This window comes from Macaca fascicularis, chromosome 15, assembly GCF_037993035.2.
Source record: "Macaca fascicularis isolate 582-1 chromosome 15, T2T-MFA8v1.1".
Classification (NCBI taxonomy): domain Eukaryota; kingdom Metazoa; phylum Chordata; class Mammalia; order Primates; family Cercopithecidae; genus Macaca; species Macaca fascicularis.
In genome coordinates this window covers 36,932,487-37,052,763 of record NC_088389.1, presented here as the reverse complement: position 1 = coordinate 37,052,763, position 120,277 = coordinate 36,932,487, and the positions used below count along the sequence as shown (strand labels likewise).

At 39.0% G+C, this 120,277-nt stretch overlaps 1 protein-coding gene across 6 annotated transcripts; it reads right to left on the bottom strand.

Annotated features, from left to right (window-relative positions):
- Positions 1-20,477: 20,477 nt before the first annotated feature.
- Positions 20,478-119,803, bottom strand: C5 (complement C5). 6 transcript variants are annotated; one of them, XM_045373760.3, is made up of 41 exons: positions 119,710-119,803; positions 115,703-115,895; positions 112,512-112,674; positions 107,411-107,481; positions 104,391-104,482; positions 101,695-101,777; positions 99,973-100,063; positions 96,670-96,831; positions 95,019-95,145; positions 92,745-92,860; positions 90,738-90,923; positions 88,922-89,125; positions 86,559-86,768; positions 86,278-86,427; positions 85,148-85,277; positions 84,096-84,158; positions 82,770-82,967; positions 77,160-77,250; positions 75,651-75,724; positions 74,671-74,810; positions 66,459-66,686; positions 65,168-65,228; positions 60,427-60,516; positions 58,485-58,697; positions 57,963-58,038; positions 50,958-51,117; positions 50,133-50,228; positions 48,342-48,513; positions 44,941-45,146; positions 43,023-43,175; positions 40,218-40,280; positions 39,072-39,153; positions 37,942-37,999; positions 32,614-32,716; positions 31,849-31,923; positions 31,627-31,732; positions 30,446-30,529; positions 29,219-29,308; positions 26,224-26,307; positions 21,576-21,714; positions 20,478-21,014 (listed from the first exon to the last, which is right to left on the bottom strand). In XM_045373760.3, the coding sequence occupies exons 8-41, from the start codon at positions 96,709-96,711 to the stop codon at positions 20,885-20,887; spliced, it is 4,200 nt and encodes a 1,399-aa protein (XP_045229695.1). In that variant the 5' UTR covers positions 96,712-96,831; positions 99,973-100,063; positions 101,695-101,777; positions 104,391-104,482; positions 107,411-107,481; positions 112,512-112,674; positions 115,703-115,895; positions 119,710-119,803; the 3' UTR covers positions 20,478-20,884. The 6 variants fall into 6 exon arrangements, with proteins under 6 accessions (XP_045229695.1, XP_005580972.2, XP_065386209.1 ...); XM_005580915.4 differs by having other exon boundaries at positions 96,717-96,831; XM_065530137.1 differs by lacking the exons at positions 65,168-65,228; positions 66,459-66,686; positions 74,671-74,810 and having other exon boundaries at positions 96,717-96,831.
- Between the last annotated feature and the right edge of the window lie 474 nt (positions 119,804-120,277).

Below are 120,277 nucleotides of genomic sequence, written 5' to 3'. Positions count from 1 at the left end.
AAATAGTTCATCTGGCCAAGGCCTCATATCTGGTGGTCTGACCATGGAGCCATGACTGAGGAACAAGAACATGAACACAGGGAAGTGGGCAGTGTTTGAGCCTCCACCCTCTACCTTCTTGTGCATGTATTAATATGTTTGGCTTGTTCTAGGAGGCACGGAAAGGCTTTCAGTCTCTAGTTTCGCCCCAATCCCTTAGCAAACCGACCCTTGACATTGAAGTTGCCTGCCTAACCTAGTAGCCCTCTGAGCTTGTGGCTCCTGCAGCCAGGGGGATTCTAGATAATCACAGATTTGCAAGCCATTCTGCATTGGAGATGATGAGATGATGGAACACAAGTGATGTGCACCCTAGACTTTGCCTCTAAGTATCCAACCATGTCCTGGCCTGCACTGTTTCCCAGAGTAGAGATTTATAATCCATTCTAAGCAGAATGAATGGAACACGTCAGTGAATCCAGCTGGCTAAAGGCAGCCATTTGGGCAGGCTCCTGTTTGTCAACAGCCCTTAAAATGTGGAGCCCAGAATGGTTATCACTCCCTCAACCCCAGTGAGTGCTTTGGTGCCTTCTTCTCATTGCCAGCAGCACGCCTTGTCTCTGTCATATGGCTTGTGTTCAGTAAAAACAATTAGTGAACAGCTTTCCTGTTAGCATCATCTTAATCTGCTCTGATAACTTCTGATTCCTGAACCAGGAAATTTAATTAAACAGATGATTACAAGCTGTCAGCAACCTATCAGATTAGAAGACCAAATGGTACTGGGTTCTTCAATCCAAATTCTGTATCTCCCTTTGGTACATTACACAGAACTGATACCAACAACAAAACAAAGAAATAAAACATGATCTTATAAAAATGATAGCATAACACGTGTACTTTTTGCTATGGTCTGATGATTAAAAATGTCCCAAATTTCCCTCTGTTAATCTCCATCTTGGTTCTTATTACATTTATAATAAGTAGCAATTTTTAAAACGTGCCAGTTTACAGGTTTTTTTCTTTCTACCACAGAATTATGAATACATGAAATTGAAGGAATATATGAAAATGTGTATTAGGAATATATGAAATTAGATGAATTAAAACCATGAAAGTAAAGCTGTATCTGATTTCATTGTTGTTCCCCCTGGCATAGCAGGATGCTAGGTACATAGGAGACATCAATAAATATTTATTCAATAAATGGCTAATATGCAAGACACTATTAATACAAATTTTTACTTATGGTAATAACAGTTAATGATTATTTCCCCACCATCAGAAAACATTGATTAAGTATCTTCAACCTGGCCTTTTCCTGTGTGTTGTGAAGTTAGAAATAGCATTCTGGCAAAAATTTGGAAAGAAATCTGGGGTTGTTTGTTGAAGGGAGTTTCTATGTCCAGTGATTTTCTCTATCCCAAGAGATTTCCAGATTTTAAGAAAAGAAACAAAGAACCTCTGAAGTTATTTGAATTGTAGGCACCAAGCAGTCCCTGGGGTTTTACTAATTGGTTATGCACTTTGAAGGCGCAATGGGGATTTCAGTTTCTGATGGAAGTGCCAATGACACTCATGGTCAGGTGACGTGGTTCAGGGGAAGACCTTGGCAGATGGACCCTTTGATAGGGATATGCTCTAAGATGCCAATGATGAGGAAGACATTGATACCAGCCAGCCTACTGCCTTTCTTTGCCATCTCTGGCTACCTATGTGTCCTGTTCTAAGAGACTGGTTTTGCTGTGTGACAATTTCTTCTTTCATGGACTCTGGAAACAAAAACACTCCCAAAGGTGGACATTCTGTCCCAAGGCGTTTTTCTGAACTATGGAATTATTACTCTTTCTTCATACTCACCTTTGTGAGGCTTGGGCCCCCTGGCCACTGGCTAGTACAGCACAAGAATAACACGGTGTCTGAACTCTACAGCTGTTAACATCTGGCTGAGGAAGGGTACAGTGTGGAGGTTCCCATCTCACTCTATCTTGAGGACTCAGCCTGAGACAGAAAAATCAAGGAGTAGGGAAAGCTGTTACTCAGAAATCAGAAGATCTGCTCTGATGTTGGAGGACTGTGGGGGGAAGTTCCTCCCATCCTTGCACGTTATTTTTCTTACCTGCAAAGTGGGAGAATGACTTCAGAGGAATCCTTCAGCATGAACCATTTAATTCTTTAAACTTTAATCATTCAAGCCCTGGTGCTGGGGAAGGGGCACATTCTCCCACCTGTTGAGGGGCCATTCTCCCCACCTGTACTTGGGGTGGTACCAGGAACCCCTATAACGGATGTTGGAAGCTTCCACTAGAGGCATGGTCTTTTCGAACTCCAAACATTTTGTGTGTTTTCTTTTAAGGGAAGCTATGTGAAAAACCTCCTCTGATGGATTTTTTTCAGAGCTCAAGCCAGGCGAATTCCCAGCACAAGCCAAGGCTTGGGAGCAAGAATATGTAGCAGGAGCAAGAGGCTAAGAACCAGGGTACAGCTCTCACTCTCTCAAATAATGCACAGGCTGAGGGCCAGGAGGGTTGTGAAAGTGGAGTTGATGTTTGCTCATCTCTTCTGACCCTCTAGTCTTACAAAAGGGGAAATGGGGGCCCAGAGAGAGAAAAACTTGCACAGTCAGTCCAAGGTCCAGAAGTCTCTTCCTCTGTGTTCTGGTGCCCTATTATCTTAAGACATCTTAGTAATAACTCTATTCTTTTATTCCTGCATTTGTTTCTCCTTGGATATGTCTCCACAGACTGAGTTTCCTGAGGGCCAAGAAGCAGGGCACAGACATCTCTGTAGGCTCCTTTATGCCTAGCCTGCATCTTATACACAGTGGAGGCCCAGTAATGATATATTAAGAGGGACTTCTTTACCGTCATAAGAGGATTCAGGGATACTAGGAAATATTAACCCTACCTTTCACACGTGTGGGTTACCCAGATGTATTTAACAAATACGTGTTTAGCTTCTACCATTAGCCTTTTCACAATTTTTTTTTTTTTTTTTTTTGAGATAGAGTCTCACTCAGTTGTCCAGGCTGGAGTGCAGTGTTGTGATCATGGCTCACTGCAGCCTCCACCTCCTGGGCTCAAGTGATCCACCCACCACACCCTCCCAAGCAACTAGGACTACAGGCCAGCGCCACCATGCCCGCACCACCATGCCTGGCTAATTAAAAAAAATTTTTTTTTCTTTTTTTTTTTTTTTTAGAAACAGGGTCTCACTATGTTACTTAGGCTGGTCTCAAACTCCTGGGCTTTAGTGATCCTCCCGCTTCGGCCTCCCAACGTGCTGGGATTATACACATGAGCCACTGCTCCTGGCCCTTTTTGTAAATTTTAAAAAGACTTCTAGCATATATATCTAGCAACACTTTCTGGAGATCATTGTCTTAATCATTTCAGATCTGTATTTGTAACATTTTTAAATGCAAAATCGAATAGATAAGAAAAGCCATTCTGTCTAACTGCCATCCTTGGTTACTATCTTCTGTAACCAGTGTGCAGCTGCACAGCCAGAGAGCTGTGGGTAGGGCCCATGGCTCTCTCTGGCCCCTGTGATTGCTGAAACTGGAACTGCTTGGGGAGCCCTGAGGCCCTGGCACCAGCTCTTGCTTGGTCCTGCTTCTCCTTTCACAGGGAACAAGTCTACACACCAGCTCTCCTGAGCAGTCTTGGAACCCCTCCAAGGACAGCCCTGGACACTGGCCAAGAGGGAGGGTGCCCCTGGGAAGGACATATCTATCAGGAAGCAGAGACTGTGGCAGGCAGGCACACACACGCACATGCTCGCAGGATGGCTGGCTTATCCAAGATTTCAAGAGAAGTTGGAAATCTGGATTTTTATGTGAAAGTCTTGATTTTTAGAACACCCTATAAGCCAAAAAATAAACCCAAACCAAATGAGCATCCCTACGAACTGTGTCTGTGGGCCACTGTTTGTGACCTCTGGTAGAGCCTGGCACTGCATAAACACAACGAAAGCAGATGCAGAAGTGTGAACGTGCCCACATGTAACTCACCCGGCCTGTTCACACTGTTCATCCAGATGTGGACCCTGCACACACATAATAGAGACCTTCATTGGACATTGACACACACATAGTATCTCCTGGGATGTGGTTTTAATATTTGCACTTTCCAGCTAAGGAGATTGAATGTCAGAAAGATCTCTAAGATCATGTCAAAATCTAGGCTGCCTGACCACAAAGCCAGTGTTCTGAACTGCCGCACAAACCACCACCCAGATGCCTGCACTCTGAATTAAAATTGCCTGTTACTTTGCATCCTTCTCTAAACTAAGCTTTATGAATTTAGAGACTCTGTTTCATTTGCTGGTGCATCCCATCACCTGGCACTATGCCCAGCAGAGCACAGAAGGTGCTTAATATGTACTGGTGGGATTGTACCCACAGGCCCATACAAACGTGTACAGACAGGGCACATGTAAACCCACACAGCCCCACCATGCTGAAGAACACGTGCACACCGACATTCACACATGCACACCGCCCACCTCCATCTCCCACCCCCCAGGGCATTGGACCCTAAGCTGGGGCAGCCCAAGTTTCCCCTGCCAGCCAGCCCCCTGCCAGCCTTGCCCAAAGTCTTCAGAAATAGTTTCCTGGAAATCTTGAGGAGGCTGTGGGGTTCTTTTTCCTAACTCAGGAGACAACTCAGCAGTTTTGTTTTTCAAAGTCTGGGACTCATAAACCTGGAATCCTTTCTTCATTTTTTCCACTAGAATTTTCCTTGGCCTGTTGCCTTCCCCCAGGGCCTTGGCTAGGAGGTTACACTCGGAGCGCCCTCTGCTGGACACTGTCCTCCCAACCTTGTGGGCAGTTGCAGATGGGACCTGCCCCAGGCTCCTTTACAGATGGGAACCTAAGTCAGACAGTGGTAGTGGGGAGGGGTTAGAGGATACTGGCCCATTCCAAGTGTGTGCCAGTGTTATTACTAGTAAGGGGTCTTTTGTGATTTTTTTTACATTTTTGAAAATAAAAGAATAAATAGCTTCCAGAGCTCAGATGAAGGCCCTCTGCTCTCCCAAGGGCCTCTGTGTGGGGCAGATGACAGAGGTTTGGGAAATCACCTCATTCAGCTTTATCCTTGGGTCTCCATCACATTTAATAAGTGAGGAAACGGAGACACAGAGAGACTTTGGGGGAAGAGGTGCGAGGAATATTTATTGAATGGCTGCTATGTGCAAGGTATACTTACAAATCTCTATCGTTTCATCTTGGCAAGTAACCCTGTAGGGTAGGTGATTTTGTTTCCATTTTACAGATTAAGACATAGAGGCTCAGTGAGGTCTCTCAAGGTCAGAAAGAGAAGGGGAAGAGCTAGGATTTGAATCCAAATCTTTTTCTTGGCTTTGTAGCCTCCTGGATTTTTTCCATTTGGCTGCAGGTCTGAGTTCAGTGGGGCCCAGGGTGGAGCCTTTATGGCTGGACTCATCAGAGGCCAGGGTTCCTTGGCCCTGCTGCCCAGAAAGGCAAGCCTTTCTCCTTGTACACTTCCAGAGAGCAATCTTTGGGGGACACAGTCTTTGGGGGACACAGGGAAATGGGTCAAGCAGCTCCACCAGGACTCAGAGCTGGGAATAGGCTCCTGGGACTGGCAGCTGTGCCAAGTCCTCTTAACTAAGAGTGAAAAACAGGATCAAATGCCTTTATCAACCAAACACGTGAGAGGCTCCAAAGGGCAGGGTTTTTTTCTGGGAAAGAAAGCAGGTCCTGAAAGGTTTTGTTTTTTCTTCTTAATGGGACACTACGTTTCACCAAGAGTTAGTCACTACCCTCCCTAATCCATCCTCCATCCTGCAGCGCCGTCCAGAAACTTTCAAAATGTCTCAGTTCCTGCAGGAAAAAATCCAAAGCCTTTATCTTGTTCACTTTTGGTCTGGCTTGGCCTTATCTTCCACTTGCCTCATTTAAGCAAACTGCTTAAGGGCCTCTGTCTGCGCCTCCCTGGAGTCCCACTGCTGGGTGTTTGCTCACATTACTTCTCTCAGAAATCACTTCGTTTTGGTGGATCCAAGCCTTAGTCATTCTTCCAGACCCAGCTCAGAGGCCATCTTCTCCATGGAGCCTTCTCCACTGCAGGCAGCAGAAATGATCCTGCCTTGTACTTGTCTTATGGGCACATGCTGTAGTTCCCCTAATAGACTGAATCCCTTAAGAAACAGTGTTGGATTCATCTTTGATTCTCTTATATGGGTATGAGTGTGTGTGTGTGTGTGTATATGTGTGTTTGTGTGTGTATGTGTGTTTGTGTGTGTGTGTATGCACGCACATAGTCACGTCAATGGTAGTTTGAGAGGGGGAAACATGGTGAGCTTTGTCTCATGATAGCATATACCAGTCACCCAAGAAATCTTAACAATGAGATATGAGCACCATTTTAGACAAACAAGACAAAGGAGAGGTGGCTCTGCTCAGATCAGCCTCAATTCCTAAAGTTGGTGTGGGCAAAGAACGCTGTTGCATGGACTAGAAGCAGGCCACGCACAAGAAAGCTGATGTGAAAGGCCTCTTAAGTTTGTCCAAAAGCGAAGGGTGACAAACTGAAGGTATTGCTGGATTCCTAGGGTGGCAGAAGGAATGAATGATGTGATACAGTGTGATGCAATGAACATGGAATGGCGAAAAGTCTTCAGAGATTGGGGGAGTGGCCGGGTATGGTGGCTCATGCCTGTAATCCCAGCACTTTGGGAGGCCAAGATGGGTGGATCACCGGAGGTCAGGCGTTCAAGACCAGCCTGTCCACCATGGTGAAACCCTGTCTCTACTAAAAATACAAAAATTATTCCAGCATGGTGGCGCACATCTGTAATCCCAGCTACTCGGGAGGCTGAGGCATGAGAATCACTTAAACCCAGGAGGTGAAGGTTGCAGTGAGTGGAGATCACGCCATTGCACTCCAGTCTGGGTGACAGAGCAAGACTCCATCTCAAAAAAAAAAAAAAAAAAAAAAAAAAAGAGACAGAGAGAGATCCGGGGAGTGTCTAAAAAGCCCATGGACATGCCCATGAAAGAGTCCACTTTAAAGCCTTTGAAAGCCATCTTATGGTAGTACTGATCAAGTAAGCTCTTCTGCTCCCGTTTCTTCTGCCTTTCCTCCCTACCAATCCCTCTAGTGCTGGAGAGGTCAGAAGTCACAGCTTGCGCAGCAATGTGAATATACTCAACACTACTGAACTGTACACTTGGGAGTAGTTAAGATGGTAAATTTTATTTATGCATTTTAAATTTATTACAATCTTAAAGAAAGAAGCAGCCACACTAAGCAGCCCTGGTAAGCTGAAAAGGAAAGTCCAGGGAAAGAAGCAGCTGCCTGTGACACTATTCCCAGCTATAGGGGTCCCACCTGCAGCAAGCCTTGGTTGGGAGGGAAGATTTTATTTTAAATCAAGTTGGGAATTTTGCTTTTGTATGGGACTGAACATCTAATTTATGAATAGAGTTATTTGGTGACTGAAGTGATCACAGGACTTTTTAGTTCCTAAGATGATCACAACAGTCATAAGATGCTTGAGTTTTCCTTAAAGGGCAGAGAAAGGACATCTCTCCCTTGCCTTTGAATAAATCTTTATAGGGAGCTGGAAGACAAAATAAAGTTGACTTATGAGTATGCACCGTGAGTCTTATTTACTTAATTTAGCAATTATATTTGCTTTTGTAAAATGGGATGTCTTCTTCCATTATATTTTTCTAATTGGTGTTGTTTGCCTCTATCACATCTTCCAAAGCAACTAAAACCCTGGGCTCACCTCAGATAAAGGCACTTAACCATTACCTGAAAAATCAACTGGCTTCAGGCTTTAAACCCTTAACTGCTCGGTATTCTCATGTCCACAGGTTGAGGGACTCAGTATCAATGTGCCTTTGTTGCAAGTTCTTATATGACAGTAAAATTATGGTTCTGATGTTTTATTAATTGTCACAGACTTTAATTTACACCTACCAAGGGTCAGGTCTTGTGCTTAGGATACAGGGAGGAACAACATACAGCCCCTATCCGCCAGGAGCTCACAGTGGGATAGAAGGCCATGATAAGCAATCAATGAGAAGGTTGTGGGTGGCAGGAGCTCCAGCACAGGTGTGTTTCCACAGAAGGACTTACGGGAGCTTGTCCTGAGTGTACCCTTGTTGCTGGTACTATGTTTGGCCCATGATAAGCTTCCTGCCTCAGGCCATGTGCTTCCAGGAAGACATCCTTGCTTATTTCTATGTCTACTCTGATTGCTTCTTTATCATCTCGGCACTTTGCAATTCAGCCTTGTGTTCATTTACCCTGGTGCTGCAAATATAGGGAACACACATAATGCGCAGGATACTGACATGCTCTGTATTTCAGGGCACTCAGAAGAGTTGAAGCTGTGATTGGAACCCATAAAGTTTATCATCTGCTTCTCATTCATAGGCAGTTATTACAAAGTGGCAATCACTGCCTTTGTGATGATCATAAGCATTTTCCAGGTTCCTACCTAGTCTTTAAAATTTCTTTTTAGAGGCGGCGTAATATTTCATGGAATATGCATTCCATCATTTACATGTAATTATGAGTAATAATTACAATTTCTCCCTTTTGAACTATTAGTTTATATGTCAGGTTTTTTATATCACACAAAGTACTTCAATAAATTACAGTGTATTGCTTTATATACCATAATTCTAGATTCATAGTAATTCTAGGCTAATTCCTACCTGGTATCTCCACAGGGATGTCTAAAAGGCTTCTCAAACATAATGAAGCCCTGAACGAAATCCTTCTTCTCTTCTGTGTTAGTTGGTGAGAGCTGTGGTAACAAAGTGCCACAAACTGGGTGGCCTGAAACCACAGAGATGTATTCTCATACGGGGCTGGAGGTTAGACGTCTGAAAGCAAAGGGTCAGCAGGGTCGGTTCCTTCTGGCCGGCTACGAGAGCAGACCCGTGCCTTGCCTCTCTCCTGGCTTCGGGTGACAGCGGTGGTTCTCTGCCTTCCTTGGTTTGTACATGCATCACTCCGATTTCTATCTCTGTCTGTATGCGGCCGTCCTCTCCCAGCGTCTGCATCTTCACATGGGGTTTTCTCTGCATATCTCTGTGTCTACTTTTCCCTCTTCTCATAAGGACACCAGTCATTTTAGATTAAGAACCACCCTATTCCGGTGTGACTTCATCTTACCTTAGCTAATTACACATGTAACAACCTTATTTCCAAATCAGGTCCTACTCTGAGGTACTGTAGATTTGAATTTCAACGTATCGTTTTGAATGATACTGTGTTCAACCCATAACATCTTCTTTCCTTGTTTTCCTAATGAGTACCTTGTCCTGTCTTCCCCAGCTGTGTAAGTGGCATCTGCAGCAGTGCAAGCCAGGAATCCGTGAGTAATCTTTGACTCCTCTGCATTCATCACCCCACCCTGATTCCTTCAGCAAATCCTCTCAGTACCACTTCCAAAATCATCCTGAATTCATCACTGTCTCTTCATCTCCATTTCTTCCTTTCTAGTTGAAGCTACTGTTACCTTTCACATGACAATGGCACCAGCTCCTTGCTGGTCTCCCCTGACTCTGTTCTCATCTACAACCTGGTCTCATGCCCTTTTGCTTAATATTCTCAACTGCATAGAATCCAAACATCTCACCAGTTCTTACAAAAATCCCAGTGATCTGGCCCCTCTCACTTCTCTGACCTCATTGTCCATCACTTGCTTTCTTCGATCCAGCCATGTCAGCCTTCTCGCTGTTCCCTGGACCCCTAGGTCTTTGCACACACCAGCCTGGACCTTCATGTGGTTGTTCCTTCTTGTCAAGAAAATCTCAGCTTAAATGTCACCTTATTTAGTGACACGTGATAGACCTTCCCTAACCATCCAATCTAGAGCAGCCACTGAGTCATTCTCCATCATAGAACTTTAAAAAAATTCTCTGCAGAGGCCAGGCACAATGGCTCACACCTGTAATCCCAGCACTTTGGGAGGCCAAGGCAGGCGGATCACTTGAGGTTGAGAGTTTGAGACCAGCTTGGGCAACATGGTGAAACCCAGTGTCTGCTAAAAGTACAAAAATTAGCCAAGCACCGTGGTGCGCACCTGTAGTCCCAGCTACTCAGGTGGCCGAGGCAGGAGAATTGCTTGAACCTGGGAGGTGGGGGCTGCAGTAAGCTGAGATCACACCACTACACTCCAGCATGGGCAACAGAGTGAGACTCTACATCCAAAAAAAAAAAAAAATTTCTCTGCAGAGAATTTAGTAAATATATTATTTTCCCTCTTTAAGTAGGTATTTATTGTCTTTTTCCTCAATTATAACACAATCTCCAGGAGAGCAGAGACTTTGTTTATCTTGATTACACCATCTAGAACTGTGCTTGGCATGCAGGAGGCACTCAACAAATATTTATCAAATGAATAATTAATCTTCCACAGAAGATCTTTGTGTACCAACTATTTTTTTTCCTTTTGGGAATTTATATAAATCATTCAGCAGGAGAAGGATTACTGGATCAAGAAATATAAACATATTTTGGCTCTTGAAATGCATTGTCGAATTGCTTTGCAGAGAGGTAAGATCAGTTTTCATTTGCTGGGCAACCTTTCAAATCCCAAGTACCAAGACAGTGATTTCTAGTATGTGGGGGAGGGGGGAAGGGAAGGGAGAAGAGGAGGGAAGTGAGGGAGGGCAGGCATAGGCCGAATCAGAGCTGCTATCCCTGGTGGGTTAATGGAACTAGAAGCAGCAGCAGCGGTAATCAACCAAGCAGGCCCACCCTCCACAGTGTCTGAAAGGCCCACGCAGGGCAGGAAACATCTGTTATATGAACTTGGGTCTGGCCACAGGAGCCAGAGTGAGCAGAAAAGCTGACAGGTGCACCTGCTGTTCGGCTTGCTGTTGAAATCCTGAAGGCTGGGTCGGGGGCCAATGAGCAAGTAGGAGAGAGGGCACAAAGTGAGGCTTGGGTCTGGTACTGAAGGCTCCTTTGCAGAGGCTGTTTCTGAGTTGCAGCTACTCTGCTTAGGACATGGGATCTGGAAAATTAAGTTACACAAGGACCTCTGTCCATAAACCTCCAGGAACACAGAGGCCTCTTCACGCAGTTCTGCCACTGCCAGGCCCATTCAGCAGCACGCTGGCCCTGGATTCCTTTGCTTCCTGCGCGGCCACTAGAGCAATGGCATAATTTTTGAAAAGTGAAATAACATGAATAACATTTGCTAGGAACATTACAAAAAAGGTGTAGTAAAAAAAAAAGAATCCCTAAGAACAAATACATAGAAGCTGAGAATAAATACATCAGACTAAGGTACTAGTTGAGTAACCCTTATCCAAAATGCTTGGGACCAGAAATGCTTCAGACTTCTGATTTTTTTCAGATTTTGGAATATTTGCATATACATAATAAGATATCTTGGGGATACACATCCCCTGAAGGTAATTTTATACAATATTTTAAGCAATGTTTTACATGAAACAAAGTTTGTGTTAAAGTACTTATGTGTGGAATTTTCCATTTGTGGTGTCATGTTGGTACGCAAAAAGTTTCAAATTTTGAAGCATTTCAGATTTTGGATTTTCAGATTTGGGATGCTCAACCTGCAACTATAAAATGATAGTAATTAGAAGAAAAAAAGAAAAATTATTAAAACCTTACAAAAGTAAACAGGATGACCCATCCCAGATCCATAGAATAAGAACCTGCACTTTCACAAGCTCTTAAACACTTCTGATCTTTAACATGCCTATAATTTTCCTGGATATCCTTTTTTTTTTTTTTTTTTTTTTTTTTAGATAAGAGTCTTACTCTGTCACCCAGGCTGGAGTGCAGAGGCGCAATCTCGGCTCACTGCAAGCTCCACCTCCCAGGTTTGCGCCGCCGTTCTCCTAGCTCAGCCTCTCAGGTAGCGGGCACTATAGGCGCCCACCACCACGCCCAGCTTTTTTTTGTATTTTTAGTAGAGACGGGGTTTCACCGTGTTAGCCAGGATGGTCTCGATCTCCTGACCTCGTGATCCGCCCGCCTCGGCCTCCCAAAGTGCTGGGATTACAGGCATGAGCCACCGCGCCCGGCCTGGGTATCTTATTTTCTGTTTCAGTAGGTCTGGGGTAGGGTCTGGGAATTTGCATTTCTAACAAACTCCCGGTGGCCAGAGATCAAACTTTGCATAGCATTGCTCTAAGGCTGACAGTCCTGAGGACCAAAAGAGGAAGGAAAATGGGAAAATGTGAGGCACTGGAGGAGGCTGTTTTTGAAGATAGTGGCCTTTTCCCAGTTTTTAAAAAAGCACACCAGGCAGTCTCTGTCTATGGTATCTTAGCACAAAGATGCTTTTGGTTTTTAATGCTATGTTTATATTTGCGCAAGATTCTACATTTTAAAAGTTCTCTCACTTGTTTGATCTTATTTCATCCTTGCAACAAATCTGTAAATTGGGTTGGAGGAAATTCTTTCATTATTTTTAAAAGATAGAACTGAGGCCCAGAGAGTTAAGACAGTTGGAAATCACACTCCAGCTGGCTGCCACAGACTGTGGCCTCCTGAGTCGGCACTAAGGTGTTTTTCCTAAACATTATCACCCTTTAGGGCTGATAATGTTACCTCCGCTTTCTAGATGGGCAAATTGGGACTTGATAAGGTTCAGGAACTCTCCCAAGGCCACAAGTCAGGGCAGCTCCTCTGTTTCATGGTTCAATGTCTTACTTCTTCACCATATCACTTCCCCATAGTAACTCCTCCTTTCTCTCTCTGTCTCTGACTCACACACACACAACATAGCCAAACCAATGAGCCATTTTAATTTCGACACCCAGCATTTATTTAATGAACAGACCACAATTTGGCCTTTTGCCTTTAGAGGTGAAAGGAGGAGGCAAGAAGAGGATGAATGATGACCAGCCTGGCCCCAAGGCCCCAACAGACTCAGGAAACCTTTCTGCCTTCTCTTCCAACTCAAAGCATATCTCCTTTCCCTTCCTCGTCCTCTGCCCTCAGAGAATTAGACTAGTCCTGGCTCTAATTTCCTGAAGGTTCTCTATTTGGAAAAGATATTATTAAGCCAAACAATCCTTTCCTTAACTCCAATTTCCCTTGTCTCATTCAGTTTCAACCCCCCTCCTACCGACCACCCTCCCAACACCAACACAAACACACACACACACACACACACACACACACACACACACACCCCCCTCCAGCCTAACAACAACAAAAACAAAACCCTCTGATTGCTCCCATCTCATCTGTGAGACATGTTAGCCCTGGCCCCCACCGCCAGGGTCTCTGTTCGCCCCTGCAGGCAATGTTCCTATTAGGCCCTGAGGAGACACGAGGCTGCCTATAGGAGGGCAGAGGAGCCTGGCGCTGCGCGTTCTAGTCCCAGCTCTGTTGTGGAATCCTCTTGGTGAGTCCTGGCTCCTCCTTGGGCCTGCTTCCTCATCTGTGAAATGGGGAGGCATTGATGAGATGATCTCTAGGGGATCTTGAAACGTCAATATTTTATAAATCTAAGTAGGATGTTCACAGGGAAAAAATTATTGAATTTATCACCTATAGTGTGCCAGAGATGTATTATTACCCAGCCGCAAGTTACTTTTATTGTGCCAGGCACTGTGCTAATCATTTGATGTGCATGATCTGTATTATCTCATTTGAGCCTTGCAGAAACCCTCTGACTTGGCTATTATGGGTACTTCTGTTTTTCAGATGTGAAAACTTCACCTTTTTATTAAAGCAGTCAAGTAGATGTTTTCTTGACTATTAAAAGTCTCTCAGAGCTGAAGGGACATTAAGCCCCCTACCTTGAATTGCCCAGAAACATCCCTGGAAGGTGGCAGCTAGACTCTGCTCAGATGGCCCCAGCAATAAGGAACTTGGAGCTGACTCTACTTTTGAATGGCTCTGGCTATAAGAAAATGCTTCTTCACAGGGAGCCAAAACCAATGTCTCTGTAACTCCTGCTCATCTCAGTGGTGGGAAGAATGCGGTGTTCAGAGGCCTCATTTGGGCTTGTGTCCTGGCCCTTCCATTTATCAGCACCATAATCCTAGGCAAGCTGCTCCTCTGGACCTCCATGTTCACAGGTGAAAATGAAGGAATTGGATGAGATGAGCTCTAGGTCCTTATGATGTGGGCATTTTAGATTTGTATAATTCATGACTGTGCATGTAACATACACATATCTGACTATAATGATGGAAACAGAGGAGGAGTGGACTTTGCGTGGCGGGGACCTCTGTCAGGTATAGAGCTGTGAGCATGGCCTGTGTACGTGCATGTTTCTGGCACAGGGGTTTGTGAAAGAGAAGAGTGGCCCTGGACAACTGGTGTGAGGGCTTGGTGTCCCTGGGAGCCAGTCTGGTGCTTAGAGCCAGGCTGGGGTGTTCTCTGTGTCTGATGTCATAGAACATCAACATCAGACAAAATGGATCAATACTGAAAACGACTACTCTATAATCATGATTGAGCAGGATATAAAAACAAGAACATTGTCCAAACCACAAAAATGACCACACACACCCCTTTCCTGGCTAAAGTGAGTAAGTGCTGCTTCTTTTCCTCCCAGCTAGAAAATAAATAAGATACTGGGTCATAGGATTGCCCCTGCTTCCTGAAAGCATCCAATCCAGAGTAAACTTCCACTTCTTTGAGGCTTCTCTCAAATACTCTATCACAAGTACAAATCCTATACTAAGGCTTTTCTAATGCACTCTCACCGAGAAGCCTTATGTTCCCCATGATGTGTGTTCTCCCTTGTTGCAAAGACTCAATAAACAGAACCTTGTTCAGTTCCAGGTATTCCTGGTTGTCTTGATTGGAGAGAATTGATAAGTCTACAGGTTTCATTAGATTCTGAAAAGGATGGGAATGTGGCTGGAGAAAATTCCACAACCCATGCTGATCAGTCCCACTTTAAATTCATGACTAGGAACTTCAAGTGAACCCTTAATATGAAGAAGCAAATTACAAGTCCTTAGTTGGTTCAGCCTCCCTCTCTTTTAGATAACTATCTCACCCTTCTTTCCTCCCGTCATGCCTCCAATTGCTCCTCCCTATCCCCCATCTCAGGTGATGATCTTGCGTCTTACTTCTCTGAGAAAGGGACTTCTACAGACTCTCACCACATCTAACCCTTGCCAGCGTCTGCTGCATGTGCTCAGCTTCTCTGCCTACAACCATGGGTCATGGATCAGGGATTAGTATGCTGCTGCTGCCCAAGGGCTAAATCCAGCCTGCCTAGTCCATGCTCATTCTTTTCTGCATTATCTATGGTTGCATTTGTGCTACAATGAGAAAGTGGAGAAGTTGCAATAGAGACTGTATGGCCCACAATGCCTAAAATATTTACAGATATTTTAATGCATGGCTCTTTACAGAAGTTTGCTGACTCCTGGCATAGGCGAGCTAGTCATGTACTTATTTAAAGCCAGGTCCTCCACTTGTGCTCCAGATCGCATCCACTCTTACATCTTCAAGGATATTACTATAGTAATTCTCCTTTGTCTCTCCTGCATCGTCAATTATTTACTCTTTACTGAGTCATTCCCTTTAGAACACAATGTGTTATTTCTTCCATCTTAAACTTTCCTTCACCCTACTTCCCTCAATCCATTTCTTTGCTCCTTGAATGAGCTGTCCATACTCCCTGTCTCCAAATCCTCTCCTCCTATTTACTCTTAAACTCACTCTATTCAGGCTATTCTTCCTACTGCTTCACCCAACCTGCCCTGTCAAAATCACCAATGCTAAACCCAATAGCCAAGTCTTTATCTTACTACTCTCTGTAGCATTTGATACAGTTCAACACTCTTCCTCCCAGAACCTCTTTCTTTTGTTTGGCTTGTAGGGGACCTCATCTCTTGTTTTTTCTCTTAATTCAATGGATCCTCTATCTCTTTTCTCTAATAATTTCATGTTGGAATGCTCAAAAGGTCTATCCTTGGTCTTCTTTTTTTCCCCTCCTCTGTCTGTATTCACATCCTTAGTGATCTTAACTAGTCTAATGATTTTAGTATGCTGATGACTCTCATATTTATATTTTTCAGCCCAGAGCTCTCTCCTGAACTCCAGAACTATATGACCCATTGCCTTCCAGACTCCTTCACTTGGATGTTTAATAGATTTCTTCTAAGACTCAACATATCCAAAACTGAACAGATTCCTAACTCCTCACAACCTGCTCCATCTACAGCCTTCCTAATCTTAGGCAACTCCATCTTTCCAGTTGTTCAGGCCAAAAATTTTAGCATCATCCTTGACATTTCTCTTTCTCTCACACTTTTTTCCACTCTACCAGGGAATTCAGTCAAACCTACAATATTAGCCCCTTCAATTAAGCCTACTATATTAGTCCCTTTTGTATTGCTATTAAGGAATACCTGAGGCTGCATAATTTATAAAGAAAGAGGTTTATTTGGTGCATGGTTCTGCAGGCTGTACAAGAAGCATGGTGTCAGCATCTGCTTTAGGTGAGGCCTCAGGAAGCTTACAATCATGGTGGAAGGGAAAAAAGAGCCTAAGTAGAACCTGGTGAGAGAGGAAGCAACCAGCAAGAAGGAGGTGCCAGGCTCATTATAACAATCAGATCTCATGGTAACTAACAGAGTGAGAACTCTCATTACCATGGGAGGGCACCAAGCCATTCACGAGGGATCCACTCCCATGGCCCAAACATCTTCTACCCCACCTCACTTCTGACAATGGGGATCACATTTCAACATGAGATTTTGGGGGACAAATATCCAAACTATATCATTTACTTTTAAAATATATCCAGAATTCAACCACTTTTCAATACCTCCACTGCTACCACTCTGGTCTGAGGCACCATCATCCCTCACCTAGTTTATTACATTAGCCTCCTATCCGTTGTCTTTATCCTTGCCTTACTTTCAACACAGCAGTTACAGTAGTCCTTTAAAAGGCAAGACAGACCATGTCACTCTTCTGTTCAAAGCCTTGCAATGGCTCCTGTTTCCTTCCAAGTAAAGCCAAAGCCTCTTCCATTGACTTCATAATCTATACGTGCCACTCCCGCTTCCTTGCTTTCCCTGTGACACACCAGCATGCTCCTGCCTTAGGCCGGACACCATGTACCAAGAGTGCCAGGAACACTCTCCCCCTGGCTAGTTATGTGGCTCACTCTTTCACATCCTTCAAGTCTTTGCTCAAATTTCACCTTCTCATTGAAGCCCACCCTGACCTGGCCACCCTATTTAGAACTGCAACCCCTCCCCTGACCATTACCAGTCTCCCTTAGTCTGCTTTACTTTTATTTTTTTCCCATTGCTCTTATCACTTTCTGAGATCCAAGATTAATTCCTTAATTATTCTCTTTATTTTTTATTACATATCTCTCCCAGTTGGAATCTATGTTCCACAACGGCAGGAATCTTGGCACCAAGCACCTAGAATTGGGCCTAGCCTACAGTTACCAATCAATACATGTTTGTTGGATGTTGCTGAATACATTAGTATCACAGGGTCTGGAAAGAAAGATGGAATATGACTTTGGTCCAGAATCTCTCACTGAGAAATATGGAGCAAGGCTGCTTGCCTCAACCTTGGCTCATAGTCACCTCCACGTATTTTCTTAAGACAGAGTATTTAAACTTCAATCATTTGCAAGCCAACTGCATGATTTTTGCCCTAAGAATAATCTTACCTTTATTTACTCAATACTTTTTCTTAAATAGACTTACTTCTTGGGAAATAAATTTATTTTGGAAGAAAATGTTATATCATGGCTTTGATGTGCTAGTTTTTAAAAATACATGTTAAAATAAACATATAGCTACTAAAATGAACAATGTGCATCGCATCACCTAAGAACATCTTGCTTACCCCTGGGGAAACCTGCCTTAAGCATTCCCCCTTAACCAGAAAGGCCCTCCTACACCTCCCACCTACCCAAATCCCACTGTCCTTCTCCAGGAAGCCTTGGCAGTTCTTCCAGCTTACTTCTCTGAGCTCTCTCCATACTCACAGACGAAATATGTAAGCCCAGGCTGGGCACAGTGGCTCACGCCTGTAATCCCAGCACTTTGGGAGGCCAAGGGAGGTAGATCACCTGAGGTCAGGCGTTTGAGACCAGCCTGACCAACATGGAAACCCCATCTGTACTAAATACAAAAAATTAGCTGGGTGTGGTGGCACATGTCTGTAATCCCAGCTACTCAGAAGGCTGAGGCAGGAGAATCGCTTGAACCCAGGAGGCGGAGATTGCAGTGAGCCGAGACTGTGCCATTGCACTCTGGCCTGGGCAACAAGAGCAAAACTCTGTCTAAAAGAAAGAAAGAAGGAAAGAAAGAGAGAAAGAAAGAAAGAGAGAGAGAGAGAGAGAGAGAGAGGGAGGGAGGGAGGGAGGGAGGGAGGAAGGAAGGAAGGAAGGAAGGAAGGAAGGAAGGAAGGAAGGAAGGAAGGCAGGCATGCAGGCAGACATAAAAGCCCAGTATTTGGATGCTTATATGCCATTTGGTTTTTTCTGTTTCACATCATAAGATTATAGAACATCTTCTTAGCTATATATAAAAGAGACATTAGAGTGTCCAATTCCCTTATTTTATAGGCTATCAAAGAGATTAAGAGGCTTGTCCCAAATCACTGCCAATTAGGGCCAAAGCCAAGACTAGAACTTGGGTCTTCTGATTCTCTACACTGTGGGGGAATCCACCAACACTTATCGAGTCCCTATGATGTGCCTGACATTGTGCCAACTACAGGAGATACTGGCGAATAGAACAGACTCAGACCTTACTTATATGGAGCTTTTGGTGTGGTCACGCTAAACAAATAATTCCATCTGATTAAGTAAATCATTGCAACAGCGCAAGTGCCTTGGAGGAGAAGTGCAGTTTTGGATAATGGGCCCAGCCTGGTTTGGAGGGTCACAAAAGCCTCACTGAGAAAGTATGTTCAAATGCATAGGAGTTAGCTGAAGAGGAGCTGGCGGATATTTTAAATGGTGCCAGGCTAATTCACAAAAGCTGCTTTGATATTTGACAGCTGCATTGTGGGTTAATTAGGCCACTGTGGCCCGCCCTATTTGCCAAAGTGCTCAGGGAAAAGGCAGGCAGACTCCTGTGCCTCCGAAGCAGCACCAGTGGTTCCCTCCTCCAGGCAAGGAGGTGACAGGAGACACCAAGAGGTCTGCTCTGGAGAAGGTCTCCTCTCCCCTCACTGACAGGGAGTGTGGCCATCTTGAACATGACACATTGGTTGTTTTTGCCAAGGGAGTGCCTACAATGTGAGCTTTGACATTAGAGAAAAATAAGTCCTTAGTCCCTGGAAGTGGAAAATCTTAGTGTCATTTACAAAGGCACACTACAAGGCCTTGTGTAGTTTCACCTAACTAGTACAAAGCAGACTCTTCAAAAGGAGCTGCATTCCAGTCTCTGTTAATTACCATTACATCCGGAGGTCATCTTCATGTTTCCTGTGATAGTTCAGTGGTCCTGATTAACCTGTGTCTAAGAAACTTCTATTATATCTCACCTTACTGTTAGAAAATTCACCCCAACAAGCAATATGTAGTGACGTGGAACAGAGATGTATTTAGACTGAGATAGTCTTGGGGTGTGATTTCCAATTCTTTTCCTTACTAGGATGGGAAAACTGCTTTACTTTTCTGAACCTCAATTTTCTTTTTTTTTTCCTTTTTTCTTTTTTGAGATGGAGTCTCGCTCTGTCACCCAGGTTGGAGTGCAGTAGCACGATCTTGGCTCACTGCAATGTCCACCTCTTGGGTTCAAGTGATCCTTCTGCCTCAACCTACTGAGTACCTGGGATTACAGGCTTGCTAAATTAACCTGGCTAATTTTTATATTTTTAGTAGAATTTTATATTTTTAGTTTCACTATGTTGGCCAGGCTGGTCTCGAACTCCTGACCTCCAAGTGATCTGCCCGCCTCAGCCTCCCAAAGTGCTGGGATTACAGGCTTGAGCCACCACACCAAGACTGAATCTCAATTTTCTCTTATCTGTAAGATGGGGATGATAATGATAATAACAATAATTTCTGAATCTTGTGAGAGTCTTGAGACATTAAATGGGAATATATGTGAGAGCTTTTTAATATGATCTGAAGTGCTGCAAAATGTCACTTAAAAATTAACTTTTTGTTATGAATCCTCTTTTATAAAGCTCAAACTGAGGCTCAAAGAGAGACATGGTTAGGGCTGGAAAAAGGTCTTCTGATTGGCCACTCAGTTTCTTTTCACCAGGTTGCTGCACTGGGCCTGTCTTTTAGTAAAGCAATTGTTGGCGAGAACAAGTTCCTGGGGGAAATGAACATGTGCTGAGAGGGAGGGAAAGAGAGTAGAGGCTCTCCCTTCAAGGGTATGAAGAGGGCAATGGAAGGGGAGGGGGCAGAGACAAACTTGCCTACCTTCTCAGTGTGCTGAGGGCTCTGAGGCTAAGCCTGCTCCAGGTTAAGGTTCCCTACTGCTGACTTTCTCTGTCTCTCTCAATTTGCCTGTGTGGTTGAAGCTGATCTAGCATAAAATAACAGGCTTTTTAGCACAGTTTGAAAGCAAACTCAGGCTTTAATGATCAGTTTCCTGTCCCCTGGTATTTTCTTTCAAGCAAAGGCCATGTTTTTGTAATACTCCATTTCAATGGACTGTTCTTTCGGCTCCAGCAAACATTCCTAAGTGGTAGGTTTGAGGAGGTGTTCTAATTTATTGTTTCCGGTGTCCAATAACCTTGGAGGAGTATCTGTCTTCATGCCCTCCAAGGCCATGTTATTTCAGAAAGTTACAGCGTTTAAAATCATTCTCTAATAAAAGCAAGTGCCACTAATTCTAAGTAAAGTGAGCTTTACAAATAAGACCAGCTGTGAATGTTTAAAGACAAAAAAACGAGAAAAAAAAACAAACTTCAACAACAGGAGTCCATAAGTGCAAACTGTATGCAGCTGAACTTCAGGAATTTTAGCATCCATTTAAAAAGATGTCTTCAGCAAATTCATCTAAATTAGCTAAAAATGCTTGACACGATGAACATGTTGTGTCTCTAGGCCAGTATTCAATCCAGGTCAAGGAATCTAAAGGGTAGATGTACCTACCAAGAAACAAAGCGTTTGTGAGGTGGCCAGTACAGAAAAGCCGGATTTGATTTCTTTTATAAGAGCCCAGCTGTGGTCAGGTCCCTAGGGATCAGGTTGTCCACCAAACTCTTCTGTACCGGCCTCTCCTGGAGGGGTTCACAAACCCTTAAGGAAACATGAAGCTGCCTGGGGCTCCCATATTAAAGGCAGAAATGGCATCTATTTCAATGACTAGCTTCTAAAAGCAGAGAATACAATGCTTATTTACACATTTTCCTCTTTACAAACCACAGTCTGAGAACCTATCAAGGGAGCTGGTGGTTAGGGGAGGTCCGGTGAGTACTTTCAGATTCATCATCAGGTCCAGATACTCAGATGGTTAATCAGGCAGCTAAGCCCTCAGCTGCCACGATGGTTTTAAATCATTCTCTGTTTGACACTCATATTATTTCACTGATGTTCAAAATGGCTTGTTAGTTAAGAGCAGGGCCATAAGAAACACGTAGTGTATTTAAGAATAAATCATACTCAGTTTTGGAGGGAAGATCAGTGACTGAAAAATATTGGTGACTTACCTGAAAGTGAAATTGTATTTTATCTGGAGAGCTTCTTTCCCCATAATTAAGTACTGTCTTCCTTTCACCAGCTCAGCGTTAGTGCAGGTTACCTTTTTAATGAAGGTGATTTCAGAGTCTTTTTCAGCAACAGCTTCCCCTGAGAGACATGCAAGTCAAGTAAGGTTAAAACATTCATATTTTAATGTCACAATGATAAACTCTCAAGCTTTCTGGTTCCTCGTCGCTACTGAGAGGTTCTTGGCTAGTGGAGAGCAGTGATATCCATGTGGTTAAAGCTTCAGTCTCTGGAGCCAGACTGTCTGGGTTAAACTCTAAGCATGCCGCTTCCTGGCTATGTGACTCCGGGAAAATGGTTTATGTTATCTGTATAAGGCCTTAGACCCTCATCTGAAGACTGGGCATGATAATAAAATCTACCTTGTAGAACCATTGTGAAATTAAATGGGTTAATATATAAAAAGTGCCTGGAACATAGTAGGAGCTATGTAAGTACTTATTATTACTCTTATAGAACCAGAATTAAAAGAAGGCTCTCTAGAGTTGAACAATATTAATCTCCACATTATATAGTAAAATATAAAATTATTTGGTAGTTGGCAACTGTCAACTTTGTAGAAAAGTACAAAATGTGAAAGACTTGGAAAATTTCAAAGATAATAATTTTGGGATTCCCAAAGAACTCACAAGTAGCCCATTCCCCTATCTGGAATGCATTCCTCCCCATGTTGGCCTATTGAATTTCATTTATCTTAAAAGTCTCCTTCAATTCTCACAGTATCCAGCAAAATATTCCTGGATGCTCTTTGTTTTAAATATATGTCTGTCTCCTCCTTACCTCTTTTACACTTGAATTTCTATTGCAATGTTTTGTCCCACATCTGTCCTTCTAGCTAGACTAGAAACTTCTTAAGGCATGGACTGTGTCTGATTTATCGCTATATATCCAGAGCTGATATTTAACTATTAAGCTCTGGCAGAGTCATCTTAATTGTTAAGTCCTGAAAAACTTCTGAACCAATTGGCAAATAGTGTATAATAGAAATTGTGTAAATGGTAACCTTTCATTAGTAATATAAATTTCGGTGTACACTCATTAGTTCAAGCTGATTTCTTACGCTGCCCTGATGATGTAGATTCCTATTATGTCAATATCTGAGCAGCATTACCAGTACTATCTGCCATTTCAGCGCCTGTCATAGTAAGCAGTGTGGCTGTATGGGGCCTTATTTTTTAAACTTCTCATCATGGAAAATTTAAAGTATATTCAGAAGAGAGAACAGGCATCTACCCTGGGCTTCAACAATAACTTTTATTCTTCTGTATCCTCACCTATTATAAGCACTCTGTCCTTTGGAGAAATACCAATTTATCATTATCCTCAAACTACAGTTTGCCCTTGATTCTAAATGGTTTATTGTCACTGTGCCGCAATTCTTCTGTAAGTAGTGTGTGGTATTTTTATATTTATAAAAATTCAAAATTTATAAGTGTTAAAAATGAACCCAGAATGAGGAGATGAAGTATGCAAATGTTTCTTAACATTTCCTTTTAAATATCATAAAATGCATCTTTGGATTTACAGGAGAACAAAGAAGAAATGATACTAATAAAAAAAACTGTAGCTTGGGAATCATCTGATATTATGAAAAATTCAGAACAGTCTAAAATGTCTTTTGGTACTATGCAAGAATCAGTATCAAATAAAACAAATAATTTGTATTTCTGGAATGAAAAGCACTTTGTTATTTCAGTAAAAAGAGAATGGCTTATTATTGCTTGTAATATGAATATTGGATGAAAATGGTGCTCAAAAGTTGGATTGTAGAAAGATCAAAGTTCTAAACACTTATTTCATTAGAATGGCAACTAGCCTGCAAATTAAAAAATTACAACCATCAATGAAGAAAAAATAAAATAACATCACAAGTTTCATACAATGAAACTTTCAAAATAGCAAAAATTTTAAAAATTATCAAAGTGTTGATAAAGCAAATACAAAATTGAAAAATATTACTAGGATTTTAAAATTCTAGGGTATGGTTAGTAATAATCAAGCTGGGAGGCTGAGGAGAGAGGATCCCTTGAGCCTAGGAGTTTCAGACCAGCCTGAACAACATAGTGCGACCACGTCTCAGAAGAAAAGAAATCAAGCATTTTGGGACTTAAAATATTTGATAGAATTTCAAAAGAGAAAAATATTTAGTATATTTTTGCAATTAGCAAAAATTTAGCATATTATTGCAATTTAGCTTTATAGTCCTACTTATTGCAAAATTTATATCAATTGAAATGAGGCCAGGTGTGATGGCTCACACATGTAATCCCGGCATTTCAGGAGTCTGAGGCGAGTGGATTACTTGAGCCCAGGAGTTCAAGACCAGCCTGGCCAACATGTAAGACCCTATCTCCAAAAAAATACAAAAATAAGTCAGGTGTGGTGGTGCATGTCTGTAATGCCAGCTACTCAGGAAGCTGAGGCAGGAGAATCACTTGAACCTGGGAAGCAGAGGTTGCAGTGAGCCAAGATCGTGCCACTGCACTCCAGCCTGGGTGACAGAGTGAAACTTCATCTCAAAAAAAAAAAAAAAAAAAGTAATCCCATTCACAATAGCCACACACACACACAAATGCCTAGGAATACAGCTAACTAGGGAGGTGAATGATCTCTACAATGAGAATTACAAAACACTGCTCAAAGAAATCAGAGATGACACAAAGAAATCAGAGATGACACAAACAAATGGAAAAACATTCCATGGTCATGGATAGGAAGAATTAATACTGTTAAAATGGCCATACTGCCCAAAGCAATTTACAGATTTAATGCTATTCCTATCAAAATACCAATGTCATTTTTCTATTTTTCATAAAATTGGAAAAAAACATTTTAATATTCATATGGAACAAAGAAAGAACTTGAATAGCCAAATGAATTCTAAGCAAAAGAACAAAGCTGGAGGCCTCCTACTACCTGACTTCTAACTATATTACAAGGCTACAGTAACCAAAGCAGCATGTTACTGATACCAAAAAAGACACGTAGGCCAATGGAACAGGTTAGAGAACCCAGAAATAAAGCCACACACCTACAACCATCTGATCTTCAACAAAATCAATAAAAACAAGCAATGGGGGAAGGACTCCCTAGTCAATAAATGGTGCTGGGATAACTGGCTAGCCACATGCCAAAGAATGAAACTGGACCCCTTCCTTTCATCATATGTAAAAATCAACTCAAGATGGATTAAAGACTTAAATCTAAAACTTAAAACTATAAAAATCCTAGAAAAAAAATCCAGGAAATACCATTCTGTAAATAGGCACTGGCAAAGATTTCATGACAAAGACTCCAAATGTAATTGCAACAGAAACAAAAATTGACAAATGGGACCTAATTAAGGAGCTGCTTCTGCACAGCAAAATAAACTATTAACAGAGTAAACAGACAATGTACAGAGTGGGAGAACATTTTTTGCAAACTATGCATCTGATAAATTTTTAATATCCAGAATCTATAAGGAACTTAAATCAACAAGCAAAAAACAACCCTATTAAAACAATGGGCAAAGGACATGAATATACACTTCTCAAAAGAAGCCATACACGTAGCCAACAAGCACATGAAAAAATGCTCAACATCACTAATCACTAGAGAATTGCAAATCGAAACTACAAAATGCCATCTCACACCCAGTCAGAATGGCTATAATTAAAGAGTCAAAAAATAACAGATACTGGCAGGGTTGCAGAGAAAAGAGAATGCTTATATACCACTGGTGGGAATGTAAATTAGTTCAGCCACTGTGGAAAGCAGTTTGGAAATTTCTCAAAGAATTTAAAACAGAATTACCATTTGACCCATCAATTCAATTATTGGGCATATACTCAAAGGAATAGAAATCATCTCTCCATGAAGACACATGCACATATATGTTCATCACAGCACTATTCATAATGGAAAAGACATGAAATCAACCTAAATGTCCATCAGTGGTGGACTGGATAAAGGAAATGTGGGACATAGACACCATGGAATATTATGCAGCCATCAAAAGGATGAAATCATGTTCTTTCCAGCATCATGGATGCAGAGCCAGAGGCCATTAACCTAAGTGAATTAACACAGTAACAGAAAATCAAATATCACATATTTTCACTTATAAGTGGGAACTAAACACTGAGTACACATGGACACAAAGAAGGGAACACTAGACAGCAGAGCCTACTTGAGGGTAGAGGGTGGGAAGAGGGTGAGGACTGAAAAATTATCTATTGGGTACTATGCTTATTACTTGGGTGACAAAATAATCTATATACCAAACCCCTACGACATGCAATTTACCCATGTAGCAAACTTGCACATGTATCCCCTGAACCTAAAATAAAAGTTGGAAAGAAAAAGAAATTGGACAATTACAAAATTAAAAAAACCATTTTGCTGAAGTTTGAGAAAAATGAATTCAGTGAGAAATGTTTATATGAACATCTTTAAGAAATGTTTCTCCCCAAGTAGAATATAAGCTTTAAAAAGGCAGGAGCTCTGTCTTATTTGCGTTGTATCTTCTGCATCTAATACAGTGCCTGGCACATAGTCAGTACTAAATAGTTGTTGAATGAAAGAACGAATGAATGAATGAATTCTCACCAGTTTTGTAGATATCCAGAAGGGTTGCCTTGTACTTGACAAAAACATTTTCTGTAGTGATGGATGTGATGATAACTTTATAAGCTGGTAAAAGACAAACAAAAATGAAACAATTCAGTCTTAATACTATTAATGCTATGTCCAGTAGAAGCCAGAATTTGTCAAACACGAGAAATGAAGCATGGCGAACTATTATAGTTCTTATTTCCTCCAAGAAGCCTTCCCCAGTCCCCTCAGTCTGATTCAATCTCTCAATCTATTAGAATCATTAGCCCTGGCCAATGTTATAGAACAGGCTGATTAGAACAAGAGACATATTTAATAAAATAACAGAAGCACATACAACAAACAAACAAGATAAACCTTCGTTAGATGTTAAGTTCAGAGGCTGATCCTTTAAGATGAGTGGAGTCATGCCTATGGGCATCTTTTGAAGAGCCCCTTCATTCTCTTCTCCATGGCCACAGAGGAAGCCTTATCTCTCATTCAGGTCAACCATGTGAGCTTTCTTGGTTCCTTGCTTTGCTTCCTCCTATAGTTCCACTGGCTTTAATCTTTGGTTTTGAGGATGATTCTGTTGTCTCACTCACCCTTGCTTGGCAACTACCCAACATGAGCTGCCCACAGTCCTGTTTTCTCTTCATTCAGACATCAATGTTTGATGCACAATGTGCTTGACCTCAGGTCTGGAAAGACCAGCTTGAAGGGACCCGTTCTTTCTATGTGGCCTCAGGAGAGGTTTATTTTATTTTTGCTTTTGATCTTTCCATTTTTTGTTTTGAAATGAGAGACCTAAAAGATTTGTTCATTCTAAATATCCCTCAAGTCTTTAAGTCTATCCCAGTTATAGATTGACAGATCGAGAGATAGATAGGTGAACTCATCATGGCAGAACCAGGGGCTATGTAAATTAGTGGCTTAAAATGCATGAAAAATGTTCTGAATTTCAGATTCATAGTCTTTATAATGGACATGGGCAATGTACTTACTATGTGGGCCTGAGTAGAGAGACAGAACTACTTAATTTTGTTTCTATTCTGTTATTCCAGTAATAGCATGTAGTCCAGAAAAAGCCAGCTAAGTGTTTTCTTGAAACAACACAATAAACCCAAATTGCATTTATTCTCTGTGTTAAAATAGATTTCTGATATTTTAGATTTAAAATAGTTCTAAAATGGAGGGAAGAAATAATTTAGTGGAATTTTTGTTTGTCAAAACACTACAGTATTCTCAAGTCTTCATGTATTTAACAAACTGCATTGGGTCTACACTGAGTCAGGCAGCTTTTTAGCTTTCTTTTTTTTTTTTAAATCAAGATAAATTCAAAGGAAAGAAATGTTATTAACCATACAAAACTCATTCTGTTGCCTGAATTACTATTAAGAGAATTCAGTAGACTTCAATGGAAAAAATACTGGAGATCAGGATGCATCTCAATTCTATCACTTGCTTTCTGCATGACCTTGAGCAAATTATTTAATCTCCCTGAGCCTCAGTTTCTTCACTGGCAAATAGTAATAATCCTCTGTTACATTTTTTTTTTTTTTTTTTTTTTTTTTTTGACAGGGTTTCACTCTGTCACTCAGTCTGGAGTACAATGGCTCACTGCAATCTCCCCACCTCCCAGGCTCAAGTGATCCTCCTATCTCAGCCTCCCAAGTAGCTAGGACTACAGGCACCAGCCATCAATGCACATCTAATTTTTGTATTTTTTGAAGAGACAGGGTTTTGCCATGTTGCCCAGGCTGGTCTAGAACCCGTGAGCTCAAAGTGATCTGCCCACCTCAGCCTCCCAAAGTGCTGGGACTACAGGCATGAGCCACCGTGCCCAGCCCTCATAAAGTTCTTATGAGACCCGTTCCATAAGAATGAGAACCCTTTCCATTGCAATGAGAAACTGTCTATGAAAGCTGTTGCTAAACACAAAGTACCAAATTGGCTGTACTTATTTTTTAAATTTATAAATAACACCCTTCCAATTTCTTTCTTTTCTTTTCTTTTTTTTTTTTTTTTGTTTTTTTTTTTGAGACAGAGTCTCGCTGTGTTGCCCAGTTTGGAATGCAGTGGCACGATCTTGGCTCACTGCAACCTCCTTCTCCTGGGTTCAAGCGATTCTCCTGCCTCACCCTCCTGAGTAGCTGGGATTACAGGCACGCACCAATATGCTTGGCTAATTTTTGTGTTTTTAGTAGAGACAGGGTTTTGCCATGTTCGCCCCAGGCTGGTCTTGAACTCCTGACCTCAGGTGATTCACCCACCTCGGCCTCCCAAAGTGCTGGTATTACAGGCATGAGCCACCGCGCCCGGCTCCACCCTTCCAATTTCAAAATGAAAAAATGATTTGAGATAGTGTACGATATGCTCTCTCTCTCCAAAAAATGCCAGCAGTAAACATCAAAAACTGAATAGAAAACAAAGGAGCTAATTTTATCAGGAACTGAGACAAGGCTGCAACTGAACTTGAACACTAATTTAGCTCTGAGCTCTGGACAACTAGAAGGATTGAGATTCGCTTTTTGAAATGGAGAATGTCTCAAACATGGATTGCAATTCTGAATATATTAAAAATTATTTGGTATTTATATTTTTACACTGAAGAGATTTTTTAAAAACCAACTCCCCTAAACCACCTTTGCCTCTGCCTCTGGTCTATCAATTGGAAGAGTACGGAACTGAAATCTTATACCTCTGTGGCTTCTCAAAAGTTCCCTTTGACTATGTTTTAGTGCCCGTAATTGAAAAAGATCTATTAGAGGAAAGTGTCTTGGCTGGGTATACATGTCACTTCTATTATTTATAATGAAAATCACATTTCTTTGCTGGGGAATAAAAAACTTTTCATGTTAGGGCTAAAAATCAATGGCATTTTCCTTCAGGGGATCACATGGAATGTTGTATCCATATAATCACTATGTAAAGTTTTTGATCTTTCTAACTGAACACGTTTTCATAAAATTTCATGCTTAAAGGAGCTATATTGAACTTTTGAACTCACCATATGCAATCTCTGGGTTACATGCTGTTTGTTTTCTAGTCTCTGCAGAGATTGTCAGATCCAATTCTTTCTGCATTTGCCCACAATCAGCTGGATTTTGTGAAAATTGGTAAAACGAAGGTTAATGTAAAGAAGTAGACACTCTTTCTAGGAGTAAACACAGTTTCTCATGAACCCAGAGACAACCCAATAAAACCTTACAAATCTCAGATTTCTAAGACCTGCCCATTTTCTTTTCTTTCATAAAGCGAAACATTACATAAAGCAAAAACAAAACAAACAAAAAACAAAATCTTGAGCATAAGTCACAAGCTTGTTGAACCCATGGCCCGAGGGCTGCACACAGCCCAGGACAGCTTTGAATGTGGCACAACACAAATTCGTAAAGTTTCTTAAAATGTTATGAGATTTTTTTGTGATTTTTGTTTTAGCTCATTAGCTATTGTCAGTGTTAGTGTATTTTATGTATGGCCCAAGACAATTCTTCTTCCAGTGTGGCCCACTGAAGCCAAAAGACTGGACACCCCTGGCATAAGACTTATTGTTAGACTGGGTGGCTACTCCACATTCAGGTCCTTAGAAATGTATGTGCTTCCCTTGATGAAAGGGGGAAATTTTTCCAGTTTGAGTATAATCAGAAGTCCTTCAAAGGACCCAGAATGATAATGTGACGGATATATAGCCATAAAATGGCACAATAAGTACCTAGAAAAGGTGTAGCTATTGAGGATTTTGAAAAAACCAAAACTAACTCAGCCCCTCATGGAGCCAGCTGTTGATTACTGGTGAGTTCTGGATCTTTTCCTTGGCCAAGAAGGCTTTCTTCAATTTACGAAAGACTAAATGGAACTGGACAATAAATAGAATTCCATTAACTGGGAAGTAAAATAGAAAAGAAACAGAAGCTAGTGGTTCAGTCCTGAGCCTCTGGTCCTGTATGTTAAAAAGACTAGGTGAAAGTAAAATTTCACATCATGTTGTCCCTATAATATCCAACAACCATCTCGATAGTGTTTCCCTGCCTCTGTACAGCATGAACTACCAGGTTGTTCAGGAACTGTGAAAACGTAGTTTTACAATGCTCAGGAATCATTAGCTTTCAATTAGCTGAGATAGCATTTCTACTTCTGAGAAAGAACAGTTTACCAGTGTCCCCCAGATTAACCTCAGGTTATGAAGGACTGCTTTAAATAAGCATGCAGCCTAAACATGTTAAATAAAGTTTACCTTCTATACACTTGCACGTGGCTCCTTCACAGACTTTCTGAATTTTGATATTGGAAGTGCTATAAAACATGGTACACTGTTTATCTGTGGCAACGAAAGTGTGGTTAACAGAAGTGGTTTGAAGAACAACACAGGTACTAATTGGCGAGTCTCTTACATGGAGCCTCAGAGATTGCTTATTCTAAATCCTTCTTTTTATAGTTAAGGCCCAGGGAGGTGAAATTATAAATTGGCTGTCCTGGGAAGGGCTCCCCTACCCTCAGAAAGAGCTCCCCTTTTTAGCTTAGTTCTGTGCTTAAAACACTCGTTTCTCAGAAATAAAATATTTTATGCTTCTATAAGTAACAGGAAAATAAATTATGTTGCATGAGGATCTTTTGAAAGAGTTGGAATTGTTTAGGGTGGACAAGGGAAGAAAAGCATATAGCTATGTAACTCTATATATCTATCTCAAGGAGAAGAGGGACTATGTATGTTCTATGTGATTTCAGAATATAAAACTAGAATGAATGGGTGTCAGAGTTTTGGTTCACTTTAAGAATTTTCTAACAAGTAGAACTGCCCAAGGTGGAGTCATCTGTCTTGTGAACCAATAAGCTCTCCAATCACATAACATTCTCAAAAGTGGAGTAGTCAAATGTGGTATCACTCATTCATAAATATTTATTGAGTTAACATTCTATACTTGACACTGCATTAGATACTAGGGACACAAGAATGAAAACACCCTGGAGTTGATGAGAAAGACATACAAATAATTGAATGCAATCTGACAGCTGCTATAACAGAGCTATCTGCAAAGTTAACAAGAATATAGATGGGCTAGAAGTTGTTCTGGGAAAATTGAGTCGGTTTCTCTCAAAAGGAGAGAGATGATTTATCTGTGAACACCATAGATAAACCTGAGGCAAAGAATATTGAAGTTGGAGGCACTACGATCCATTTATTTTAAAAAATGAAGAAACTGAGGACTGAGGTAAAATGGTCTGCTCAATGTCAAGAAGAAGTTTATGTACAATATTTTGTATACAGTAGTTTGAATGTTCAAATTGGGACTTTTATGAAGAGTGGTCTCTAAGAGAGGCAATACATAAAATTTACAGGACTCTAGTGGATTTCTAAATGTTCTGTAAAGAATACAAAGTATTCTTCTGAAGAAATGTTAGCATGGAGTTGATTACCTGGTCTGTGGTATTCATACACTGTGAAAGTGGCAGGACTAAGAAACCCAACTTCAAAGAGTTCAAAAATCCGGAATCGTACACAAAGGAAATCACTGGAGGGGATCTGTTTAACAAATTCAAGGATTTAAGGAAATTACGGAGAGACGGTATTTATAATCTTTTAGCCTGTATATTTTGAATAGTAATAGTAAAGGAAAAATGGTTGGAGGTGGAGCTTACCGAATTCAGTTGCAGAATAACATGTCCATCTTTTATTTGGTAATCAGTGAATAGCTGATCCACCCCTTCCACAAGCTAAGGGGGAAAAGAGAGAAGCTTGAATTTCATTTCATTATCTTTTTGTTTAAATGCATTCATCTGTTGATGAGATGTCACATCACAGGGATGTGATCTGTTGTTCAAAGAAACTGAAGAGCAGTTCCTCTTCTTGAAAAAGTCTGAACACATTAGCATATAAACTCATATTTTTCAGAGCATGCTAGTGTATGCTTCTGTTTCACTTTGATAAATCAAAACTTAGGTTAATTATGTTTTGAAAGGAATATTCTGGCCAAGCCTGGTGGCTTACGCCTGTGATCCCAGCAGTTTGGGAGGCCAAAGCCAGTGGATAAACCTGACGTCAGGAGTTGGAGACCAACCTGGCTGACATGGTGAAACCTCGTCTCTACTAAAACTACAAAAAAAAAAAAATTAGCAAGGCGTGGTGGTGCATGCCTGTAATCCCAGCTACTCGGGAGGCTGAGGCAGGAGAATCACTTGAACCCGGGAGGCGGGGTTGTAGTGAGCCAAGATCGCATCTTTGCACTCCAGCCTGGGCAACAAGAGTGAAAATCCATCTCAAAACACAAACAAAAACAAAAAACAGAGAATATTCTGGGTGATTCTATACAAGTTGTATATTAAAATGAAAGAAAGTACAATTGTCTGTAAAATAATTCAGAAAAGAAAACAAAGAATTTACATGATTTAAAAGAAAACACATACAGCTTTTAAGTCTTCTTCATTTGCATTGATTCCAGTAGGCAAGGAGATGTCCATCACTGCATGAGAGGATCCAGAAGATGATTCTTCCTTGCTGGGCTTGTAGCTAAAATAAAAAAGAGGTTAGAAAATGTAATAAACAAGTGAATAAGATTCTTTAAGAAAGGACACTGTTCCTTAGTGGACCTTAATTTTTAAATTTGGGTTTCCATTTATTTACTTTTCTACAATGTATGGGTTAAAATCTCTGACTTTAGAGTTGCAAGAGATCTTTGAGTCATCTATTCTCTTTCCTCACTTGATCAATAATCTCAATGAACCACTCTACTGGAACACAGAAGTCATCCACACCAAGCTAACTAGCTGGGGAAACTCAGAATGAGAGTAAGGCACTGGTTCAAGGTCACACGGCTAATTCATGCAGAGCTGTAGAAGAATCCAGGTCTTTGGATTCTCATGTTAGTTTATTTTCTAATGAAGCATATTCCAAGGGAAAAAATTAGTTGTATGTTGAAAAGAGATTCAATAAACATGTCCAGGAAAAGCTGGAAGAAAATACAGTAAGGCCAGGCATGGTGGCTCACGCCTGTAATCCCAGCACTTTGGGAGGCCGAGGCAGGCGGATCACTTGAGGTCAGGAGTTCAAGACCAGCCTGGCTAACATGGTGAAACTCCATCTTTACTAAAAATAAAAAAAATTTAGCCGGGCGTGGTAGCACACGCCTGCAATCCCAGCTATAGGAAAACTGCTTGAGCCTGGGCAACAGAGCGAGACTCCCTCTTTAAAAACAAACCAACAAACAAAAGAACCCACTAAATATTAGTAGCTACTTTCTCTGGATGGTGAGATTATAAGCGATTATCTCTTTTCTTTTTCATGCTTTTCTCTATTTTCTAAATTTCCCATAATAGCTACTTTATGTAGAAAATGTTTCAAGGACTATCCTTTCAGTAGGAATTCTGCTGGAAGGAAGTTAAGGAGAAATGCAAAAAGGGCACAATGGGAGGGTTTTGTTTTTGTTTTTGTTTTGTAAGAGAGAAAAGAATACTGAAATGGAGAATCAGGAAACTTGGGTTTTATTCCAGTTCTGAGATTCCCACAAATCATTTCCCCCTTCTAAGATCATTTTCTTATTTGTAAAACTAACTGTGAAGAAGTATAAGCTTGTATTTTAAATTTATCTTTATAATTCCCAGGCTTTGGTTTTGGGTGGCAGAGGCTTACAGCTACCATTAAGAGATGTTAGAAGACATAAAAGAGACAGGCTGGCTGAGGCTGGGGCAGAGACAGAGGGAGTGTGGTTCTGCAAAACTTGATTTCAGGTTCCAGCCTCACCTCAAGATGCTTGAGAGGCAGCTGGATGTTTGAGAGTGAAGCTTGGGAGAGCAGACAGGATTAAAGGAAGAAGTTAAAAGACAGCTTCATAACGGGGGAAAATGAATTTATCTCACCTACAGGTATGAATGTTGGTGGAAGAGGAGACACTATGCAAGTTAGTGAGGGGTCAGGGCATATCTTTTCCTCAATGACACCTCATGGAGCATATATAACGCAATCCCAGCTGGGCGCAGTGGCTCACACCTGTCATCCCGGCACTTTGAGAGGCTGAGGCGGATCAGTTGAGGCCAGCAGTTCGAGACCAGCCTGGCCAACATGGTGAAACCTTTTCTTTACTAAAAATACAAAAATTAGCTGGGTGTGGTAGCGCACACCTGTAATCCCAGCTACTTAAGAGGCTGAGGCACGAGAATCGCTTGAGGCTGGGAGGCAGAGGTTGCAGTGAGCTGAGATCACACCATTGCACTCCAGCCTGGGCAACAGAGCAAGACTCTGCCTCAAAAATAAATAAATAAATAAATAAAAGCAGTCCCTAATAGAAGTTATAGATGTAATATTTGCCACAATAATGAAAAGTATTCTAAAATATCTGACTCATAAAAATTTAACCCTATTCTCCACCAAATTGACAATTTAGAACAGAATATAAAACATTTGGAACTCTAATGTGACATCTGAACATCTCGCTAATTGGATGGGTAGAAGCAGAGAACTCTTGCTCACAGATGCAAACACTTTGTCAGCAGGATGGAAAAGGGCCTCCCGAGTGGAGAGTGTCTATGAAAAGGTTGCTGGAGCCTTGATGACTGGTTGCCATGGAGACTGTTTCAATGGTGGAACAGAAATCCTCCTTTCAAGAAGCCCTTTGCCTGCTGCCAAAACCAGCAATCTTCCCCAAAGGCATTTTGTTGCGAGGGAAATGAAATCCTGTTTTTCTTTTCTTAGGAATACAACAGAGAGGTTGTAAAAAGGTAAATACACGAAAGAGACCCTCTGAACACAGAAACTTCATGCTGGCATTTTTTAATCAGGAGAGAGAATATTTGAAGGCAAAGAAATTCTTACATGAATAAGTACTACACAGCTCCTTTTGGAATTTACCCAACCTAACTTCAGTGTCAACAGAGCCAAAAGCATATTCCACCCGCCTTTCTGGAACATTTTGTCCCCAATTTGTAAAAACCAAAGGATAGACTATTCAAGATTGCATTTCTCCTTGCTTTCTTTTGTATATTGATAATCTGGAATTAGGCCTCCTGCCAATGAAGTCAAATGAACGAGCTTTTGATAACAGCCTTTTTCTGTACGGCAGAATTGTGGACAATTAGAACCGGCAGAAAACTTGAGATAAAGTAGTGCAATATCTTTGCTTCATAGAAGAGGATCGGAGAAGTAAGCTGATGTCCTGAAGGTCACTGGAGTTCTTACTGGCAGAGGCTATCCCACAGGTGTCTCACCCTATCAGAGAGCTCTTCTTTACGGCAAGTACAGATGCCTCCCTGTAGGGTCCCAGACACTGATTCGAGCTCTGCCCAGAAGTTTGCTTACACTTCCCTTTGACAACTGTTACAAATTTAAAGGTAACTGTGATCATGCTCCTCCCCAGCTGGTAGGTGTCCAAGGGTAGGAATGGCATTCAGGAGGAAAGAAGCTGCCTGGGAAAGGTGACCTTACTGGAAAGAAGTTAGGGAATGAGGAAAGATGTTTGAGTGGGAACAGAGAGCAGGGACTGGCCACAGAAGGAAGTAGGAAGTGCTGGAAGGAAGAAATGCTGATGAGGAAGGAAATAGGACTGAATAGTGAAGGAATCCTAGGAAGCGATTGGGCTTGGGAGATAGAGAAGGCTGGGAAACAGCTGGGAGGGAGGCAGGGAGAAACAATGTGCTTTTCCTTGGGATTCGTGGTCTTAGATTACACTGATTGAAAGGGTGGTTTAGGCTGAGCATGGTGGTTTAGGCTTGTAATCCCAACACTTTGGGAGGCTGAGGTGGGCAGATCACATGAGGTCAGGAGTTCGAGACCAGCCTGGCCAACATGGTGAAACCCCATCTCTACTAAAAATAAAAAAAATTAGCTGGGCGTGGTGTTGTGTGTCTGTAATACCAGCTACTCAGGAGGCTGAGGAAGGAGAATCTCCCAAATCCGGGAGGCAGAGGTTGTAGTGAGCCGAGATCAGGCCACTGCACTCCAACCTGCGTGACAGAGTGAAACTCTATCTCAAAAAAAAAAAAAAAAAGAGACAGTTTAGATACTGGATTGAACATCAGAGGCTGGGGAGTTGAGCCCCTGGCTCTGCCTCTAACTCTGTGAGCATTTGGCAGGCGACTTTATTTCTTTGGGTCTTAGTTTTTTCATTTCCAAAACAAGAGGATTATGATATCATCCCTAAGGTCCTTCTCAGCTCTCATCTTTTGCACAACACTATTGAATTTCCATGTTATCCACAGTGGGTGCGTGATTATAAGTAAAATCAGCAAAATGCCATCCATAGATATCACTGTTATTGACAATACAAGAGTTAAGAAAATAGAACACAACAGAAAGGATTGAGGGACGATGGAAAGATCAGGGAAGAAGTCTGTGTTACAGTCCTGGCTCTACCACTATCTGATCACACTGTGTGATCACCAAAGCCAAATGTATATACATATTTTCAAATACCTACATATTCTTTTCCTTTCTGGAGACAGGGTCTCACTTTTTCATCCAGGTTGGAGTGCAGTGGCATGGTCACAGCTCACTGCAGCCTCAACATCCTGGGCTCAAGCAATCCTCCTGCCTCAGCCTCCCAAGTAGCTGGGACTACAGGTGTGTGCCACCATGTCTGGCTAATTTTTAAAATTTGCTATAGAGATGGGGTCTGGCTATGGTGCCCAGGCTATTCTTGAACTCCTGGGCTCAAGCAATCCTCTCTCCTTGGCCTTCCAAAGTGTTGGGATTACAGTATGAGCCACCGTACCTGGCAAAAATCCTACACTTTCATAAATATTTTAGGATGGTGGCTGTGGTAAGCAGAATAATGGCCCCCAAGGATGTCCATGTCCTAATCCCCTGAACCTGTGAATGTGTTACCTTATGTGGCAAAGAGAACTTTACAGATGTGATTAAATTAAGGATTTGAGATGGGGGTTATTTGTGTAGGTCTAATGTAAAGACAAGAATCTTTATGAGGAAGGGAAGCAGGAGAGTCAGAGAAGGAGGTGTGATGATGGAAGCAGGGGTCACAGTCAAAGAGAGATTGGAAGATGCTGTGACACTTGTATTGAAGACAGACAGGGGCCACAAGCCAAAGAACACAGGGAGCCTCTAGAATTTGGAATAGGCAAACAAATTCTAGAGCTTCCAGAAGGAATACAGCCCTACCCAACTCCTTGATTTTAGGACTTCTCACCTCTAGAATTGCAAGATAGTAAAACTGTGTTGGTTTAAACCATTATGTTTGCAATAAATTGTTACCTAGCAATAACAGGAAACTTAGTCAGGAGAGGGTTTAACATCAATGGTTCTCAACCCTGGCTACCATTAGAATGACCTCTGGAGCACAGGACATTTGGACATCTCCAAGAGCTCTCCAGCTGACTTCAATGTGCAGGTTGAGTTGAGAATCTAGCTAATAATGGCCAGGGATTTTGTTAGGTAAGTGTGATTTTTCTAAGTAAGAGAGTAGGAACTGTTTTTGAGAGAATCTTTTATATTTTTTTCCTGTTTTTTTTTTTTTAATCACATCTCTATCCCTCTGAAAGAAAGAAAAAATTAGTATTATACTGTTTGAATCAGAAGACAAAAATGAGAGAGAAAACTATTCTGAGCAAAACCAAGGCTGTTTTTTACGGTAAGTAGCTATTTAAGAATACATGTGTTCTGCGTTTTTAAACAATTGAACAATTTTGTATCTTCTGGGCATACTAAAATTTGAAAATATATAAAGAAACAATACTAAAACAAAAATGAGAACTTGGAGTCTATACTCACTTTTGTGGAAATGGGCTCACCTGGCACATGCTACTATGCGTTTGTAATCAGAGTTTCCGTAGCCTCTGTAGTGGGATGCTGGCATACGCAACAAGAAAGCAAACAGACAAATATAAGAGTAAACTGTTTTCAGCTGCTTTGGAACGTGTCAGAACAGAATTATTAATGAACAGATCTCTGAACACACTTAAAAATGATTTGTGATTTGGAAGTTTAGATACTTTCAGCGGTTCTAACGGAAATTCATGGCTATTGACAATACCAGGAAGTATTTAAATAATTAATTTAAATAATTAAAGTCTTTAAATAATTAACAGTTCATTGCTGTCAAATAACTTATAATTTAAGGAAGAAATTATTAAAGATAAATATGTATTGGTAATATGTTTGGGGGATGTTGGAGGGAGGAAGAGCAGATGCCTTGATTTGCTGGTAGTTGGGAAGTTTCCTGTAGGAACAGGCTTCTGAGCCATAGATGGAAAATATCAGGGCAGAGGCAGCAGCATTCATTCTGACCCTGGAGGCAATGGGGAGAGGAGGAGGACTGGAGTGTGCAAGTGGACTTGGTTTTGGACCAAGAAGGGAGAACCAACCAGCAGAGGGATGTGAGGGCCTTGGGTTAAAAAAAAAAGGGTCGGGGGTACATTTAAAGAAAGAATGGTAAGTATAGGAGAGACTAAGTTAAAGATGGAGGCACAGAAATGTTCATTTGCTTGACCCCTTGGAATACAGAAAGGCTAAGGGATGGAAAACTAACAGGGTGATAAGGGAATTCAAGGTCCTAGATTGGAAGGTTAACACAAAAGTAACAGAAATGCTGGCTTCTGGAATTAGACCTTAATGTGGCTTTACAACTAGTTACACTCTTTAAAAGTAACATAGTCAGTCAAAACAATTTATTGATCAATAGCAAATACATTTAGCTTAGTTATTGTTATTTAATATTAGCTTCCAACTGTATTAAAGAGTTATATCTATTGCAAAAAATATATCTAATGTAAAAAATTTACTTGGATGTCAACCTGCTAAAGTATTTGATCAAGAAATTTTGCTTTTTGAGTAAGCACATTTTTCCTAATCAGAGAAGCTCTCTATGTATAAACATGCTTTATTTTTAGCCAAAATTACAAGGTAAATCATGCTGTTTTACCTTCAATATCCTGAGTATCAATTTTCAAATAAAAGCTGCAAACTTCCTCAGAGGTACTGGTTTTGTGAACTACAGTTGTTACCTACATTGGGGACAAGTAAGCAAGAAGAGTCTATTTAAAGTGGGAAAGTGACAAAGGTATTATGGCAACACTGCTGCTGCAGATGGGATGCTCGAAGAATCATTTTCATAATCCAGCACAAACGGTGTACATTAGCGACTCACTTTTCCAACAGCTGGATTCTAAGCAAACTCCATAATCTAAACCTGAGAGACCCAAAGTAAGCAAAAAATGACTTCTGGCCGGTCAGAATCTTGGTCTAAATTCCATGCAGTCAAATCTGGGCACCTTACTCTATAGGAGAGTTCCCAAGGTTCTTGTTCTTGAACCTTTCCACTTTAATTTTACACACAACACCACAAGGCTAAGGAGTGTGGGTTTCTTCCAGCCACACACCATAATGGCAAACAGCAAATTATAGGTGTGTGTGAATGGGCAGAGGTGCTGCCAGAAGTAGATACATTGACACCAACCAGAAGTGGCAGAAAAGTGGACAACCTCTCCTCCCCCATATAAACTTACAACAGTCCTTGAAGGAATGAATGTACTAAAGATAAAAATGTGATTAAAATTATTAATAGGATGTTAATTTATGCTCAGAACATGTAATTTAAGAATGCATGAACATAGTTAAACAGCCTAGAAAAATTTGCACCTGCCAGCCAGGCATGGTGGCTCGCTCCCGTAATCCCAGAACATTGGGAGGTCAAGATGGATGGATCAATTGAGGTCAGGAATTTGAGACCAGCCTGGCCAACATGGTGAAACTCCGTCTCTACTAAAAATAAAAAAAAATTAGCCGGGCCTAGTGGCATGTGCCTGTAATCCCACCTACTCGGGAAGCTGAGGCAGGAGAATTGCTTGCGAGGTGGAGGTTGCAGTGAGCCAAGATCACACCAGTGCACTCTAGCCTGGGTGACAGAGTGAGACCCCATTTAAAAAAAAAAAAAAAGAAAAAAAATTGCAACTGCCAAGTGGCTAAAATGAAGAAACAAGCCTTTATGAATAACACATAAATCCCCCAAAATGCTTACTTAGTACAAATAGACACATAACTCATTATTGGATATCAATTAAATACTTACATGTACCGTAGCCAAGCCACTGCCAAATCCTGTACTGACAACGAGGTCATCATTGAGAAGCACCTGGAAAGACAATAGAGAAACCATGCTTTCTTTCATCATTTGATAGGGAGGGAGGATAGAGCTATGAAAAGTGGGCTGACACCTACCAGCCTCCTCTCTCAGATCTCCTCTGAGAGTAACTGGATGAGACACTGAAAATCCTATGCCCACGGCAGGTGCTAAACAAGGCTAGTATTTTCCCCTTTCCCTTCTACATGTAAATAAGATGTCTGAGATCTCCTGAGTGAACCAACAAAAGCAGCATGTCAGAGGTCACTTCTGGTTACATTTTCATTTACATATGGCCATGGTAAATCTGGATCTTCATCTCCTTTTGCCAACTGAATAAATTCCTTTCTGTGCCTAGCTCAGGAATCAGCATCCTGTGTGCCAATGGAGATCGTTTTCATCAGAACCCAGAGCAGGGAACCTCCACATAACTTGAAAGTGGGTGCATCTATCTTTGGTCCTCTCTGAGTTCCTCCTTTGCACCCTTTTTCCATCTCTTGATGATTTATCTTTTCCACTTGTCATGGCCTTTGTTTGCAGAAACCCCTGGTACCCCACCCCAAACCACTAGCACCCCACTCAAGCCTGCCAAATCCTTAGTTGCTGCTGCTCTTCTTCCCACTCTGCTAGTAGGAAAGTGAAGACATAAATGGAGTTAACTCATTCTCCTGCCCAGAGGAACTTTGTCATCCAAATGCTCCCTAATTTGTGGAAAGTAGGGGAGAGACAATTTTGAGCCCGAGGAGTTGGCCCTTCCTTTATTCCAAGCCTCCCCTTTCCTTTGCTTAGCACAATAATGCAAGAGGGATTGGGCATATGTTAAAGTTTCTCAATCTTTCCTTCAAATTTTAGTAACGTTCTTGTTCTCCCTGATAGAATATAGCAGCATTTGCTGGAAAACAAGTGTCTTGAGATACTGCATGTGAAAAGCATGCATGACAAATAAGTTTGGGAAATGCTGTGCACTGTTCCTTGCCTCTGCCCCTTTTCACGCCCAGAGTCACCACACTTAATCACATACACATTACAGAACAGGGGAATTCTGGATTAAAAAACTTGTTTAACTTTATTTAAGCTAAACACTCAACCACCTAACACTCTTTCACGGAACACATTTCAGGAAATGCTGGAGTAGAAAATTCCACACTGGATAATAACAGCCCAGGTGTTACATGGAAGCAGCATCCTGGGCTAAGGTTTAAATTTTGCTAGGATGACAAGAGGCCTCTTACAGCATTATCCCTATAGAAAAGAATAATTCCAGCTACCTCAGGTAGCTGGAAGGTCAAGAGATCCTCTTTAGAGCTCAGACTCAGAACATGAATCTCTGGTGAACTCTAAATGATCCCAGGGAAAGAAGACGTATTCCCAAACTATGGACCACAAGCACAAATGCCTGCAGAGGCCTGGACACAAAGCAAGTATGAACATAAATGCACATGCATACATCCTGTGACTGGTGGGGACTGCAGTAAATTGCAGAAGCCATGCCAATGCCCAGTGCCTTGCTGCCAGGTCTTTTGGTTTATTAAGGGAAGTTGGGAATCAGGTTTTTATTTGAAATCTCTGGATCTTTAAATGTTGGCATATATCTATGTCTATGTTTATATCCATATCCTTTTTTTTAGTATGGGCCACCAGTTTGCAATTTTTGCATTAAATTTTATTTCTCCACTGGGCATGGTGGCTCACGCCTGTAATTCCAGCACTTTGGGAGGCCAAGGTGAGTGGATCACCAGAGGTCAGGAGTTTGAGACCAGCCTGGCCAAATGGTGAAATCCCGTATCTACGAAAAATACAAAAAATGAGCTGGGTGTGGTGGCAGGTGCCTGTAATCCCACCTACTTGGGAGGCTGAGGCAGGAGAATTGCTTGAACCTGGGAGACAGAGGTTGCAGTAAGCTGAGGTTGCACCATTGCACTCCAACCTGGGCAACAAGAGCGAAACTCCATCTCAAAAAATATATATATATATTTCTCATACTTGTTTACTTTTAACAAACACCAATTTGTGAAAGATGTCAACAGTGAGGACTATTTCCAATTACTGTACATTTAAGTATACTTTAATGTAAACACAGTAGTTAGAAAAATATGTATTAGCAGCTATATGTGGGCAGCTAATATTAATAGAGAACACAGTTTTTCCAACATGTCTTTTTCTTTGTGAAATTTTCATAAGCCATCAAAGTTACCACCTTTAAAAATCCAGCAGTAGCAAAGGACATGGGGCAAGGAGCTGGGGACCCTAAAGGCTGACTCCAGCCTGGCCACAGTCTGCATGTATGACCAGGGCCAGAAGGAACCACTAGCAGCTTCCCAGACATGCCTTCCCTCCTACACTCACTGTACTGCTCTGTGTGCTGTTATCTATGCCTGGAATGTTCTTCCTTTTTCTTCACTTGTCTAACTCATTCTGATTTTTTCAGATTTAACCCACACAGCTGGACACATCTGACAAACTCCTCCCATCTTTCAGCCAGGATCAGGAGGGCCCCTCTGTACTTCCATGTACCTATCAAGACTCTTATTTTTCACTATCTGCTTAAATGACAATCTCCCTGCACTACGCTGACTGTGTTTTATTTTTGAATCCTCAGTGCCCAGGATATAGCAGGCATCCCTGCTTAGGACATAACAGACACTCAATATATGTTTAAGTAGCGAAAAGATAGATTTATAAAATAAAGAGTGGGACAGATGATTTCAATGGTCTCAGCCAATTGTAAAATACTACACGAAGTTCTTCATTTACCTCTACTGGCCTCCCAAGGAAATTCTTGTCTGTCATTTTATAATTATGTAAGGGACCTTTATGCTTGTAAGCAACATCGATGTCCATATTCAAGCGGAGCTGTTTAACCAGGAGTGAATATTCTGTCAGGCCCTCGATGGCATTGATTGTGTCCTGTCAACAATCAGCAAGGCACAAAAATACGTTTAGTTCATTGATGTACTCCCTATTTACAAATGCCCTTTTTATGGGGGGTAGGGCAGCATTGTCTGGAGATGAAACTCCAGCTGATGCAGTAAGACTGGTTAAGAGCCCCATTGTGGAGGGGGAAGAAAGATCTCTCCCTCCTCAATAAAGATGATGCTGTTAGCAAGGACAGGAAGGAAGTGTGGCCTCAGATCTGGGTCCTCTATATGTTCTGCAAATGTAACCTCAGGCAAATCACTGTTTGCAGAATTCCTCTGAGTCTTTGCATGATTATCTCTTCCTCATCCTTCAGTCTGAGCTTAAGTATCTCCACAACAAGGCCATAAACTCCCCTTTCCCATTATTCTCTGTTTTAATGTTACCTTTTTGCCCTTTATAGCACTCATCTCAATTTGTAATGCTTTTATTTATAGTTTATTGTTAGCCTACCCCACTGCAATGTAAGATTCATGAGGCAAGTAGGTAATATATTTTTCTTGATGCCTGCTGTGGTTTGAATGTGTCCCCCAAAGTTCATGTGTCAGAAAGCTTGGTCCCCAATGTGGCAGTGTTAGGAGGTGAGGCCTAATGGGAGGTGTTTGGGCCATGGGGGTGCCACTTTCATAAATGGATTAATGCTGCTTATTGTAGAAGTGAATTTGTTATAAAAGGATGAGTTTATACCCCACTCCCACCAACCCCCCACTCCACCTACTCTTTGCCCTTCCACCATGGAATAATGCAACAAGAATGCCTTCATCAGGTGCAGCCCCCTGATCTTGGACTTCCTAGGACCCAGAACCATGAGCTAATAAATTTCTGTCCATTATAAATTATCCAGTGTGTCATTTTCTGTTATAGCAACACACAATGGACTAAGGTAATATCCATTGCATTTAGTAGGTACATAAATATTTGTTGAAGGAATAAATGAATAAACTTTATCTTTCTGGACCTCATCTTTCTCATCTATAAAACTGAGAAACATGACTAGATCAGAGATGTTAAACAATGTGGCCATTCCCTCTGCCTATATCTAGGGGGCAAATGCTAATCAATAGGGCACTCTTTTCTGCTAACCCTATAATTGTACCCAAGATAAAACACATTAGATGGTCAGTAAATTAATACTGAAGGCCCTCTCTATGTCTAAATTTTATATATATAAATATACACACTCCATCATTATCTAAACATCCAGGCAACAGGGAAGATATTAGCATTCAATCTAAACTTTGAATATAAACATTTATTATACAACTACATAATAATTGGTTGTAATAAAAATACATACTCAAATGAATTTACATTAAATAGCTAGATAGATTAACATGTAACAATCAGTATTTCTCTCACTTTTTATTTATTTCGTTGTGGAGAAGGAGCATCAATACCTTTGTCTACATGGCAACCACTCTTTATTACATAGGATATGATATAATTGCTAATAAACTTACTAGCCTTTCATGGTGATTTAGAATAATGAAGCAGGTACTGGGCTTAAAGTCAGGAGACATGAGTTCTGATTCTGGCTCTGCCATGAATTCCCTGAGTGAAACTCCCTGAGCTAATTTCCTCTTCTGTATAATAAGAGTATTGATGCAGATAACCTCTAGGGGTCCTTCAATTCTAGACATTATTCATATCTATTGCACGCTCATTTGGTGGACAAAGCCATGGAGGCCAGATGAGCGTGGTGTGGGAGAAAATAAAAATGTCTACAGGAAGATGAAACAAGACAAAGAAATGTTACCTGGGTTGAATAAAAGCCACCTCCATACCTCTGCTCTTCTGATAGCCATTTGATGATTGGGTTAACATAATTTATGTCTTTCAAGTTCAGACTGGTGAGTAAAGCATAGGCAGTTGTTTCTACCATACGTGCTGTACCAGTGTTAGGTACAGAGCTGTCTTTATGTTGAAGACTGTCTTTCCAAAAACGATAAATGGGTGGATTACCTGAACACCAACAAATCACATTCATTAATATGATTAAAAATGTGAATTTGACATAATAATTCTACCAGGTGTATTATGGCCTTTCAGTTTCTAGAAGCTACTTACTTTTTCTTGTTAGAGGAACTTCCTAAAGATGACCAATGCAAAGAGAGATCCCTTAATGTGGTGCTACTTGTCTTTACACATTAAGCATCCCTAATCCGAAAATCTGAAATACGAAATGCCTCCCAAATCTGAAAGTTTTTGAGCTCTGACAAGATGCCACAGGGAGGTAATTTCATCCCTGACCTCATGTGACAGGTCACAGACAAAATACAGTCAAAACTTTGTTTCATGCACAAAATTATTGACAATACTGTGTAAAATTACTTTCAAGCTGTGTGTAAAGGAAGTACATATGAAACATAAATGAATTTCATGTTTAGCCTTGAGGCTCATCCCCAAGAAATATCATTTTATATATGTAAATGTTCCAAAATCTGAAAAAAAATCTGAAATCTGAAATACTTCTGGTCCCAAGCAGTTCAGATAAAGAACACTCAACCTGTTTTTCGTTTTGTGTGTGTGTGTGTGTTTGGAGACAGGATCTTGCTGTCACCCAGGCTGGAGTGCAGTGGTGTGATTGTAGCTCACTGCAGCCTCAATCTCTTGGGCTCAGTGATGCTCCCACCTCAGCTTCTTGAGTGGCTGAGACTACAGGGATGTGCCACCATGCCCGGTTATGTTACCCAGCCTGGTCTCAAACTCCTGGGCTCAAGCAACCCTCCTACCTTGGCCTCCCAAAGTACTGGGATTACAGGCATAAGCCACTGCACCCGGCCTCAATCTGTATTTTAAAATCAATATAGTACACATGTAGTAGGAAGGGGAAGTTTAATAGAGTGGAAAGTACAGTAAACTGGGAATCAGTAGACCCAGCTTCTAGTCTTTCTTTCGTTACTAACTTACCATGTCACGTTGGGCAAATTCCTTTAGTTCTGTATGACTCAGTTTCCTAATACCTGTAGTACAGATAACACTTTCTTCTATGCAGTGAAACTCAAATGAAATACTAAATTAAAAGATGTTGCAAACTAGAAAGCACCACGCATATATAAGGAATTATTATTATTATTATTATTACTGACACTAAAAAGTCAACTGGAGAACCTTTTTCCCTGATAGGAAAATTTACATCTTGGAAATTATGAGATTACACCTAAAGCCTTAGTTCAGTCTTTGATTATTTCTTTCCAATTTAAAGCACTCAAGACAATTTCACACATGCAGCACTTTTCATAAATTAGGCTGTAAATTATATTTGTTATTTAAATCTGTAAACCTCAAATCCTTTTTGGAACAAACTATTTTTTTTAAAGTAATGTATATGTGGAAATCATATTTGAAGGTTAGTAAAAATTTTGATGTATATGTTTATAATTCATAACTACATTATTTGCATGACCTTGAAAATTATGTTGACCCTTCCTCTCAGAGTCTCAGATTTGCTGTATTTAAAATGAAGAGTTGAGTTTAGGATTTTAAAGAAACTCAACTGGAACAATTCTTGGGTTATTAAGTTCCCTTCTAGCTCTTAAATTCTATGATTTTATGATCCATATCTCACAATACCCAAGACATTTCTTTTGTGTTATTTTTGAAGTATCATACAAGTGGTTTTGAGGCATATGTCAAAATATAGTAATTTTTAAATGATGACACAAATCATATTTTGTAGATGGTCATAAACCTCAGTAAGATTTATAAAACTTCTAGAAAACCTTAGCTAGAAGAGGACTCCAAAGTGCCCAGTCATGCCAATAATCACTGCTACTCTCTTTCTATTTTTTGTCTCTCGACCTATAGGAAGCAGTATCTTTATTTTTCAAAACCAAACACATACTTTTATAACAAACCTGGTGAAATATAAGCCAGGTCATGCACTCCTTTGCTTAAAATCCCCCAGTGGCTCCCCTTTTCACTCTCAAAGCTGAAATTAAAGTTCCAGGGCTCCTTCTGGTCCCCATGGCACATTGCTGTGGATAAGACATGGGCACTCCTTGCTCTCGGTGGAAGCAGCCCTAAACTAGGGTACGTGGGCAGGGGAGTGGAGCACAGGCTGGATTTCAGCCTCGATTCACTTGATTGCTTAGGTGCTTTGTCCACTGCACAACTGTTTACAGAAGCCCTGAAGAGTCTCTCTAATGCCTCAGATGACCTTCCCTTGTTCCCTCACCTTTTCCTTCCCTGACCTCACTTCCTACTCCTCTTCTCACTCCTCTGCAGTCACACTGGCCTCCTTGCCATTCTTGGAGCACCAGGCATGCCCATGCCTCAGGGCATTTGCATGTGCTGTTCTCCACCAGGTACACCCTTCTAGATAGCCACAGGACTTGCTTCTTCACCTCCTTTCAGCTCTTGATTCAAACACCATTCTCTCAGTGAAACTTAAGCCCAGTCAGCCTGTCTGAAATTATAACCCATCCTCTCACCTTGTCTCCTTTCCCTGCTTTATTTTTCTTCATATCAGCCATCACCACCTATTCATAAAGCTTTACTTATTTATCATGTTTGTGTCTTCCCAGTTAGAATTTAAGTTTCATGACAGCCTGGATTTTGGGGAGCCTGTTTTGTTTATTCCTTTATTCCCAGAGACTGGAATAGTGCCAGATGTATAGAAGGTGTCCATAGGATACTCAATGCATATTTATTGAATAAAGGAATAAATAGAGGACAGGTGTGGTGGCTCATGCCTGTGATCCTAGCACTTTGGAAGGCTGAGGCAGTAGGAGTGCTTGAGCCCAGGCATTTGAGATCATCCTGGGAAACATAGTGAGACGCGTATCTGCAAAATAGAAAAAAATTAACTGGGCTCAGTGGTGTGCACCTGTAGTCCCAGCCACTTGGCAGGCTGAGGTGGGAGGATCACTTGAGCCCAGGAGATCGAGGCTGCAGTGAGCCACGATCATGTCACTGTATTCCAGCCTGGGTGACAGAGCGAGAACCTGTCTTAAAAAAAAGAATAAATGCTTGCTGAATGAATGCGTGAATAAATGAATGAATAACAGCACACATTACATTGTATTGTGATGGTTTGTTCCTTGAGGAAGGAATTGAATCTTACTCAAGTTTGCATGTCACTACCCACTTCCCAGATTTAGCAGACTTTATGTCTTAGTGAATGCTTGCTGAATAAATGTATGGAACAAGTTATACCTTTAACCAAAGCTTCTCTCTTCAAAGCTGAAACAATTGAACGAAACTGTGGGTGAGTTTTATCTCCCAGGGAAAGAGCATAGGCAGAAATGGCCAATGTAAAGGTGCTCTGGGCTGGCAGTGTATTTTCAAGCAGAAAGGTGTCAGCTTTAATTAGAGCTGTGTTGATTTTCTGGAAACAAGAGAAGATACTTCAGTTTCTATGTCAAGCAACCACCTATCAAGTGATACGAACTACCCTTAGATCCCACTATCCTGGAGCAAGGAAGATGGGGGTGAAAAGAGGACTGACCTAATGGAAACGGATGGCTTCCCAGTGAAGAAAATTCCTCCGAGAGAAGGAGCAGAGAATAATCTTGGAAGGGACAATGAGGTTGTCCAAATCAGGTTAAGCTTTTTGTCTCTGAATTCTCACCTTCCTTTCAGAGGTTTTGTGCCTTTAGTTTCTGATTACACCATCAGACCTAGTCTCCAGTAAGAAAAGCCACCAAGCATAGACACAAGTTTTTTTTTGTTTTTTTTGTTTTTTTTTTTTTTTTTTTGAGAGGAAGTCTCGCTGTCACCCAGGCTGGGGTGCAGTGGCGCGATCTCGGCTCACTGCAAGCTCCGCCTCCCGGGTTCACGCCATTCTCCTGCCTCAGCCTCTCGAGTAGCTGGGACTACAGGCGCCCGCCACCACGCCCGGCTAATTTTTTTGTATTCTTAGTAGAGACGGGGTTTCACCGTGTTTGCCGGGATGGTCTTGATCTGGTGACCTTGTGATCCGCCCGCTTCGGCCTCCCAAAGTGCTGGGATTACAGGCGTGAGCCACCGCGCCCGGCCCATAGACACAACTTTTATCGTTCCCTCTCAGCGGAGTTGCAACAGGCACACGGGTTCAAGAGGAGTTATACTTTAAAAAAATAAAACAATAAGTAGCAGAAAGAAATCTAAACTGCCAAAATACTTTTAGATCCTAAGAATGCCTGGGTAAATAGTCCCGATCACCAGTCCCGACACCACCAAAATGGTTGTGTTGGACAAGTGGCCCAGGAGAAAGCCTGCTGCAATGCTGCTAACATCCTGCCTGGCTCCTTCTCTCCCAGCTCCACATGCATCTCTCACCCATGTGGCCACTAGGTGCCAACTGGTCCTCTAGGCCCCTGGAAACTAGTCTTCATTGATTATTTTGTCTTGTTAAGCTTTTGAAACAAACTGAAAACAAATGGTTTTGTTTTGTGATTCCAGTTTTGCAAATCCACTTGAGATTTTCCATGTCAACCTTGGAAATCTTCTATGCTGATTCACTTAGGTGGCTCATCACTTTTCTCCCCTGTTTCCAAGCAAATGTTGTTTGGAAGGATTTGGAGGATATGCATTTGCTGTTGTGTATCCTCAGTACTTGCACAATACAGAGTGCTTTCACTATAGGACAACAGTAACATATATAAAGCAGGATTTCGCAAAGATAAGACAGAGAAGCTGGGGGCACTGGATCATTCTCCCATCACAGTTCCAGCTATCAGTTTTAGACCCAGCTCTCCAATTTATTAGCCTGTGACACTGGGCAATTGAATTCACCTTACTTACAGTCCTCAGCTTTCTCAACTGTCAATGAGTAGGTTGGACTAGGTGGTTTCTAATATCTATCATTGTTCTGAAATCTTTCAATTCTGGAGTTTAAGTTATTTTCAAATAATTGGAAAGAAGGAAAAGAAGCTTTTGAAACTAAAGGTCTTCTGATTGGTGGCCCCTTCAGTGTATGTTACAGAAATAGATGATGGGTGTGAGAGAAAGAAAACAGTTACTTACCACCAGGGGGCATATATCAAAAGCCTTTCTAATTCCAATCACAGTAAAGGCTGTAAGATATAAGCTGTTCTCTCGGGCTTCAACAGGCAAGGTACCCTAAAAAGAAGCAATGTTTTAAAAGGAGAGTGAAATGGTGTCTTTAAAGTGAAATGACCTGGTTCTACTCTGTGGGTTTTTTTGTTTGTTTTTTTTTTTTGAGATAGAGTCTCACTCTGTCACCCAGTTTGGAGTGCAACGGCGTGATCTCGGCTCACTGCAACCTCCATCTCCCCGGTTCAAGCTATCCTCTGGCCTCAGCCTTCTGAGTAGCTGGTACTACAGGCGTGCACCACCACGCCCAGCTAATTTTTGTATTTTTAGTAGAGATGGGGTTTCACCATATTGGTCAGGCTGGTTTTGAACTCCTGACCTCATGATCCACCTGCCTTGGTCTCCCAAAGTGCTGGAATTACAGGTGTGAGCCATTGCGCCTGGCCTCTACTCTGTGTTTTAAGCCTTATCTCCCACTTTTTCCCTTCCTGCTTCTCATTTCTCAATAAGCCCTGGGTCTATCTCGCTTGAGTGCTTTCACTTGCCCATCTCCCTCCACCCTGATAAATGAGAGGTCTAAGATATCACTTCTCTGATCTCTAGTGAACTGTCTGAAGATCGCTTCACTTCAGATATTATGGGAAGACCTTTGTATTTTTTGCTTGTTCACAAAAGGAATTTCTTGTAGAATTACATTTTTTTTCCTTCTTCTTCTTCATCCTCCCATAATCGGATGAGAATAAAACTCAAACTGTAAATAAAACTATTGCCAATTTTTGCATTTGGTTTCCTTACCTGTAATTTTATTGGTTGATACTGTGAATTTTCCTTGAAGGATCCATTATCTAACTGATAATTCTCAACCAGCCACAATAAAGAATTACATATTGAATTTTGGTTCTGCTCTACATATTTATGTACTTGTCCAAGTACTCTTAAAGCAAAAGCTGTTAACCTTTAAGACAAAATAAAATAAATAAATATTTAGAACACTGAATCCCTTTTGGCTTTCAATTAGTTTATACAACTTTATTCTTTACAAGAAAATAACATTTTAAAACACACAATTCCAAAGTAAGTCACCACTTTACAAAGGAAGGGAAGATTTTTGGAATACCTCCAAAACATTCGGTAAACAAATGTGAACAGCACATCTTCTGTGATTACAACATTGTTAGCTAGCACACAAGCTAAAAATTGATTCTTGATAAAAGAATTACATTCTAAAGTTAACAGAGATAAAATAAATAGTTTTTGAGTCAAGGCATTGACCCATGAACATGAGGCATGAAAAAGTAAATCATATAATTCTAGATTGTAAAATCTGTACATGCCATGGAATCTAAATTCCTATATGAGGCCCCAAGTCCCCTTTCCCAATATCCCTGGAGTGTTTATCTCACTTGTCTTTGAGTGCTGCCATTGACACAGAACTTACTACCTCACAGGAAATTTTAATGATCATTATTACTTAGTCAAAAAGCAAATTCAAGTCTCTACTAATACCCATCGAAGAGTATCAGAGAGGATTGGGCTCATCCCCCCCATAACATCTCTTCACTCTCTCAGTCGCCCAGGAGTCCCCACTCCCCAAGGCCTCAGATGTCTGAGACTCAGACCACTTTACTCGCTCTCCCACTTCCCCTCACTTAAAAAATTTGTGTTTCTTTTTCATTTTCATTTTTAAAATGTACTTTAAGCATTTTTAAAGAGGTAAAACCCTCACATGATTCAAAAATCCAAAAGTGAAGCCTGGGTATCATATGAGACCTTGTCTCTACAAAAAATGCAAAACATTAGACAGACATGGTGGCATGCACCTATAGTCTCAGCTACTTGGGAGGCTAAGGTGGGAGGATTACTTGAGCCCAAGAGGTAGAGGCTGCAGTAAACTGAGATTGTGCCACTGCATCCAGCCTGAGTGACAGAGACCTTTTCCAAAAACACCCAAAAAACCCAAAAGCACAAAGGGATATATAATGAAAAGTCCCCTTCTAGCAGTCCCTGTCCCCCTCCACCTCCCAACAGAAGATGACCATTGTTTCTTGTACATTCTTACAAATAGTAGATGCAACAATATAGCCTTCCCATCTACCTTTCCATCCCAACCACACCAAAATAGTGGGAGAATGTTTACATTATCCTGTACTTGGCTTCTTTTCTATTTAGTAATATGCCTTAGAGATCTAGATTAATACACAAATTTCCTCGTTCTTTTACAAGTGATTTTATACATTAAATTATAGTATTTTGGTACAGATGCACCAAAGCTATTTAAGCCATTTCCCTTTCTGTAGACATTTAGGTTGTTCTCAGGCTTTGCTCTAATTGCTTTAATTATTTTTAAAATTATTGTTTTGATATTAATTGGAACTCGCCCCTCCACAACTAGGGGCCTTTTCCTAATTCTTTCTCTAAAAACATCAGAAACTTATTTTCTATTCTATTGACTTTTAGGGGGTAAGAATTGAGAACTCCTCTCTTTTTAATCCCCTCACACTGCTGTCAAGGAGGAGAAATACTTCTATGGATTGCTCAGGTTCAAAGACAGTCACATTTTCAAAGATTGGCCCACATTTTATATTGGGTCTCTTTTGGGATTTTGGCTTTTGGAAGTCTCTCTTCTTTTAGCAGGCTAGAAAGGTATATGAGTGCCGTTATGCGGCCAGGCTGCCTCTCCACTTATCTATACAGCCAGGCTGCCTCTCCACTTGTCTATTTGGCCCATGATATACCCTCCCCATACTTTAGTTACATATTTGAAAAAAGGCAATGGCAATAAATAGAAACAATGGACTCATCCTTTGGGATCAATTATAAAGATTAAATATATGAACATACTTAAAATAGTTCTGGATTATAGTAAGTATTCAATAGGTATAAGCTCTTACTCCCTTTTTTTTTTCTTCAGACGAACTCTTGCTCTATTGCCCAGGCTGGAGTGCAATGGCACAATCTTGGCTCCCTGCAACTTCCGCCTCCCAGGTTCAAGTGATTCTCCTGCCTCAGCCTCCAAAGTAGGTGGGACTACAGGCACGTGCCACCACGGCCCAGCTAATTTTTGTATTTTTGGTAGAGACGGGGTTTCACCATGTTGGCCAGGCTGGTCTCGAACTCCTGACCTCAGGTGATCCACCCGCCTCAGCCTCCCAAAGTGCTGGGATTATAGGTGTGAGCCACTGTGCCCGGCTTTTATAAGCTCTTACTCTTATCTCTCTTTCTCTTTGGTACTCTTGGGTGTCTCGGCCCTAGAGTCCTTAAGGAGTGGGGGTCTGGACAGCTCTTCCCTCAAGGTAAAGCAAATACAACTTCTCTAGCTTTTTGCGTTCTCTTCTTCCCACTGACCTGTCCCTTGAAGACTGCCCTGAAATTCAAATTTTAAGTGTGACTTGGAGGAAAGAAGTAGGCTATTTGATTTGCTTTTGTTCCAGACCCTAGGCTACCTCTAAGTTCTTAATATGGTCTAGTTTAGTTCCTCATGTTTTACAGTAGGGTCTGGGACTAAACATTTAGAGTAGAAAAGAATTTTTTAGTCACCTTGAAGAGAAATCTGGCAAAATCTGATAAAACTGTAAATATGCATTCCTTATGTTCCAGCAATTCTATCTCCTGGGATATACCCTAGAGAAACTCTCACACATGTGCACAAAGAGACATATGAAGATGTTCGTTATCACATTGTTTGTAATACTGAAATTTGGAAATGGTTGTCCGTCAAGATACGAATGGATAAAGAATATATACTATGTGATATATTTGTAAAATAAAATGCTGCATGGCAATGAAAAGGAGTGAGTTATATTTACTTATACTACTATATCTAAAATAACTAAAAAGTATTAAAAGAAAAAGGTAAGTTACAGAATGATAGGTATAGTATGATACTAGTTATAATCATTTAGAAATACAAAAAGGGACTGTGAAGCCATCACTTCGTTTTGGAAGCAAATAACCATTCTTTTTTTTACCATGCTTAACTTTCTTAAACAGTGCTTGCTTAAGAATTCCAGGAACTAGCCATGAGATAAAAATAAAGGTTGCGAAATGTCCCCTGGAGAAGAAAAACACTGAGCAGTTAATCTACAAACCTGTTCCAGTCTAGCTGACCACTAGATGGCCCATTACTCAAGATAATAATCAGAACAATACATGCTGACCGGCATGTAGCTAACTCCTGCACATAGTTTTCCAAGCCCCTTCCCCTTTAAAATCCCTCTGGCCAGGCTAGGGCATTTGGGATAGTTTCATGACTCTAGTCTGCATCTCCTCAGGTTGCTGGCTTCTGAATTAACCTGCTTTTCCTCCCACCAATCCTAGTCTCTTGAGTTTGGCATCTGAGCAGTGAGCAGCCAAACTGGAGTTAAGTTACATCTGTATGATTTCATGTATATATATATTATATAAAATATTAAAGATGTTATGGAAAGATGCATAAACTCATGATAGTGAATGCCCTTGGGGGAAAGAAACAGACATAAGATGAAGGTTTGTAGTTAAAGAGAAGACTTCAATATCTACAATTTTTTTTTAAAAGGCGAATACAAAAAATGTTCATAGTCATCAATTTAGTGTTTTGTTAATATGAATGATATTTGCACTTTAAAAAATCTTCTTTATATTTCTCAAGAAAAGTTTGAGGGTATTTAGGTGCTGGATATTTTCTTCTATGTCTATTATTTCTTTCAAGGAACTTACGGAGTTGGGTCTATGTTTCAGTCTTGCCCCAAACTCTTGAAAGGCTCTAAGAGTTTACTGAGAGGCTGTTGCACCTTCCTGTGGGGCTTTCTGCTCTCCAGGCATCTATTTCCCAGGTCCTGCTGTGTCAGTTTCCAGTCTTCATTGACACTCACTCCCACTCCTGCATCCTGGATTATCCTTTGGTTGGTGTGCTGCAGGGGTCTATGAGCCTTTTTTTTTTTTTTTTTTTTTTAATATTTTATTAAAGACAAGGTCTCCTTATGTTACTCAGGCTGGTCTTGAACTCCTGTGCTCAAGACATCTTCCTGCTTCAGCCTCCCAAAGTGCTAGGATTATAGGTGTGAGCCACTGCACCTGGCCCTGTGTGTCTTTTAAAGTGTGTCACCCACACAAGGTCAGGCCTAATTCTAAGGTATAATCTATGGAACTTGGTAGCTGATCAGAGATAAAGCCAAAAGGAAAGGAAGGAATCAAAAACCAACTGATGATTCTGACTTGATCAATGGGGGACAAAGGGCAGGGTATTGTTGTGCACTGAGTAAAGAAACAGAGCCGGGTGCAGTGGCTCACACCTGTAATCCTAGCACTTTGGGAGGCCAAGGTGGACGGATCACCTGAGGTCAGGAGTTTGAGACCAGCCTCAACATGGAGAAACCCCGTCTCTACTAAAAATACAAAATTAGCCAGGTGTGGTTGTGCATGCCTGTAATCCCAGCTACTCGGGAGACTGAGGCAGGAGAATTGCTTGAACCTGGGAGGCGGAGGTTGCGGTGAGCTGAGATTGCACCACTGCACTCTAGCCTGGGCAACAAGAGCGAAACTCCGTCTCAAAAAAAAAAAGAAAAAAGAAACAGAGAAGTGTATTTGAGGAAGAAAACAATGAATTTGACACATATTGTGCTTGAAGAACCTTGGCTCCTGGAAACCTAGAAATGTGGATCTAGACATTTCCTAACTTCTTAGGAAAGAAGTTAGGCCTTGAAACATTGATTAGGAGGCCATTGGCCTAGATGTTACGGAAGTCATGGGCAAAAATGAGATTGTACCAGGAGAGATTACAGAAAATAAGAGGGCCAAAGATAAAATTCTGGGAAATTTCAGTAGCTAAAGAAAAAAAATTGGCCAGGTGCAGTGGCTCATGACTGTAATTCCAGCACTTTGGGAGGCTGAGGTGGGTGGATCACGAGGTCAGGAGATCGAGACCTTCCTGGCCGACGTGGTGAAACCCCATCTCTATTAAAAACACAACAATCAGCCAGGCGTGGTGGTGCACGCCTGTAATCCCAGCTCTCAGGAGACTGAGCCAGGAGAATCGCTTGAACCCGGGAGGTGGAGGTTGTAGTGAGCTGAGATTGTGCCGCTGCACTCCAGCCTGGGGACAGAGCAAGACTGTCTCGGAAAAAAAAAAAAAAAGAAAGAAAAAATATAAAATTAAAGTATTCTAGGTTGTAAACTCCTTAAATACGTTTCATATAGAACCTACAGGCTGGGCGCGGTGGCTCAAGCCTGTAATCCCAGCACTTTGGGAGGCCGAGATGGGCGGATCACGAAGTCAGGAGATCGAGACCATCCTGGCTAACACGGTGAAATCCCATCTCTACTAAAAAAAAAATACAAAAAAAACTAGCCGGGCAAGGCGGCAGGCACCTGTAGTCCCAGCTACTCAGGAGGCTGAGGCAGGAGAATGGTGTAAACCTGGGAGGCGGAGGTTGCAGTGAGCTGAGATCCAGCCACTGCACTCCAGCCTGGGTGACAGAGTGAGACTCCATCTCAAAAAAAAAAAAAAAAAAAAGAACCTACAAAGCAGCTGGCACACCGCTTTTCTTAAATATTTTGTCATAGCACGATGGTTACTTCGTTTTTTTTTTTTGAGACAGAGTCTCATTCTGTCACCCGGGCTGCAGTGCAGTGGTGTGATCTTGGCTCACTGTAACCCTCGCCTCCTGGGTTTAAGCGATTCTCCTGCCTCAGCCTCCTGAGTAGCTGGGACTACAGGCACTTGCCACTATGCCCAGCTAATTTTTGTATTTTTAGTAGAGATGGGGTTTCACCATGTTGGCCAGGATGGTCTCGATCTCTTGACCTCATGGTCTGCCTGCCTTGGCCTCCCAAAGTGCTGGGACTACAGGCGTGAGCCACCATGCCCAGCCAGTATTTTTTGAAAATAGACTGCCATATGGACTCTTAATTAATTCAGACTATCTTTCCCTCAAACCATCAGAATTTTGGAAGTTATGTTTCATTGAATAAATACTTATTGAGCATCTACTATGTGCCAGGTAGGTACCAGGCACTAGGGATACTTAGCACTTCCCACATGGAGCTTACATTCCAGTGGGGGAGATAATAGTGGAATAAGCAAGAACATTAGTAATCATGCTGAGGAGAAAAGAAACGATATGAGGTGTTGGGAGGGGAGTGGGTTGCAATTTTAGACATTATGATATAGCAGAGGCCTCTCTGAGGTGACATTTGGTAAAGACCTGAGGGAAATATGAGAGCCAGTCATGCTGATACCTAAGGAGGAGTATTCCAGACTGAGAAAACAGTGCAAAGGCCCTGAGATGGAAGCATGCCTGGTGTGTTTGAGGAAGGCCAGTGGGGCTGAATTGGAGTGAAAGAGAGTATAGGAGATAAAGGAGGAGACATGAGCTGGAGCCAGATCATATAGAGCTTTTGTAAATCACAATAAAAATTTTGGTTTTTACTCTGGGTAAGATGGGAAGCTCCTAAATGGTTCAGAGTGGCATGATCTAACATATGTTTTAACAGGGTCACTTCAGTTGCTGTGTTGAGTATAGACTGAAGAGGATCAAGGGCTGAACCCAGACGACTAAGGGAGACTAGTGCAAGAATCCAGGTGGGAGAGGAAGGTGTCCTGGAACAGGATGGTGTGGTGGAGTTGGTGAGAAGTAGTCAAATTCAGGATATATTTTGAATCCGTATCTGCTGGATCAGATGTGAATTGTAAGAGAAAAAGAGGAGTGAAGGATGACGAGGCTTTTAGCCTGAGCAACTGGAGGAATGGAGTTTCCATTGTGATTATTATTCTTTAGTTAATTAACCACTATATGAAAATGCAATTCAAAATCTTCTACTTACCAAGTGCTAGCACTGCCACCCTTCCACACGCTGTAAGAATAGTCAGCATTTCTGTAGGACATAATGCTCACCATCCCTAAGAGGCACAAGAAAAAGAACACAGTGCTTCACAGACCTCCCTTTCTACTCAAAAAACACTGTATCAGCCCCTGAGAATGGTAAGCTTCCTTTGGTGTTGGGCAGCAAGCATATGCTCTGTGGCCAGCATTGAACTTCTCAAAGGAAGCATATGAATTGCCTGAATTGGGAATTATCAAGTAGAACATTCTGATCTCATTCAAAAAGGAAGGAAGTGTTCTGTAGTTTGGAATGCAGGCGCCTTGTCTCTCATCCAGGCATTTTGGTAAGTTAAGCCAAAATGCTACAGAAATAATATTTATTTATATAGTAGAGTGCATCTCATGATTTTTTTGCTAAAATTCTCTTATAAAGTTTTCTATAATTCACAACTTAAATATTAGTTTAATAAAAATATTAGTTTAAAATCACCCAATTTTTATGTGAAATACATTTTTTTTTTACCTTCTTTTAATTTTTTCTCCAGGTTCCGCTTTTCAATTAATGGGTCGGAATGAAAAATGTTCCAATGATTTCCTGTTTCCAGGTAGTGAAAAACATAGAATACTGGGACAACGCTCATCAGCTCCGCCTCTGCACTCCCTTTGGGGAGGTGGGTTAGGATATTGATGCCTTCCCGACTTAGAACTGCAGACAAGATCTCACCTACAAGCAGTCCTGAAACAAAAAAAGATCAAAGTAGACACACCGCTTTTTATTCATTTCTTTTTCTTTTTTTTTTTTTTTTTGAGACGGAGGCTCACTGTGTCTCCCAGCCTGGAGTGCAGTGGCGCGATCTCCACCCACTGCAAGCTCCGCCTCCAGGGTTCAAGCCATTCTCCTGCCTCAGCCTCCCCAGTAGCTGGGACTACAGGCGACCGCCACCATGGCCGGCTAATTTTTTATATTTTTAGTAGAGATGGGGTTTCACCGTGTTCGCCAGGATGGTCTCTATCTGCTGACCTCGTGATCCACCCGCCTCGGCCTCCCAAAGTGCTGGGATTACAGGCGTGAGCCACTGCGCCCAGGCTTTATTAACTTCTAACAATATGTTCTCAAGAGAGAAGAACAATCATCTAGAGATGGTTATTCCCTTTTTATCTAGGCAGTTGACTTGCTTCTCAGAAACGGGGTCAGAAAAAAAGATCTGGTTAGGAACATGAATATGAAAGAAACAAACAAAAATAAAGACTTTAAAAATCACTAAAATATGGTGGTAGGTAATGTAATACAGTGGACTGATTGCTGCAAGAGAACATGGCAAATTAGTTGTCATTCAACCTGATAGCTTTAGACATCATAAACCATATTTACCAATTCCTTCCAGGAAGCAAAGCAAAGAGCCTGAACAGGGAGTGCTTGATGTGACTCTGTCTATAACTCACTGTGCAACCTTGGACATGCCACTTTCTTTTATATCCAACAATAGGGTTGCACATAATCAAAAAGATCCTTTCCAGTACTAGCATTTTGTGACTCTAGGGTTTTATCTGAGATAAAGTGTAGTCAGGACATTCTATCGTTCAGTAATATGTTATTGAATTGTAAAGCCTGGAGACTAGGGAAAACCTAGTCACTTGTGCAAATATCACTTCTGCAAATGTATTCGAGGGGAGGAGAACCCCTGCTATGGTTTGAATGTATATGTCTCTCCAAAATTCATATACTGAAGCCTAATTATCAAGGTGATAGTTTTAGAAGGTGGGGCTTTTTGAGAGGTGATTAGGTTATGATGGCTCCGCCCTAATGAGTGGGATTAATAATCTTATAGATGAGGTGTGAGGAAGTTGTTCACCCCTTTTCACCCTTTTGCCTTTCCACTTTCTGCCACAGGAGGACAGCAACATATGTCCTCATGGAAACAGACAGCGGCCCTTGCCAAACACCCAGTCTCTTGGTGCCTTGATCTTGGATTTCCCAGCCTCCAGAACTGTGAGAAATAAATTTGTATTATTTACAAATTTTGTTATTTTGTTATGGCAGCATAAATGGACTAAGACAACCCCTCTGGGACCAGTATTTCAGCAGAGCAGTGCTGTTCTCTCTAGGCCATGTGCAGGCCACAGGCCTTCTCTGGAGCAGGACTGGCCACTAAGACCATGGAAAGTTCTTTAAGTCTAGAAGCAACTGGACCCCCATTTTGGAGACATCTTTGAGCCAATGACAGTCCCTACCCTCCACTGGAGGAGAATGAATCTCTACGTAAATCAGGCAGTTGGAAGAAGATAGTGGGAAAAGTGATGAAAGGTTTGAAAGTGGGGGGTGGGTAGGGGTGGAGCACTCCTAAAGGTAGATTTGTGTGTGCTACTGAACACAAAAGTGGAGAAACAGAATAATCATGAGGATGTTTGATTTTTGTTTGAAGCACCAAGTGAAGTGAGAACTAAAAATGGCGTTGTTAACTTACCTTTTACACTCAAAATCCTTTTGATTTCTGTTTTGGGGACCAAATCTAATGGTATCCTGTATGGGAACTCCTTTCGTCTGCTAATGGTACCTGTAATTTAGAAAATTTGGATTTATATAGAGTTTCCAGGGGAAGACTATTTGCAGATTATTTACAATGTATCACTTTCAAAGAATTTTTCAAAATAAAAGACTTATAATTAGACTATTAAAATTTTAAAAGAAAGTTAACAATCATCAAGGACTTTAATCAAATCCTAGGCTTGTATAATCTTACTAAACAAAGTATTAAATTTGGCTGTAAGCTTCCTGGTCATTATAAGATGTGAAATAAGTAGGTTATATAAATCTTATTCACCAGCAAAATATAGCATGCCAGCTTGCCCAAAGAGAGAAAATTGTTCCTGGAACTGAAAGCTAAGAATAACTAACATGTAATTTCTTAATCAACTATATATTGAACATTAGCTCCACAGGGAAGTATGACCTGAAATTCTTTCCACCTTCCCTTCCCCGTCTAGTTTTGATACTTTTTAATATATGAGCAAAACAACAGAGTTTTAGCATACTGGTATCAGATAATTTTTGTACTGTAATCACTGGTTTATGTCCAAAAAAGGTAACATTGATCATTCTACTGATAGAGTACCAAGCATGCTACTAAGCTCTTTAAATGAATTATTGCATTCGATTCTCACAACAATCCTCTACGTTAGGTCTATTTTCGTTATTTTAATTTTATAGATGAGGAAATTGAGGCTTAGAAAGTGGTGCGTTCAAGGTCCCAGAACTAGTACAAGTGGAGCTGCAATCTGAACTCTGGAAGTTTTGCTGCAGAGCCCACACTAGTCACCACAAAGAGAATCCACCTCCCATTGTCCTGCGAAGAAAGCGCTTTGGGGGCAGGGATCATTTATCATTCCGGGAAAGCTGTAGTCCCAGCACTTAGCACAGACCCTGGCATATGGAAGATGATAAAGAAAAGTGAGTCACATTTTACAATGTAATGGACAAGCCACGTGGCTTTCCTAAAAATGCAGGAGCATTCCTCATAAAACTTCTTTCTTCATTAACCCTTGATAAATGCGGAGGATATATCAAAATAAAACTCAGTGAAGACATTTAAGAGGTTTGCAGTTTGAGTGAAAGAGCATGAAGTTCAAAAACACCTTACTATGTATGTGGCACTGGGCAAGATACAACCTTTCTTAGCCTCAATTTGTTAATCAGTTAAATGGAGATAACAATATTTTCCTCAAAGGATTTTTGTGGGATAAAATAATATAGACAAAGAACCTGGCATACAATTCATGCTCAATATATGACACTTATTACAGATAGCCATCAGATTATCTAGATTTGCTCCTTCACCATTTTCTCCATTGAAACATGCTCTTGACTATTTCAATTCCATTGGCAACTCTACTACAAGGTGGAAAAGGTTAAAAAGAAAGTTAAAACTAAGAGAAGTTAATTTTACTCCTTGTCTGTGGTCACAAATAAAAGACCCATCAAGACATCACATAAAAAGGCAGGTTCCAGATAGATTAAAACATTTTAAAGTCAAATCTATAAAATTAACAGAATAAAATATCCAGCAATATTTTTGTGAACTAAGAGTACAGAAAGACCTCTTAAAGATTACCTCAAAAATATATAACCATAAGATGAAATTATGATGGATTTGACTACATCAGAATAAAGAATTCCTTTTCAAAACCCATGAAGGCTTGTTGTTGCTCAAAGAGGTATGTCAGAAATAAAATCAAGAAGAAATTTTAAAAAGATAACCCACATGGAAAATTTAAAAACGTGCAAAAGATACAAATAGGCAATTGACAGATGGGAAACCCAAATGGACAAGTATGTGAAGAAATGCTTAAAATCATTAGTAACCAGAAGAATCCAAATTAAAACAATAATGAGATATTGCTTTATACCCATTAAAAATGCCACATTTTAGAGAGACAAGTGTTGGTGAGGTTGTGGAGAGACGAGAACCCTCACGCACTGCTAATGGAAGAATAACCATTCTGAAGGGCAATATGACAGGACTAAATGGCATTAAATATGTATATACCCTTTGACCCAGCTCCTGGATATACAGTCCAGGTAAATGCTAACACGGATTTTTCAAGAGAAGTATATTGTATATACAGTGATGGATAAAATGGTGAGGGAACATGTTTTGAAATTCTATGTAAGAAAAATGAATTAAGTATACCTATAACAATAGAGATATTTCTTTAAAGCTAAGCCTTGAGTGTAACAACTTAAGACATAGAATAGGATCTATAGCACAATGTTACATATACATATATTAAAAAGATACACACATACAAAAGAACATTACCTTTCTATTCAAAAGTATATAGCAAACACATTTGAGTGGGTACATTTGGAGGAAGGGGAATGGGAATGGGGTCGGGGATGAAGGAAAAAATAAAATGAGAGGGGCCTGCCTAAACCAATGAGGATGGTGTGTCAGGAAGTGAGGGAGTGAGAAACTTAACTCTCTGCATTTGAGATATGAGAAGAGTTGGGAGAAAAGGGCTTATCAGGGACAGAAAGCAGAAACTAAAGACTAGAGCTAGTCTTAAGCATTGATTCTCTGTGTTTAATCTTTTTTTAAGCTGGTATCACACAATTTTAATTACTATATACAGTTTGTTCTCCCTCATTGATATATTTTTTCAGATTTCCTTTAACATTATTGTCCATTTATTTTTCCAAATACATTTTAGTTTTTTTTTTTTTTTTTATTTTAACTGAACCCTGTAAAGTAGCATACTTGTATAGCGATTTCAATATATAAATATTAGAAGTAGGCCGGGCACAGTGGCTCACACCTGTAGTCCCAGCATTTTGGGAGGTCAAGGCTGGTGGATCACTTGAAGTAAGGAGTCCCAGACCAGCCTGGCCAACATGGTGAAACCCTGTCTCTACTAAAAATATAAAAATTAGCCAGGCATGGTGGTGAGTGCTTGTAATCCCAGCTACTCCAGAGGCTGAGGCAGGAGAACCGCTTGAAATCAGGAGGTGGAGGTTCCAGTGAGCTGACATGGCGCCACTGCACTCCAGCTTGGGCAACAGAGCGAGAGTTCCCCCGCCCGGCAAAAATAAATAAATAAATATTAGAAGTATTTAATAAAATATCTGAAATAAGCTGAACAGAATTTTTATCTTTTTTCTCTTTAGCTCTCTAGAAATCAGGAAAGCTGCCTAAATCTAAGTTTCCTAAAATGTTAAGGGAAAAAAGTCATATGAGAAGATTGGAAAGAGGCATAGATTTTTGTTTTTAACCCAGATTTTCCCTATAGAGATTTATTCCCAGATAAAAGATTGTTCCTATCCTGTGGTCTTGATGTTCACACCTAGATGAGTGAGACAAGACTACTCTGGAAAACTGTTTGCAATAATGTCAGTATAGGAAGCATGTGTGGTGGGAAAAAAAAAAAAAAACCAAGAGAAGCCAAGGACACAGTGGTTTTTGAGGCTTGATATAATTGCATGAGGCTAAAACCCTCAAAACTTGTAATATCTCTACCCATAGATCATTCAAAATGAGCAGGCTAGGAGGAGGTCTGTGTGAAGGAAAAATTGGAGAAACAAGTAAGCATGTGGACACATGTACATAGATGGATTTTTCTTTTTACTACTCTACTGAAATAACACTCCTCAGTTCATGATACTCAGCTGAATTAAAGTGTAAAGGGTATTAATTCTTTGCTTTCCCAGAGGAAAGACACTGACGATAGTGATCATAATCTGTAAGTAAATTTTTCCCCATTGCTATATCACTGAAATAAAACAAAAATTATTGATACAACATTAAGATAAATTGTAAGCATTTAATAAGGACTACAGTAATCTGTCTTCTTTAGTTGAAAAGAGAGGAATGGCCACATCCTAAATTCCATAAATACATGTATATGTATTTAGGCCTTAAGTGCTCAAATGTTTGCAAAATTCTAGCTTTGAGAAGATTTGGAATATCTCAGTTGAAGGAAAAGTAGGGAAGCAGGAGCAACGAGGAATGGGTTTGTTAAGTGATTAATCAGATTATGTTTTCAAATAATGCATGTTAATTATGTAAATGACTTTTTCTTAGGTGTTCTTTGGACTGTTGGCTCAATAATAATATATTATAAATTATTATTGTGATGGATAATGAATATAATCCATAAGGGAAGTCATGCAATTATTACTATTTCGAGGCCTTGCATTCAAAATTAATAGAATTATTATTGTTGTGTCTCAGTCATTCAGATTATAGTAGTTGTACTACAATGCTATCAAGAAAGATAGTGATCTAAGAAGTGAATCCTTTTTTTTTTTTGACACAGAGTCTCGCTCTGTCGCCCAAGCTGGAGTGCAGTGGCATGATCTCAGCTCACTGCAACTTCCACCTCGCAGGTTCAGGGGATTCTCCTGCCTCAGCTTCTCAAATAGCTGGGACTACAGGCGCCCACCACCATGTCCGGCTAATTTTTGTATTTTTAGTAGAGGCAGGGTTTCACTATGTTGGCGGGGCTGGTCTCAAACTCCTGACCTCAAATGATCCACCCACCTCAGCCTCCCAAAGCGCTAGAATTACAGGCATGAGTCACTGCCCCCAGACAGAAGTGGATACTTTTGATTCTAGACAATTCACATTCTGAAAAATAGTGTTTTAAGTTACATACACACTTTAACTTCTAAAGCAAAAGATAACATACAAAATAAAAAATCATTTTGCCTACCATAAATACCCCTAGGATCCAAAGTAATACCAGAATAGCTTTCCCTTTTGACACCTTCTGGCTAAAATAAAGGCAAAAAACATTCAGTTAAAAACATAATTAAGTTTATATAACCTGAATTCCCTGGATCAACTTTTCTGGACCACTTTTCAAACTGAAAAATTATTTTTCTTGGAAAAGGTAAACTATGTATAAATACTATAAATACTTACATGGATATAAGCAGCAGTAAGATTTTATGGCTATTTGCATACTGACCAGAGCAAATGCTTAAAAAGAAGTTATTTATAAGCTCAGATAATTGTTCTAAGTGCTTTATATGTATTAACTCATTTAACTTCTAAAAACCTCTATGAAGTTGGTGCTGTTATTACTCCCATTTGACAGATGAGGAGACTGACACACATGGAAATCAAGTAACACTGTCACACTGCTAGGAGGTGATGGAGCCAAGATTCAAGGCCAGGCAGCCTGGCTCCAGAGTTTGCATGGAGCCACAAGGATGCATGGGAATGTGCTTTGCACAAAATAAGTCGGTACATGTTTACTGAAGTGAATTTCATAGCTGAAAACAGAACTTGGAGAGTGAAGAACCAGGAAATCCAATCTGTCGTTAACTGGCCATATGACCCTTAGCAAGAATCTCGTCCTTTAAAAAGTACTATTATTTTTAATTGGTAAATCATACTTATATAAAAATATTAATGTTAATAACGAATACAATTAACAGACTGTGGGTAAACTGTACTTTAACAAATGACACTTTTCTTCTTTTTTCGGCCTGTTTATTTGTTTATACAATGGAAAGTTTTCTAGACCGTAAGTTCTTTAAATTCAAGGGCCATGTCTTATTTATTGTTTTATCTCCAGTTCCTTGCATAATGTCTGGCACATAGATTTCAAGACACATTTTCTGAATGTATTAAAGGGGGAAAAAAAAGCCTGTGTATCAATTGTACCTGTGTACCAAAAAAAGACTTGTACCAATTGTTAAAATTAGATATCTCTGGGTATGGGAATTATCGATAATTTTTATTTATCTGTCGTTTTTCAGTATTTTATATTTTCTACAAGAAAAATGTTATTGTTTTATTAAAAATTTTTAAGCATAATTTCAGACGTATAGAAAAATTGCAAGAATAGTACAAAAAACATCTAGAATAACCTCCATCCAGATTCCTTAATGCTTAATGTTTTGTTAAATTTACACTATTGTTTCCCCCTCCCCCTCTTTCTGTGTCTCTTTTTTGCAATAATTTAAGCATAAGTTATTGAAGTATGCTTTTCTTACCACCACTCGTAACGATTTTACTAAGATTTCTTTTCCAAACGAAGTCTCCAGTGAGAAATTGATGTTCTGAAGGCCAATTTCCAGAGGAAGCACAGTAAAGGTCACCAAGTGATTAGAGGAGCCCTCTACTTTCTGTCGCACACATTTGGAGGACTTTGTGCCCTGATGATCAATGACTGGGCTTTCTGAAGTGCAGATTCCCTCCACAGCAGACATTTTAACACAGAACTGAAATACGAGTGAAGAATTATATCAAAATACCTTTTTTTTTTTTTTTTGAGACAGAGTCTTGGTCTGTCACCCAGGGTGGAGTGCAGCTGCATGATCTCAGCTCACTGCAACCTCTGCCTCCTGGATTCAAGCAATTCTCCTGCCTCAGCTTCCCAAATAGCTGGGATTACAAGCATGCGCTGCCACACCCAGCTAATTTTTATAGTTTTAGTAGAGGCGGGGTTTCTCCATGTTGGCCAGACTGATCTTGAACTTCTGATCTCAGGCGATCCGCCCACCTCAGCCTCCCAATGTGCTGGAATTACAGGCATGATGCTGTAATCCATGCCTGGACTCGAAATATTTTATCTCTAACAAAGTTTACCTTAAAATAATCCCTTAGATTTTAAGGCACAGGAGAAAGTTCATTTCAGATTTCCTAACATAGACACACAAGTCGCTGTAGAGTTTAGCAATGCAAAGAGATGTCTAGAAACGTCAACACTGTCTCAGAAACATCTTACTATTCTTAGACTGTTACCTACTAAATTAGGCACAGAGCTCATGCTATTGTGATAGCACTTACTACTTGTCTCTTTACATGGTTTGTATTTCAGATACTGGGAGCCTTAGGCTCAGGTACTTGTTCATTTTCATCTTATTCATTTTTATATCTGGCCTCTGGTATTCAATAAATGATGGTTTCATCAAAGACTGAAAATTCCCTATATCGGCATTCAAGGCCCTGCCCATTATGCTCCAGCTTACTTTTCTAATTTTATCAACTTCCCATTTGTACCCCATTTTACAACTAAACTCTGGCTCCAGAAAGACCTGGATTCAAATTTTGGCCTTCCTCTTATTAACTGGTGATGGAAACTGGTTGCATGAACACTCTAATCCTCCATTTCCTCATCTTTGTAACAGGAATTATAATAGTGCCCACCGACTTCTGGCTCAAATAGTGAACATTTTTCATCTTCCCTCCAAATTCTGGTGAACTGATAGAATTGAGAACTATACCCAAAAGAATAAAGCCATAAAATCCAGAATAAATCAAGCAGGTAAACAAGAGAGAGCACCAGCTATTCAACCACTAATTTTGAGGAAGTTCATGAAAATAGAAAGTTCCTTTTCCCTCTTAACTATCTTCTTGGGAGACAACCACCAGGGTGGGAGAAGCCAGAGCAAAAGACTATTGGATCACCTGCGGCCAATGATTTCCTTAGAACAGCAGGGGAGGGTGGGGGAGGATAGATATAGAAGAGTCATTTAATACAATTCAGCATAATAGAATTACAAAAACTCTTAGTAAATTGAGACTAAAAGGAACTTTTGAAACTGATGGAAAATATAAAAAATCAGTAGTTCTGGTTTCAGTAATAACCAAATAGCTTTCATTGGGCGACCCTTCTGTAAAAATAACCACAAACTCTAGACAAGATATATATTAAAACAAACAAACAAACTACCTGCAGATAATAGAGAGTGGGAAGGAAAGTGACCCTTGGGAGAAAGGAGTGACACTCAATAAGTGTCCTGCTTTTTATAGCTTTACCCTGAGGGCAGGCCCATTGGTGCCTTGGAGTGGCTAAAACCCCAGTAGAACCTGATATCATACTGGTTTAGGAACTAGAGGACAAAGTAGGGAATAGTTACCACAGCTGAGTAGTGAAGGAGCTCCAAGTTCTGTGTATAATCCTTGCTCAAACCTGGCTGACTCTTTACTTATGCACAGCACAGATTTCTAGCATCCAGCTACGGCAAAAATACTGAACTGAGATTTCAGAGTTTGGAAATGAATTCAGTCAACTGCCTGCTAACACACACACACACACACACACACACACACACACAAGAAATCTTCAGAGGAATGTAATAGAATCCAGAGTCTTTATAATATTTTTATCAATAAAGTCCAAGGTTCAATCCAAAATTACTAGATAAAAAGAAATAGGGAAGTGTAACCCACACTCAAGATGAAAGGTAATTAACAGGAACTAACCCCAAAATATCACAGATGTACTTGTTTCTTATTTTGATATGATGGAAATGCACTGATAATTTAAAGATTCAACAAAATATGGCAGTATAGTGATATGCACAACACTTTAAAATGCCATCAAGTTGGCTGGGCGTGGTGGTGTGCACCTGTAATCCCAGCTACTTGGGAGGCTGAGGCAGGAGAATCGCTTGAACCCGACAGGCGGAGCTTGCAGTAAGCCGAGATCTTGCCATTGCACTCCAGCCTGGGTGAGAGGGTGAGACTGTGTCTCAAAAAAAAAAAAAAAAAAAATGCTGTCAAGTTATATATAATTGTGTCACTGTAAAGGGCATACAAAAGAGATGGCAGGCTAGATTTGCCCCATGGTCCATAAATTGCTGACCCTGATTTAGTTCATAAAGCAAAAGGATAAAGACATGTAAAAGATTCAGTATGGCAGGTCAAGTCAATTTCCCTTTATTAATTTATAAATTCAGGACAGTACCTATGAAAAACCTATTATAACTTTTAAAGGAGAATTCAATGAACTAATTCCAAAGTTTATCTGGCAGAGTAAATGTGTAAGAATAGCAACATCAAAAACATTTGAAAAATAAGAATACCAGAGAGTACTTGCCTAATAGATATACAATATAACCACAAATCTATGGTACTTTAAATCAGTGTGATACTGATGTAAACAAAACAGAGGAGAGAACCTATAAATACAAAACAAAGGAGAGAATCTATAAATATAAATCTATAAATAGAGAATATATAAATCCACATATATGGAAATTCAATATATATGGGGGCAAGATGACATTTTAAATCAGTTGGAAAAGCATGAATTCCTTAACAAATACTGCTGGATCAACTGGCTATTTGGGATTAGATCCTTATTTCAGATAAAAAAATCTAAATGCTCGCAGAAAGCTATAAAAGTACTACAGAAAATATGGAAAAAACAATTTTTCAGAAAAACTTTTATTTTGGGTTCAGGGGCACATGTGCAGGTCTGTTGTATAGGTAAATTGCGTGTCGCAGGGGTTTGGTGTGCAGATTCTTTCATCATTCAGGTAATAAGCATAGTACCTAATTGGTCATTTTTTGATCTTTACCCTTCTCTCACCCTCCACCCTCAAGTAGGCCCTGGTGTCTGTTGTTCTCTTCTTTGTGTCCATATATACTCAATGTTTAGCTCCCACTTATAAGTGAGAACATGCAGTATTTTGTAGAAAAACATTTTTAAAACTTGCAGTGAGAAAGAATTTCCAAAAACACAAAATTCAAATGACATAAAGGAAAAGATCTACGGATTTTATAACATACAAATTAAAAACACTAATAACAAAGTTAAAGACAAGTAGCAGATTAAATACCAGCAACATTTATAATCAATAAAGGATTTATAGCTATAACATAGAAAGTGCTCCTGTAGACAATAATAAGTACATTTGTTGAGTACTCACTATTGGCCAAGTACTATATTTACATGAATTAGCTCATTTAATCTTCAACTATGAAATAGATACTATTATCATCCCATTTTTCAGATGAGGAAACTAAGCAAGAAGAAGCTAGGTAACTTACCCCAGAAAAAGCAACTCAATGGAAAGCAAAAGAAAGGATATTAAAGTAGTATATAGGATATCATAGAATACATGACAGAAGAAATACAAATGGCCAACAGACAAATGAAATGAGGTTCTACATTGCTAGAAATCAGGGTAGTGAAATAGAAACATCAGTGACTTATCACTTGTGTCTGTCAACTTGGCAAAAATTTTATGTGTATTACCAAACAATATATAGTGCTGTCTTTCATGTTTTTAAATATTACGTAGTTGTATTCATTGTGTATATATATTATTCTGCCATTTGCTTTTTTCAGCAATGTTACATTTTTGAGCTTTAATCAAAATGATGCATGTAGTTATCTAGTCCATTCATTTCAATTTCTGTATAAGTGTTCCTTGTATGAATAAAAGAAAAAATGTTTATTCCCCCAAATTATAAGAATGCGAGGGATCAAGGCTACCTGCATACAGTTGGTAAGAACGTCAATTGATGTAGCTCTTTCGGAAGATAATTATGGCAATATTTATTATCAGAAGGTAAAATGTCCATGCCCTTTAGCCCGGTTAGTTCACTCCAAGACAAAACATCTATTCTACAGAAATATATGTGTAGGAAGATATGTATGCATAAATGGAGACTTTGCAAAATCAGTTATAATAGTGAAAACCTGGAAACAACCCAAATGTCTTTAATAGAAACACGGTTCAACAAATTATAGTGTACCACCATGTGAATTACTGTGCAGCCATTAAAGTAATGAAGTAAATCTGTATATACTGATATGAAAGGATGTCTCTGATAATATTATTGGTGGAAACACAAATTGCTGAGGCAGTGTATATATATACATATATATATACACACATACATATATATACACATATATATATACGCATACACAAACCTATTTTATATGTCTAAGACTAGGTGAGCAGAGGACCCCTGCTGATGTCAATCCTACAGTTGAGCAGAGTTTGGCTGTGGCTTCTGTGCCTTACCCATCTGTTATGCCCACCTATTTATGTGTCTATCTTAAATTACAATTTAAATGGTTTAAGAGTGGCACCTCCTTAATCATCTACCAAAATCCTTTGGTAGCCAAGATCAGTGTGAGTTATAAAATTATGCTCAGTCTGTTTTGATGAGATGGTCTGACTGTCTTAGTATCTCAGTTTCCAGGCTTCAAACCAATCTTGTATTGGGATTTTGAGACATAAAAACCACTACAGGAACTTGATGGAGAAATGGCCTTTGGTATCTCCATCTGAATTATGATTATCTAAAATTCACGAAGCATTATGTCTGCAGAAAAGCTAGTGGATTTGAAAGCAACAATGTAAAGGCAACTTTCTGGCTTAATCGAGGTCCTTCTCCAGACAAGGGAGGGTAATTCCACAGGGCTGAAGATGGTGGCATGATTCATAGGATTTATGCAAACCCTGTGAGTAAATTCTAAGGAAGAGAAATAAGTAACATTTTGATTTTATTTCTATAAAAATAAGATAATACTGGTCGGGCACAGTGGCTCATGCCTATAATTTCAGCACTTTGGAAGGCTGAGGTGGGCAGATCACAAAATCAGGAGTTTGAGACCAGCCTGGACAATATGGTGAAACCCTGTCTCTACTAAAAATACAAAAATTAGCCAGGCGAGGTGGCACATGCCTGTAATCCCAGCTACTTGGAAGGCTGAGGCAGGAGAATGGCGTGAACTTGGGAAGCGGAGGTTGCAGTGAACCAAGATCGTGCCATTGCGCTCCAGCATGGGTGACAGAGGGAGACTCTGTCTCAAAAAAAGAAAAAAAAAAAATATCATCAGTGTGGTAAATTGATTACTTAAGTTTATTCCCCATTTACATCCTGTGGCCAAGTAAAATTTGTGTGTGCATTGTGTGATATGTAGCATTACCTGATGAAATAAGTTTATATGGAAAAATTCATTTTTACTGAAAATTAAAATTGTGAAAAAAAAGAGTGACATTTCTTAACATGAATTGGATTGAAAAATGAAATTGGCATTTCTATGACAAAAAGTACGTCTGATTTTGGCTGATTATTTTATCAATGAGGACTGATTTTTCCAGTTAGATTATATGGCAAATGTATTACATAAATTGAATAAGCTAAATGTGAAGTTCCAAGACATAATATTAAAATATATTGATAAAGGGGTAATAAAATTGACAATATTTTTATTTTATCAACCTTCCTGATAATATTGGGTTAAACAGCAATGCCTATCTCTATAAAAATGAAAAATAAGAACAGAATTATGCCAAACCCTCTCTCATTTCTAACAGTAAATAACGTTTATCCATAACTATGAAGCCAATTGAGAGAAAAGTTTCATTTATCTAATGAGAAGATAATTTTTTTTTTTTTTTTGAGACAGAGTCTTGCTCTGTCACCCAGGCTGGCGTGCAGTGGTGCAATCTCAGCTCACTACAAGCTCCGCCTCCCGGGTTCACTCCATTCTCCTGCCTCAGCCTCCCGAGTAGCTGGGACTAGAGGCGCCCACCACCATGCCTGGCTAGTTTTTTTGTATTTTTAATAAAGATGGGGTTTCACCTTGTTCGCCAGGATGGTCTCGATCTCCTGACCTCGTGATCCGCATGCCTTGGCCCCCCAAAGTGCTGGGATTACAGGCGTGAGCCACCACTCCCGGCCGAGAAGATAATTTTTAAATAAAATTTTATTTTTTACATTTAATAACTTTAGAAATGTGTATGTTATTTTATCAATAGTATACTAATAATAATATTTGTAATGATACCTAAATCCACATATCATTTGATACTTGGAATTTTACAATCATGAAATTTTAAAATATTTCATTTTCAATGTATATGCATATTTTTGTTCATTAAAATATAATAAGGTGATCAACAGAAAAAAATTCAAGCATAAAATATATAACATTAGGGGAGTAAAACGGAAATACGATTCATTGAGGAAAAGGAATGATATGTAATCTGTTGTTAAGAGCTTGTCTGAGCCCAGGAGCAGTGGCTCATGCTTGTAATCCCAGCTCTTTGGGAGGCTAAGGCGGGTGGGTCACTTGAGGTCAGGAGTTCGAGACCAGCCTGGCCAACATGGTGAAACCTGTCTCTACTAAAAATACAAAAATTAGCCAACCCTGGTGGCATGCACCTGTAATCCTAGCTACTCAGGAGGCTGAGTCATGAGAATCGCTTGAACAGGGGAGGAGGAGGTTGCAGTGAGCCGAGATCACACCACTGCATTCCAGCCTGGGCGACAGAGCAAGACTTGATCTCAAAAAAAAAAAAAAAAAGAGCTTATTTGAGCATTTACAAAATTGTTTGCTATGGTATTTGGACTCTGCTATACATAAGTCTGATAAAACAGTTTTATTTTAAGATATCGATATTTAAATATTTCAAAAGTAATAGATTGCCATCTTTTAAAAAATGTATGATAAAAATTTTAGATGCCAATTTTAAAATGTGTCAAAGGGCAGGGCGAGACTCCATCTCAAAAAAAAAAAAAAGTGTCAGAGGGGTACTTAGTTTTTCCAAAACAAGAGGGTATGTAAGCAAAATTTTAGGAAACCACTGAAATTCTAATCTCTAAGAATAAAGTTAGTGTTTTAAAAAAATGTAGCTAGAATTTTGGAACACATTGAATTATCATGCAAAGTTTTGTGATTGTGATTTTCAAATCAAATCAGTCAGCCTATCATATAATTCTCTTTAGGGGTGTGCTGGCAAAGAGAAGATAAATGGTGGGTCCAATCATGGTTGGAATTGTATCCTGGAGTGAGAAAGGATCTAGGGAGTTGGCATAATTTTAGTCAGTGTGGTTTTAATGATGGCTCGTGAATTCTAACCTGAACAAGGAGTAAAGTAAAAAGAGCAGGGAAGTAATGGACAATAAAAGGGATCGCGTTAATGGATTGAAGGTTTCAGTGATGCTGCTGACCCAGAGCTACGGAAGTAATCTGGTTAATGAGTTAGGACAGGAAGGAGGTTGTCACTGGATGGTGAGATGTGAGATGTCTGAAATCAAGGTTTCAGAGAGGATGATAAGATCTATAAAGTGAAGATGAGTATGAATGGCTAAAATGGAGGAAAGGAAAGGGTTGTTAGAATCAAGGAGATCAAGGAACTCTGAGTATAGGCAAATAAAGGAACTAAATATGAATTCATCCTTCTCTAGACTTCCATAGCACATGGATTATCTTATGCAATTTATTCTTTCAATTGAAGTTACGTGAATACCTACTTGTCCTTCCTCCTTTCTTCATCCCTTTAATTCACATACCTACACATCTAGTACAATGCTCATTTTAAGTGTTTGGTTTCTATTGCTGAACTGAGTTGAAATTTTACTTTTTTTGTGTATGGTAATTCCACTAATAGAATTCTCAAAAAACCAGAGAATGGTTCCTTTATCCCATAAATATTAATACCTACTTACCTGCATCCCAGAAGTCCTATAGTTGTAAACAGTTCCTTTCAACTGGACCTGTTCTCCTCGTACAACAGAATATGGTATATTCATTTCCAGGAAGACATCTTTGAACACCTTTGCCTTAATAGTATCAGCAACACATATACCTTCAGCCCAAAGTGGAAGCGAAGTAGAATCATATTAGGAAATCCCTATAATGCTTTATTGGTATTAAAATTTCTCACATTTGCTTTACTTCAAGGAAAAAAGAATACTAGATCATGTTTTTCTCTGAACTCTCACCTCATGCCCTTGAATTTTCTATTCATTGATCTTAATTTCAATAATAATTAGTATTAACAGAAAACTTCATTTGTTCAATAAATAGTTAATTCTATTTAAGGCATGAGAATGCTTATTAACTAATGCACCAAATCTTTTTAGATATTCATTATTGGCTCCTTTTTTAATGAGTATAATATTTTGATTGTGGAAACCAAGATTTTAAAACAAAAGTAGCAAACAACAAACAAAACCATTCCTGAAATTATTTGGAAAGCATCTGCACTTAATCATCACAAAGATCAGCCCAAGAGAGGTCATTTGTTTGTTTCTAAGGCTACACAAGCTCCCAGTCAGTGAGAAAGGTGAAGGAAAATAAAGACTTGAGGTTGGGTGCAGTGGCTCAAGCTGTAAACCCAGCACTTTGGAAGGCGGACGTAGGAAGGTTGCTTGAAACCAGGAGTCTGAGACCAGCTTGGATAACATTGCGAGACCCCTTCTTCATTTACAAAAAAGGGAAACAGGAAAAAAAAGAGAGGAGTGAAAGGAGAAATCAATATGTAAGATGTGGGCACATCCAAGTCTTTTGGTAATACATAAAAAAAGAATATTTTTTAAAAATTACTACCACGTAAGTTCTGGGTACACTAAATAGATACTAACAAAGAATTACATCTTGTAATCATATCACTATTTAAATGCATATATCACTTAAGCCTGCTTACCACTGTTTGAAATGCCAACACCTTGAATTTCCCAGGTAGTTACAGAATCAGGTAGGGCAAACTGCAACTGTTTTCTGGAAGTTAAAATGTTGATATTCAAATACAGTGGAATATTGATTAACCCAACTTAACAGAGACATCCATTAACAGTATTTTTGCTCCAAACTACTTTAGAGAAAGAAAAAAACTCACGTGATGAAATCACATCATTAAGGAAAACCTCATCAAGAAAAATATATTCAGTGACTCTCCTATATATTTCATGTTTTTAGACATTGCACCTCTATGATGAGAATTCAAGTTCAGCAGGATGCCTTTGAAACATTGCAAAATCCAAGCATACAAAACAAAGAAAAAACTATGTCGTGAGTATATTCTAAAACAGGGAAGCAAAGTGATTCATGTTAGCACTGCTCAAAACAAAGCTGACATAACTAAAAACTGCTGATTATGATTAAGCTTGTATATTTATTTACAGCTATTGTCTACCAACTTTGTATCAGGTATAGTGCTGAGTACTGAGTAAACAGCACTGGTAAGATATAGTCCTGCTCTCAGGCAGTTTACAATCTAGTGGAAGAAATAGTTAAGTCAATAAATTATATTGCACTGTAATAATTGTACCAATAAGGCATTATAAGAGTTAAGAGGCAGTGTGCATTCGTCCAATACATTTATTTTCAGTATCCTAGGCCAAGTCCTGCATATAAAGCAGTAATCTGAATTTAGTTCACGTCCTTGAGGTATTTACATTTTAATGTGTAAGACAGGAAAGTAAAGAAGTCATTATAATACAATGTGATTCACACAACAGGGTTAATTGAGGGTGTAATTAATCCAATCACTGGTAGGGTGGGGAGCACTGGCCAGAAGGTTTACTAGAGGACCTGCTAGCTAATGGGTAATGTCAGATGAAATGGACAACAATTGTGTGGAAAAAGGATTAGAGAAGACAAGGATAGAAACAAGGAGATGCATGAGGAAACAATTGCAGGGCTTTGAACTCATTCCTTGCCTTCTCATTGGAAAACCAGTGCTTTAAGCCCACCTAAGAAGAGTATGGCTCGAGGACTCAGTACATCACTGTTTTCAGTGATATAGAGGAAGTGTTTCCTTAAAATGTGTTGAATAAAAAACTTCAAAAAGAAAAGAACCTTTCTTCCTGTTTATTAATGTTTGTTTTATAGTACAGGTATTTTAGGATAAAAATAGTAGCTTAATATAGTGCATAGCACATAGTTGTGTGTAGTAAATGCGTACTGAAGTCAAATAAAATTAAATGGAATAGTACCCTTCTTCATTCTGACCTGGAGCCAATCACCAGTGCAATGTACATCAAAAAAATAAAAATTTAAAAAAGCAAAGCAAAACAAAACAAAATTTGATCAAATTGCAGGATCATCTTAACTCTTATGCAAGCTATTGGGAAATGGGTAGTTTCCAGATTTTTGGCCATAATACTTGCATTATCCACATTTCTTTCAAGGAAACATGACAGAAGTATAATACCTTCTGGGAACAAGATGAACTTCCCATAACCAGCTTTCTGGAAAATAACTCCGAATTTCTGGCTTGCTTACTGGTAACAGGGTCTTCATGTCTGGATAAAAAAATCATATTCAATTATGGAAAAACAATATAAATTCTACTTATAGGTGAATTTTAAAATATGGCCATTAATCTGTAACTTGAGCATTTTCTGAAAGATAAATAAAACATTTTGTTTAATGCTTCCAAAATAGAACTATAGGCAGGGTGCATTGCTCATGCTTGTAATCCCAGAACTTTGGGAGGCTGAGGTGGGCAGATCACCTCAGGTCAGGAATTCGAGACCAGCCTGGCCAACATGTTGAAACCCCATCTCTACTAAAAACACAAAAATTAGCTGGGCATGATGGTGAGTGTCTGTAGTGCCAGCTACTCAGGAGGCTGAGGCACGAGAATGACTTGAACCTGGGAGGTAGAGGTTGTAGTGAGCCTCGATTGCACCACTGCACTCCGGCCTGGGTGACAGAGCGAGACTCTGTCTCAAAAAAACAAAAAACAAACAAACAAAAAGACTATAAAGGCCTTAGGATTTTTCCACTAATCGCATTGGCAAAACAAAGCATTAAATATCTTTAATGATTTGTTTCTTAAGTTGCTAAATGTTTAGTATTCCTGAGATTATACAAGATATTGATCAGTCTGTAAAGTTGTTTGCACTTGTATAATTGTAATAATTGTGTTTATAACAGAAAAAAAGGAGGCTTTATATGATTCTCTGCCTTCTTTAACTTGGTAATTTGTTTATATTTACTTTAATAAAAATGGACAGAACTTCTGTTTTCATCTAAGACACATTAATAGAAAACCAAACATGGTATGCAAAATAACAGTTTTCAGACACTAGAGCATAAGCAGAACTGTGATCTCTGAGAGAAAGGAAACAATTAGGTGAAACCTGAAATTGCCCCAGCTTACTGCCTAGAGGCAGTTTACAGATTAGGGCAGGGAGAGGAATACAAGGAGAGCCTGATGATTTTGAAGACTTGTGGCAACAGAGATGGGAGTTTTGCAAGGCCAAGTTGTCTGGAATGAGGGGCAGAGTTCCAGGAAGGAGGGGGCTGCAGAGAGAGACTTCTATCCAGCTGAAGACAAACCAGATGATTATAGTTGAAAAACCGAAAAATGAAAAAATATATGAGAGGGGAGAGCAAGATGGCTGAATAGAAGCCTACACCATTTCTTTCCTGTTGGTACACTAAATTTTAACAACTACACACAAAAAGTACCATCACAAGAACCGAAAATCAGGTGAGCAATCACAGTACCTGGTTTTGACTTTACATCACTGAAAGAGATATTGAAGAGGGCAGGAAAGATAGTCTTGAAGCACCAATGCCACTCCTCCCATATCCCCTAGCAGTGACTGTGAAACATGGAGAATCTATTTGTTGGGAGAGGGAGAGCGCAGTGATTCTGTGGCTTTGCATCGAACTCAGTGCTGCACTGTCACAGTGGAAAGCAAACCAGGCTGTACTCAGCTGATGTCTGCCCACGGAGACAGTATTTGGACTGGCCCTAGCCAGAGGGGGATCGCTCATCCCAGTGGTTGGAGCTTGAGTTCCAGCAAGCCTCCCCACTATGGACTGGAGTGCTCTAGGGCCCTAGGTTAACTTGAGGGGCAGTCTAGGCCACAAGGACGGCAATTTCTAGGCAAGTCCTAGTGCGCTGGAAGCCCTCAGGAATACTAAACATTTAGCAATTTAAGAAACAAATCATTAAATATATTTAATGCTTTGTTTTGCCAATGCTATTAGTGGAAAAATCCTAAGGTCTTTATAGTTTTTTTTTTTTTTTTTTTTTTTTGAGACAGAGTCTCGCTCTGTCACCCAGGCTGGACAATTAGACAAGAGAAGGAAATAAAGGTCATCCAAACTAGAAAGCAAGAAGTCAAATTATCCTTGTATGCAAATGATATGATCATATATTTGGAAAAACCTGAAGACTCCACCAAAAAACTATTAGAACTGCTAAATGAATTCAGTAAAGTTGCAGGATATAAAATCAACACACAAAAATCGGTAGCATTTCTATATGTCAATAATGAACAATGTGAAAAAGAAATTTAAAAAGTAATACCATTTACAATAGCCACAAATAAAATTAAATACCTAGGAATTAACTAAAGAAGTAAAAGATACCTACAATGAAAACTATAAAACACCAATGAAAGAAATTCAAGAGGACACACAAAAAAAATGGAAAATTTTTCCATGTTCATGGATTGGAAGAATCAATATTATTAAAATGTCCAAACTACCCAAAGCAATCTACTGATTCAATGCAGTCTCTATGAAAATACCAATAACATTCTTCACAGAAATACAAAAAAAAAAAATCCTAAAATTCATATGGAACTACAAAAGACCAGAATAGCCAAAGCAATCCTGAGCAAAAAGAAAACAACTGGAGGAATCACATTACCTGACTTCAAATTATACTATAGAGCTATAGTAACCAAAACAGCATGGTACTGGCATAAAAGCAGACATATAGACTTATGGAACAGAATAGAGAACCCAGACAAATCCACACACCTACAGTGAACTCATTTTTGACAAAGGTGCCAAGAACATACATTGGAGAAAGGACAGTCTCTTCAATTAATGGTGCTTGGAAAACCGGTTATCCATATGCAGAAGAATGAAATGTGACCCTTATCTCTTGCCATATTACAAAACTCAAATAAAAATGGATTAAAGACTTAACTCTAAGACCTCTAACTATAAAACTGCTATAGGAAAACACTGGGAAAATTCTCCAGGACATTGATCTGGGCAAAAGTTTCTTGAGTATACCCCACTATACAGACAACCAAAGCCAAAATGGACAAATGGGATCACATCAAGTTAAAGAGCTTCTGCACAGCAAAGGAATCAATAAAGTAAGGAGACAACCCACAGAATAGGAGAAAATACTTGCAGCTACCCATCTGACAAGAGATTAATAACCAGAATATATAAGGAGTTCAAACAACTCTACAGGAAAAAAAAAGTAATACTCCCACTTAAAAATGGGCAAAAGATTTGAATAAATATTTCTCTAAAGAAGACATAGAAATGGCAAAAAGGCATGTGAAAAGGTGCTCAACATCAGTAATCACCAGAGAAATGCAATCAAAACTACAATGAAATATCATCTCATATCAATGAAAATGGTTTTTATTCAAAAGACAGGCAATAACAAATGCTGGACGGGATGTGGAGAAAAGGGAACACTTGTACACTGTTAGTGGGGATGTAAATTACTATAACCATTATGGAGAACAGTTTGGAGTTTCCTCAAAAAACAAAGAATAGAGCTACCATATGATCTGGCAATCCCACTGCTGGGTATATATCCAAAAGAAAGAAAATCAGTACGTTGAAGAGATAGCTGTATTCCCATATTTGTTGCTGCACTGTTAAAAATAGTCAGGATTTGGAAGCAACATAAATGTCCATCAACAGATGAATGGATAAAGAAAATGTGGTGCATATACACAATGGAGTACTACTCAGCCATGAAAAGAATGAGATCCTATCATTTGCAACAATATGGATGGAACTGGAGTTCATTATGTTAAGTGAAATAAGTCAGGCACAGAAAGACAAAATTTGCATGTTCGCACTTACTTGTGGGTGCTAAAAATCAAAACAATTTAACTCATGGAGATAGAGAGTAGAAGGCTGGGAAGGGTAGTAGGAGGCTGTGGGGGATGTGGGGATGGTTTATGGGTACAAAAAATAGAATGAATAAGACTTAGTACTTGATAGCACAACAGGGTGACTATAGTCAATAATAATTTAATTGTACATTTAAAAGTAACTAAAAGAGTATAATTGGATTGTTTATAAAACAAAGGAGAAATACCTCAGGGGATAGATACCTCATTTTCCATGATGTGATTATTACTTATTGCATTCCTGTATCAAAGTATCTCATGTACCCCTTAAATACTATTTACCCATACAAATTTAAAAATTAAAAAAAAAGTTAAGAGAAATAAAAGCTAAATCCTCCCTCCAAAAAGGAAAACAACATATGGACTAGATTATTTATTAAAATTCTGCTTATAATAAGCAAATATTATTAGCCAGGCGTGGTGGCGGGTACGTGTAATCCCAGCTACTTGGGAGGCTGAGGCAGGAGAATTGCTTGAACCCGGGAGGTGGAGATTGCAGTGAGCTGAGACTGCGCCATTGCACTCCAGCCTGGGCAACAAGAACAAAACTCCGTCTCTCAAAAAAAAAGCAAAACAAATATTGGAAAACAATCTGAATCTTAGACATTGTACATCTCAATGAATATATTTCTACAAACATAAATTTTGTGGCCATTTACCAAAATTATGATTATTAGATATTGCTTAACAATAGGGCTATGTTCTGAGAAGTATGCTGTTAGGTGACTTTGTTGTGTGACCGTCATGGAGTGTACTTACACTAATCTAGATGGTATAACTTACTACACATCTAGACTATATAGTATGGCCTATTGTTCCTACGTTACAAACCTGTACAGCATGTTACTGAACAGAATACTGCAGACAACTGTAATGCAATGGCAAGTATTTGTACATCTAAGCATATCTAAACACAGAAAAGTTACAGCAAAAATATGGTATTATAATCTTATAGGATCACCGTTGCATATGTGGTCCATCATTGATGAAAATTTCATTATGCAGCACACATATGTATAAAACAGAAACTGTCATTTTGCTTTTGTTTGTTTTGTTAAAGACTATACATAGGCTGGGCACAGTGGCTCATGCCTGTAATCCCAGCACTTTAGGAGGCCGAGGTGGGTGGATCACCTGAGGTCAGGAGTTCGAGACCAGCCTGGCCAATATGGTGAAACCCCGTCCCTACTAAAAATACAAAAGTTAACCAGGTGTGGTGGTAGACGCCTTTAATCCCAGCTACTCAGGAGGCTGAGGCAGGAGAATTGCTTGAACGCGGAGGCAGAGGGTGCAGTGAGCCAAGATTGCACCACTGTACTCGAGCCTGGGTGACAAAGCCAGATTCTGACTCAAAAAAGAAAAAAAAAAAAGACTATATATAAAGTCCTAAAAGCTCTGAAAACATATTAATGAGAGTTTTATAAATTCTGGAAACATGTATTATAGTTGAAACTGAAATAAGACATCAACTTTTATATAAGTACACTTAACCTTAGGTTAGATTTAGAAATCTTCTCCTATATTTCATCAATGTAGATATAGGCAGAATTTTTAATGGTTGTAATATCACAAAAGCATAGAATTGTAGCACTCACAGGCATATTGGAGAGGATCTGGTCAAAGCTCCTTGCTTGAGGCTCAGAGAGGATAAATAATCATTCAAGTTTATGGGATGACTTGGCTTTAAGGTTATGCCAGGTCTTAACTCTGGCCTAGTGTACTCTGCTCTGTACTATACCTCTTCTGATGCCCAAAAATGATGGAATTTTTTTTTTTCTTATGGACATTTACAAGTTATCTTTTCTACTTTCAATTCTAAATAGATCATGAAAACTGCCTTTCTTAGCAGCATAAAATTATACAAAATTCCCCGTGTTGAGCAGAATTCTGATAGAAAACATCATACTTACGTAGCCTTCCCAATTGCAAGTCTTTATGAGAGTTATTAGCACGGAACTGGCTTGCGACGACACAACATTCAGTGAAAGCTTTGACGCATCTCGGCCCTACACTAATCCGTGCAGCTCGCTGCTCACAGGTTTCATCATGATTAATACGGACTCCATCGTAACAACATTTCTTCACTACTAAATGTTTATATTTAGCAGCTGAAATGGTAATAATGCAAGTGTTCTTGATCATGCAGAGTCATAACATCTCAGGCTTAGAAGGAATCTCAAGGGATACCTGGTTTCTATTGCTATATGACACCCCTACCCACAATAGTCATGGCTAGTTGACTGTCCAGACTCCCCTTGGAACTATTCTAAGAATGGGGAGAATGTGACCTTACCAAATGGTCCATTCCAGCTCACGCTAAATGGTTAAAGGGTTTCCTGCAATTAAGCTAAATACAAACTCTTGAAACTGGAACTTTGAGTTCTGCTGAAAATAAGCAGAAAAATATAACGTAGACAAAGAATATAAAATATTTTTTAAGAAAATAAGTTAAATATCCAAGAAAGCTTTAAATATTTGAAGATGGCTATCATCACTATGCAAATATTTCCTTCTTCAAGCTATATATCCTATTTTTAAAAAACTTCTTATATAACATGGTTTGTGGACTTCACCCAGTAGCATTACCCTTCATTGTTAAGTGCTCAGATTAGTCAGTGTCTCTCTTTTCATATCATTAGAACGTAGAATAAAGGTTAGAATTAAAATAACTCACATACAAATGGAAGAAACTATTATACTACCATAGGCATATTAGTTGAACTCAATTTGCTGACTCCCAGTTTGATATTCTTTCTACAGTTACATGGCCAATTATCATAACCATTTAAATAATTATTTTAAAATAGTTCTCACAAGATGTATTTTCCAAAGAATAATGCTACTAACAGTTAACTATATGAAATAGAAGTAATAGACTGCTAGGTATGTCCCCAAAATCGTCAAATCATGGATTTTGTCAATAAAATGGAAGGATATGATTTTAATTGCTAGATGAAGTTATCAGAGAGAAAATATTTATGACAAATAAAAGCTAATATTTTGGATTTTAGAGCTAGAAGTAATAAAGACCTATTTCCTTAGATTAAGGCTATGACAAATGAACTACTAGACTTTATTTGGATTAATCTTTCTGAGAGAGATAAGCTAACCTCCATACATATTTTTCTTTTTATCCATTCTATTTCAATTAGGGGAATTTATATAACATTTAAATTTGTCAAGTTTTTGAATGATACGACCATAACCTTTTTACAAGCACATGAATCTTAAGGTACCTATTTCTTCTATCTTCTCTTGTAGCATTCTTCTTGGCCTGATAATTTCTTTACAAGGTTCATCTGGTTTTTTAAAAAAAAAGATAAAGAAGAAGGATTAAAAAGGAGATAAAATCTCAAAAAAAATGCCATGAAACTAAGTATTTAGAACATTCACAAGTTGTTCATTAACAAATATTGAGGGGCTACTTTGGATTAGGAACTGTGCACCATACTTCTTAATATGACTTGTTTTATCTTAGTGGAGTTCATGATCTAGTGTCGTATCATTTGACTTATTTTGTCTGAATTTGGTTTTGAATCCTGCAGCCTTTCTAATCCACTGATTCCAGAGAAATACCTAAGCATTTAGAGTGAGTGATGCTTTTGTTGGGTATGCTATTTTTATTATTTGCTCTTTGTGCTATATTATTGCAAATATAACTATGAATACCAGAGTATCAAGTATAATTATGAACAATTTTAAAACCATAGAAAGAAGATGATTAAGATGTGGTTACTATCCTTAAAGAGCTCCCGATGCAGTAGGTGAGACAGGACTTACAACTACAAGTAAGAATGCGCAATGACACAATGCTGTTCTATTACTTGTAAATAGATCTAGTCCCTGCAATAGCCTCCCTATTAAAGGAGGAGAGAATTATAAATTCTATGTGGGGAAGAGGTCTCGTAGAGGCGATGATTCTTATGTTGCTTCTCCAGGCTAATGAAGGGGAAACCAATCCCAATAAATAAAGGCACAAAGGTGCAAAATAGTATAATGCCACTCGAGAACTCCACTTGGTTCTATAGAGCTTAAACATAACGTAAGGCACAGCAGAATAAGAGCTAGTTGGAGAGAACCAGAGAGAAGATCATGGAAGGTTTTGAGTACTACACTAGAGAATTCATACTTTATCTTGAAGGCCAGTGAAACATTTTATACAGGTGAGTTATGTAGTCTTGGCATTCTAAGATCAGGGTACAGAATATTTGGGAAGAGGGATAAAAATGAGATCTGGGAGGCAAATGATCAATGGGATTTTCAGTAACAAACATGCTGAGCATTTTACCATTTTCTTGGGAGTCATCTGCATTTGCATTAGTGAGGAAGGTAAGTCCAGCTAGGTGGAACACATTGGCATTGTTGAGGCCACCACCTGCCCCACAGCCCAGATCACTCTTCTCTAAGAATTGAAATACCTGTCCAGAAAGGCAGAATGTTGAGCCCATTGAGATGTATAAATCATTCCTCTAAAGAACTAAAAGGTACTAATTGTTACATGGTTATCACAAACCAGTGAAATACACAGATGATATTTTTCAAATGATCAAAGACAAAATTTCCCAACTTTGTTTCTAAGTTTGTCCTTTTGTATTTATAAATACATAACTATTCAAAGTTAAATCAAGAACTAAGTCTTAAACAAATAGCTTTGATGAGGACTTTATTAGAAACTGATGTATAGTGTTTTGTACATAGAATGAATGCTGCAATCAATATAATGTTCCAAATAAATAGGTATGAATGCATGAAGGACTGAATTAACAAAGAAATTAATTTTAAGTTGCTTTTAAAAGCACAACTTTGTGCATTTTGATGGGGATGTCCCTACGTTCTAAATGGGTGAAGACTTGTTTGCGCAGGCTTATTCATTTTAATTTTGACCCCAAATGTTCTTTTCTCTACGAATATTTTTTAATTTTACAGTTTCTCAGTCCTTCCCTCCTTGTACAAAGAAATTCAAGCCTAGAAAATAACAACTGTACATAGTAAGATAAATAGGAACTTATGAGAATTGAATTATTTTGAAATTCTTCTGTGCCATGGATTTCAATGAGAGTTAAAAAAAAAATCCAAATGTTACCTGTACAGGTCTTTCCTGTGCTGCTACTAGCTACTGTAACTGCCATCAACACCCTACCCTAAACCTCCAAAGTATTCTGATAGTAATTTTTCCTCCATGAATGTAATGGCTACCATGATCATATATTCTTAAAGTGCTTACATTTACATTTGAAAAACAAAAGAGGATTGACCTGTGCTTTGGGAGCTAACATGAGGATGGTTTACCTTCCTAAAAACGAGTATGTTGAGTAGATTATAGAAAAGCAGGCCTAGCCTTCCCTTAGTCATTCCCCCATATCCTAGCCTGGTAGCCACACTTCATGCAACACTGCAGTGAGACATGCATTACTTAACTCTTTCCAAGGGCTTTTTGGCTCTTCTTTGGACTCCATACACAGCGCTGTCCACTGCTGTTAATGCCACCCAGGAATCCATCCCAGTTACCATATTAAGAGACACAGTTTGGCCTGGAGAATATGTATCTGCATCAGGAGACAGATGAACCTAAAAGTTCATTTGAAAAAGAAAAGGAAAGATCATTTGTACGAGACAAGACTTTTCAGAAGCAGCTCAGACTTTGGCAGCCTCCTTCATTAAAAAGAAAATTCAATTGCGACTTGTAATTTGTGGCTTACCTGGAGCTGGTTGCCACATTTTTCTTCAATATTTAACCAGACTGAATCAGACACTAATTCTGCTGTCTGCTCTCCTGTGACGATGTAATAGACCAAGAGTCGGGATGAAGGAACCATGTTCTGCGTTACTGGAATGTTTATACTTTGATAAGATGCATCTGAAAGTTTCTCCCTTGTGCCAAAGTGGATAATTTTGCCCTTGGATAAAATCTAAAAATAAACAGCAGCAGCAAAAATAAGTAACAAATAAACCAACAAAAGCAAAACCTATGCTTTAGGATGCAGCCTGGAGCTGGAGCAGAAATTATGTTAAAGAAAAATAAAGTTAGGCCAGGCGCAGTGACTCATGCCTGTAATCCTAGCACTTCGGGAGGCCGAGGTGGGTGGATCACTTGAGGCCAGGAGTTCAAGATCAGCCTGGCCAACATAGTGAAACACCATCTCTACTAAAAATACAAAAGTTAGCCAGGCATGGTGGTGCATGCCTGTAATCCCAGCTACTCGGGAGGCTGAGGCATGAGAATTGCTGGAGCCCGAGAGCTGAAGGTTGCAGTGAGCTGAGATCATGCCACTGCACTCCAGCCCGTGCAACAGAGCAAGACTCTGTCTCAACAACAAAAAAAAAAGACATAACAATTTTGCTTGGGCAAGGTGGCTCACATCTGTAATCCCAGTACTTTGGGAGGCCAAGGCAGGTGGATCACCTGAGGTCAGGAGTTTGAGACCAGCCTGGTCAACATGGTGAAACCCTGGCTCTACTAAAAATAGAAAAATTAGCCGGGCATGGTTGTGGGCATCTGTAATTCCAGCTACTCGGGAGGCTGAGGCAGGAGAATTGCTTGAACCCAGGAGGCAGAGGTTGCAGTGAGCCAAAATCGTGCCATTGCACTCCAGCTTGGGGGACAGAGCGAGACTTCACCAAAAAAAAAGGAAGGAAGGAAGGAAGGAAGGAGGGGAGGGAGGGAAGAAAGAAAGAAAGAAAGAAAGAAAGAAAGAAAGAAAGAAAGAAGAGAGAGAGAGAGAGAGAGAGAGAGAGAAAGAAAGAAAGAAAGAAAGAAAGAAAGAAAGAAAGAAAGAAAGAAAGAAGAAAGAAAGAAAGAAGAAAGAAGAAAGAAGAAAGGAAAGAAAGAAAGGAAGGAAGGAAGGAAGAAAGGAAGGAAGGAAGAAAGGAAGGAAGGGAAGAGTTAACATGTATGGGCCTACTATGTGCCAGGAACTTTAACATTTATTTAACTCCTTTCATTCTCACAATATACCAATATGATAGGAATATTATTCTCATTGAAGAAACTGAGACTCAGGAACTAACTAAAAGTCTTACTGATTTTAATTCAAAATCACACAACTAGCAAATTAGAGAGCTAAAATTTGAACCCAAAAACTGTTTAAAGTCATCACATGTCACTAAAACCCCTTTTGTTTCACTGATTAAAAAAATAGATGAATAAGTGGAGTGCATTTTATTTGGGTATTAAGTTTTAAAGCCAGGGTTTAGATTCTAAATTGAAGGTTTAAGATTTAAAAAAAAAAACAAAAGTCACGTGAAGCCAAAATGCCCTCAGAGATTTCTTAAATTGTCCTTAGAGACCAGGACTGCACACATGGGTTTGGCATGTAGTCCATAAACAGTTTCCCTTCATCAGTCAATATTTTTCTATGGTCCTCATTACTGTTTTTTTCAATTTCTTTCTCAAAAATGTTGAAAAGCCAAAAGCATGCATTTGGCCTGGCCATCGAAATAATTCATTCCATTTCTTTGGTGATTGTCAGGAAGCTCTTAATATTTTTTGTAAGCTTTTTTCTCGGTTTCACCAACAGGCTTCATCGATCCACCTCTGTTTCATATAAATGATGCAATAGGGATGTTGCTGAACTATAGAAATGGAACAGGCAAGATAGCATTCAACTCTCAGGAGAGGATTTCGCTTCCCCGTTTTTTGACAGTAAAATGCACTAATCCGAACTGGGTCTAGGCATATCATCTTTGGCCATGAAAGAGAGCAGAGGCAACATGATTTAATCAGGTTCTCGCTTTGGAATAACTAGGCTCTCTTTGGTAAAAAGAGTTATTTGAACTGGAGTCAGAGTCCTCAGCTCAAATCAAAATCTTCCTCTTCCCAGCTGAGTGACCATCATAAGTCTTTTAACTTCTCTGTCCCTCAGTTTCCTCATCTGTGAAATGGTCATGAAAATCATGCCCTATTTCAAAGGTTTTTTGAGAAACGAATATATTCAAGTTAGATGATGTTCTTGAAAGTGCTTTGTGAATACAAGTATAAAGGATAATTCTAATGCTTCTCTAGAGGCAAAGGAAAATGTTCCAGGTGGGGGAATAAGATGTAAATCCATCATTATGTACTTACCAAGTAATTATAGTGAGTTATTTTGTCAATATATGGGCTTTTGGGGGTAACAATAATATTCAAATATTCTCCCACTAGCAAAGCCTTGTGGTTATCAGTCCAATCGATATAAAGGTAACTTTGGCTGAGAGATGAGTATGCTATTGCTCGGTAACCTTCCCTGGCCTGATTTTCGTCTGGAAGATCTGGAGCATCAGTTTTGACCTGAAAAGGGAAATTTCAAAAAAACATGTATACTGTGATGTAATGCTTTCTGTAAAACATACCTTTCAAATTATTTTCTTTGCTTTTTAAATTTCTAAATTTCACAATACCAAATGCTAAAGGGGAAAAAAACCGCTCCATTACTCCAGTGTTTATACAGCTGTGGTATCAAGCAACTTTACAAAGACTACAGACAAGAATGAGGGGATTATGGACTATGGCAGAAAAGTCTGAAATGAAGAGAGAAAGATGCTCCAGGAATAAATATTGGTGGTCTTCCTGAAATGTCATGGTAAGTTGGGGACTTCTTGTCCCATGAGATGATTACAGAGAGATGCCTAAGCATTTAGGAAATGTGGGTAGGAGAAGGGAAGTAGTGGGGAGGTAGCACTAACTCTTGAGGACCTGGGGACAGGGGCTATGAATGAACATCTCAGAGACTATCTTGCCCAGTTTCATCGTGAAGTAGAGGCACAGATGAGTGCTTATAAATATGAGGTGGAGAAGAAATGATATCATGGCAGCGAGATCTACCCTGAGACGGCAGAAGTGTTATTAGCTCATGCTCTGGAGTCAGGTACACACTGGTTTGCCTACCAGTATCACCACTGATTAACTCTGGATAAAATTATTTAATCAAAAGAGAGGTTAGAAGTCTCCATTTCCTGAGTCACACAATGGCAAAGATAATATTCTAATTCATCTTGTTAATTAAATGGTGTTTCATGTATTCTTCATAAAGCTGTTAGCATGATGCCTAGCACTTAGTAAGTGCTCAGTAGATGACAGTGAGTATATACGTGCTGCAGTCATTGGCCTATGTTATTAACTTGCTCATTTTTTTTTTTTTTTTGAGATGTAGTCTCGCTCTGTCGCCCAGGCTGGAGTGCAGTGGCGCAATCTTGGCTCATTGCAAGCTCCACCTCCCGGGTTCACGGCATTCTCCTGCCTCAGCCTCCCAAGTAGCTGGAACTACAGGCGCCCGCCACCACACCTGGCTGATTTTTAGTATTTTTAGTACAGATGGGGTTTCACCATGATAGCCAGGATGCTCTCGATCTCCTGACCTTATGATCCACCTGCCTTGGCCTCCCAAAGTCCTAGGATTACAGGTGTGAGCCACCACACCCGGCCAACTTGCTCATATTTTATTTGAGATTGGGAACTTAAATAATATTTGCTGGGAGAGAAGACTATTAAGTGAGCTCTAAAGTAGAATGGTTCCTGCAGTTAGAAAAAAGGGAGGCTTCCATATTTTTGACCCTTTTGTGGCCCTTCAGGGGATTAAAGGTGAGGGGGGAAAGAGGATATTCCTAACACTCATGTGCACTGCTATACCTATTCTGAAGCTTCTAGAGTCTGATATGGTCTTATTGGTGTAAGCTAAAATAATTAACATCCAAATAAAAAAATTGATACATTTATCTTCCTCAAGGACCATTCAGTGGATTAGCAGATTGTCTCTGGGACTCATTTTTCTTGGATGCAAAATTATGGAACTGTTCACTGGACTCAAGCGTAAAATCTGCCACATCTGTTCTGCACACTAGCCAAAACATACGGTCAAGAGTACACATTGTCCTAGAAAACACAACAGGAGAATTCAGCTCACATTAAACTCCAGCACCGTCACTCCAGATGGGAGATTAACCACAAACGAAGCTACTCCATCATCAACACGTGTTACACTTTTCCTTGGCTCCAAGTCAGATGTCTCTTGGTTGACATCAATTGTTTGTGCATTCAGTGTTACTGGGACCCCTCCTACCAACTGGTCAAGCGCATCTTTAACCTGCACCTGTTTGTCAAAACAATCCAAATCTGTTTCAACAGCTTATCACTTCTTTTAAAGCACAACAATTCTGCAATAAATTTCCTTCCTCTCCACCAAAGTATAAATTACTTATGTATTTTTTTCTTAAAAATTTTTTCTTCTGAGACAGAGACTTACTATGTTGCCCAAGTTGGAGTGCAGTGGCTATTCACAGGCACAATCATAGCGCACTGCAACCTTGAACTATTGGCCTCAAGCCATCCTCCCACCTCAGCCTCACAAGTAGCTGGAACTATATAGGCATGCAACACCACACCTGGTTTACTTCTGTTTAATTTAGTAAAGAGAAGTATATTCTCAGCTAATAGAAAGATTTAATTCTATTTAGTTAAATCATTCTTGAATAGATTCTCCCATAAATCAAGCAGACTCAAAACATAAATATCATTCTATTAAGTCAGTCAAGGAGTAGATGTGATAAGGTCTTCTGCTGTCTAACTTCTGTATTTCTTTGATTGGTTTAGGACTGGATAAAGGAGAAAATGAGGCAATTGTTTCTGGGAATAAGTCTCAAACATGAGATACAAAAATAGATACACCTTTTTTCCTTTAACATTTACCTCTTACTGCCATATATATAAATATATATATACACATACATATATATACACACACACAATTCCACACAGATATAGTTTGTTATTTTATTTTTATATAAAATATATTTTAAGCTAATGTTCTATATAATATTGTTATATTTATGTATTTTATTATATATTATATTATACATTAATGTATATGCATTTTATGATACTTTGTTATATATTATTTTATATATATAGTAGATATATGTAAGAACCTACAAGCATGTCCAAACCTTGCTTTGGGCTTGGTAAATCCTTTTTTTATTATTTACTGTGGGACATGGTAAATAATATTTACTTTTATTTATTACTGGCTTTTGCCTATGTCCCACAGTAAATGTGGGCTTTTACTGTTGGGCTTTTACTGTGGGACACTGGCTTTTACCCACGTCCCACAGTAAATAATAAATAACACATTTTGATTGTACTTTAGTTGATCTTTAAAAATCACACATTTTCCAAAGAACAAAAAAAATTTTTGCTCTAGCTTTCTAAATTAGGGGCAGGGAAATAAACATTTCCATTTAATAAACAAAATATATTATTTATAATTAAACATAATAATAGATAAAAATATAAAAACCACATGAATGTTTCAATTCTATACTATCAGCATTTAGAAGAGGAAAAGAAGGTGAAGGAGAGAAAAATGAAAGCAGAGGGGTAAGCAAAAAAGACAGAAAAAAAGAGATTCGGGGCAGAAAGAAGCAAAAATGAAAAGAACAGAGAGCAATACAGAGACAAGAGATTGAACAGAGTTCTGCACAAAGACAACACAGAGACAGAGGGAAACAAATGAGACACACTGGAGGCAAAAACATAGAGAAAGGACTCTATTTTCAAGGAATGATATCTCCATCTTAAGGCTTTTTAAGAATTTACCACCAAATATTTTTAAATGTTTATATTTTTTGAACTAGAGTCTTATGGGATTTTATTTACATATAATTTAATGCAATGCTTATTTAGGGATGCCTAACACAAGGCTATCTTGCCCGAACTTTTGAAGTCACTGCCGAGGCTGCAGTTGACCTGCAATTTCCCATCCCTGTCTGTGTCCACCAGGAGGGGCAGGTTTCACAGAATAAGCTCCCTCTGACTTACCGCGGCAACATTCTTACCCTGTTTGCCACCCACATGTTTTCCATTAACGGAATAAAATGATCATATGTAGCAAGGTCTATCCCCTCACCCCATCTACCTTGATGGAATATGGAATCCCAGGCTTCAGGAAAAGAGGAGTAGCAACCAAATTCAGTTTGTAGGGAGAGAGGACATATTTGATGCCAGGTATTTCTGCCTCTTCAGAAAATCCACCTAAGGAAATGGCAAGCATCATGTTGACAGTTTTTAGGAGTATTATGATCTGTATGGATATCCATTTTGTCTCTATATTTTTCCACAGACGTATTCATTCACTCATTCCATTCTTGCATTCATTCATTTATCAGTAGTAAGTAGGATATAGGTCTTGTTTCAGAGGGGCACTGCAGAGAAGAGTTTAGATCTCAGGAGTTTCCAGGGCCTTATGCACAAGCTCATATATAGAGAAGTTCTTGGAGAAGTAGAGCTATAGGACTGGACTGAGGAAGGATGCTAGGAAGGGGGACACCACTTTTCATCAGTGGCCTGAGTTTCAGTTGACTGTATTCAAGGGATTGAGGAGAGAGGGAAGGGTCAGGCCAGAGACTGAGCCTTACAGAGGTGGGTGTGGGGGGTAGGGGGGTGGTGTTCACAGAGCATAGATACATAGAGAAAATCAGAAAAAGGGAGCTTGGTGTAGAAAGAAACCTGAAGGAGAGTTCAAGACCAGCCGGGCCAACATGGTGAAACCCCATCCCTACTAAAACTACGGGAAAAAAAAAAAAAAAAAAAAAAAGCTAGGCATGGTGGCGTTGCCTGTAATCTCAGCTACTCGGGAGGCTGAGGCAGGAGAATTGCTTGAACCCAGGAGGCGGAGGTTACATTGAGCCAAGATTGCACCACTGTACTCCAGCCTTGGCGACAGAGCAAGACTCCATCTCAAAGAAAAGGAAAGAAAAGAAAAGATAAAAGAAAAGGAAAGGAAAGGAAAGGAAAGGAAAGGAAAGGAAAGGAAAGGAAAGGAAAGGAAAGGAAAGGAAAGGAAAGGAAAGGAAAGGAAAGGAAAAGAAAGGAAAGGAAAGAAAAGAAAAGATAAAAGAAAAGGAAAGGAAAGGAAAGGAAAGGAAAGGAAAGGAAAGGAAAGGAAAGGAAAGGAAAGGAAAGGAAAGGAAAGGAAAGGAAAGGAAAGGAAAAGAAAGGAAAGGAAAGAAAAGAAAAGATAAAAGAAAAGGAAAGGAAAGGAAAGGAAAGGAAAGGAAAGGAAAGGAAAGGAAAGGAAAGGAAAGGAAAGGAAAGGAAAGGAAAAGAAAGGAAAGGAAAGAAAAGAAAAGAACACTTGAAGTTCTACTGGCAAGAACCCAATAATGTTACCCTCCAGGTAAAGATTAAGTTAAATTATTAAGAATAACATTTGAAGCTTTAATATTCCCAAACTCCTTTCCAATATTACATCTCTAATACTCTCTATACATATTCTATATTTTAGTCAAACTGGATAATCTGCCGTCCTTAAAGATTAAGCTTCACCATCTACCCTTCTTCATTTGCCCTCTCTATGGAGGGTTTCTGTTTCACCCTGTCTACCAACTCTGCCTCAAAACCCTAATTATTTTTCAAGGCTCATCATCTTCATAACACTGTTCTTGGCTGCTCAACAATCATCTAGAAGCTTGCCTTCCTCTGAATCCTATTGCATTAATATTTTGCTTAGAGCTCATATGGAATTCTTCCTTGCAACAGTTCTTTCTTCACCTGTCTTATACCTGATGCTAATTTGTAAGCCACTTCAGTGCTGGCATCATACATCATTAATGTTTGCAAGCCTGTGTGTTTGGCAATACTTTAAATATCTTGTAGACACTGCTTAAACTGAACTTATTTAAAATAAATTGAGGAAAAAAAAGAAGAAACATTAAAATAATGTTGAAAACTTTAGGCTTTAGGAAACATTCAGTTTGACTCCATCATTGTGTAGACTATAATAATGATAATAGTAATACCTTTATTTGTATAGTACTTTATCAAATAGTTTTACATACATAATCTTATTTTGGTTTTGATTTTCACCAGGTGAGAACACTGGGGTGCCAAATGGTCAAGGCAGAGAACCTGCAGAACTACTTTGGATATGAATCGGGTAGTGTTTTCCCATTTTTGCAGTAAAAGTGGAGGTAATCGGGACCCAAAGGCTTGCCCAATGACTATAAAGAAGCAGAGTTCTACTGCCTTTTTATAACTATATAAAAATCTACTTCTTATAATTATATTTAACTATGAAAGAAAATACAATGTGAAATAATAATAGAAATTAGAAATTATTTACACCTTTAATATTCTGTCTAAATATTTTTCAAAAGAAAGTACACACACACACACATACACACACACTTACCTGTAGACTCTATGACTGTTACAGCAATATAAAGGTACTTGTTGTTTAAATCTTCTAAACTGTAGTATGACAGTTCTTTGACTGCTGTTTCAGAATCAAATGTGACTTCAGCAATTCCATTTATCAACTTTTTAAAAGGAGAAAATGGAGGAGTTATTTCAGAGAAGAACTTATAAGGAAAAATTAATAAAATCTGCTTTTACTAGCCTCTAAATTGAAGGCAGATGTCAGAAGAATGCTTTAGCGCCAATAGTAAAGTAGATAACTGAGTCCATAATTAAGCCCAGGATGTTATTTTCTAATTATTTGTATAGAATTATAGAAGTAGAAGAGTCTTGAACATCACATGGTCCAACAGGTCTTTTTGGTAATAGCTGACAAACACTCCTTCTTCCAGTTCCTGCATCATCATTCATCTTTCTAGGCCTCTCAGTGTACTTCTGCCCTTAACTAAGAGTTTGTTGGGTTTTATAATATTTAATTTGTACTTCACTGCTTACAAATTTAAATACTAATTTTAAAACACACAATGAGTAAGGGGATGTGGGGTTAAGTCATATTCTATTATTTAATTATTAACACAACAGTAAAATAAAGTTTGCCTTATTTTTTTCTTACACAATTGAGTGACTTGAGGGCAGACATTTTTGTCTTATTTAGCTTTAAATCCCAATGTCTAGCATAGAAATTTTGCATTTTAAAAATGCATTTAATTTACATCTTAAATTAATAAGATTGTAGAGGATAAATGATTGATGATGCAAACCATATGAATATGCAAAAATGACATGAACTCATATCATCTGTGGTATAATGTAAAGAACGCTGAATAAAGGAAAGGGAACCTGTGCCCTAATCTTAGTTCCAGCAATCACTAGCCCTAAGCTTTGGACAAATAACTTCATGAATATTTCCTTGCAAGATACTATGCTGTCTCTGGGCATATAAGGGAAATGATTCAGACTCACAAATAGTTTAATATTGAAAATGATAGATAAGTAAACAAGTCATTCCAATAAAGAAGGGTTTCTCAACCCCTCAGCATTATTGACATTTTGAACAGGATAATTCTTTGTTGTAGGGGCCTACTCTGCACATGGTAGGAATTTAGCAGCATCCCTGGCCTCTCCCTAGTAAATACCAGTAGCAACCACAAATGTCTCTGGACATTGCCAAATGCCCCCTTGGGGATAAAAAATCATCCCTGGTTGAGAACCACTGCAGTGAAATGTGAAGAATGCGTTAAGAAAAGAGGCTATACAACAGGGGCAGCTAACCTAGTGTAGAAGAGTCAGGGGAGGCTTCCCAGAGAAAGGTTGTCAATGTTGAAACTTAAAGAATGAGAAGGAATTAGCCAGGAAAAGAAGGGGCAGGAGGGGACAATGGGAAAGAGCATTTTCAGGTAGAATAAATGACATTGTAAAGACCTGGAGGCAAGAGAGACTTTGGTCAGTTAGAGAAATTGGAGTGATTAATACAAAGGGGAGGGAGAGAGGAAAGGGCATGAGATCAGCTGGCAAGGGAGGCTGATGCCAAGAAAAATGAACTTCACCCTAAAGGCAAAGGGAAGCCCATGGAGGATTTTAAGTTTCAACCTATCTAAAATGGGGGACTGGACTAGATAGTTTTGAAGTAACTTCCCATCTCTCACCTCTGGATGCATCTGTAGGTGTGAGTGACTGTGTCTTAACATCTTACCATTGTGTTTTGCATTGCTGTTTGCATCATTTCTTTTTGATCATCTTTTAAGTCTTCTCTTATTCCAAATGTGATATAAACATCAGCCTCAGTGACTACTTTATTATAAAAATATCTGTCAGACAATAGCATAAAACTGTTTTACTAACACGGTTACAATAACAGGATTCAGATAAAATGTAACAATTTGAAATTACGTAAAACACTTGAGGTACTTTAAAGTGTCTTTCATCCTAACCAAAAGAACAAAGCTGAAGGCATCACGCTACCTGACTTCAAACTATACTACAAGTCTACAGTAACCAAAACAGCATGGTACTGGTACCAAAACAGAAATATAGACCAATGGAACAGAACAGAGGCCTCAGAAATAACACCACACATCTACAACCATCTGATCTTTGACAAACCTGACAAAAACAAGAAATGGGGAAAGGATTCCCTATTTAATAAATGGTGCTGGGAAAACTGGCTAGCCATATGTAGAAAGCTGAAACTGGATCTCTTCCTTACATCTTATACAAAAATTAATTCAAGATGGATTAAAGACTTAAATGTTAGACCTAAAACCAAAAAAACCCTAGAAGAAAACCTAGGCAATACCATTAAGGACACAGGCATGGGCAAGGACTTCATGACTAAAACACCAAAAGCAATGGCAACAAAAGTCAAAATAGACAAATGGGATCTAATTAAACTAAAGGGCTTCTACACAGTAAAAGAAACTACCATCAGAGTGAACAGGCAACCTACAGAATGGGAGAAAATTTTTGCAATCTACTCATCTGACAAAGGGCTAATATCCAGAACCTACAAAGAACTCAAACAAATTTACAAGAAAAAAACAAACAACCCCATCAAAAAGTGGGCAAAGGGTATGAACAGATACTTCTCAAAAGAAGACATTTATGTAGCCAAAAGACACCTGAAAAAATGCTCATCATCACTGATCATCAGAGAAATGCAAATCAAAACCACAATGAGATACCATCTCACACCAGTTAGAATGGCGATCATTAAAAAGTCAGGAAACAACAGGTGCTGGAGAGGATATGGAGAAATAGGAACACTTTTACACTGTTGGTGGGACTGTAAACTAGTTCAACCATTGTGGAAGACAGTGTGGCGATTCCTCAAGGATCTAGAACTAGAAATACTATTTGACCCAGCCATCCCATTACTGGGTATATACCCAAAGGATTATAAATCATGCTACTATAAAGACACATGCACACGTATGTTTACTGTGGCACTATTCACAATAGCAAAGACTTGGAATCAACCCAAATGTCCATCAATGATAGACTGGATTAAGAAAATGTGGCACATATGCACCATGGAATACTACGCAGCCATAAAAAAGGATGAGTTCATGTCCTTTGCAGGCACATGGGTGCAGCTGGAAACCATCACTCTGAGCAAACTATCACAAGGACAGAAAACCAAACACTGCACGTTCTCACTCACAAGTGGGACTTGAACAATGAAAACACTTGGACACAGGGTGGGAAACATCACACCCTGGGGCCTGTCGTGGGATGGGGGGCAGGGGGAGGGATACCATTAGGAGAAACACCTAATGTAAATGATGAGTTAACGGGTGCAGCAAACCAACATGGCTCATGTATACCTATGTAACAAACCTGCACATTATGTACATGTACCCTAGAACTTAAAGTATAATAAATAAATAAATAAATAAATAAATAAAGTGTCTTCATGCACTATTACATTTCATTCTCATAAAGCCACATTAATAACGTTATGTGCTAGATGAAAAAAATTGATCTAGGGGAGATCACAAGACTTAGAATCAGGGCCGTCTCCTATAGGCCAAATTACTTCCTTGATAATTTTGATACCAGCTACTCTCTATTTTATTTTATGTCTTTAAAAGGTACATGTCCAATCTCACTGTTATATGAGACCGATTCTTCATAAAAAATTCAAACTACATGTTGTCCTTTTTAGTTTAGAATTAAAGTAAGAATAAAGTAAACTTTCTACCCAGCAAATAATACTAAAGCAAGAGCTAACTTTCCTTATTTATGGTTTGAATAAGTACTCCCCATTATAGGAGGTCAGTTTCTATAATTTTCTCTCAAGTGAGACTTTTATGCTGGTTTAGACCAAGTAATAAACACTCTATTTTCCAAATAAATGCTAATAAGAGAGTTAGCATAGGGTAATGTTTGAAGCATGGACTCTGGAACCAGAAAGGCTGTGCAACTTACTAGCTGTGTGATTTTGAGCAAATTATTGAACATTGATGTACCTCAGTTTTTTCACTTGTAACATGGGAATAGTAACAATATCAATGCATAGAGTTGTAAAGATTAAATGTGCTAATATATGCTGAGTGCTTAGAAGAGTACCCCACACGTATAGTTATATAGATTGGTATAACTACATTATATTGTAATTTTAAAATGACCTAAGTTTTTGTGATAGGTTGCTTGCAAAACTAACCCCCAATTCTCTACCTCCCCATGTATCCACAACCTTTGTACAGTTCCTTGTGTCCACAATGTGTGGGAGGAGTCTATTTCCTCTGGGCTGACCTTGTAACTTGCTTTGGACAAAAGAATGTGTGGAAGTGATGGTGTGCCAGCACCAAGCCTAGGCTCAGGGGGACTTTTATGCTTCATTCCCTCTCTTTGAGCATTGCTGCTGCTACAGGCTAGCCTGCTGGATGATGAGAGGCACACACACTTTTAGCCCCATCCAACTGCCAGACATATGGACAGGACCTTCCTAGACCAGTCAGCCCCCAGCTGACCTACCAACTGGCTGCAGGTACATGGGCAAGCCCAGCTGACAACAGCGTGGCCCAGATCAGCAGAACTTCCCAGCTGACTCATAAATGGTGGTAGTTTTAAGGCACTGGGTTTTGAAGTAGTTATGCAGCATTAGCTGGCTGATTAAGTCATTTAAAAAATGACAGGAAGTGAATCCTTCATATCTCAGTCCCAATATCCTAAGTCACCCTAGTCACCAAGCTTAGATCTTTAGCTCTTTTATTTTCTTTGTTTTTGCTGGTGAATAGCCAACAAAGCTAAACTTGGAATCAGCTAAAATCAGAATAAGCAAATAAACTATCAGCATGATGTCTCCTTTATCAATTAGTCCCCAAATCATGGCAGACTTTGATAATAAATCACAGATCTCACTTTGGGAAACTATCATCAACCAGAGTTGAGTTAATTTGAAAAATAAAAACAAAAACAAACAAACAAAAAACCCCAAATGTTCTTACCTTGCTTTTATAGTAATTTCAAAATTCTTAAAGTTCTTATAACCAATGAAATTACTTTCTGGTTCTACTGAGACAGAAAAATGTGGCAAGACTGAAAATAAAAACAAACAGGTAATATTACCATTTTGATTAGAGCAGACTTTAAAGCCTAGCAAACAGCTAGACTTTCTGGTATAGTTGGACAAGCTGTAACATCAACACAACATCCACCTTATCATCATAATCATCATCGTCATCATCATCATCAACAATCTCTGCAGAGCCTTCCCATTCCACCAATCAGAGGTCAATCCAGAAGCACCTTGCCTATATTTTGATTACAGCATTTGTTATAGGCAATAGGTTATTTCTTCCATTAGAGTATAGGTTCCTTGAAAACAAAAAAACTTTTCAATAGTGACAAAACATAATAAGATTTACATTTCAAGATTATTTTGGCTAATACCAAGCAAGATAGCTTGGAAGCAGAGACATCAGTTAGGAGGCTTTTGCTGTAGTCCAGGAGGGAGGGTGCTGATGAACTGATAAGAGAGGCTACAGATAGTAAGAGGTGGGTGGATTCTCGATATACAGAGAAAATAGCAAAAACACTTAGAAGAAGGGAGATGGGTTAGGATTATATGTTACAGAGAGCTGTAATCTTTAAGGTTGAGTTTCATCATAATGCATTTGTTTTGTCACTGTTTTTCTTGTTAATTGTTAAAATTTGTGTCAGTATTTATTCTTCTCCATGTCATTATGAATCTCTTGGGGGAATAAAAAATGGCTTCAAGCAGAAGAAAGTTAAATTTGATAGCAGAGCACATAGAAATGCTAGTAAACTACTATAAGAAATGAAAGATTAAACTATTTATATTACTTGTTAGTCTATTAATATAGTTTATTTCAAAATAAGAATATCTTAAATATTCAAATTAATATATTAGGAATTTAGGACCCAGAAAATAGGGTTGGACTAGGGGTAAGGAAACCTAATTGCTTTTGTTTTGTCACTAATTGGTTTCAAGACTCAAGTAAATCATTTATTGGTTTTACTGGGTTCCAGTCACCTCATCTATGACTATTTAAGTTTCTCCTAGTAATAATCACAATTCTAGAAAGGATATTTACTAGTCAAGCTCTTCAGGGGACTAGATCTCTTCCAGCTCTCTGATGGGGAACACAAGTCCACAGAGGTGGTTCTGCTTGATCAGGGTTAAAGACATGCTGGAACTAGAACCTAGGCATTCAACTACCACTCCTCCCTCCAACCCCTGGCCAGTACTTCTAGCCATACGAGCAGGCTGCCTCATCTTCACCTGGGATTAATTTTGCATTAACTACATTATTAAAAAGAATTATTACAAAACACTAACTTTTTATAGAAAAACTTTTAATTGGCTGGGTGCAGTGGCTCATGCCTGTAATCCCAGCACTTTGGGAGGCCAAGGTGGGTGGATCACGAGGTCAGGAGTTCAAGACCAGCCTGGTCAAGATGGTGAAATCCTGTCTCTACTAAAAATACAAAAATTAGCTGTATATGGTGGTTGGTGCCTGTAATCTCAGCTACTCGGAACGCTGAGGCAGAGAATTGCTTGAACCCAGGAGGCAGAGGTTGTAGTGAGCCAAGATCGTGCCACTGGACTCCAGCCTGGGCGACAGAGTGAGACTCTGTCTCAAAAAAAAAAAAACAACAAAAAACAAAAAACAAAGAAAGAAAAACTTTTAATTGTCAGAAATTACCATATTCTTTAACTTCAAAAAATGCAGTTCCAGTTGTTGAAAAGTCCTCTTTATATTTAGCCTGGATCATCCACATACCATATCTGTGGAAGCAAAATATTTAAAATTATAGATGTCATCAAATGTTTTTAATTCACTCAGAGGAGATCTAATAAATTCCTGTTTTAAAGAGAGAAGAATACACAAAGATATATAAAACCTAAGTAATATATTTTGTGACTGATTTTTAAGCAATAAATAATTGAGCATTTTTAGGATAATAGATAATAGATATTGTTTAGTAACTAGTTTTTCATGTATTGGGTTATTTTTCCTGGCATTTTATCTCAATACAGTCATTAGTTTTGATTTGAAGAGCTTATTATTTCTGAGAATTTATTTAATCTTGGAGCCTAATTATGCTAACATAATACTAAAATCCAAAATATAGTACAAAATCCATAATAATGTCTCTAGAAACATATAATACAAGACAAGCTTATACAGATGATAAAATTTACGCCTCACAAAAATGAATTTATGGTTGGAAACAAAGCCTGTTTTTTTAAGGATGAAAATGACCTGGCTTTAGTTAATAACCTTTATTAAAAAATATATACGAGGCCAGGTACAGTTGCTCATGCCTGTAATCCCAACACTTTGGGAGGCCAAGGCAGGAGGATCGCTTGAGCCCAGGAGTTCAAGACCAGCCCAGGCAACATGATGAAACCCCATCTCTCCAAAAAAATACAAAAATTAGTCTGGTGTGGTGGTGCATGCTTGTAGTCCCAGCTACTTAGGAGGCTGAGGTGGAAGAATTGCTTGAGTCCGGGAGATCAAGGCTATGGTGAGCCAAGATCACACCACTGCACTCCAGCCTGGGTGACAGAGTAAGACTCTGTTTCAAAAAAAAGTGTGTGTGTATATATATGTGTGTGTGTGTGTGTGTATGTGTGTGTGTATGTGTGTGTGTGTGTATGTGTATATATATATATATAGAGAGAGAGAGAGAGAGAGAGAGCCTACCTTGCAAATTGGCTATGCAGTCCACAAATGTTAATAGTATTATAATAATGATTATTACCATCATCATCTTCAATTTTATGAATATTTATCAAGGGCCTATTATGTTGAACTGCTGGTGTGCAATACAGACAAGGCCCGCCTTAAAGAGTTTATAAGCTAGTGGGGAATAAAAATGCCAGCAAACAAGTAAAGAAATGATGATGACATTGAGATAAGTGTCATGAAGAAAATAAACAAGATGCTGAGATAGGGAGTAAAACAAAGCAAGAGATTACATTAGATCATGCATCCAGGAATAGGCTTTTTATAAAAGCAGCTTCTACTCTGGGTCATAACAGTGAAAGGAAGTCAGGCTTATGAAGAGCCAGGTGAAGCCCATTCCAAGTAGAGGGGATGACATGTGCAAAGGCACGGAGGTAGGAAAGCACTGGACATGCCAGACCTTCATGGCTGGCACATAATTTTCCGTGGGTCAAGTGGCACAAGATGAAGTTGGAGAAATGATAGCAGTAATAATAATAGGTTTAATTCTGCACTACGGAACATGTAGTATTTTCAAGAACGTACACAATTTTTAAATTATCCAAGTTATTTAAACCCCTCAAATTCAATTTAAATTTTTAGAAAAATTTCAGTACAGTGAATTAACTGTGAACTCCTCTCTAGAGGGCAGAGGGAAAATGACCATAAAAAGATTTTGCTCTAAAATTATAGTGCAGCCATGTATAGGTACACTTGTCTTATTCATTCTGCTCTATTATAAATTTCTTCCTTTCCTTTCCTTTCCTTTCTCTTCTCTTCTTTTCTTTTTTCTTTTCTTTTTTTCTTTCTTAGATGGAGTTTTGCTCTTGTTGCCCAAGATGGAGTGCAGTGGTATGATCTCGGCTCACTGCAACCTCCACCTCTGGGGTTCAAGCGATTCTCCTGCCTCAGCCTCCCAAGTAGCTGGGATTACAGGCACCTGCCACCATGCCCGGCTAATTTTTTGTATTTTTGGTAGAGACAGGGTTTCACCATGTTGGCCAGGCTGGTCTCAAACTCCTGACCTCAGGCCTCCCAAAGTGCTGGGATTACAGGTTTGAGCCACCGCACCTGGGCTATTATAAGTTTCTTGAAAGCAGGGACTGTGGATTCTTTATTTTGTATCTCTCCCTCCTATTGTGATTTGCCCATACCAAGAATGTGTTCATCGAATGTGTATTACATTGAATCCTGTTTAAACTTTTTCTTAAATCCTTTCATGTGAGGGCAAATAATAGATACAGCTCTGAGAACTCCTTCCCTCTTGGACTTTGCCTCCTGGTAGTTTATCCAGGCAAAAACTACAGACCATCATATTTTATAGCAACCAGAGCAAGGAACAAGACCACACCAGCCTTTTAAACTGACAATCTATTAGGTACTTTGACGGGCAGGTTTTTTTATGAGAAAAAAAACCTGGGTACTATTTTTTCCTCTTCCCAATTTTTATTTCTATATGTAAAAAGAATGAGTGAGAAGTACTGGAAATTATTTTGCCAGAAACAGAGCTTAAATTCTCGCTAGACTTCAAAAGATTTTGCATGTCCACCTATGTGACACCTTTTGTTAACTAACACTAGGTGGCCCCCTTTAACTGGTTATCTGCTTCTTCACCAAATGTTCCATAAGTGGTTTTAGATAAAATTTTACTAACAAGTATTTTAACATACCTAGGATTAGACGGAATCTTGAAGTCAGGAAAAGAGATAATTCCAATATGATCAATTTCTTCTACCATGTCAATTTCTGATCCTTCAGGATCCTGTGAATAAAAACAAACACCCTCAAAGGACAGAAACTACATTTAAAAAAATTCAGCTGATTATATGATCTTTGATGTACAAAAATATTTGTAGATCAAATATTTGAAGACAAATACCCAAGTCTTCAAATTAAATATGAAGGATGAAGATCAATTAAATGTTATAGAAGGGAAATATGGTTCATTTCAGCCACTTCCCTTCTTTTTCCAACCTTCCCCATCTCTCCGCATTATCTTGAAGAGATTCAACTCTCTGTCTTATATCTAAAAGACGAAGTGTAACAACACATAAAAACAACAACAGACAAACAAACACTGATGTTTTTGATAAACTAAATGTGAATTTGGCAGGCTTTTTAAATACCAGAATCTAATTTTTATATATGTTCATTTGAAGCTTTCAAAAGCAAATATTCTATAAACTATATTTTTTAGCTAGATGTTTTATAAATGTATAGTATGGGCATTTATCAGCTTGGTAAAACTCTCAAATGGTTAAACAAACTTGATAGTTCTCACAAAGCTTCCCCATAAGCTTCATTTTGTGTTCAGGTTAGCAAATAATTGAAATGAGGTTTTGACTTTCTTTGGACTACACATGGGGGTCCAATTCAGCCTCAACTCAACACATAAACATAGCAGGCAACATAAGTGAGACCCCTATCTGTACAACAAACTTTTGAGACAGGGATCTTGCTCTGTTGTCGAGGCTGGAGTGCAGTGGTGTGATCATAGCTCACTGCAGCTTTGAATTCACAGGCTCAAGCAATCCTCCCACCTCAGCTTCCCAAGTAGCTGGGACCACAGGCACATGCCACCATGCCCAGCTGTTTTTTTTTTCTTTTAATTTTTAGTAGAGATGAGGTCTCTCTATGTTGCCCAGGCTGGTCTCGATCTCCTGAGCTCAAGCAATCCTCCCAGTTTAGCCTCCCAAAGTGCTGGGATTACAGGCATGAGTCACTGTGATCAGCCTACAAAAAAACGTTTAAAGAGTTAGCAGGGTGTGGTGATGGGTGCCTGTAGTCCTAGCTACTCAGGAAGCTGAGGTGGGAGGATGGCTTGAGCCCAGGAGTTTGAGGCTACAGTGAGCTATGATCATACCACTGCACTCCAGCCTCGGTGACAGGGCAAGACCCTGTCAAAACAAAACAAAACAAAAACAAAAACAAAAAAACCCAAAGCAAAAAATTTTAGCACCGTTTACCATGACTGAAATTCACAGTCGGATTTTAGAGGTTTTATTTCTTAATTAATTGTAAAACTTACAGAAGCCTATTTTGAACAAGAATTATACTTGTAGCTGAGTATTTTTATGACTCTTCTTCTTCACACTATCCATTGTGCACAATTCTAAGACCATCTTTCTCGGGTACTATTTTCAGGATACTTCCTCTATACTAATTCCTTAAGGCTCTGGGATCAGATTCCTCAATCTTTTCTTCCTGGGGCAGCTCTCACAAGGGATGACTGACATTCATTTTTCTTCAGGTTATGTCATGATTCTGCATCACTTAAGTTCAACTATGAAGATGTTGGATAAAGAGCATATGTCCACACCCCTAGCATTCCCTGATAGAAAAAGGGCATTTGAGCTGACATTGCTCTCCTTAGTTCACTTTCAGACATTCTATCAATCAGTTTATTTGCTAGCTTCATTTTTTAAATTTCTTCTTGCCCCCATAGCTTAACTCACACTGTTTCTTACATGGATGGTCTTCACTATTTTTAAATAATTTATGTCAGTTCCTTTCATTAACACCCAACTCAGGATTCCCTTTATCTATTCCATTCCAGAGAAGGATGTGTATCACCCTGACTCTCACCTCTCATTGGTCTTCCCTCTGAGCTCATGGTATTTGTCCTACTGTATAATTTATTTGGTTTATATTTTAGTAAAGTTTCGTTCTCCAGTATCTACTCTTTTGCACCTGCATTCTGATAAGTTTTTGGGTTTTTTTGAGTAGCAGAAAAGTGCTGCAGCCTATATTGAAGGACCATTAGTAGTATACCTCAGTTATAACTGAGCAGTTATAACTAGTTGTACTATTTCATTTCCTTACAAAAGTGTTTGAGGTATGTGACATAAATTAGATGAGATCGTGGCAGTTCAATGCACAGCGTCTGTTACATATGTCATGTCTGATAAATGGTGAATTACTGCCAATCTTTAACTCATGGTCTAGCAAGACTTTTTGTGTTAGTATATTAGTTATTAAACTCTAAGTTCCTTAAAAGTAAGTACCTTTAAATATAATTCTTTTGCACATAATAAATACATAATAGATATATCCATTATGTATATCTTATAGTTAAATGGGTATTCAGTCAATTCTTAGTGATTGGTGGGTAGTTTTATGGGTTTTTTTGTTTTTTGTTTTTTGAGACGGAGTTTCACACTGTCATCAGCCTGGAATGCAGTGGCACAATTTCGGTTTACTGCAAGCTCTGCCTCCTGGGTTCAAGGAATTCCCCCGCCTCAGCCTCCTGAGTAGCTGGGACTACAGGCGCACACCACCAAACCCAGCTAATTTTTTGTATTTTAGTAGAGATGAGGTTTCACTATGTTGGCCAGGTTAGTCTTGGTCTCCTGACCTTGTGATCTGCCCGCCTCGGCCTCCCAAAGTTTTGGGATTACAGGCATGAGCCACCAAGCCTGGCCAGTGGGTGTTCTTTAAAAAAGAAAACAGCAAGATTGTACTTAAATGGTTTAGCTCAAAATCCTTCAAGTTGTTGAAATTTAATTTGTATGAGCCTTTCACATACGTGTATTAGAGGTATAGATCTATGATACTATACTCATTGCAGATGTTCAATAACCAGTTATGGAACACTGAATGATTTAGTGTAGTGTGAGGACAGGGTTATGAAATGAGATTCTTGTACTGAAAAAATGAATTAAAGTATTATTTAAGTAAATAAAATACTTACTATGAAAGTTAAGACAGTTTCTCTTTTGGCTGGCTTCAAGTCATCATTCAACGAATAAACTCTAACCTTTACTGTAAGAATAATTGATATCATCAAAAACTCTGCTAAACACAAGGATATTTTGATTTTTTTAAAACAACCATCCTTAAAAGAGAAGAATCTTACTTTAAAAAACTCAATACACAAAAGTCCATATTTGAAAAAAAGAAAAATTAGTGAAAAAAAAAAAATTAGTTTGCAGACATATACATTACTAAAGATTCTTTTATTTAAGAGAATCCTCTGGAATTCCTTTAAAGAACTATTTCTATTAGTGGATTTAAAGTACAGTTCACTTTCTTAAAATACATTTACCTACAATGTTTTGAGAACACACCTACAGTATGAAATTAATTACATCTGTAATTAGGCCATTATTTATCAAGAATTTCATAGTAGCAAAATAGTGACGTCCACCATATGGTTATAGGGCAGCGTAACATATTGTCTCATAATAGAGTTGAAGATCTTAATGGAAAATTGGGAGCTTGATTCAGACACACACTCTTCCACTTATGAAAACCAGCAAGGCTTCCAATTAGCTCTTATTGCAAAAGGCAGCTTTGGATTGTATGGTTTTGTTGTATTTATTGAGCCAGATCCTACACTTGTTCTCTCATTGTTAAAAGAGCAATGTTGGGGGCTCAATAACTGTTACTTTTCTTCCATTTCTTTCTGTCAGTTAATAGATCCCTACTTTTTAAACAAAAGCATCTGTTTCACTTTTAACTCACAGCTGTTTGAGACATAGTGATCTAATTCCTTCCAAAGATACTGTAATTTCTCTAGGGTGTTGCTGATGCTCAAATCATTTCATGGCCAAACTTTACCCACAAAATAAAATGGAACTGGCACCATAAACCCAGTATCTTTTAAAAGATCAGTATTATGCAAAGCTCTGTATGACAAACCATATTAACACTGGTTTTATTAAGTTCACAAGATAAAAACAATGTGCTCAGTAAATGCCCCACCTCTCTGCTCTCTCCTTCCCCTCACACCTGTCTCCCACCACAAATCCTATCTCCTGCTTTTTGGACACACCCAGTCTAGGCCTAAGTATCACTGGGAAGCTGCCCAAGTCAGAAAGTCACAAAAGTTAAGAGCAGAGGCCCTAGAATTAAAAACTTAGGTCTCACTCCTGCCTCTGCCACTTTCTAGTATGACCCTGAGCGGGATACTTAATCCCTCTAAACCTTACTTATCTCACTTGTAAAACAGGAATATTAGTGTGTGTTCATAGTGTCCTTGTGAGAATTAAATAATGCAAAGCTTTTGCATAGCCTGACACATACTAAGTAATCAATAAATGTTTATTATTTTATTACTATTTCTGTTACTACTATTTGGCTAGTTTTTAACCCAGTTTGTGTTTAGATCAGAAAATTAATCTTGTCTTCACAGTGATGATACATTGGAGGTAAGAGCTATACAATTTTTTGTATAAAAGATATGGCTTATTGGCCGGGTACAGTGACTCACCCCTGGAATCCCAGCACTTTGGGAGGCTGAGGTGAGTGGATCACTTGAGGCCAGGAGTTGAAGACCAGCCTGGCCAACATGGTGAAACTCCAGCTCTACTAAATATACAAAATAGCCAGGCGTGGTGGCAAGCGCCTGTAAACCCAGTTACTTGGTTTGCTGAGGCTGGAGAATCGCTTGAACCCGGGAGGCGGAGATTGCAATGAGATAAGATTGCACCACTGCCCTCCAGCATGGGTGACAGAGCAAGACACGGACTAAATAAATAAATATATAAAAATAAAAATAAAAGATATGGTTTATTAATTTTAAAAAATGTTTGGATGCTTTTTTTTTTTTTTTTGAGAGGGAGTCTCGCTCTGTCGCCCAGGCTGGAGTGCAGTGGCACAATCTCGGTTCACTGCAAACTCCGCCTCCTGGGTTCACACCATTCTCCTGCCTGAGCCTCCTGAGTAGCTGGGACTACAGGTGCCCGCCCGGCTAATTTTTGGTATTTTTAGTAGAGATGGGATTTCACCATGTTAGCCAGGATGGTCTTGATTTCCTGACCTTGTGATCCACCTGCCTCAGCCTCCCAAACTGCTGGGATTACAGGTGTGAGCCACCACGCTCAGCCTTGAATGCCTTCGAATGTGCCAGTCGTTGTGCTAGGTACTGAGACACAGTAGTGAAACAAATCAGACATGGACATCTTTTAATGGAGTGGAGGAAAGAGGCAAACACAATTATACGTAAAATTCTAGGGTGTGAAGTGCCACAAAGGATACTTGCTCGGCCTTATGAGCATGTAGAAGAGGGAGATTTGAAGAAGTCTGAGAAATCAGGGGAAGCTGCCTTTAGAAGGGTCTGTGATGATATGTGAGGGTGAAGGAGGAGTTAACAAGACAAAGGAGGGGCAAGAATGTACCCTGCAGAGGCAACGGCATGTTACACAGGCCTTAATATGGATGGGGAAACAATGTGAGAAAGCATCTGAAAGGAGGTCAGTTTGGCTTGTGTTTATAGAGGGTGGGGCTGTAGTAGGTGATGAAGCTGGGGAAGAAGGCAGGACACACGCTTTATGAAACTGAAGGATTTTGGGCAATATTCTAAAGTCATTTATCCAGTAAAGCCTTGAAGATTTAAGCCTTTATCCTAAAGATGCTTACACTAAAAATCCCTCAAGAATCTTCAGATTAAATGTGTTGATCACGACATTACAGCTATAAATAACAAGACAACTAAAAAAATACTTTTAAGTAATTCTTTTTGTTTTCTGTAAATATGGCTTTGTGCTATTCCATAGATAATGGAAAACACTTTCCTGGTTCTTCCTGTGTGCTTGGCTCTATCTTAAGTGCTTTACACATATGAATTCAGTTAATTTTCACAACTCTATGAGGTAAGTTGTATTATTATCTCTGTTTTACAAGTGAGGAAAGTCGGGGGTCTGAGAGGCTGAGTGATTCACACAGGGTCATACAGCTCACAGCAGCTCAAGCTGTGATTTGAACCCAGACAATCTGGTTCCAGAGTCTGCTTTTAACCAATTTACTTCACTACCTCTCAGAAATGGGCCAACATTTATAGGAAACTTCTCTCATTTTCCTCTAGGATTAGAATGAATGAGGATATTACATATTCTTCTTTTTTTTTTCTTTTTCTTTCTTTTTTTTTTTTTTTAGACAAGCTTGCTCTGTTGCCCAGGTTGGAGTGCAGTGGTGCGATCTCACTGCAACCTCTGCTTCCCACGTTTGAGTGATTCTTGTGCCTCAGTCTCCCAAGTAGCTGGAATTACAGCTACTAGGCGTGCACCACCACACCTAGCTAATTTTTGTAGTTTTAGTAGAGATGGGGTTTCACCATGCTGGCCAGGCTGGTCTCGAACTCCTGACCTCAAGTGATTCACCCGCTTTGGCCTCCCACAGTACTGGGATTACAGGCATGAGCCACCGCACCTGGCCAGATATTACATCATCTTACAGTAAAGCCCTGATAGAGAAATAATACATGAAGCCTTTTTTTTTCTTTCTGAGATGAAGTCTCACTTTTTTGCCCAGGCTAGAGTGCAGTGGCTTGATCTCAGCTCACTGCAACCTCTGCCACCCGGGTTCAAGCGATTCTCCTGCCTCAGCCTCCAGAGTAGCTGGGATTACAGGTGCCTGCCACAGCGCCTGGCTAATTTTTGTAGTTTTAGTAGAGGCAGGGTTTCACCATCTTGGCCAGGCTGTTCTTGAACTCCTGACCTTGTGATCCACCCGTCTCAGTCTCCCAAAGTGCTGAGATTACAGGCATGAGACGTAAAGCCATTCTTAAGAAAAGCCTTGATAATCGAGGAAGGTCCCAGGCTCTGGATATTACAATGCTTATTGGACAAAGACTGATGACCCTAAGTTGTGGGATGTATCAACAGAATCCAAGCAATAAAGTATCCTTCAATGTAGGAGGAGGACAAGGGAGATGATATGCTTGTTTCCAGGTATAATTATGTTTAAAAGGACCCAACCTTTGTGGGCAGAGACTATTTCCTTGTTTACCAAGTTGTCTCTTGGAGTAAAGAGATGCTACTATTCTGGCAATTATATTCTGGCCAAGCAGATAGCAATATCTCCACCTACTCTAGGCCTGTCCTTTCTGAGCTGATCATAACAAATGATCCTGCTGAAATGGTAATGGTGCAGTCCAGTTCCACCCCACTATTCTCATCAACAACATCAACCAACATGTAGCAAATATCTACTGTGTACAGTTTTTCAACGAAGTCAGCTGGTGCCCACTTCCTTTCTCTGTCCTACTCCAAGAATATCATTAATGAAATTCCGTAGCCTCTCCCTCCCACATATACATCTCTCATATTCTATTTCTGATGCACTTAAAAGTCAGTGATGGTGAGAGGGAGAAACGGGAGAATGGAAGGCTTTGCAAACACATGAATATATTGGGCAGCATTCACACTTTTCTGTGTTTTACTTTTGGTTCATTGGGAATAGGTCCAGTCATTCCTATTCACATGATTTTGATTGCCTATTCTGCCCTTTTGCCTCTAACAGAAGAACCATGAATATTAAACAATGTTCTAACAGAAACTTTCTTAGGTAGGTCCCCTTTGAAAATTAATATCCATATATTTCTGTGATCTAGTTTATTCTCTGCTGAAACATCTGATCCCCTAGGGTTAGATTAATTTTTCCAGTTTGGGGATTAGTTCCAGACTCAGTGGAATTTTTCATGAACATGGTTCTATAATAAATTATTTTCCCATTGCCAAATTATATTTGCAATTAAGTCTTATATTTGTTTAATAAATAAGACCTAACATAACATTTTACGATTTTGTAAAAGCATTTTCTACTTGGAAATAACTGGTGGGGAAGGTAATGTAATTGTTGGTTTTGCAATTTATTTAGCACTTTCTCCATAAATTTAAAATTAAAATACTATTAAATATTTGAAAGTATAGATGTCATTGGGAATTGAGAGTCTTTTGAGCAAATTAGAAAGAAACCGATCTCCACTCAATTTCAGGTATTAAAAAACTCTACAATATAGTATCAATAGTGTCAGATAGCCTACTCAGAGAAAGAAATATCTTATACTCTACCTGATTGGTCTGGAGTATAAACAGGTTTGTCTGTATGAATGAAGAGAAATCCATTGTCATAGGTTATTGGAATTTTTTTTGATTTTGAAAAATGCTTTGATACAACTTCCAAATACACATAAGAAACTTGGTTTTGTCCTCCAGGTAATTGTTTTGGTTGTATCTGGAAAAGAAATTGTTGATAGAAAACAGTATAATAATTCTAAAATTATTAAACACATTAATTTTCTAAATACAACTGTGATCTCATTAGAACAGTGAGTATGTACATGTAATCATTTAAAAAGTGATACGGGAGCAAGAAGAGTAAATAAATTTTGCCCAAAGTCCTTTAGTGTTTAATTACATAATAAAAATTTAGCTTTAAGCAATTGAAAGTCTCTTTGGTTCCATGTTTCCTAAATTTTATGTACAATTAGTGAAGCTACTACCATAAACGCCTTTAAGAAACCTTCACTCAATTAGTTTGCTGGGTTACCCCGTGCTCCCCATTCCCTTTGTGAAACCTCCTGACCGATTCTCTGGATTTTTTTTTTTTTTTTTTGAGATGGAGCCTCATTTACTCTGTTGCCCAGGCTGGAGAGCAGTGGTGCCATCTCGGCTCATGACAACCTTTGCCTCTCGGGTTCAGTGATTCTCCTGCCTCAGACTCCCAAGTAGCTGAGATTACAGGTGTGCACCACCATGCCCAGCTAACTTTTTTTTTTTTTTTTTTGTATTTTTAATGAGACAGGGTTTCACCATGTTGGCCAGGCTGGTCTTGAACTCTTGGCCTCAAGTGATCCGCCTGCCTCAGCCTCCCAAAGTGCTGGGATTACAGGCATCAGTCACTGTGCCCACATGCCCAGCCTCTCTGGACCCTTAGTATTATCCCACATATTTCTGCTCCTATGAGTTGAGATGCTCATTTTCTAATTTATGTTTGTAATTATTCCCTTTACATTCAATGATATGTAAATTTAATACATGAAAAGTGATAAAAAACAAAAGTGTATCTATGAAAATTTAGGCTTTGGAAACATGGGATGAAAGTTAATTACAAAAACCAACTGCTGTAGAATTAGCTATGTGAAATTATTGTAAAAGTTTGGAAAACAAGAAAAATATATAAATATTCTGCACCCAGATTGCTTTGTAAGTGCCTTTAAGTTCTTTCTCCCCTTTTAAGAAACAGAAACTATAGAACAGGCTGGGCACAGTGACCTACGCCTGTAATCCCAGCACTTTGGGAGGCCGAGGCGGGTGGATCATCTGAAGTCAGGAGTTCGAGACCAGCCTGGCCAACATGGTGAAACCCCTTCTCTACTAAAAATGTAAAAGTTAGCCAGGTGTGGTGGTGCACACCTGTAATCCCAGCTACTTGGGAGGTTGAGGTGGGAGAATCGCTTGAACCTGGTGAAGGCTGCAGTGAGCTGAGATCGCACCACTGTCCTCCAGCCTGGGTGACAGAGCAAGACCCTGTCTCAAAAAAAAAAAAAAAAAAAAAGAAAAAAGAAAGAAAGAAAAAAAAAACTATAGAACAAAGATGATCCATTAAAGTTGTAACACATAACAAATGAGATTTGACAGTGCAATCCATAGACCCACACTTAAAGGACCTTGGTATAACATTAAACAATTGGCAAATAAAGATACATGATATTACTCTGATAAAATTAAATGGTTAAAATATGTACCAACTATGATTCCCCCACCTTAATCTAGTTTTTCAGTTAACCATATAGGTCAGCACTATTCAAAGGACTTTTTGTGATGACAGAAATATTCTGTATCTATGCTGTTCACTATGGCAGACACTAGCTACCTGCTGCTATTTGAACACTTGAAATGTTGCTAGTGCAACTGAGATACTGCATTTTTAATTTCAGTTAAATTTGATTGATTTAAATTTAAAACTAAGTCACAAATACATTGTATCAGATAAAAGAGTGTCTTTTGAAAGTAACACTTTTTTTTTTTTTTTTTTTTTGAGATGGAGTCTCACTCTGTCGCCTAGGCTGGAGTGCAGTGGCACGATCTTGGCTCACTGCAACCTCCGCCTCCTGGATTCAAGCGATTCTCCTGCCTCAGCCTCCCGAGTAGCTGGGATTACAGGCATGTGCCATAAAAGTAACACTTTTAATAAATGAATTTTAATTGTTAACGAACCTAATAAGTGGAAGAATTTGTTAAGAGATATGAGCATTTACTGCTAAGAACATTAATTAAAGAATTCATATATTTGATTAGAAATTATTTAGATTAGTGTTTCTCAGACATGAGTAATATGCATTAAAGGACAAAAGTCATGGAGAACCCTCAGCATTGACTTTTTATTATTTATAACATAACCAAAATAATTTTTATTACAAAGATACTTAAATATGTACAAACTTAAAACTGGGTATAATCTAATGCTTATGATTTTTGTATAATTAAAAACTCAAAACAAATTTATAAAATAAATTCTAAATGTTATAAAATCAATATGATTCTAATTTTAAGCTCTTTATTAAATTTCCATTTTTAATTTCTTTATAAAGAACTCACTTTAGAGAAACTCTGGTCTAAATGAACTGCAGAGCCCATTTTACATCTGATATTCTTTAATTTTCTTTATTAAGTATCAGAATCTTTAGTAAGAAATAAGTTGCAAATATGTCTCTAAGCAATCTATACTACAATATCTCAATAGGAGAAAGAGTTATTTGATCAAGGTTGTTCTTTCTATTCACTGCAGGTTGTCAATCAGAGCTATTCACTTTAGTAATAAAAAATTTTTAGTTTTTGAAGCTATAATTTTAGAACATTAGAGTTCAATTGAATGTTCAATAATATCCATGGATTTTTGTGGGCAACATACTACAGATCAAATCATATTCATAATTCTCAATTTCTTTCTAATAATAATTTTCACAGCAAATAAGTATTTTCAATTATTTCCAAATATTTTCACATTGGTACAATTTTATTTTCCAATAAGAATGTGAAAATTGACATGCATTGCTCAAAAAGTGGACATAACTCTTCTGTTTAGAATTTTCTGTTTCTGTTAGAATTTTCACTTATATATCATTAGTGACTGACATCATCTAATAATCCCACAGTGGATGTAAATGATTAAATCTATATGTTATCAATATTCAAACTTTGTACACATTTTTATTGAGAATATTCTGTATATATAAAGAAAATAAAGGATAAATACATACTGTTAAGACTGCCGAGTTTTGGAATTTATTCTCTGAGGATAAATGAACATGGCCTGAGGAGTAACTAAATTTTTTATCAGGATAACTTTTAATAGAGATTGTTGCATCAAATGCTTCAGTGTATCCATAAACTTGAATCACAATGTTTTCAGATGCTCCAACACGGAATATTTTTGGTGCTGAAATGACATATCTATTGAAAAAGGAAAAAATAAGGCTCAGTGTCTTTATAGGACAAACTTTCTTATACTTTTGATTTTTTTCTCTCATTTGAGAGATTCCATTTAAAATACATATATTTCCTCACTTAAAAATGATATTAGTAAGTCAAAATGTACTTGTGATCCACCATAACTTTGGCATAATTTCTAAGTAGTTTGGAATTAAGACCTGAGAAATGAAGCTGGAGGTTTAGTTTACATTTCGAAAGGTAAGGTGATAATAGCACCATCTCTTAGCTACTGCAGCCAAGGAAGACTTTTAATCGTGTTGACCAGAACATGTAAATGGAGTCAATATTTTTTGCTCAATGAAGAAAAAAGCAGCGATTGAATTCCAGCTGTGGCATCTGCCGGCTGAGTGACCGTGGTAAGGTTATTAACTCTTTCTGAGGCTAAAATAACTTACTGTGGAAATAATCACCTTCTTTACCAGGCTCTCGTAAAGTATTAAGTAAGAACATGTATATGAAAGGGCCTAGCACTCTTAGTACTCAATATGTTAAGATTTATTAATCTCACTAAATTAGTTAAAAGGGAGTGATCTTAGAAATACTATGTTATACTAGTAAACAGATAACGAAAAGTATAGAGTACAAGTGAGCTGGGAAGTGCATTTGGAAATGGAAATAGTGATGATAGTCCTTTAAGAGCAAATTATCATCTTCAAACAATAATGGTAATTAAGTATTTGCCATATATCAGAGGCTGTATCAGCACTTTACATACAGCTCTTGTTAATTTTTACAATAAGCCAATGATGCTGGTACTATCATTATTCCTATTTTGCAAGTGGTAAGAGGCTAACTTGGCTAAGGTTACACGGTTTGTAAGTAAATGGGGGAGGACTTTATATCAGTTCTCTCTCAGTTGTTATGTGTACATTTGAGGTCAAGATTATATGTTATTCACAACCATAGACTGTTCTCTTATTTTTACTTTTCATGTGATTTATACAATAATGGAAGTGAATCTATACATGTTTTGAAATACAAATTTTAAAATACGTGATTTTAAAAAATTATTGTATTTAAAACTTACAAATATAAACTGGATTACTAACTGTATATCACAAAAGTATCTAATTTGAATAGCGAGGACTACATATGCTATTACATAGGAAAAAAAAGTGTTTAAACCCAGAAGGGCATAGTGATCAACTAATTCAAGTGGCCCAAGTTTGGAGTATATGCACCACCCCACCTGGCAGAATTATTCCAGGCTTCTGCCAACATTATGACATTTTGAGTCTGGTAAAAGCAGGAAGTTTTTAGTAACAATGGAATTAATTTATCAGCAATTAAATCCTTCAAAGCATCTGGCAGTTCTCCTATATGACAACTAATTTGGATCCACTTATAGGCAAATTACAAAAGACAGGAAAGAATTTCCAGATTTCCAACCATCATCTGAATTCCCCTTCCCCACATGCCTAGTAGGAGATAGCAGAAAATGAGAGGAGTTCAGCTTTTATGATAATAAGATACATTTACTGAAATTTTACCCTGTGATAAGGCACTATTCTGAATACTTAATATATATAAACTCATTGTGTTGTTACAACCACTGTGAGGAACTATTACTCCAGTTTTAAGGTGAAGAAACTGCTAATTAATTTTCCCAAGGCCACATATATATGATTTATGAATTCTATAAATCACAAATTATAGAATTAGGAATAGAACTTGAGCAGCCCGTTTCCAGAATTAACATTTTCAACTGTTGTACTAAATAGAATTTATCAAGTTTTGTAATTAGAAAAATTTAGGAATCTAAAGCTACTTTAATTTCAGTATTTACAGAAGCTTTATGTTTTTCAGTTTAGTATTGCTTTAATTTTGAATTGTCTATGTTAGGGGTCCTCAACCCCTGGGCCACGGACCAATGCCAGTCCATGGTTTGTTAGGAACCAGGCCACACAGCAGGAGGTGAGCAGTGGGGCAAAGGAGCATTATCACCTTGGCTCTGCCTCCTGTCAGATCAGTGGTGGCATTAGATTCTCATAGGAGCATGAACCCTACTGTGAACTGCACATGCGAGAGATCTAGATTGCAAGCTCCTTATGAGAATATAATGCCTGATGATCTGAGGTGGAACAGTTTCATCCTGAAACCATCCCCACCCCAATCCCGGTCCATGGAAACCTTGTCTTCCACAAAACCTGTCCCTGGTGCCAAAATGGTTGGGGACTGCTGGTCTATGTGATGGTAGCAGTCAAGCGTAAAATACGTAGTGTTTAGAGGCCCCTAAAAGATGATTCTGGAACCACCCTTCATAAAGATTTTGGTTCTTATTGACTTATCAGTAGCATAATCTATCCATATAAAGAATTTCATAGTTTTCTGTGTCTTTCAATTCCTGCAGAGGATCAGGTTACTGAGCTGGCAGAGAGGCAAGAATGTTATTTTGGCCTCTACCTGGAATGCTCTTTCCTCAAATATTTGCATGGTTTGCTTCCTCACTTCCTTCAGGCTCTGTTTGAGCGCAGCCTCCTTAAGAGAACCTTTCCTGGCCACATTTTAAAATAGTGCCCCATAATTTTTTTTTTAAATTCTCATACTCTCCTTTATTTTTTTCTTCATAATACTATCTACCTGACCTTACACATTCTTTCATTGGCACATTCATTCATTACTTGCTTCTCCCACTAGAATACAAGCTCTAGGAATTGTCTTACCGTTTGCTGTATCTGCAGTGCCTATCATATGGTTAGGTGTTCAATAAATATTTGTTGAATCAATCAATCAACCAATTAATTAAAGTGATAGATTGCCATGTTGTAAATGGTATACTCTGACTTTTTCAGAGAAAGTGAGGAAATAATTTTTATTAAGGGCTAGTAGAAAGAATTCAGAATAAGTCTGGACAAGAATCATGGAACCCAGGTCCTAGCCCTAGTTCTGCCACTAATTTGAAGTCACTTAATTTCAGTCTCTCTAAGTCTTAGCTGCTAGTTGTCTTTCAAAAAGAAATAACAAAGGCAGGATGCTAAGGTAGTGGAGTGTTTGCGGCCATGTGATAAGATTACAGATCAGAAATAGGAGAGTTCTAAAAAAGAATGACATCCTAAGTATGTGTTTATACATAATATATTTACATGCATACATCTATGACAAAATGAAAAAAACTGAAGAGATAAACAGGAGAGCTTAATAAAAATCCTGTTTCTTTCTCTCTAGAACTGTGACCTTTGGCCAGTCACTTCCCATATCTGGACTTATCCTCGTATATAAAATGAAAAGGTTTGATTAATCTACAGTTACTTTTCAGTATTAAAACATTTCTAGAAATAAGATCATTATTTTTAAAACATTACTTAAAATGCATATTATCTCAATAATGACACTAAAAATTGTGAAAAATCAGCTCATAAATGTATTATAGAAGTCATTACAACAGATTTTCAGATCACAGTATTAGACTGACTCCCAAATAACCCTGGTTTAACTGTATATAGTCTATGAAAAACACAAAACTAAACACCAAGTTAAAATAAGCAAAAAATGTCAAGAAAGTTTATTATCTCGAGTTTGTTTTGTGCTTTTTTGAAGAGGAATTTGAATAATTACATAAATTTCAATAAATAACAATTTCATAAAAGCTGTTACGTTGTTGGCTACTCATTAAATCAAAATGCTTCCATGACTTTCTCATTCAGAGATGATACTATTCACTTGGTGTTCTCAGAAGTAGCAAATTATTTTCAAATTAACACAATCTGTTAAATTTAACTCTTCATTCATCATAACTAAGATGCATTGAAAAATGAAGATAGCTTGTTTTACTTACGTTTGCTCCTGTCCCCAAGTTTTTCCCAGGAAGATTAAAAAACAAAGTATTCCCAAAAGGCCCATGGTTGGAGGTAGCAGGAAATCATGGATATAACCCTTTTGAGGATATTCTCCTTTTAAATAAACTGAACTTGAACAATTCAGATAATCTGGTTAATTATTAATGTCAGAAAGGTGAACCTCTAAGCAGGAAAACTAGAATTGGAACTAAAACACCCTTTCATGCCCAGGAATACACATAGGGAGTATTTTATAGGAGCTTACACCCAGGGAATTTATTTTTATTAATACAAATAAAGGGACTCTAAAATGGGAATTTGGCACTATGTAGAGTGGCTCAAAGCTACAAACCAGTAAGCCCATTGCTTTGGCCTTTCTTCTCTTGCCCAGGGCATTTGCTTTGATGTTGCATCATCTGCAAGCACACATCTGGCAGGTCCACTCTAATACTGATGGAGACACACTTGGACTCAGTTTCAAATGGAAATGATTTTAGAAAAGGCCTGGTTTAGACAGGGCTCACAAGATGACCTTTTTTGGAGACCTGAATGGCAGTGTCCTTGGTG

Coding starts and splice junctions, on each gene's coding strand:
- C5 (XM_005580915.4), bottom strand. CDS start 119,774: ATGGGCCTTTTGGGAATACTTTGTTTTTTAATCTTCCTGGGAAAAACT. Junction 104,483..107,410: donor AAACTGTCTTAACTTTCATA/GTAAGTATTTTA, acceptor TTTTATTCACAG/GATCCTGAAGGATCAGAAAT. Junction 40,281..43,022: donor TCCTTGGGAGGCCAGTAGAG/GTAAATGAAGAA, acceptor TTGTCTTTCCAG/GTGCTTCTCAATGATGACCT.